Below are 144,179 nucleotides of genomic sequence, written 5' to 3' on the forward strand. Positions count from 1 at the left end.
TTCCCAGAATGCAAGGATTGTTCAGTGTATGCAAATCAATCAATGTGATAAACCATATTAACAAATTGATGGAGAAAAAGCATATGATCATCTCAATAGATGCAGAAGAAGCTTTCAACAAAATTCAGCACCCATTTATGGTAATAACCCTCCAGAAAGTAGGCATAGAGGGAACTTAACCTCAAAATAATAAAGGTTGTATATGACAAACCCACAGTAAACATCATTCTCAGTGGTGAAAAACTGAAACCATTTCCTGTACGATCAGGCGCAAGACAAGGTTGTCCACTCTCACCACTGTTATTCAACACAGATTTGGAAGTTTTAACCACAGCAATCAGAGATAAAAAAGAAATAAAAGAATACAAATCAGAAAAGGAAAAGTAAAGCTGTCACTGTTTGTAGATGACATGATACGATACATAGAGAATCCTAAAGATGCTACCAGAAAACTACTAGAGCTAATCAATGAATTTGGTAAAGTAGCTGGATACAAAATTAATGCACAGAAATCTGTTACATTCCTATACAATAATGATGAAAAATCTGAAAGAGAAATTAAGGAAACACTCCCATTTACCTTTGCAACAAAATACCTAGGAATAAACGTACCTAAGGAGACAAAAGACCTGTACGCAGAAAACTATAAGACACTGATGAAACAGATGGAGAGATCTACCATGTTCTTTGATTGGAAGAATCAACATTGTGAAAATGACTATACTACCCTAAGCAATCTACAGATTTAATGCAATCCCTATCAAATGGCATTTTTCACATAACTGGGACAAAAAAATTCACACTTTGTATGGGAACAAAAAGACCCTGAATAGCCAAAGCAATCTTGAGAAAGAAAAACGGATCTGGAGGAATCAGGCTCCTGGACTTCAGACTATACTACAAAGCTACAGTAGTCAAGACAGTATGGTACTGGTACAAAAACAGAAATATAGATTAATGGAACAGGATAGAAAGCCCAGAGATAAACCCACACACATATGGTCACCTTATTTAGAAAAAGGAGGCAAGAATATACAATGGAGAAAAGACAGTCTCTTCATCAAGTGGTGCTGGGAAAACTGGACAGCTACATGTAAAAGAATGAAATTAGGACCCTCCCTAACACCATACACAAAAATAAACTCAAAATGGATTAAAGACCTAAAAGTAACGCCAGACACTATAAAACTCTTAGAGGAAAACATAGGGAGAACACTCTATGACATACATCACAGCAAGATCCTTTTTGACCCACCTCCTAGAGAAATGGAAATAAAAACAAAAATAGAGAAATGGGACCTAATGAATCTTACAAGCTTTTGCACAGTAAAGGAAAATGTAAATAAGACAAATAGACAACCCTCAGAATGGGAGAAAATATTTGCAAATGAAGCAACTGACAAAGGATTAATCTCCAAAATATACAAGCAGCTCATGCAGCTCAGTATTCAAAAAACAAACAACCCAATCCAAAAATGGGCAGAAGACCTAAATAGACATTTCTCCAAAGGAGATATACAGATTTCCAAGAAACACGTGAAAGGATGCTCATCACTAATCATTAGAGAAATGCAAATTCAAACTACAGTGAGGTATCACTTTACACCAGTCAGAATGGCCATCATCAAAAATTCTGTAAACAATAAATGTTGGAGGGGGTGTGGAGAAAAGGGAACTCTCTTGCACTGTTGGTGGGAATGTAAATTGATACAGTCACTGTTGAGAGCAATATGGAGGTTCCTTAAAAAACTAAAAATAGGACTACCATATGACTCAGCAATCCCTCTACTGGGCATATACCCTGAGAAGACCATAATTCAAAAAGAGTTGTGGGGGCTTCCCTGGTGGCACAGTGGTTGAGAGTCTGCCTGCCAATACAGGGGACACGGGTTTGTGCCCCGGTCTGGGAGGATCCCACATGCCGCGGAGTGGCTAGGCCCGTGAGCCATGGCCGCTGAGCCTGTGCGTTCGGAGCCTGTGCCCTGCAGCGGGAGAGGCCATAACAGTGAGAGGCCCGCGTACTGCAAAAAAAAAAAAAAGAAAAAAAAGAAAAAGAGTTGTGTACCACAATGTTCATTGCAGCACTATTTACAATAGGCAGGACATGGAAGCAACCTAAATATCCATTGACAGATGAATGGATACAGAAGATGTGGGACATATATACAATGGAATATTACTCAACCATAAAAGGAAACGAAATTGAGTTATTTTTAGCAAGGTGGATGGACCTACTGTCTGTCATACAGAGTGAAGTAAGTCAGAAAGAAAAACAAGTACCATATGCTAACACATATATATGGAATGTGAAGAAAGAAAAATTGTTCTGAAGAAACTAGGGGCAGGACAGGAATAAAGACGCGGAAGTTGAGAATGGACTTGAGGACACAGGGAGGGGGAAGGGTAAGATGGGACAAAGTGAGAGAGTGGCATGGACATATACACACCACCAAATGTAAAATAGGTAGCTAGTGGGAAGCAGCCACATAGCACAGGGAGATCAGCTTGATGCTTTGTGATCACCTAGAGGGGTGGGATAGGGAGGATGGGAGGGAGATTCAAGAGGGAGGAAATATGGGGATATATGCATATGTATAGCTGATTCACTTTTTTTTTTTTTTTACGGTATGTGGGCCTCTCACTGTTGTGGCGTCTCCCATTGCAGGGCACAGGCTCCGGCCGCACAGGCTCAGCGGCCATGGCTCACGGGCCTAGCTGTTCTGCGGCATGTGAGATCTTCCCAGACTGGGGCCCGAACCCGTGTCCCCTGCATCAGCAGGCAGACTCTCAACCACTGCGCCACCAGGGAAGCCCTGATTCACTTTTTTGTAAAGCAAAAACTAACACATCATTGTAAAGCAATTGTACTTCAATAAAGATGTTAAAAAGAATAAGAGTATAGGTGAAAAAAAAGTAGTTTTGGGAGAGTAGACAAAAGACTGTGTGTCCAAGGTCATGAATACTGTAATAGCAGAGAGCAGAAGCAGCTTCTTAAAAGCCTGGATAGGAACCAAACAACTAGAGAAGTGCTTTTTAAACCTTCAGGTGCATATGCATCTTTGGGGGACTTGGTTCAAGGTAGATTCTGATTCAGTAGTTGTTTAGAGGGGCCGTCGTTTCTGCATCTCGAACATGTCCCAGGTGAGAAGGAATCTGTAGACTGACTTTTTGTTTTTTTTAACGTTTTTATTGGAGTATAATTGCTTTACAATTGTATGTTAGTTTCTGCTGTATAACAAAGTGAATCAGCTATACAGATACATATATCCCCATATCCCCTCCCTCATGTGTCTCTCTCCCACCCTCCCTATCCCACCCTTCTAGTTGGACACAGAGCACCCTGCTGATCTCCCTGTGCTATGCAGCTGTTTCCCACTAGCTATTTATTTTACATTTGTTAGTGTATATATGTCAATGTCACTCTCTCACTTCATCCCAGCTTACCCTTCCCTCTCCCCGTGTCCTCAAGTCCATTCTCTACATCTGCATCTCTATTCCTGTGTAGACTGACTTTTGAGTTGTATGAGAGACTACATATCTGGGTCTTCCTGCTTTCTCCCACTTCCTTCTGTTCTGTGGTGAGATCTGTTTCTGGAACCTGGCTTATGCTCATGAATTCAATTCATTACATCCTCCTGGTAGACTTTCCCTGTTTACTTGTAATTACTCTGCATTTGCCCTCATCTTATTTGCTTTGCCCATAAATGATAGACACTTGGGTCTTTCCTGACCCAGGTGAAACTATTTTGTCCTCCTGAGCAGGTTTTGTACCATACCCTGGCCCCTTCACCTGCTCCATTCCATGTTGCCAGTACTTTTCAGTGAAACCAGACATCACTTACTTACTGTTTCCAATAACATTGCGTTGCACTTAGTGGAAAGCCTGACATCTAATTCTGCATTTTTAAAAAGTTATGGGTTTTTTCCCTTTCAGTGAAAACCTGTATATTATGTTGAATTAGAGAATGCCAAGTTTCTTGGAAATTTTTTAAAAAGTTAGATACTCTCGTAGAAGTAAACAACATCACTGCTTCTTTGGAAACTAGCTTCCTAGCCTTCATAATATAGTTAAGGTTGTTACTGTACAAGCTTTTCCTAACAGTTTAGTAATCTGTCAGTAAAACTTGCTTTAAAAAAATCCATTGTGTTAATATGCTGTTTAGCAAAGAAATATGGATTTCATTGCATTTGAATAAGAATGTCTTTTGAAATTAATAGAGGTATTGATATGCATCATCAACTCTTTTGACATTTGTGTTTTGTTCTTTATTGAAAAACAAAATGAAAATAATAACTGTCTGATATTTTAACTCACTAGTAATTATTGTTTTTATTTTTTGCATGAAACAGAGCACTAGTTTTGGCACCAAATTGCTTTCTCAGAGAGAATATTTGACTGTTAAACAATTCAGGCTAGATACCCAGCCATTTAGCCGAAAATAAAATATCTGGTTCAATCTGGTAACCTTCGTTTCCACTGGGCAAGGATGGATTTTGTTTAGGAGACCCAGTGAGGGAGTGGCTGAATAGAATAAACCAGATATTTTTTTCCTAATTCCAGTCACTACCTCTGATTGGAATTGGAGTTGAGACCTGAAGAATGAAATGCCACCAGCCTACTGATATGAGTTGGAAGATGCAGGGTAATCACTGTTAGGACCAGTTAAAAAGTAACTAACGAAAGGACATGGCAATTGTCCCAGTTAGTCTCTTCTGAATCATTTCATGAACATGATGAATTACATAGATATTGAATACATAAGCAAGGTTGAATGAATGGGCATTTTTTTTCTGACTATGAAGTCCTGCCTGAGCTAGAGTCAGAAGTCCAGCTGAATGCACCCTTTGGGTAGTGTTGGAGTTGCTGATAAATGGTTTCATATTAAATGCAAGTCTACCACTGCTGTCGTCCAGCCCACTTCCTCAGCAGAAGTTCTGCTGGGTAGTCAGTTCCTCCTTTATCAGTAAGCCAGCTACATAACTTTGTGGGGGCCAGTGCAAAATGAAATCACAGGGCTCCTCCTTTAAAAATCATTAAGAATAACAAGACAGGGATAGCAGAGCATTAAACCATTAAACCACTAATTATTAGAGAAATGCAAATCAAAACTATAATGAGGTTCCACCTCACACTGGTTGGAATGGCCATGATTAAAATGTCTACAATTAACAAATGCTGGAGAGGGTGTGGAGAAAAGGGAACCCTCCTACACAGTTGGTGGGAATATAAGTTGGTACAAGAGTTATGGAGAACAGTATGGAGGTTCCTCAGAAAGCTAAAAATAGAATTACCGTATGATTCAGCAATCCCACTTCTGGGAATATCCCCGGACAAAACTATATTTCAAAAAGATACGGGTACCCCTGTGTTCATAGCCGCACTGTTCACAATAGCCAAAACATGGAAACAACCTAAATGTCCATCAACAGATGAATAGATAAAGAAGATGTGGTACATATATATATAATGGAATACTACTCAGCCATAAAAAAAACTGAAATAATGCTATTTGCAGCAACATGGAGGCAACTAGAAATTATCATAGTAAGTGAAGAGTCACAAAGAGAAAGACAGATACCATATGATATCACTTATATGTGGAATCTAAAATATGGCACAAATGAACAGATTTACAAAACAGAAACTGACTCAACCACATAGACTTGTAGTTGCCTAGGGGGAGGGGGGAGGGAGAGGGTGGGACTGGGAGTTTGGGGTTGGTAGATGCAAACTATTACATTTAGAATGGATAAACAACAAGGTTCTAATGTATAGCACAGGGAACTATATTCAATGTCTTATGATAAACCATAGTGGAAAAGAATATAAAAAATATATATACATGTGTATAACTGAGTCACTTTGCGGTACAGCAGAGGTGGGCACAACATTGTAAATCAACTATACTTCAGTTAAAAAATTATTGCCTAAAAGAACCAAAACAAAATAAAACAAGACAGTGATAACAGAGCATTAAACCATGTGTGGGGCTCTTCTGACCAGGGCACAGGTTGCAAGTCCATGAAGCCATCAGTCCTATTATGGATCCTGTTTTTAGTATAAACTATATGAAACTGATTTCAATTTTCTAATAATCAGCAAAGGAGCCTCAAGATGGATGGCTTAATTTATACAGCTTTTTTTTTTTTTTTTTGGGTTGAGATTTGATAATTCCTGGTTTCTCTAATGGGACTGGAGATGACTTTTCTCAGGACTGTACTTGAATCTCTAATTAGGTACTTCTTTTGAAGCAAACACTTTCCAAATAATTGCAAAACTTCAAGCCTTTTTGCTTCTATCTGTGAGGATATTTTGGCCTTTTCATAACACTTTTTTACATAATTTTTTGCATTTTTCTGGGTCCTGAGATACCTTGGGGGCTCTGAGATAGCTTGACCTTGGGAATCTCATAAATACACACTGATTAGAAAAGATTTCCAGTAATTCTTCTCTTCCTACTTTCAAGGAGAATTCCTCCTCTTTGACATAGAGACTAAAGTTTCTCCAGTCTTTTTCTGAAATACACACATTGAGCTCAGTGCGATATTTGCTTCTAACTGGTACCATTCAGTGTTACATGGCAGTACCCCTCCAATTATTACTGTACATTAATTTTGATTAGACAGGAGGTTGCTCTGTGAGTCTTGACTTTCTGCCAGTGCAATCAAATGTGAGCTGTGGGAATGGTAAACAAATGTTACTTTCAAAACCCTAGTGAGGAATGTATTACTTATAACTTATTTTAAAAGTGAGTTGTTTCAGTTAAGTGATTACAAATGTCTTTAGTGGAAATACGTTCTGAAATGGGCATCTAGTTAAGATTCTGCTCCTTCCTGGTCCATGAACAATGCAATTTCAAAATCTCATCTTTCGACAGCTCCATTGTTATGAACTGAATTATGTTCCCCTCAAAATTCCTGTGTTGAAGCCTAACCCTCAATGTGACTGTATTTGGAGACAGGGCCTTTAAGGAGGTAATTAAGGTAAGTGAGGTCATGAGGCTGAGACCCTAATTCAGTAGCCCACAGGACCAGTGTCCTTATAAGAAGAGGAAGATAGACCAGAGATCGCTGTCTCTCCTCAGGCACACTCAGAGGAAAGGGCAAGTGAGTACACAGTGAGAAGGCAACTGTCCTCAAGCCAGGAAGAGAGCCCTCACCAGAAACCAACCCTGAGGGCACCTTGATCTTGGACTTCTCCCCTGTAGAACTGTGAAAAAATTAATTTATGTTGTTTAAGTCACCTAGTCTGTGGAATTTCATTGTGGCAGTCCTAGCAGATGAGTACTCATTTTCCACATTTTATTAATTTTACAATGATTCCTCTTTTTAGAATCAACTGTTATAAAAACTTAGGTGCAAGAGCAAATGCAAATGGAAAAAAAAAAGACTGAGTGTATTGGTTTGTTCTTAAGATTCGGCTTGCACTAATGTACAGCATGCTGGATTGAGGATTGCCACCCCACCATGTGTACAGAGTTAGCTGTGATTTATACTCAGGATGTATATAGTATAGTCAGGCTGAATTCCCCTAATATTTACTAATACCATTCTTTAACTGATTTTCAAACTGGAATGATAGTTTTTTGACTTATTTGTTCATATAACCAGCCGTCCTCTCAAGAGGAAACATACCTGAATACACTTAAAGCCCTTTTAAAACCAGAAGTATATATTCTGTTTGTTTTAGTATTTGCAATACTTTTTCTAACACCTGGCATACAGGAGCTTTCTAATATATATTTGAATAATGAAGTGAGTAAATGAATAAATGATTCTCCAATTAAATCTTCTGGAGACATTTCAATGTTACCTCTTTGAAACAGATTGCAACAGTGCAATGAGGTATGTTGAGTTTCAATAATTTGGTGAAACCACTGTGACATACGTTATAGCTCTTGCTATGGGTCCTACTATACTCAATGCCTATGCTGAAACAGCCATGACTATAAAAGCCCTGAAAATTAGCTTTCCAAAAACTGGGTAATTTATATATTTCATTCATGTTCAAATAATACATTTTTTATTATTTGATTAATACCGACCTCATGTCAAACAATTCACTCTACCAAGCAAAGTCCCTCTCAGTCAAGTTCCCCTGTTCCCCCCAAAAGATTTATAGGATTCTTGCGGTTCCTGACATAAATGTCAGTTCTAAGGTCTTCTCTCTCTGTCTTTCTCTCTGTCTCTGTCTTTCTGTCTCTCCCTTCATTTTACACAGAAAACTCTCAAGATGTTGTCAAAGGGAACAGTTAAGTTTCATGTAGCCAGAGCAGTATTGCTATTTAACTGCAAATTATTTTAGTACTACTGCTAAATCAGTAGTACTAAAATAATACTCCCTTTATTATTAAAGAGAATCAGACTCCCTTCTCTTTTTATTATGTTATTGTAATGTACAGTTAAACTTTTCATTTCTTCTTTGCTCCAGTGGAATAAATGCTTAGGCTTCTGTAGGGCTTCCCTCCATACTATTAAGATGTACTCTTTTTAGTTTTATTTCAAAATGAGAGATATGGTCTTCAGTCCTTGACAAGGGAGAAGTTGACTGTAGGATTGGAGGGTGTTAAATGTTTTCGTCTATCTGGAATCTCTTTCTCTGAATACTGAACATTGCAGATGTAGAATACTTCCATCATCATTGAAAGTTTCATTGGGCAGCACTGTTTTAGAGTTTTGATTTCCTAGAGAAGATACCCTTTAATGAATGTTATTGTAGATAATATTAATTTGCATGGTATTCCTTGCCCCTCCGTTGTATGTCTCTTGATGGAGTACCTTGCATATAGTGATACTCCTTACAAGAGGATTATATATACCTTTGCTCCATAGCCAGCAAGTTTGGCCATATGACTTGCTTTGCCCAATGAACTATGAACATAAGCAATGTGTGTAACGTCTAACAGGAAACTTTAATAGCCAGTGTTTACTTCACCATGAGGTCTTTTCCTTCAGTCATTAGCCAAGCAGTGTTTGAAAATGGGGCTGCTTCTGTGTCCTTGAGTGAAGGTTACATGGAGCAGAGCTGAACACATTCATAATAGATATTTAATGTGGAGGAGAAATAACCTTTTAATGTCTCAACTCACTATTTTTAGTATCATTTATTATTATACCCACTTGACTTAAGCTGACTGATAGAAATATGGACTCTTCTTTCAACACTTTAAAGATGAAACCAGGGACACCAAGTGATTTTCATCAGCGATATTCTGTGTAGTACAGGGCTGGAAGCCAATGTAACAGGGACAGACCGTACAGACGATGCTGTTGACAACAGGTTCACATATTATACAAAGAACAAAAGTTTTGCCCCTGGGTGAATTGGTTAAGCCATGTGACAGGACAAGAGCTGACATTTTTGGAGTTTATTCTATTATCAAGTGCCCAAAACCTAAGTGATTTTTATCCCTAGGGTGTGAATAGCCCTCAGATGAAGAGCCCTCTGTGTCAAAAGACGTGCTTTCTGCAGTCAAGTGACTCTTTTCATTTACTGTAATAGCCTCTCTGGTGTCTGCATGAGGGAGGTTTTCCTTTTATTCTAGAGTATTTTTTTTCCATTTCAATACTATCTTTACACTTGGCAGTTAGATCAGTGGAGTAATAATAAATATGAGTCACAGTTAGGAGTTGAGGAGTTGGAGATAAAATAGGCAATAAGTTAACAACTTGCCCAGCCTAAGGAAGAGATGTAGGAGGAAAAGGAAGCTCAGGTTCTCAACTTGATAATTTATTTTACTATTTTACTTTTATCCTTGGATTCTTTTTTTAACCTTCTGTAAATTTTATTTTTTTTTAATTTTTAAATTAATTTTTATTGGAATTAGTTGATTTAAAATGTGGTGTTACTTTTCAGGTGTACAGCAAAGTGAATCAGTTATACATATACATATATCCACTCTCTTTTACATTCTATTCCCATATAGGTCATTACAGAGTATTGAGTAGAGTTCCCTGTGCTATACAGTAGGTTCTTATTACTTATCGATTTTATGTATAGTAGTGTGAATATGTCAGTCCCAATCTTACAATTTATTCCTCCCCCCTTTCCCCCTTGGTAACCATAAGTTTGTTTTCTACATCTGTGACTCTATTTCTCTTTTGTAAATAGGTTTATTTGTACCATTTTTTTAGATTCCACATATAAGTGATATATGATATTTGTCTTTCTCTGTCTGACTTATTTCACTCAGTATGACAATCTCTAGGTCCACCCATGTCACTGCAAACACCATTATTTTGTTCTTTTTTATGGCTGAGAAATATTTCATTGTATATATGTAACACGTCTTCTTTATCCATTCATCTGTCGATGGACATTTAGGTTGCTTCCATGTCCTGGCTATTGTAAGTAGTGTTGCAATGAACATTGGGGTGCATGTATCTTTTCAAATTATGGTTTTCTCCAGATATATGCCCAGGAGTGGGATTGCTGGGTCATATGGTAGCTCTATTTTTCATTTTCTAAGGAACCTCAATACTGTTCTCCATATATGCACCTAAAAACAGAGCCCCAAGTACATGAAACAAACCCTGACAGAACTGAAGAAAGAAAAAGTGAATTCAACAATAGTAGTTGGAGATTTCAGCACTCCACTTTCAATAACAGAACATCTAGGCAGAAGACCAACAGGGAAATAGAAGACTTGAACAACACTATAAACAAACTAGACCTAACAGACCTCTGTACAACACTCCACACAGCAACAGTAGAATACACATGCTTCTGTGTAAGAGAACATGAAGTCAGTGGCTCATTCATTCTAATGCATATGAAACTTTATGCAGGCTAGTCCATATCCTAGGCCATAAAAGAAAAAGAAGCCTAAAGAAACTTAAAACATTGTTAAGTAAAAGAATTATATAAAGTATTGTCTCTGACCACAATGAAATTAAATTAGAAATCAATAATAGGCACATTTGAGATTTGAACCCAGATGACCTAGTGAGAAAAACACTGCATATGTTATTTTTATGGTCAACAGTCCTAATTCATGTCTAGTATTGTGCTCTGGGGCCGAACAATACTGATGGAAGAGAAATACCCACTGACATTTGAATACCTCTTCAAGTGTATATATACATATATTACAGTTTTTAATTGGCTTGACTGATCAGCTCAGATCGTCATAAGGTGTGCATTTAAGACATGGAGAAGAATTTCCTCAGTTCTGGGTTTTCACTAGTTTTAAACTGATTCTGACTACTTCTACTTAATGTAGATCATTAGCTGTAAGAACTGGATGCCAGATACTCTTCTAATAGAGGCAGAAGGTACAAAACTCATTCAAGACAGCTGGTTGGAGTTAGCAAAGTTGTAAGCTAAGGGAAAGAGAGAGAGAGGAGAGAGAAAGAGAAATAAAGCTCTTATCATGATTAAAACAGTATTAGAGTAATCATGACTGAAGTAAATTATTTTGGATTAGGGTCATAAATATAATGGGGTTAAACACCTTTGGAGGTGGGGATTTCCTTTTTTCCCAAAGGAAAGTAATGAGACTCAGTGACTGTCATATTGTGCAGCAGATTTGTTTTATCTACATGAGTGATAACTGAACTGGATTCATCAGTTTACAGCACTTTTCAGTACACTTTTCTCATTATCATTAATGAGAGAGCACACAGAGTTTGAGGGAAGATTTGTTCGTCAGCTTGTACTTGTGGTCTTATCCTCTTGATCCTCTTAATATTACCTGGTACAGTTAAAAGAATTCAAATTAGAAGTAAAGGAAATTGAATTTCTTGAGTGACCTTTTAAATAATGAAGTGTCCCTAAGTTTTGTGGCTCAATCTTTTTAGTCTAAGAAAAATCCCATATCCTCTCTTAGCGTTCTTTCATCTGTGATGTTTCCCCAGAATATCGTTAGAGAAGATTTTCACTGGTTTCTCCAAACTAAAGAATCCAGTTCCACCTTGTCGTATGTCTTGGCACACTGAAGCCAAGGAATTAAGTAATGTCCCTCAAGTTTGTGAAGTAAACATTTCTCCTTCCTCTCCTACATCCTTGATGCTATTAAAAATTATATAAAGTAAAATTTCACTTTAAGATAGAAATGGGAAATATAGCTACTAAAGAATAATAGATCTTGAGGCAGTTTATTCATATATGTTTATTGTTTTATTTATAGCACATGGAATCTGATCCGGCTAACTTTGTCTCTTCATCATTCCCTGGATTTTCCCCGTGTTTTTCATTCCCACTCCGTAAATAATTATGATAGTTAATACTAACTGAATGGCAGTCATGTGTCTGTCATATTTTTACATATATTTCGAATCATTTCTAGATCCTGCCATTTGTGGAAGATTTGGTTATAGAGGAATCAGAAAGAACTTTGAATCAAAAGTACTAAGCTAACACTAAAAAGATTATTTTATCTATTTTATCACTCAGTGATTTAATTTAATTATTAAAAAGTTCACTGGGGCATCCCTGGTGGCGCAGTGGTTGAGAGTCCGCCTGCCAATGCAGGGGACACGGGTTCGTGCCCCGGTCCAGGAGGATCCCACATGCCACGGAGCAGCTGGGCCCGTGAGCCATGGCCGCTGAGCCTGCGCATCCGGAGCCTGTGCTCCACAATGGGAGAGGCCACAACAGTGAGAGGCCTGCATACCAAAAAAAAAAAAAAAAAAAAAGTTCACTGGTTCTTTGTGTTCTCTTCTTATAGATAATCTAGATCCTGCATTTGGTAATTTGTCTGTTTTCTGGTTATTGGATTTTAGTGGGGGCAGAGAAGAGTTGAATCACAATCTATTGAGATTAGAATGGTCAAAGGTTCAACTGTTCTTCTTTCTTAATGATTAATTCATTCATCCAACTCTTACGTAGTGTTTCTTTTACACTCTGTATTCTAGATCAGGAACAAATAAACAATTATGAACAACTATAAATGTATGAGATAGCATAATTTATAGAGAAGCATGAATTTGTGTAGAAAGAGTGGCATCTGGGGAAGTCTAACCCAGGAGTTAATGGGGAGAAATCAGGGATGCCTTCCTTCAGAAGGTGACTTTGGACACAGAATGGATGAATGGTGACTAAACATTTCAAGAGATGGGGAAAGATTAAGATGTTCAAAGTCACAGAGTTAAGGTCTTACAGGAATTTTGAACTGGCTTGAGTACTTTTGTGTAACACGTTATGAGATATATGATGAGATACATAAAGATAGTTTTACCCCAAGCTGAGGAGTTGGAGTTTTATTGTGAGACTCAGGATTCCAACCAGGATAATGATAGGGTCAATTCAAACTTTGAAAAATAAGCATTGTACCAGTGAAGAGCAAAGCGTGGGCAACTGCAGAATCATGGTAAGAATTTTGAGGGTCTTAACTAAAGAATTGGCAATGTAGGGCCTCCCTGGTGTCACAGTGGTTGGGAGTCCGCCTGCCAATGCAGGGGACGCGGGTTCGTGCCCCGGTCCGGGAAGATCCCACATGCCGTGGAGTGGCTGGGCCCGTGAGCCGTGGCCGCTGGGCCTGCGCGTCCGGAGCCTGTGCTCCGCGACGGGAGAGGCCATGACAGTGAGAGGCCAGCGTACCGCAAAAAAAAAAAAAAAAAAAAAAAAAAAAAAGATTTGGCAATGTAGAATAGAAAATAGCAGTATCTCTAAGGTGTTACAGAGGAATAATGCACAGGACCACATAAATGATTAGATATGAGGTGAAGAAGGAGGGGGAGAGCAAGACAGTGTGGTAGACACTGGCTAGATGCTCGCCAAGCCTGTTCCTCTTCCTTTCCACAGAGTTAATTGATGTTTTTAATTATCTTGCAGCAGGATGGAGCCTCATGAAAAATTCTTGCCAGTGGACTATAAACCAAAGTGATGTGTGGGTAAGGGAGTTAAAGAGGGCATGCTTTATCCATGCTGTCTTTGATTTCCCAGTTAGTGGGCTGGATGATGTCAGGATGACCTTGGAGCCACATTTAGAAACAGTAGACCCAATAGATCAAAGTAGCCTGCATTCCCAAATGAATGAATGGAGCAGAGACCCCACTGCTCTATATTGACTCTAATATCAATGAGAAATGGCCTAGGAGGGTGCATGTGTGTGTTTGTGTGTGTTGAACCTCAGAATTTTGACTTGTATTATTTTTATAGCAGCATAATGTAATTACCCTAATACAGCTGTCATTCAGATTTATGGGTTGAGAATATAAGTGATTCAATAATATCTTTCACCAAACTCTGGAACACAGTGGGATGAGTTTTTTGGGGTGGGAGATGACTTAAGATTTTTTGAAATTTTATTGACGTATAGTTGATTTGCAGTGTTATGTTAATTTCTGCTGTACAGCAAAGTGATTCAGTTATACATATATATTATATTCTTTTCCATTATGGTTTATCACAGGATATTGAATATAGTTCCCTGTGCTATACAGTAGGACCTTGTTGTTTGTCCATCCTATATATACTAGTATGCATCTGCTAATCCCAAACTCACCATCCTTCCCTCACCACACCCCTTCCCCTTGACAACCACAAGTCTGTTCTCTATGGAGATGACTTTAGATTTAATCAACTAATTTTGATATGACTGTGGTTCATTAAAAAGTAGATGCCAGTTGGGAATTTGGGTATGATTCTGGAACTCAGAGAAAAAGATAAACCTGGAAACAGTTATAGGAGTTACTGGCATACATTAAAATTAAGGCTATGAGAGTGAATGATAATACCCAAGAGTTCGTGTGCTAAGAGCTCGAGAAATTGTCCAGCACCAATACCTTAGGAACGTGAACACTGAAGAAATGGAAAGAAGAAAAATAACCTGTAACAACACTGGGGGGAGGCAACAAAATAGTTGGGGGAAAATCCAGGAAAATGGATTGTCTCATACGGTAAAGGAGGATAGAGCTGCTTACAGTCAATAAAATCAGTATTTGCAGAAAGGTCAAGGACTAATCAGTCCGTCAGATTTTACTGCTAGGAGGTCATGTGTGTGTGTTATGACCTTATGCCCTATTTGTTCAGGGCAGTCCAAGTTGATGATTAATTCTTAATAATTTCCTTATTTATTCTCATCCTGGGTTGAATGATAAGATATAGCCACATTAGTCATAAACACAGTTGATAAGAATAGTTTCAGTGGTGATCAAATCTTTGCTGTAGGTTGAGAAGTTCATGGGTCAGAGAGTGAAGAGGAAAGGTTTCTTTTCATAAGTTTAACTGTGAAGGGAAAGACAGAACTGAGGTAGTTGGGTGAGGAATCAGTAGAGGGATTTTTGTTGTTTTGTTTTCAAGTTAGGAGAAGCCTGAACATCTTTTGTGCTGAGGGGAAAGAAAACGTTAAATAGGGAGACATTTTAGCTTTCTTGGTAATAAAGGAGAGTTCCTAGAATAGGTTCCAAATGAGGCAAGATGGACTAAAGTGTCAGTTCTTCATCTGCTTTATTAGCCATCGGTTCTTTCTTTTGTGACTCAGCATCACCACTTTCCTATTTTAGGCCTGCGTCGTGAGTGACATCTCCTGAAAAATGGGGCCAGTATTTTAGCAAAGGCAGCTGCATTTGTGGTCCTGCAAGTAAGTCACATCTTCTTTAGCTTCAACATGTGTTCAAATGCTTTGTCAGTATTTTTACCTGATAATCCCTATAATCAAATCATGGATTATAAAGCTAACACATTTTATTTAATATCTGAGGTATAAACGGGAGCCTGCTTATTAACCAATACATCTTTTCTCTTCTCCCTTGGGAATCGTCATCACTATTCAGTCTTTCACTATATATTAATGCCCATTAGAAGTCTACCATCCACAATATAGAAGTAAATATTCATTTATCTGTGTTATGCTACTAAATAATCAGTATTAACTATACACATATGAGGAAGATGTAAGATTTAAAACTGGTAAGATAAAGTCAGACTACCCATAATTAGGATTCTTATCCACTTAGGGGAATGAGGAAATGCAGCCTTCAGTATCATTGAATCATGCATTTCCAATAGGATATGTTGTTTAGCAGAGAACTTCATTGCAACAAGAACCATCTTTTTAAAAACAGAAATCCTTCTGTTATGGAAAAAAAATGAAACGACTTTAAAACAAATTAGATTTATTTTTAAGTTTAAAAAAGTAATGCTGCTTGCATTGGTGACAGACTTAAAGGCCAGCAGGCACTAACTCAATGGTTCATGTATAATAGCAAGCCAGGAGACTTGGCTGGAATGTGGAAGTTGGGATCTCATTATAAGAAGGAACTTACTGCTGTTGAAGATCTGTTCCCTAGAGTTAATATTTGGCCCAAGAGAAGCCATTTTTCGGAGGGATGTCAGTCGTAATTGTGATTTTTCCCAAATATTAACATTGCATATAAATGACCATGTCTCACTCCCACTGTAAAACTACTGTATTAAAAATATTTTCGTTTAAGAACAGTGTGACTCATCTACTTCAACAGTCAAACAATACTTGCATTAGACTTTGCTGAAATTTTTTCCCCCAGGTCTCTGGAAATTTAGACCTGTTGGAGAGTATTTATGTATTTCCTCATGAAGATGACTGAAACCTGGAGAAAGGAGAGATAAGCTTAGCAAAACTAACATTACATAGTGTCAGTGAAAAAATCAGTCAATCTAAGAAAGAATTGGAAAGTTTTATTCAAGCCAAATTTGAGGATTATAACCTGGAAAGAGCATCTCAGAAAGCTCTGAGAACTCTTCTGCGGGTTAGAAATCAAGGCACAGTTATAAAAGTTTTTTGACACACAGGGCTGTACATCAAATGATGTATTATTGACAGTTTACATAATCCAGATCTAAGCATCCTCCTGGTGGGTCATGTGACCCCTTACAAGCTCTAGAAGGAATGTTGTCTCTTAAGGAGTTGTCTTGTTGATGCTGGGAGAATGTTGTTCTTTATGGTTGAGCAGGTATTCCTGTTGATGGGGGAGGTTTGGTCCATGCATAATGCAGGTACACAGTGCACGGTTGGGGGAGAGGGGAGGCCAAAGGGGAGAGAAGAATTTTTATGTTTAAATTTGTCTTGTCTTGCCATAAAACATGAATTTTATTTCATAGTAGTATTGAATGGGGAGGAAAAGATTGACTTAAGTGGACAGAAATATGCAAGTTAATATATGGGGGGTGGGCAGTCCTGACTGCGCCGAAATGAGGGAAGTCTAGAGAAAGAAGACGAGAAGCATGCAGGTCAGCCTACACAGGAGGATGTGGGTGTGGAGTGCCATATGCAAGGAGAGGAGAGTGGGTCACTGTGTTTAGTATCAGGCTTTATTGTCGGTGGATTGGTGGGTAACAACCTTATGAATCGTTTGTTTCTATAATCTGCACTTAAGCTAGATTTGATATGTTTCTGCTCCTAAGAGCCAGATTACTATTCGCATTAAATTTGTCTTCTTCCAGTCTTGTCCATCTCATTGAATGAATCTACTGAATTCCAAGAGACCTGGAAATCATTCCTAATTTCTCTCTTCCATTTTCTTTTATAGCCAGTCAACACCCAAGTCAGGTAAATCCCATTTCCTAGAGGTATTTAAATCCATAAACTTCTTTTTTTTTTTAAGATATTTTCTTTTTTTACAAAAATTTACTTATTTATTATTTGTTTGTTTTGGGCTGTGTTGGGTCCTCATTGCTGCGTGTGGGTTTTCTCTAGTTGTGGCGCACGGGCTCTAGAGCACGGGCTCTAGAGCGCAGTCTCAGTAGTTGTGGCGCACGGGCTTAGTTGTTCCGTGGCATGTGAAATCTCCCTGGACCAGGGCTCAAACCTGTGTCTCCTGCGTTGGCAGACCGATTCTTAATCACTACACCACCAGGGAAGTCCCAATCCATAAACTTCTTACCTTCTCCATTGCTACCGCTCTAATCTCTACCCTGTTATCTCTAAACTGGACTTCTGTAACTACCTCTTCACGTTTATTTTTTCTTCTACAAAACACTCTGTAGATAGCATTTACTCTCCGCACAACAGCCAGAGAATATTTGAACAATGCATATCTAATCATGTCAGCTCCCTTCTTATAGGCCTTTAATTGTTTCCCATTTTCTTTACAATGTTTTCTAACATTCTTAACTACGTGACCTTTTCCTTTCTGTCTGGTGTCTCTCTTTGGAACATTTCCCCCTTCTCTATGCAATCCTTTCAGCCAGCCAATTTATAATCCCTGTTTTGGCCTCAACTTAAATGCCTCTCTCATAAGGGAAGTTTTCCCTGATGTCACTCAAACTAGGTAAGAACCTGATCTTTTATATTCTTATAACACCCTTAACCACTGTGCCACCAGGGAAGCCCCTAAATAGCGTATTCATTCTTGGTAAAACTGAGGGTTTATGTGTTAGTATTTGTGTGTGAATGTTAAGAATGGTTTTGCTGACAGAAATACAGATCAATGGAACAGGAGAGAAAGCCCAGAGATAAACCCATGCCCCTATGGTCAACTAATCTATGACAAAGGAGGCAAGGATACACAATGGAGAAAAGACAGTCTCTTCAATAAGTGGTGCTGGGAAAACTGGACAGCTACATGTAAAAGAATGAAATTAGAACACTCCCTAACACCATACACAAAAATAAACTCAAAATGGATTAAAGACCTAAATGTAAGACTGAATGCTATAAAACTCTTAGAGGAAAACATAAGCAGAACACTCTATGACATAAGTCACAGCAGGATCTTTTTTGATCCACCTCCTAGAGAAATGGAAATAAAAACAAAAATAAACAGGACCTAATGAAACTTAAAAGCTTTTGCATAGGAAAGGAAACCATAAACAAGACAAAAAGACAACCCTCAGAATGGAAGAAAATATTTGCAAATGAATCAATGGACAAAGGATTAATCCCCAACATATACAAACAGCTCATGCAGCTCAATATCAAAAAAACAAACAACCCAATCAAAAAATGGGTGAAGACCTAAATAGACATTTCTCCAAAGGAGACATACAGATGGCCAAGGGGCACATGAAAAGATGCTCAACATTACTAATTATTAGAGAAATACAAATCAAAACTACAATGAGGTATCATGTCACACTGGTCAGAATGGCCATCATCAAAAAATCTACAAACAATATATGTTGGAGAGGGTGTGGAGAAAAAGAAACCCTCTTGCACTGTTGGTGGGAATGTAAATTGATACAGCCACTATGGAGAACAGTATGGAGGTTCCTTAAAAAGCTAAAAATAGAATTACCATATGACCCAGCAATCCCACTACTGGGCATATACCCAGAGAAAACCATAATTCAAAAAGACACATGCACCCCAATGTTCATAGCAGCACCATTTACAATAGCCAGGACATGAAAGCACCCTAAGTGTCTATTGACAGATGAATGGATAAAGAAGATGTGGTACATATACACAGTGGAATATTACTCAGCCATAAAAAGGAACAAAATTGGGTCATTTGAAGAGATGTGGGTCGACCTAGAGACCGTCATACAGAGTAAGTCAGAAAGAGAAAAACAAATATCATATACTAACATATATATATGGAATCTAGAAAAATGGTACAGATGAACCAGTATGTGCGGCAGAAATAGAGTCACAGATGTAGAGAACAAATGTATGGACACCAAGGGAGGAAAGGGGGAGTGGGATGAATTGGGAGATTGGGATTGACATATATACACTAATATGTATAAAATAGATAACTAATGAGAACCTGCTGTATAGCACAGGGAACTCCACTTTGCTGTACAGTAGAAACTAACACAGCATTGTAAAACAACCATACCTCAATTAAAAAGAATAAAAGAAACATTTCTTATAATTATCAATTCCATTAATAAATCCAGAAATAAAACATGAAAAAGAAAAAAAAGAATGGTTTCACTGGATTTTCCCAGGGTTTTGTCTCTGGATATAAAGATATTTTACAAGAGAAAGGCTGGGAGAGCACCTCTTTAAAGGCAGCAACTTTCTAGATGTTAGAAGACTTTCTCAATGCCGTAAAAGACAGTTGGTTATAGGCAGGGCTTCCTACTCCTAGCCCAGTGATTTTTTTCTATGGCAGCATCCTGACTCTGTTGGTTCTGTCATATAAAATACGGCCTCACACAGATGCTGTAGATAAATGGGATACCAATTCTCTAAGCCAAACGGGTGACAGTTGTAAGAACCATGGTACAGTGTAAAGTATTTTAGCAAATTGGCCTGTTAAAACGGAAAAGATCATGGGCTTGAAGTCTACGACAAATTGGGCTCACATCTTGCATTGGCCGTGCTCCTTCCTGTTATATTTCTCTGTTTTGGGAACTGGGGTACAAGGGGTGTTTCTCATTCTTCTTAGTTCATAGCACATAATTATTATTTGCCTAGTCAAGTTTACTCTCTTATTTTATTTTATTTACTTTTTTCCCCTTCATTCCTGATCCCCAGTCTGACTATGAGCATCAACTCTTATGTGTCTGACACATGTCTGTTAATATGCATTCATGTCTTGAGTAAGAAGAGTATTATTCTGTGTTTGTTTCAACAGTATGTATTGGTTTTTCTCTTTCTGACTTACTTCACTCTGTATGGCAGACTCTAGGTCCATCCACCTCACTACAAATAACTCAATTTCGTTTCTTTTTATGGCTGAGTAATATTCCATTGTATATATGTGCCACATCTTCTTTATCCATTCATCTGTTGATGGACACTTAGGTTGCTTCCGTGTCCTGGCTATTGTAAACAGAGCTGCAGCACAGGGAGATCAGCTTGGTGCTGTGTGAACACCTAGAGGGGTGGGATAGGGAGGGTCGGAGGGAGATGCAAGAGGGAAGAGATATGGGGATATATGTATACGTATAGTTGATTCACTTTGTTATAAAGCAGAAACTAACATACCATTGTAAAGCAATTATACTCCAATAAAGATGTTAAAAAAATTATGTATCGGTATTGTGCTATAAATCACCTCTGTTTCTTTGTAAAAACTTCAACTATATTTAAGATCTATTCATCTTACTGTTTGTCTCGTCTTTATTTCCAACTACTGGTTTTCTGTAACATAAAATTACCACATTTTATTTTTCCATTCCTTAACTGATGGCAACTAGGGGGCTTCCAGTGTTCTGCTATGAAAAATTAAGACTATTATATTAAACATCCATCTAAATGCATTCTTACAAACTGAGTTATTTGTAGTGAGGTGGATGGACCTAGAGACTATCATACAGAGTGAAGTAAGTAAGAAAGAGAAAGATAAATACCATATGCTAACACATATATATGGAATCTAAAAAACAATTGGTTCTGAAGAACCAGGGGCAGGACAGGAATAAAGACGCAGATGCAGAGAATGGACTTGAGGACACGGGGAGGGGTAAGGGTAAGCTGGGACGAAGTGAGAGAGTGACATGGACATATATACACTACCAAATGTAAAATAGATAGCTAGTGGGAAGCAGCCACATAGCACAGGGAGATCAGCTCGGTGCTTTGTGACCACCTAGAGGGGTGGGATAGGGAGGGTCAGAGGGAGAAGCAAGAAGGAGGAGATATGGGGATATATGTATACGTATAGCTGATTTACTTTGTTATACAGCAATAACTAACACAACATTGTAAAGCAATTATACTCCAGTAAAGATGTTTAAAAAATGCATTCTTATAGATCTCTGAGAGTATTTATTTAGAATATATGTCCAGGTGAGAAATATCTGGGTTAGTACATATGCACACTTAAAGTCATTTGATTCTTCCAGAATTATTTTCAGAATAGCTATGCTTCTTCACATTACTGCCAATAAATAGTACACAAGAGTTCTGTTTATACCTTTGCTATGTCTGAATATTAGCTACCTTTTTCATCTTTCATAAACTCACAGGTCTAATATCATATCTGGGGGTTTTTTTCTCATTTTTTATCGAGGTATAACTTGCCGACAATATGAAGTGCAGATCTCAAACGTACATTCAAAGAGTTTGACAAATGAATTAATCTGTGTAACCACCAACCCAGTCAAGACATCCAGCATTTCCATCCTTGCAGAAGTTTTCTTGATTCTCTCTTACTTGTGTTTTTATGTGAATTTTCATTGTTTTTAATGAATTTCTGTATCTTTTCACACATTATTATAATATTTCTTGATGGTTACAGTTTCTGTGTTAACTAATATTGTATTTTCTATCTTGTTTTCTAGTTGAGTTTTGTTGGAGTGGAGAATATTTATTCTATGTTGATTACATCTGGCAGTAGTAATGAATTCTTCTATTAGTTTAGATACTGTGTTTATTCTGTTGAGATTTTTATGTAGGAGATCAAATCATCAGCTAATAATGAGAGTTTTATCCCTTCCTTTCCAAATTTGACACTTCTGCCATGTTTTCAGATTTGTAGCACTGACTCAGCCATCTAATATTATGGTAAACAACAGCAGTGTGTAAGGTCGCTTTTGTTTTGTTATCTTAAATGGGAACGCATCCAGAATTTCTCTACTAAGTATTTTGCTTGATGTAGGGTGGGGTTTTTAATCACTATTAAGTTAAAGATGTTCATTTATATTACTAGCTCTCTGATAGTTTGTTTATACGTGTTTAGATTGTTAGGTCCTGTAATTATCTCATTTGTTCTGGGTCTCGATTTTGGATACGAATGGGTGAACAAGGAATCGGTGTTATGAAAACTCACTGAATCATTGGAAGCATGTGGAATATGGGAAGGATGGGAATAGGGTAGCCCATTTTGGGTAAGGTTAAAGGAGTGGCATCAGTTTCAGACAAAGAAGCCTCCAGTGGTACGTTCTGAACAAGAGGCATGTGATTCTGGTCAGGAGCACAAGTGGGTTCAGGATTGGCTTGGAAAAGGTGGGTAGAGTTAGGTGGTCTGTACATAGAGTACATTATTTTCTCTATCAGAACAACAGATTGAATTGATAGCAGAGGTGCCTTACTGTGTTACATAAGATGATAGGATGTTATATATAGTTGTTGGGTGTGCAAATAATAACATAAAGAACATGACTGATGACATAAATCACATTTGAAACAGAAAATGGAATAAGAGGTGATTTTTTATTTTTACCTAGTATAGAGTATGATCATGTACCACATTTAGAAGACATGAACTGATTGATTTCTCAATCAATCAGTTTGGGAGTCAACATCAGAGTGATATTCATGAAGTTAGGAGGACTTACATCACGTATGTCATTGGTCCCAGGTAATTACACAGGAGCAGGGGGAGGATGTAAGAATCAATTTAATAAAATATACTCACTTTTTACGATAATCTGCTAATATGTTCCCCTCCCCATAACAGCCTCAGTTTTGGCTGATCACGGGGAGAAGAACACATAACAACGGAGTGTTAGGGACTTGCTCCAAATTCCACGATGAGCACAAAATTCCTCCATCCCCTTAGCCTACACACAGTAGAGGAGACTTGTTGGTAAAGGTCAAGGCCACAGGTGAAGTCGATCCATGCTTCATGGGTGTGGTGAACACTTGGTTTAATGCTCTGCTGTCACCACCTTGACGTTCTTAATTATTTTTGAACAAGGGGCTTTGCATTTTCACTTTGCACTGGGTGCTGAAAATTGTGTAGCTGGTCCTGGCCATAGCATAACAGATGCACATCCCTTTGTGTCTAGGGGTGTTAGAAGCTCTGGGGACTTATTTGATCATTCTTTTTTGCATACTCTTCATTGAAGATCAGGCTTTTGGGTTCTTCCTATTCTCATGATTTGGGGTGATGATATTAGAGGCCAGGGACCCTCCCCCATGACAGAGAAATTTGATAGGAAGGGAAGAGAAGCTCAGGAAGAGGGATAGGGCAACCTAGGCTTACAATTTATCAGGAATTGAGAACCTATTGGAAATAATAAGGTGAGACCATATGGCAGCCAAGATAGTCTCTGAGCATTCATAAGAAAACAAGGAAATTCGTCCAAATGTTTACTATTACTCAGTCTTTAGACCCAAACTCCAGTATAGCTCTCCAGTGATCTGGCAGAGCACAAGTGGAAGCTCTTTTCAACCACTCCCCTCGCTAAATTCAGACACTTTGCAGAACCTACACATTTCTCAGCAACAAGAGAAAATTTGCAATATAGTTTTATTTATAACTCATTCAAGAAGGTAGCCCAATCAGTGTTTTGCAGTCTGAACAAAGAGAGGAACACTCCAGGAGGTAACTTAATTAGGCATCTTGAGGGAAGAAAGAAAGCATGTTCTTGAATCTTTCCTCCAGAGGAAGAAATATCCTATTCAAGTATACATAAATTTTAAAAGCTTCGGTTGTCATCAATAATACAAGTTTGATAGGTGACTGCATTTCTTGCCTCTCCCCAGTCTAATAGCTATAGTCCAAAAGTTGGAGCAAGTTTCCCCAAGGGCTGAAACTGTTAGGATCGCCAAACAAGAATGTCCACTGTGAAACCAGTGAACTCAGGCAGTTCACAGCTTTCATTCTCCCTTTCCATAAACGGCACTTCATTGCTCCTCCATAGGCTGGGGGGAAATGGGTTTATTGCATTCATTTCAAGAAATATTCCTGCACCTCTTTCGTGGGCCTCCCTACGACTTCAGTTATATTTCATCTTCTAAGAAGTTTGCTAAATGCAGCTTCAAGCAGCTCACTCAGGTAGGTGTGCTTGAACCATTATCATCCATTTTTCAATAAAGCTGTGGGTGAAAGTGTCATTGATTCTTTTTCATCAGGAGAGAATATTAGCTTTTTATCCTCATCATATTATCTCTCTGCCTGACTGATAAAACTGCCATGCTGAAGGAAAGGTCAGGAATTATCGAGTGGGTGTTCACTTCATTCATCTCTCACCCCCCTCTTTCAACAAATGTATTGGGAATGTAACAGAAAATTTGTGTTTATGAAATGAGACTAGAGGAGAGAGATAAATGGGTGAAGTTCTCATGGATTAATGACTTCATTTTGTTGCCTAGAAATATGTGAGCTTTAAAGGGTCTTCATTTATAACTTATACTCACCCCTTATTTCATTTTCTTATTTTGACAGAAAGAATTCTCAAATGACATTTTGCTGAGCAGTAAGGCTTCTTTGATGGGTTAACCATTCCTGGACATGGGGGTGGGGGGACAGGAGAGGACAGATGGTTCTCGTGGCAGGAAGAAGATGACAGCACTCTCATTATTCAATGTAGCCAAAGAAGTTATAATTAGCGTGAGTTACTTCTAATTATATTTCATTTTCCATGTCGCTGTGATGAGAGTCAAAGGATGAAGAGAATCAAAACAGAAAAGATTTGTGAGGCCACTGGTGGGTAATTCCAAGGAAACCAAACTGTAAACATAGGTAGTAAGATGAATGGGCCAGCTCAGGGGGCCTCTTCCCTTCCCATTCCACTTTTGGTGATTTTTATCTGCCCTATATTCTTCAGATGCTCTGATGAGGTTGGTAGTTTAAGTTTTTTTTCCTTCACTCTGTTGCTACTGGCTAACTCTAGAACAGCAATCTCACTGAACCCCTGGGGGAAAGCGTGATTTTAGTCAGTGAGATCTAGTTTGGGTTTTTTGTTTGTTTGTTTGTTTTTGCGGTACGCGGGCCTCTCACTGATGTGGCCTCTCCCGTTGCGGAGCACAGGCTCCGGACGCGCAGGCCTAGCGGCCATGGCTCATGGGCCTAACCGCTCCGCGGCATGTGGGATCTTCCCGGACCGGGGCACGAACCCGTGTCCCCTGTATCGGCAGGCAGACTCTCAACCACTGCGCCACCAGGGAAGCCCTAGTTTGGGTTTTTTTGTTTTGTTTTTTTGGGTTTTTTGCCCGCATTGCGTGGCATGCAGAGCTTCCCCAGCCAGGAACTGAACCCTCACCCCCTGCAGTGGAAGCATGGAGTCTTAACCACTGGACCATGCCAGGGAAGTCCAGTGAGATCTAGTTTGAATCCCAAATTGGCCATTTAATAATAGCATGACATCAGGCAAACAATTCTCTTCATCTTGTTGTTCTTGAAAAAAAAAAAAGGAGTGGGGGTGAGAGGTGATTATACTATGAAGTTTCACTTTGTCTCTGTTTTCTATCCCTCCCACCCAATTGGTCAGTAAGACTTTTCCAGTTATATCCAGTCAATATCTTCTGAGTCTACGATCTGCTCATTTTTTCATGCCATTACTTTACACCAGACCCTCACTGTATATTACGTGGACTATTGAAATGGCCTTTGAGTTGGTTTCCCCTCCTCTAATCTCACACTCCTTTCCCACTTATTTTTCACCTGTTCAAGACTATATTCTTCCCAGTTGCATATTTGATTCAATTCCTAGCCCCTCAATATGCTATCAGTGTTATAGTAAAGTCTACATGGCTTTTCATGATATGTAAACTTTTTCACAATCTGGCTGTTGCCTACAACTCTAACTTTTCCGCCCTGTCTCTCCATTTAATGAACCTTGTTGAGCTAACTATTTAATTTCTTTGTCCATGCATATCCCTAGGCCTAAAAAGTCTCTCCACATGCCATTTCCTTACTCCTCGTGGGGACTTGCTATTTATCTTTGCAACTCAGCTTAAATATATTCTTCCTCTCCCTCATTCTTTTGAATAATCTTTATACTTTAAACATATTTCTATTGTTATTTATGCCTATTATACTAACTCACATTGGTTTTATATGTGCTAGGTTGTTAGGACATGAATTAATGTGTTAATGAAGTCACAAGCATTTATAATTACCTAAACTTTCAGGATCACAGTTCACGTTAGATGCCCAATAAATGTTAGCCTCTCTTGTACTTTCCCCTTTTCTTCTTTCTTAATGTCAGTGTTTTACTTACACACACACACACACACACACACACACACGATGTTGTGGAAAAGCCTAAAAGACATCCTTGAGAAATGCTTGCTTTAGGGAAACCGAGTGAATAATAATATCCGTAGGAAATAGCAGCACACCAGGTGCAAGAAAGCCCCCAAAGGTGCAGTGAATGATGTGGAGCAATTCGCTTAGATTACCTTCTCATTGGTATGAATCTTGGTAGGAAAAAAAATCTGTCTCCTGTTTTCCAGCCCTGCGTTTTACTCAGCTCCTGGAGGTTCACTGAAAGTACCTTTCTGTAAGCTACTGTCTCTCTCTGGGATAGTTTCTCCCTTTCTTCAGCCAACTGTCTCCAATTTGAGCCATAAATTAAGGCTCCCTTCCTCTGGGAAGCAGCCCTAACTTGCTGAGGCTGGTTTCATTACCTCTTCTCTGTGTTGTCCTATCCCCTGAGCTTTCTACCTTCCACTCTGTCTTGTAATCATCTGTTTATACGTTATTCTTCCCCATCTGGTTGTGAGCTTCCTGAAGACGGGGTTAGTGGTTCATTGGTCCCTAAGTCCCCATGACCTGTACAATGCAGACATTCAGTAAATATTTGAATGAATTAGTGAGTCACAGAAGGAGGTCTTTGCCTGTCATTGTTTTTTCTGTGTTCCCCTTTCCAGAGTGTATCCCTCTAGGTGGCAGTGACTGTTCTTTGTATTCTGTGTATGCAGCAGCGCTTTGCATGTTATGCAGACTGAGTGGAGGCAAAAGCCCTAAAAGCCAGGAGTACCTACCCTACCTCTTCCCATCCAAGAGAAGTGGGGGATGTAAAAAAATCAATTTGGAAAGACTCAGAGATACAAGCCTACACTTTTTTTTTTAATTTTTATTTATTTATTTATGGCTGCATTGGGCCTTCGTTGCTGTGCACAGGCTTTCTCTGGTTGCGGCGAGCGGGGGCTACTCGTGGGCTTCTCATTGCGGTGGCTTCTCTTGTTGCAGAGCACAGGCTCTAGGAGCGCAGGCTCAGTAGCTGTGGCACACGGGCTTAGGTGCGCCGCGGCATGTAGGATCTTCTCGGACCAGGGCTCGAACCCGTGTCCCCTGCATCGGCAGGCGGATTCTTAACCACTGTGCCAGCAGGGAAGCCCCAAGCCTACTTGGGGCTTCTTGATCTTGACGTCCACTTGCAAACATTTGCGATGTCTTTCTCTTTTTGGCCTCTCATTAAACCTGCAGAAATTATGGGAAAGTTAAACAGCTCTTGGCTGGCACTTAACTTTTTCCTCTTTGAAATCTGCAAGTTCTCGTTATTTCTTGCCCTCACGTGGGTCAGAGTTCCCTTCTCTGCTGGAAACAGCCTGTCCACTGATGCCCCAGCACACCCCCACTCCTGCCTTTCTGCTTGCAGTTTTAGAATGCTGTAACACTTAGGGAAACTTCTTCTGATTAAAAAGGTTTAAAATGAGTCAAGATGGCAGGTTAAAAATAACGGAAATGCTCCTGCTGTCCCAGTTTATTAAACGATGTCCTGGCAGTTAAAACCTCCAGGCAGTGCCTCCGGCGAACTGAGTCCAGCACCTCATCATTATCCTCCAGAAATCCTTGGGTCGATTGAATCTGCAACCATTAGCTAGAATGGAAAGGTTTTGACCTGTCATTTAAACAAGAAGAGTCAACCAAGCCAAGTTCTTAATTACAGGGAAGATTTTTAGTGTTATAAGACTAAATGGCCTCTCTAATTTGTAAAGGAATAATAGGGGAGTATCTTACAGCTTCCTTGACTATCCACCTTTCATTTGCATCACTGACAGTCTGGATTAGGTGTCCTTCCCATGCATTCTGAAAACACTTCCATGATCTCTGTATCACAGCTCTCACTGATGTGACATGTACCTCAGAGTGGTAGCTAGGAAGGCAGCACCTGGAGTTGAATTGCTCAAGAGTGGATGTCAGCCCTGCCCCTTATTAGCTGTGCCATCTTGGGCAAGTTACTTTACCACTCTGTGCTTCAGTTTAGTTGGAACAGGGGGATATTTAGCTATTTTTGTGGTTGTAGAGTAACCTTGACTCTGACTTGTTTTAGACATGGTCCCAGCATGGCCTTGTCTTATTACTCTTTATATGGCATGACCACAGTTTATGCCTGGCTGCGGAATTATGGCCCAGGGTTCTTTTGAACTGCTAATTCCATAGGAAGTTAAAAGTCCCCTCTCTCTACTTCTCCAGTGACTTCATTCACATGGTCACCTCAGGGAGCCTCCAGTACTCTCATTCCTATCCACCCCAACCAACCAATAGCAACTCATGTGCCCCACCTTCTCATTCTGACCACTATTACGTCAGTTTAGAAATTTGACACTTCTTTTCTCTTTAATGAAAATATATTTTAAACAGTGTTTCTATATCTTCCTGTTTGTCGCTACAACATCCTTAATTTATCTGAACATTGATAACATAATAAAACTTCTAAATATAAATCTGATTATGACACCATCTTGTTTAACAATGTTCCCTCCAGCACTGAGGAAATTCAGCTATTCTTGGATTGGCTTATGAGACCTTCCTGATATAGTCCTTGCCAGTCTGCATTGGAAATACAAGGCAACCCATGCCCTCAGGCAGCTCCCTTTTGTAGGATACAGAGATCAGTCCTCTTCCCATGTTTGAGCTTCTTCTAATTATATCCATTAGACCAGGAACATCTCATTGGCTGAAAGTGAAACTGAGCAGGACCCTGCAGGGCCTTCCCAGGGACAGAAGTCCCCCTGGTCCAAGCCCCCCACACCTTGTTTGTAAAAGAGCTTTAGCCTCCTAGGCCTTCCTCGAGTTCCAAAGAGCAAATTTAATCAGACAAATGAAAAAAAAAAAATGCAGAAACAAAGGAAAACAGTCAAGCAAGACAAAATAGTTCAGCCATGAAACAAAGTCAAAGACCTTTAGTTACTTATCAAGTGGTACAGATAGTATCCTGAGCCATTGAGTTGTTTGCAGATACTAAAACCCCTACCAGGTGGAAGAAGTTAACTACATGCTGACCACCAGCACGTAGACCCCAGACAGGTTGGAACCAGAAGGTTGATGATTGAGATTCCCCAAATATCACCCTGTTACATCACCACCAATCAATCAGAGAATTGTGCACGAGCTGATCACACACCCTGTGACCCTCTCCCTCACATTATCTTTAAAAACTCTTCCCTGAAAGCCATCAGGGAATTGGGTCTTTTGAGCATGAGCTTCCCGGTTTCCTTGCTTAGTGTCTTGCCATAAACTCTGTACTTTCCTTCACAACAACCAGGTGTCAGTAGATTGGCTTTGCTGCACATTGGGAGAGCAGACCCAAGTTTGGTTCTGTTACAAAAGAAAGCTTTGGGCTTCCCTGGTGGCGCAGTGGTTGAGAGTCTGCCTGCCGATGCAGGGGACACAGGTTCGTGGCCCGGTCCGGGAAGATCCCACATGCTGCGAAGCAGCTGGGCCCGTGAGACATGGCCACTGGGCCTGCGCGTCTAGAGCCTGTGCTCCGCAACGGGAGAGGCCACAACAGTGAGAGGCCCTCGTACCGCAAAAAAAAAAAAAAAAAAGAAAAGAAAGCTTTGATGAAAACATAGATGGATGGAAAGGTTAATGATGAAATTTACACTTGGGGACAGAGTATGAGGGGGGAAGGAAATAGGAAATGGGAAAATTCGGTGGAGAATTGGAAGATGGAGAAGAAAAACAAAAAAAGTGGATTTGCGAAAGGAAGAAAGATAAAAAGACCAGGGAAAGTAAGAAAAAATAAAATCAAATCCCTGTATTGTGTCCCAGGTGTGAGTTCTTTGACTCTGACCGTCCTGTTGTTGCAGGTGGGCATTTTTATATTCCCACCAGATGATGCGAAGACTTGGCAGCAGGCAGACTTTGGGAATGATGGCTGTGTCTGCTACAGGGTTTGGGACATGCTTTCTTGACAACCAAACTTTTTAATATAATTAGATTGATCTTTCCTATCACTTGCCATGTAAATTACTTGTAGTAATTTACACTGAAAAATTAAAAAGAAGGAAGTTTTGTACTATGCTATGAAATTCAACCAGAGGGTATTTTCTGTTGGGTGGCTGGCTTACAAAAATTATCCCCAAATGATTCAAATGCAGTGTTGCACTGCAGGTCCAAAAGAGGCTTTGACAGAGCAATATTTTTCCTTACCATCTCAAAAATCTTTTGGTACACTAAAAAAAAAGTGAAAGCAGAAACATAGATTGGGTCATAACTGCTAAACATGTGTTAATCCCTTGACCATTTTGACACTCTATCAGATTCTATGAAACGTGTTCAAAACACACTTCTGGGAAAGAGGAACATAATACCATCCAGATTTCCAAACCTGTGATGTGTTACCAGATAGAGAAATACTTGAACTCTCTAAAAAATGTGTTTCTGATACTTAGTTTTGCATTCACACTGGAAATAACAAGTGTGATGTAACTAAACGTGTAGGATTTGATGCATGTTTCAGTTATAATTACCATCAGTAATCCAATTAACATTGCGAACTAGAAAAATTCATTAAAATTCGTGCAGTACAATCTTCTCTCACTGAAAATTATACTTCTTGGGAAGATGCTTTTATCCTGATTATCAAATTTTGGTGAAATAAATAAAATTGGTGAATAGATGTTGCCATACCTGCAAGAGTCTGCTGTGGAAAAGTTCCATTCCATTAATTTCATCACTTACTGTCTGAACACTTGTTTATGCAAGATGTAGTCAGGTTTTGAGGGGGGGTACAGATCTCTTATGAGGAGTTTATTAACTGTCAGAGAGATAAGAAAACTTATAAATAGCCGTGGTTGGGTAAACAACAGGACACAAGAGACACACAGATGACACTGTGGAGCTTCAGAAGATGTAGATTAAGACAGTCTCTTCAATAAGTAGTGCTGGGAAAACTGGACAGGTACATGTAAAAGAAATGAAATTAGAACACTCCCTAACACCATACACAAAAATAAACTCAAAATGGATTAAAGACCTAAATGTAAGACTGGGCACTATAAAACTCTTAGAGGAAAACATAGGAAGAACACTCTTTGACATAAATCACAGCAAGATCTTTTTTGACCCACCTCCTAGAGTAATGAAAATAAAAACAAAAATAAACAAATGGGACCTAATGAAATTTAAAAGCTTTTGCACAGCAAAGGAAACTATAAACGAGATGAAAAGACAACCCTCAAAATGGGAGAAAATGTTTGCAAATGAAGCAACGAACAAGGGATTAATCTCCAGAATATACAAATGGCTCATGTGGCTCTATATTAAAAAAACAAACAATCCAATCAAAAAAATGGGTGAAGACCTAAATAGACATTTCTCCAAAGAAGACATACAGATGGCCGAGAGACACATGAAAAGATGCTCAACATCACTAATCATTAGAGAAATACAAATCAAAACTACAATGAGGTATCACCTAGCACCAGTCAGAATGGCCATCATCAAAAATCTACAAACAATAAATGCTGGAGAGGGTGTGGAGAAAAGGGAACCCTCCTACACTGTCGGTGGGAATGTAAATTGATACAGCCACTATGGAGAACAGTATAGAGGTTCCGTAAAAATCTAAAAATAGAATTACCATATGACCTAGCAATCCCACTACTGGGCATATACCCAAAGAAAACCATAATTCAAAAAGACACATGCACCCCAATGTTCATAGCAGCACTATTTACAATAGCCAGGTCATGGAAGCCACCTAGATGCCCATCGACAGACGAATGCATAAAGATGTGGTACAGGGACTTCCCTGGTAGTCCAGTGGTTGGGAATCTGCCTGCCAATGCAGGGGACATGAGTTTGAGCCCTGGTCTGGGAGGATCCCACATGCCGCAGAGCAACTAAGCCCATGCGCCACAACTGCTGAGCCTGTGCTCTGGAGCCTGGGAGCCACAACTGCTGAGCCCACATGCCACAACTGCTGAAGCCCGCATGCCTAGAGCCCATACTCGACAACGAGAGAAGCCACTGCTATGAGAAGCCTGTGCACTGCAACAAAGAGTAGCCCCCACTCGCTGCAACTAGAGAAAGCCCATGCACAGTAATGAAGACCCAATGCAGCCAAAAAAAAAAGATAAATTAATTAATTAATTAAAAAAAAAAAGAAGATGTGGTACGTATATACAATGGAATACTACTCAGCCATAAAAAAATGAAATTGGGTCATTTGTAGAGATGTGGATGGGCCTAGAGACTGTCATACAGAGTGAAGTTAGTCAGAAAGAGAAAAACAAATATTGTATTAACATATATATATAGAATCTATAAAATTGGTACAGATGAACCAGTTTGCAAGGCAGAAATAGAGACACAGACATAGAGAACAAACGTATGGACACCAAGGGGGGGAAGGGGGAGTGGGATGAATTGGGATATTGGGATTGACATATATACACTAATATGTATAAAACAGATAACTAATGAGAACCTGCTGTATAGCACAGGGAACTCTACTCAGTGCTCTGTGGTGACCTAAATGGGAAGGAAATCCAAAAAAGAGGGGATATATGTATACATAGAGCTGATTCACTTCTCTGTACAGCAGAAACTAGCACAATATTGTAAAGCAACTATACCCCAATTAAAAAATAGAAAGAAGAAGATGTAGATCCTGTTCCTTTGGTGTCAGAGATAGGAAGAGGCTGTGCAGAGGCAGTGGCACTGAGCTGAGACCTGAAAGAGAGTAGAGTATAGGATGTTTGAGGCGAAGGGTAGAGGGTGGACAAAACCACCACTTTGGAATCATTTCCAGGTATCTGCTCTTTGATGACTTTGCTCATCTTGACTGCTGGCAGGGAATCACTCTGATATTTAAAACTGCACTCCTTGAAAAAAGCTCACAAATTAAGACAAAACTAACACTACACAACTCACAGCATGGCTGGTAAATTGAAAGTTTAGATACAACAGCATCGTAGAAGAAGGATTGGTAGAACATAGGGATAGTGTGAGTTGGAAATGGCTGGTTGGAGATAAAAGATGCCAGATTGGTCCAAGATAGTTCTAAGGATATGAGTAATAATACTTCACACCTTCAGCAAGTGTGAGAGAGTGCCCACCATGTATCATGGCAATTCTAAAAGCCTGGGAAATGAAAATGATGCGATATAGTTCTTATTATTGAGAAGGAAAGAAGCTTTGCCTTTTCTGAGCCACACTTGTCTGTTTACATACTAGATACTTCCTGTGAATTGATTTCCATTTACCAGCCATGCTGTGAGTTGAGTATAATGTTAGTTTTGTCCAACAGCGAGTACGCAGGTGTGGCCCACTGTTATAGTAACGTAGTAACTGTGGTAGGTTGGTTCATTCAAGATGCCATGTTACACATTCCCTTCGGGAAAGAGACAGACGTGACTAATAATTCCGATGTTAGCTAACAAGACCCACAATTATGACCACGGGGGTCTTTATCCAAATCTCAGCTTAAATGGTGATTTTCTCAAGTCATCAGGAGTGGAGGCAGGGCTCTGATTCCAGGGCCCCTGCTAAGGTAATGTGATCCTGGAGCCAGCTGCTGGCTCAGAGGTTTCCTGTTTCTCCTGCTTCCTGGTATGGCTAAGGCAGCAGCTGCTTTGGAAGATCAGCCCTGCACAATTGCTCTGGGAGGATCAAGAGGGTCAGCTCAGACCTGGTCTCCAGGTTTTGAATACTATCTGCTTAAAATCATGACATTGGTTTCTATTATCTGCAACTGTACTGTGATTGGTGAATACAGTAATAAATATAATTCACCATATGAATGTGTCATGAAAGAAAAGAACATTAGTATTACCTACATAAATGCTAAAAAAGCATTTTCTCAAAAAATGTCTATGTGTGAGCAATAATCAGGTAGTGAAAATAAAATAAATACAAATTATGCACTTAGTCAAGTATATAAACAGTGCTTTTGTATACACTTAACAAAAATGATTTATATGAAGAAATTTTAAAATTCTGCTAAACACACACACACATACACACTTGTACCTATAATAGTTAAATAGAGAACCATTGTATTTGCAGAAGACTTGTCATTATTTATTAATTTTAGTACTTAAAAGTTCTCCTGAATTTTCTAATTGTTTGTACTAGTATATTTTAAAGTTGGATTTCTACCTTGCTTCTTATACCAAAATAACTTTCAGTTTGACACATTTTAACCTCAAAACAAACCACAAAAATGCTAACATTAAGCATGACTGAATTGACATTATCTTGAAGTAGACGAAGTATTCTATGTAAGATTCAGATTTCATAAGATTTAAATTAAAATAATAATAAAAGTAACTCCATAAAATCTCTGAACTTTGCATGTTAAAAATCACAAAATCAAAACATAAATGAGAAACTAGAGAATAAATATTTGCAACATTTATTTCACTGACTCTATAACAGTACTATAAAAATGTAGTACAATTAATAAATGAGAAAGTATCTTAAATGATTTTCAACTAAATAAATTTAAAAAATAAATAAATGAAAATATGCTAAAACATACTCCTAACTAAAGACATTGAAATGAAATTAAAATTGGGATAAACTTTCTAATTTATTCAACTGGGAAAATTTTTGAATTTGATAATATTGATACTGAAAAGATGAGGAATTATTACTTCTCTTCAGAGGAAATTAAAAAGCTTAGTGCTTAGATTCAGCAATTCTAATCTCTTTATTTATACCTGGAAAAGTTGGCCAAGTTACTGGAACTACTGGAACTAGAATGTTCACCACAGCTTTGTTTATGATATAACAAATAACAGAAGAGAAGGAATGGTCAAATAAAATATAGTTTAAACCTAAATAAATATTATAATAGACTATTTTATAACCATTAAAAAGTATAGGAAGTCTAGGAAGAGGATATAGATAATATATGCTTTGTGGAAAGATCTCTAACATATATTATTAAGTGCAATAAAGATGTACATTATTTTTTGCATAAATATGAACAATTATCTATATATTCACAAACAAGTATACATTGGTGCATGCACAAAAAAAAATTGTCTTGAAGGAATTACATGAGCTTGTTATCATGGTGACTTTGGACTAGGGGACTTGTAATGTGCAGAAGGACACTTTGCTTCACTACTTGTATTTTTCTACATTATTTGAATTTTCCAAACTTGACCATGACATGTTTTAATTAGAAAATTTACCTACACAGATTATTAAAACGTGAGATTGTAGGCATTTTTGCCTTTTTTATTTTATACACAGCTTAGAGTCTAGTTAGTGGGTATAGTGGATCAGATGTATCTAACCGTTCTTGAGGACTTATAGGTGACTATGAATTCTCTTCCTATTCTATACCACAGTGACGTGAATCACGGGAGACTGATGCCACCCCTCCATATGTGAAGCTTCAGAGACTCAGAAATGTCACCAGGACTTGGCTGATGTCACACACAAGGTAGGAAGTGGAGAAAGGATTTCAACACACACGTTGTCTCCTCATGTTGTGCACATTCCACACAGATTTCACTTCCTACTGACCATAACAAAAATATATTTCCTTCACACAATACATTTCTAATGTTAAAAGTTATTTTAATTTCAAGTATGAATGAATGCTTAATTTTTGTCCATGAATAAAAATGGAAGATAATATGCTGAGATGACACTGCATCAGTAAAAAATGATAATCTATTATCATAGCATGTGTAGGTGTGATATCTTCTCACTAATGACTTGCTATGCATAAGCACCAGGAGATGAACTTGACATTTGATACTGATACAACCTTAAAGAGAAGACCTTGTATTGTTCTTAAGGAACACTATTATACCTTCCTTAAAGTTTGAAGAGCTTTATTTTCCAAAAATGGAAGTATAGAATTGGTCCTAGTCAGAATGGAGCAGTCGACAGCCCTCTGACTTTATATTCTGTTCTTCCCTCTGCAAGACCCTTTCCTACCTCTTTATTTCTTAGGCCATGTGTTTCTTTTTCCATCAGTTCTCTCCACTTCTATAGCCTCAGAGTCTCTTAAAGGGGCAGTGGCCCGACACAGGGCTGTAGTGATTCGCAACTCCTGTCTGTGGGATTAAAGTGATGCTTTAATTTGAATCTATATCTGAATTCTGTCATAGGCGTCATTGGTATTTTAAAACATTCTTTCATCTCCCATAAAAGAACTTCAGGAAAAGGGTGAGGGGTTCTTGTTTGGAACTGGAACCAAGGCATCTGAGCAGGCTGAGGGCTTGAGACACCAGAGGCTGCTTTGGTCTAGTGAGCAGTTGTTTCCATTTCAGTGTTCTTGTAGCCCCAGCAGGGATGCTGGAGGATTAAGCTGGGCTTGATTGAAAGGCTACAGAAGAGAATGGAGACTAGATATTTCTTGTCCTACTTGTCTCTGTTCTCCTCAGTCTCATATTTATCTTCTTGCCACAGTATCATCTCAAATGTCACCTCTTCCAAGAGGCCCTTGCCTCACCTGGCAGAAGCAGAAGAGGAACGAGGAACCAGTCTCTGTAAATGCCATTTCAGTGACCTTCCTAACATAAGGCTTTTCCTGTACTCTGTTGCTCAAAAGCCTCTTGCAGCACCTCCTATATCTGGGCTTGAATCCTCAGCCTGACAATTCAAACACTCTCCAGTTAGACCTCCCCTGTCCTTTTAGTGCCTGTTCCTCTGGTACCCGCTCCCATCCTCGGCCCTCAAACACCGTGCTGGTCCCCTAACACCTGAGTGTGTGGAAAAGCCTCCTTCACTCATGTAACTCACACATCCCTCAGGGCACCTTCCTTTTCCGTTTCTTAAATTAATTACATTAAAATGATTTTATAGGTTTATATTGTGGTCATCAGCCACCATTTAATGGTAATATATAATCTCTCCCCATGGGGTGCTCTAGTCCAACTTCTCTATGGTGGTTTACAGCGCATTCATCACTAGACCATGTCCTGTGGTTACCTGCGTAAACATCATTTCTCCTCTAACTTACTGCAAGTTTCTGTTTATGTCTGAATCCCCGCTCCTGAGGGCCTCGCACATGGCTAAAGAAAACCTTTGTTCATCGGAAATGACTGAGGAGATATAGGAGCTCTTTGTGTTTACTGAGGACCGTACTGAGGACTTCTGCATACAGAAGGCATTCATATAGGACCCAGATTTTCTGAGATTTTTCTCAATTTCAAAAATGATGTCTCATTGTCACATCATATGTCTTGACTTCTGGGTGCAAAATATAGTGACATCAGTGTATTAACATTTCTCTTTATGTAAAACATAATGCTCGACGTGGGCGCATCACTTCTACTTTGAACTCATAACAACATTTACTCTATTTTTTCCTAAATTGTTCTTGATTTTGTAGTTGCTCCAACTCACATGCAAGTAAACACACAAATACACAAAAACACAATTTTGATGTCAGTGTTGTAGTATCTGTGCAAGAGGCTGAAATTAGTCCAGCCTTTCCCATGACTATCTCAAAGGACCTTTTCTGCCATCACTCCTCAAGAGCAGATCTGCAGTTCTTTCTTTAATACATGCCTCATGTACCTGGGACATACCTTTCCAACCACTGGCATACAACTCTCAGAACCAGGACAAGAAAGAAGGCCAAGGTGACTAGAGTTAATAATAACAGCTTCATTTAAAGGTTTTCTAAAGTCAAACATCTGAGCATCCTCCAGAACCCAAGATGTGATGGAGAGAATTTTTTTTCCCTCCCAAATCTCAAAACTGTGAACTTGATCGAGGTTAACACATTCCACAAATCAATGCCTTAAAACCAGATATCTTCTGCTAAGTATGAAAGTGGGTGCATTTCAGTGTTCATCTTTCCCTCTTCCAAATCCCCTTCCCTTCATCCTTCCTGTCATACAGTCCCTGCTGTTCCCCTGATCCCCCACTGCAAGCTCGCTCTTTACAGGACTGCAGCACTGAAGCAGCACAGTTTTAAAGCAGAATTTAGGACCTGGCACAGAGGAAGGGATCCAGCAAACTCTGCAGAGAGAATCTAATTAGGTAGATGGGATTTGAGGAGCTGGAGTTTTTCTAGGACACCTGGCTCACCCTTCTGTGTAATGGAAGTTGTCAGTGGCCCTTTGCTGGCAGCTGAGGCATCAGGACATGGGTGTCACTTCTCATCTGAATTAAATGCTGCCTCCAGCATGACATTTCAGGCAAACAGGAACTGCTCAGTGCTCAGGCACTGGGACCTTTACCTGAGGTTCTTTTTAACTAAGAGCCACTGTGATTTTTGCAGAGGGAGAGAGCTGTCAGCTCAGGATAAGGGAGAACTTCCTAAAACTCAGAACTGCCTCAGACAGACAGACCGTTTGGTTGAGTAGTGGGATATCCACTACTGGCCAAATTCAGCAGAGAGGTGGCTTGCTGGATAGATGAAAGGAGGGTCCACCTCAGAGCCATAGGACTTACTAAGTTACAGCTTTCAGCCTCAGTCTCACACCCATAAAATGGTGGATATTATATTCATTCATTCACATATTCAAAAAATATTTATTTATTGGAAATCCACTGTATGCCAGGCATTCTTCTAGGGATGGGAATAGAATGATTAACAAAAGAGGCGAAGCGCTTCTCCTCATGGAGTGTGCGTATTAATGAAGAAAGGCAGAAAGCCAGCCCAACTGGCCGTGGTGTGGTACTATTGGTATAAGGGGAGAGAGAATGATGGTGGGAATGCTGCCAAACCCGCAGAATTAAATAAAATTGAATGATTTTTTAAATTTTCATTTTATATTGGAGTATGGTTGATTAACAGTGTTGTGTTAGTTTCAGGTGTACAGCAGAGTGATTCCGTCATGCATATACACGTATCTATTCTTTTTCAAATTCTTTTCCCATTTAGGTTATTACAGAATATTGAACAGTGTTCCCTATGGTATACAGTAGGTCCTTGTTGGTTAAAAACTGAATGATATTAATGAAAATAAATGAGATAATAATGACTAATATTTATTAAGCATGTCTGGGTTCCTGGCACTATGCAAAGCACCATACCTTAAATAAACCACCTATCGATAAGAACTAATAGTCTCACTTTACAGGCACTGCAGCTGAGACTTTGAATAGCTGTGTAACTTGTCAAGTAAACCTAGATAGTTAGCGGTGAAGCTGGTAATGGAATTCAGGTATGAGCACCGGGCTTATAGGAGGTACCTACTTAATCACGTTTCTGTTGATGAAATTTGTTAATATTCATATGCTATTGAGCTACTATGAAGGTTATATGAAGTTAAAATTTTATATGTTTAACAAATATTGCCTATGGTGTAAAGCTAGAGGCTATGGTGCTTGCAAGGAAACATAGGACACTGTCTTTGCCTTGCTCTAGCTTTCTGTCTAGTTTGGGGAGTTCTGCCTCAGGAAAAAATAGCTTAAAGCAGCACGTGACTCCGGCATATAACAGTTCTAGACAGCAGAAGTCTATTGGCAGTAGGAGATAAAAGGAGGAAGGTAGCGATGGGGTTTCTTGTGGTCAGGAAAGATATCTGGGTTTGGGTGAGGTCTTGAGAATGATACATATGCAAAGGAGTGGTGGGAAGGAGAGATTAAAACAGATGGGATGGCTCCTTTGAAAAAATTAATGAAGCTTTAGAAGAAAAAAAAAAAACAAGCTGGAAACAACCCAAATGTCCATCAACAGGACAATGGCTAAACAAATGGTAGTATATTTGCCCAGTGGGATATTATTCAGTGATAAAAATGAATAAACTACTGACACGCAACAACATTGATGAATCTCCAATGCATTCTGATGAGTAAAAGAAGCCAGACACAAAGGGTATGAACTGTATGAGTCCATCTGCATGAAATTCAAAATGAGGCAAGCTAATCTATGGGGACACAAGTTAGCAAAGTGATTCACTCTTGAGCTGTGGAGGGGATTAATTGGAAATGGGAATTAAAGAACGTTTTGGGATAATGGAAGTGCTCTACATCTTGAGCTGGGTGATAGCGACATAGGTGTACGCATGTATAAATGTCATTGAGTTTCACATCTCAGATGGTGCGTTTTACTGTACATAAATTAAATCTTAATAAATCAAACACAATAGAGGAAAAACAAAAGATGAGAGTGGGAATACTCTAGAGAGCAGAGATTGGCTCACTTCACCAAGACAGATCTACGAAAAGCATTTTGGAAAAAGAAAATGTTTGGAGTCAGTTTCCAGAAGGCTATGAGTAAAAAAAGTACAGGAATTATGATTTATTCTATGAACAGTAAATATCCTCTGGAGGTTTTGAGTAGGAAGCTAATAAATGATTTTGTTAAAACGTAAATTTCTAGGTCGCACCTAGAAACACCCAACAAAGGTGTTGGTTGGGGCCTGGAAATTTTCATCTCTTAGCAGTTCCTAGGTGATGCTGATACTTCAGATCTGGAGACCACATGTTAAGGACTCTAACTTTAGTCTGCTTCTCAGTCACCTATGGGGTGCAGGTTGAAAGAAAGCCTAAGAGAGAGCGAGTTGTTGAGGATTTGTAAATGGTGGAGTTAGAGGCTCCGGAGACAATGAGCCTGGAGCCAAGTTGTGTTTTGAAAGAAGCCATATGGAGGCTACAAGAGAGGAGGGCTGGGCCAGAGGGAAGCCATCCAAGGAGTAGACTTCCGTTGTAATTTAGGAGAGGGATGAGCAGAGTCTAAACCAGAGTGATATCCAAGGGGAAGGATAGGAAGAGATTAATTCACAGTGATTCAGGAGTTAGAATTAGACGATCTGGGATTGCATATTAGGAATAAAGGTGAGAGGGGAGTCTTAGATGTCTCAGAATTTCTAATTTGGTAATAAGGTGAGTGATAGTGTCATTTGGATCGTGAAACAGGGTAAGGGAATTATAAGAAGCTTAGTCAGGATGTGTGTGAGTACCACAAAGGGGTGGTGTCATGGGCAGCTCCAAGTTCCTGCACAAGGACCAGAGATCCACCGGAACTGTTAGCAATGATACCTGGAGGCTTATGACCTCAAGCTGAGAATGATTCCGCGAGAACTGAGACCAAATAGGAAGGTCAGGGAGGAAGGTTTTAAAAGCGGGGTTGATTTTATTTTCAAAGTACATAGTTTTCTGTAAGGATTTTTAGAAAATTTTGGAAGTTAAGTAAATAAATAATAGCAAGGTCTGGGGCAGCTAGAAAAAAGTGATAAATAGGCAACTGTGTCAGCGGCAGCTAAAAATTCACAAGGATAAAATAACAGAGTCATGAATAAGTCAGAAGCACACACACGTACGTACATATGAGATAAAAACAGAGAAGAAAGAAAGCCTGGGTTCTTTAAATAGTCTTAGCTTATATCTCAGATAAATAGTAGCAGGTTTAAATATAAATATGAATACATGTATGTGTAAATAGATTAAAAACCTGAAAAGAAATATGTTAATACATGAACAGTGAATCCGGGTGTTAGGTTTATGGGCTATAGTTATTTTCTCATATAAACCTGGATTTTCTCAATTTTCTATGATCAACATGCTATACTTTTAAAATGTGAGAAAAAGTTATTTAATTTTTTTTTTAATTTGTATTTGAATAATGGAAGAGGAAAAGCATGATAGAATTCTCTAGAGAAAGGATTAGAGTTTGGCTTTCTGGTTCTCTTCTCTCTGCATCCCAAGACAGATCTTGGCAGTCCCACAAAGAAACGTCTGGATCTCTCATTGCTCAGTGATTGGCAGGCCGTAACCCCCTGAATGCTGCAACCTCACAGGCAATTTGATCCATTCTCCCTGGGAAGCCTCGGGCTAGGAGGCAATATTTAGAGTAACACAACATTGAAATCAATCTGAAATACCAAGAAAAATGGTTAGTGATGCATAACCGCCTCAGCCACTGCTCAACCCACCTGCAGCCGCTGGGAGACCAGGACAGAGAGTGGGTCTCTGGCAGATTCCCTCGGGAGCTGTGGGCCTGCCTCACCAGCCTCCCTGACCCTCACCCCGGGACTCCTGGCAACAAATGGCCCAGGGCAACACTCATGGAAGCCGTTAATAAACATAGAAAATTTAAACAAGAAGCAAAACATATACCATTGCTCCTTACTAAGAAGTAAAACAGGTCTGACTTTAAGATCCACTCCTTATATGAGACAGAACATTCATGGGAAAAGGAAAGAAAATACAGATTTTGCTCCATTTCCCACTGATCTTGTGTTTTTCTTTTCATCCATCCCTTTGTTTGTCAGTTTGTTCTCATTCTGTGGCTCTGTGATCTCAGAAATGCAAACATTGGGGTTCAAAGTTATAGGGAATGCCTTCCCTTAGTGATTCATGTTTTCTGCCTTCCTTCTCTTTGGAAAGACTCAAGTTAGCCTGACTCTTGGGAACCACAGGTCAATTGCTACCTACAAATATGCACATACTAATCCTCTCCTTTCCTCTCTGTCTTCCATAATCTCTCAAAAATGACCCACAGAACATTTCTAAACCTTTACTCATCTGCATTGAATAATTCTCACTAAGGTCAACACAGAAATCACCTTCAGCCTCTATTTAAACTCTTGTTTCTTTTCTTTTTTTTTTGCGGTAGGCGGGCCTCTCACTGTTGTGGCCTCTCCCGTTGCAGAGCACAGGCTCCGGACGCGCAGGCCCAGTGGCCATGGCCTACCGGCCCAGCCGCTCTGCGGCATGTGGGATCCTCCCGGACCGGGGCACGAACCCGTGTCCTCTGCATCGGCAGGCAGACTCTCAACCACTGCGCCACCAGGGAAGCCCTAAACTCTTGTTTCTTTATATTGCACATTTCATAGAGAGCATGCAGTGGCCCACTTCTATCTTTCCTTCAACACTATCATCATAGCTGTGAAGTGGCTGTGATCACACAACAATGGGAAATTGATGAGGGAAGTTTCTTGTCTGTTGCTCTACAAATATAACATCTTTCTAAATCTCTTTGGGGCTCAAGATTGGTTTTTTTATCATAACAGGTTCTCTGTCATTGGGTAACCTTGAAGGGGAGGGTGTTATTACCAGAAGGAAAAGAGAGCTATTATATGTAGCCTTTGGTAGTGGAGGAACACTGCTCTTCCAAATCACAGAGCAACAGGAAGGGAGCCCAGGGAATAAACGTTACTTAACCTCTCCTTGGTCCTCCATCTAATCTCTAAGTAGTACTGCCCACTGGCCTAAACCAGGATCTGGATGGATTGCACTGCATGTTTGTACTCACACACATGAAAGTGTAGATCTATCTATATAATTTTATTTTTGTAAATATGATTATATTATATATTTTTCTGCAACTTGCTTTCTCCTCTTAATAGTATATATAAGCAAAATATCCAAGATCTCCACTGAAACGAAATGGGACTGGAGCAGTAAATACTGATAATCAGTTTGTGAGCAAAGGTTTATTTCTATAATATTACAAGAGTCAACCATTAGATCATTCCCTCTGTTAGGGCTATGCTTTGTCCAGTGTTATAAAATCAGATACATAAATGAAGGTTTTAAAGTATCTTAAATCACAAGAAAGTTGCAAAATATAGTTATTCTGCAACAAACACCATTTTCCCAGGTGAAATAAAGAAAGGGGAACTTTTCTGTCTAAAAAGGTCATTAGTTAATTCCATAAGCACTTTACTGAAACAAGGAAAAATATGTATTTCTGAGCTGACTTACATAACTAAGCAATTTCTGAAGAGGCTGTTGGAGGAGATCATGGAGAGGAGAAGACCACTGGTTGACCCAAGAGGGGACTTGGGTCATCAGAGGGTCCTCACCCCTCCCTCCATCCTTGGAAGGTATATTCGGCCCACCCCAGTTCTTGTGGTTTTTTGAGGACACAGCCTTGAGAGAGTTACTTGTTGTTGACTGAACCCCATACTCCTCTTGGGGCTGCCCAAGCCCAGCCTCCTAAGTGAGTTCCTATGCTTGTTAAAAATGCCGCCTACTTAGCTGGAGTGGCCTCTTTCTTAGGTCCCTCCCTACCCTCTGTGTATGGGGCTGGTTTCAGATTCCACCCTGGGAATTCCTGAGTTTTCGAACCAGTGAGGCTACTTGAGGTGGTCAAGGAAGTTACCTTTATTTAACCAAGAGTAATTTGAAAACGGGTCATGATTTTAAATGTTTTGCGGGGAGAGTGAGGAATCACATTCTAAATATTTTATATCTTTTCTTATGTTCCACCTCAATATCTTATCTTAATATCACAGTGTTTTTTTTTTTGTTTCTGTTTTTTGTTTTTCTGGGGTTTTTTTGGCGATGCCATCTTAGTTCCCCTACCAAGGATTGAACCTGGGCCCTTGGCAATGAAACAGCTGAGTCCTAACCACTGGACTGCCAGGGAATTTCCAGTATCACCATAGTTTAAATGACTGGAGATTATTCCATATCAGCTCTACACCATAAATTGATTCATCACTAACATACAGAAGGGGATTTACACTAGTTCCAGTTTCTAAACTGTATCAAACATCCTTTTAAAAATTACACTGTATCAATATAGAAATATACAGAGAAAAATGCATAAAAATGTATCTGAAGTTCAGTATATTATTATTAACTAAATAGTCCAAGGAATAGAATATGGAGAATCGGAAAGCTGTCCTCACATTCCCTCCCAAACATTCCTCTCTCTCTTCTCCAAAGTTTACAAGTACCATGGTTTCTAATACTGCATATTAGTTTTTCTATTTTTAAATTCCCATAAGTAGAATGATCCTGTAAGTAATCTTTTAAGTTTGTGTTATGTGGCTCATAACGTTGGATTCATGTATCTTTTAACATGTACTTGTGGTTTTAACATTTTTATTGTTGTATAGTGTTCCATTGATTTATCGTTTAGAATGAGTGTATATTTGGTTACTAGTTTGTGGCTATTATAATTAATAACACTATAAGTATTCTTACATGCACTAGTGTATTTCCGCTAGACATTGCCAGATTATATGTCATGTTCAAATTTAGTTGATAATGCCACTATGTTTTCCAAAATGTTTGAAGCAAATTCTCAGTATTGAAAAGGATGCCGTTGGTCCACGTTCTCATCAAACTTAAATTATCAAAACTTTTATTTTTAGACATTTTGGTGAAAGTGAAGTGATATCTCATTATTGATTTATTTTCCACTTTACTGATACTAATATAAGTTCATATAGTTACTGCCCATTTGGTGAAGTACCTTTTTAAATTTCTTGTAAATTTTTATTAGATTGTCTTATTGATTGTAATTGATTTTAAGTTAAGCTTTTTTACTGACTTGAAAGTATTCCTTATATATCTTGAAAGGAGCCCTTTTTTGTGTATGTATACTGCAAATATATTTTTTCACTTTGTGGCTTACTTTTTTTTTTTTTTTGGCCATGCCACGCAGCTTGTGGGATCTTAGTTCTCTAACCAGGGCTTGAACCCAGGCCACAGCAGTTAAAGCACTAAGCCCTAACCGCTGGACCCCCAGGGAATTCCTGTGGCTTATTTTTTAATTGTTTTACTGGAATAACATGATGAACAAAAGTTGACAGATAAAGGTAGTCCAATTTTTCTCCGTGGTTGGACTTTTTTAGGTTCATTTAAAACTCTGTTCACATACAAGGTTATGAATATATTGTTCTGTATTATATTCCCCCAAATTTAGTTTTTACTTTTTACATTTAGAGCTAAAATCCACTGGAAATTTATTATTTGTGAGTTATGAAATAGGGACCAAGACTTTTTCTAGCCACATGGATTTTCCAAGCACCATTATTGAAAACTGTCCTTTCCTCCATTGTTCTTGAATACTGCCACTGTCAAAAATCAAGTGGTCACATACTGGGCATATACCCTGAGAAAACCATAATTCAAAAAGATGCATGTACTCCAATGTTCATTGCAGCACTATTTACAATGGCCAGGACATGGAAGCAACCTAAATGTCCATTGACAGATGAATGGATAAAGAAGATGTGGTACATAAATACAGTGGAATATTACTCAGCCATAAAAAAGGAATGAAATCGAGTCATTTGTAGTGATGTGGATGGACCTAGAGTCTGTAATGCAGGGTGAAGTAAGTCAGAAAGAGAAAAACAAATACCGTATATTAACACATATACATGGAATCTAGAAAAATGGTACTGATGAACCTAGTGGCAGGGCAGGAATAGAGACCAGATGTAGAGAATGGAACTGTGGACACAGGGGTGGGAAGGGGAGGCTGGGATGAATTGAGAGAGTCGTATTGACATATATACACTACCATGTGTAAAATAGATAGCTAGTGGGAAGCTGCTGTATAGCACAGGGAGCTCAGCTCGGTGCTTTATGATGACCTAGAGGGGTGGGATGGGGAGGGTGGGAGGGAGGCTCAAGAGAGAGGGGATATGTATATACATATAGCTGATTCACTTTGTTGTACAGCAGAAACTAACACAACATTGTAAAGCAATTATAATCCAATAAAGATGTAAAAAAAAAAAATCAAATGGTCATATACATGTAAGTCTATTTCTGTACTGTCATTCTGTTCACAGGGTCTATTTTCCTACCTGCTGCTAATAATACAATGTCTTTAATTACTGTAAGTGTATAAGACATCTTGCATATACTTTCACTTTCTTTTTTGTTCACTTGTCCAATAGACCAAAAATGAATAAAAATGGTGTGGGTGGGTATGGAAACCTTTTTTTTCTCTGATATTAAAAGAAATATTTTATACAATGTCCATTACATCTAAAGTTTCTCTTCATAATTGTCATTTTTTAAATATACTTTATCAGTTTCCTTCTATTTCTAGCTTCCTAAGAGCTTTCTATCATAAATGGATGTTGACTTTTGTAACACTTTTTCTGCATCTCTTGAGTAGTCATGTAATATTTTTCATTTATTTTGCTAATATAGAAACTTACCTTGACATATTTTTGGATGCTAAACCAAACTTTCATCCCTGAAATATTTTTAAAGTGGTCATGATGTATCCCCAGATAAGATATAAATATGGATAAGGATATAGATATAAGTTAATATACAATTTTTTTGGCTACCAGTAGCTAATGTTTTTAGTATTCTTTGAATCTGTGTTTACAAAAGAAAATTTTCCTTTTCATTAATGCCTTTGAAAGCTTTGGTAATCAAGTTCATGAAGACCTCATACAAATATCTGAAAAATATTTCTTACTTGTCTCTCTACTAGAAGTGCATCCATTAGATTGGTTTTTGCTTCTTCCTTATATATTTAGTAAAATTAACTAGTGAAATCACCAGTACCAGGCATATTTTGTGGGAAGCTTTTTTTTTTTAATCACAGATTAATTTTCTTTACTAATCAGAAGACTATTATATTTTTCATCAGCTTTTATATTCACTTTAATAAATTGCACTTTTCCATGAATTAGTTCATTTCATCTAATCTTTACTCATTATTTTGTGCTCTTCTTATCTTCTTGAACATATCATGCTGATCTGTAATAGTTGTTTTATTAGTACTTATATTCTGCTTCTATACTCTCAGTCATTTCTGGGTCTGTTTCTACTGACTGAAGTTTTGCCCTAGATATGGGCATATATTGCTGCTTTTTTGTGCCCAGTAGTTTGTTACTGAGTTCTGGCCATTCTAAATTTCATATTTTTGGGGGTGTTGGAATTCACTGTATTCCTTTAAATACTGTTGAACTTTGTTCTGGGGCAGTATATTCATTTCCAGACTTCTTTCAAGCTTTGTTATGGTGAGTCCAGCCTTTATCCTAGGGCTAATTTAAGCCCACTATTAATCAGTTATCTTCTGAAGACACTACCCAATGCCATGTATCGTGATATTTTTCCACTCATAGTATATTTGTCACAACTAAGGAATCAAAGTTGGTATATTACTGTTAAGTAAACTCCACACTTCATTTGAGTTTCGCAAGTTTTCGACTCAGTATCCATCTGCTGTTCCAGGATCCCATTCAGGAGACCACACTGTACTTAGTCATTATATTTCCTTGGGCTCCTCTAGACTAGTGACAGCTTTTGATCACTATGACAGTTTTGAAGACTACTAGTTATTTTATATTTATATTTTTAGAATATTCCTTATTTTGGGTTTGTCTGATGGTTTTCTCAAGGTGGAATAGGGGTTCTGGGCTTTGGGGAGGGGGATAACTGAGTTAGAGAGCCATTCTCATCACATCACATCAAGAGTACATCCTACTGACCTGACTTACCAATGATGATGTTAACTTTGATCAAATGACCAAGGAGATGCTTGCCATGTTTCTCCACTGTAAAGTTACTTTTCCACCCCTTTCCACCCTGTGCTTTTTTGAAACAAGTCACAAAGCCCAGCCCACAGTTAAGGACAAAAGGAGTACATTAAGATGGAGGGGGTAGTACATACATAAAGTATTTGGAAGTTTGATTTTAGGATTGTTTCTCTTCCTTTCACCATATATAGTGATTTTTAAAAATTTTATTTTATTGAAGTATAGTTGATTTACAATGTTGTGTTAACTTCTGCTGTACAGTAAAGTGATTCAGTTATAGGTATATCTATATTCTTTTTCATATTATTTTCCATTATGGTTTGTTATAGGATATTGAATATAGTTCCCTGTGCTATACAGTAGGACTGTGTTGTTTATCCATCCTTTATATACTATTTTGCATCTGCTAATTCCATACTCCCAATCCGTCCCTCCCCCACTCCCCCTCCCGCTTGCCAACCACAAGTCTGTTCTCTATGTCTGTGAGTCTATTTCTGTTTTGTAGATATGTCCATTGGGGTCATATTTTAGATTCCACATATAAGCGATATCATATGGTATTTGTCTTTCTCTGTCTAACTTACTGCACTTAGTATGATCATCTCCAGCTCCATCCATGTTGCTGCAAATGGCATTATTTCATTCTTTTTTATGGCTGCGTAGTATTCCATTGTATATATATATATATAGATAGATAGATATGTAGTGATTTTAGACATGCCTCTGATTATTTGCCATATAAATTTTCTTGGGTTTTATTCTGCTTTGATTATGATGTTTTGCTTCTTTGTGTGTTTTGTAATTTTGTATTACAAGTGCATTGTCAAAGGGATTTCATCTGTGGTGATTATGCATAGCCTGGCATATAAGACACTACTTAGGCTCCACTTCAGAGTCTCTCAGCCTAAACCGCCTGTTATTCTCACTGTTACTATGGTCATCATCTCTCCCTGGGCTCCTACTGACCTCGTGTAGACACAACCCACATCACTTTGCCTCATGATCACACCCGTTGCCTTTTGCCTCTTGCCCAGGGCTTCCCTTTTGATGTCAGGGTTTGGAACCTTAAAAACCTGGCTCAGCAAGCGCTGGGACGTTGGGATCGTTAATGCCTCATGGGGCACATGTTTGACAGATGAAATATCGAAACCAGGAAATGGAGCCATCCCCTTGCTTCTTCTGGAAAGATTGGCGAGATGTAGTTATCTCGTTACTTACAGGACAGTCCCCGAGACATCAAGAAAGCAATCACACTTCTCAGGGGCTGACCCCACAGCCCATCCTCAGATTGGCAGCTTTGCTTTCCTCCCAGCCTGACTCCCTTTTCTCTCACTGACCCTAAAACAATAGTAGCCTATAGGTCCTTTGCCACACGCTCTGCTTTCTAAGGAATCCAGGCTAAGGTAACTGCCTTTGCCTGACCCTCCTGAAGTATTACCAACCTAGAACCACCTTTTGTCTAAATGTGTTACCTTGGGTTTCTTGGACTATGCAGACATTGCAAATTTCAAACTTAAACCCTTATGAGCAGAGAATTATGTTTATAAATTCTTAGAGTATTTTTTCTTTTCCCTTTTTCAGAATTCACAGCAAAATGGATTTTTTCCTTTCCTTTATGTCTGAGGTGCCATTAACAAAATCCTAGTCTATCATATACCACAGGGCGATGAGGCATTTTTAGCATCCCAGGCTTATATGGGGATATTAGTATTTGCCTGTCCTTTTCTCCTAACCATATCTGGATGTTAAAACTCTAATTCTCAGTTATTAGGATTCCAGTTACCCCCAAAATAGCGGAAACCTCAGTGCCTACTCTTGTCTGATTGCAGATTCTTCTTCACTTTAGGTCCCTCGATATTTCCCTTATAGAGTCCTGCTATGCATTCTTTAGAGTTCATCCAATATTTTTCTAGGTGTTTTTATTGGTAGTACTTATATGATATATTGTCTTCCCTATTCCCAAGAACAGAAACCCTGAATATTTGCAATTCTGCCAAGCTTGGAGATCTGTTTTATAAATGCATATCAGCTTGGAAGCAGAAATTCAAGAGGAGGGTTTGCTATAAGCAAACACATGCCTGAGAAATAACATGGAAATAGAGAAGACAGGAAACATAGATACAGACCAAAATAGTATGCATTGCAGTCCAACAACAGTTAGTGTAGGACAGTCATCTCTACATATTTCAGTAAGCCTGAAGGTCATACCAGACCTAAATTGTAACTCATGTTAATAATGTTGACATCAAGGAAATGCAGCGTTTAAAAAAAATATTCACTGTACTGAGGATGGTAACACTATGTAAGGTATATTTAAAAGAATTTCTTCCTGAAATAATTTTAAATGTTACGTTACTTAAAAGAGTGGATAATAATAAGATTAAACTATAATCATTTCCAATTATTGAGCTTCTAATAGGTGTCTGGTACTGGGCGCTGTTTTTTTACCTAATTCTTAACGCATTATCTTAATTCTCACAATAAACCTGCAAGCTAACTATTATAAAGGCTTGCTTTGTAATAAGTACGTTAAAGTTACACAATTAGTGAATGGCCAAGACAGAATTACAATTTCTCTGCTATTTCTGTTTTACTGTATTCTTATTCTTTCCCATTCAGGAAAACCTCTTATTCTATAGACATGTTCTAAGAATGTCCCAGATGGCTGAGTCATTATCTATCACGCTTCCTTGCCCAGGAGACCCCCTGACAATTCAGGAAGAGGCAGCCTTTACTCAGTGTATCTCTTGACCTCTGTTTATGACTGGTCTCAAGCAGCTTCCCAGGATGGTCAGAGCCTCTACCTGGAGAGGCAGTGATGGAAGTATTTTGCACACATGCCAAATTTGTGGCATTGAAACCAGTGGGGAGACGAATAAGGGGGCCTGGGTAGTGAGTCAAAAATGACAAAAATAGCAACAAACAGGAGGGACAAGTTTTCAAAGATGATAATTCTGTCTGGACAGTTGACAAAGAACAAATGCTCCCTTGCTCCCTGTGGAAATTATCATTTTTAAAAAACAGACTGGGGAGCTTTAGATAATTATTTAGTTCTTTTAAATATTTATGAGTTCCAGTGTGCTACATACACTTTAAAAGACAGTTGACAACTGCAGCATATATCATCCTGTTCCCTCTGCGAGCTAAAAATAGTTTTACTTTTTCACGTAAAAACAATACTTTCAGTTTTGGTGTCCACGAAATAAAAGACCATAAAAATACTAATTTACAGGCATGACAGCAAAGAATTTTCTAAGAAATTCTACTTGTAAACTTTCAGGTGAGTCATCTGGTCTTTCTCTTCTGCCTGGGAGAAAGAATGCAGAGGGAACCCATGATTAGTAGCCAGGACAGGAGATGAGGTTTTGAGGGCCTGAGGTTGAGGCAGCCAGTCTCTACCCATGGGCCCCTGGAAGCTTGAGGAAACAGCCCGGCCATTGCCTGGAGGAGTAAACTTAGATTTGCTTCAGAAATGAGAATCAAGCTTGGGATCAAAAAGGCAAAACATTGGCAGGAACAGGAGAAAAAGAATAGAAAGAAAATAGACTGCCAAGATGCAAGTTTTTTTTTGTTTTTTTTTTTGTTTTTTTTTGCTGTATGCGGGCCTCTCACTGTTGTGGCCTCCCCCGTGGCGGAGCACAGGCTCCGGATGCGCAGGCTTAGCGGCCATGGCTCACGGGCCTAGCCCCTCCACGGCATGTGGGATCCTCCCGGACCAGGGCACGAACCCGTGTCCCCTGCATCAGCAGGCGGACTCCCAACCACTGCACCACCAGGGAAGCCCAAGATGCAAGTTGTGACCATTGTTTCCAATTGGGCTAATGTTTCCACTCCTTTCCTAGGGGGCAGATGTAGGTGTGTAGATGAGTGAGTCTGGCTGATTTAATGGGGCAACTGGACACCTCCCACTCTTTTCTGTGTCTTCCTGGGGTAGAAAGTGTTCATGAATGCTGTCAGTGCCCCATCCACATCCGCTTCGCCAGCAGGAACCCCCTTTCTATAGCTACTGAGACCACCAACTCTTAGCATCCCACGAGCGCTCCTTTCTCTAAAGTATTACCTTTGCTCTAAAAGGTGCAAGATACTTCCTCCTTGAGTCAGAACTTGATCAGTGATTGACTGACGTAGGGTGCAAAATGCCAGCCCCTTTGCCTCCATGTGAGCCTGACTGTGCAGTACAGTTTGTACTCCAGAGCGCCCAATGGGATGAGGCTGAAGCGCATCTTCCATGGAGACCACATCCTACCCCTGCCCCATCGTGCTACCTTTACTTCTTCACATATTTTACCTAAGTGCACCCTCTCCATAAATCTTTTGATGAGAGTCACCATCTCAGGCCCTTCTAGGTCATCCCACTAAGCCAGAAGGATAAGGAGGGCAGTTGTTCTGCCAGCCAAATGGGGAAACCGAATCTGTAACAAGGGAAGTGACACTTCTCACACCATACTGTACAAAGTGCAATCTATTATTTGACTTTTTGCACAGGAATTATTGGGTGACCCGGAATACAGCAGGAGCTTAGTAAACTGTACCACCCTCCATGTGTAAAATGCCCTTCTCCTCCTGAACACTCTACTCAGGCTTTAGGACTCAGTTCTCATGTCACTGTCTTGGCAGGTGCTTCCTGCTGGTCCTGACTCTGTCCCGAGCCTGCACTGATCCAGTTTCTTCTCCACTTGAGCTTCCATGGTGGTTTGCATTGCTCTCTGTCATTGACATATCATCATGTACCATGAGGTAAGCTCTAATGTTTGTTGAATGCCCCGTAAATGCCCTAGCTTGCTTCAGACAAAGGGGATGAGGCAAGGCAATGTTCTATACCTGAGGTCGTGTTTCTGAGGGTGGCTGTTTCTTTGCACTTTCTCCTCCCTAGTGAGGGCACCAAACTCCCCATCCACCCTTATTTCACACTGTCTGAGGATGGCAGGAATGCCCAGGGTCAACAGCCATTGCATTAGGTCTGTCTGGAAGTGATGTCTCCAAAGGTCTGTCTCATAGGTGGGTGCAGTGATAGAAGGACACTGGCATTATCCTGGGAATCAGTGTCTCCTTGAACAAGACTAAAGAGGAAGGTAGTTCATCTTCATGAACATCAGGCATCTTTGCTGAATTATGTGCTGAGTCACACCAGCACACAAGCAAGGATGTTATCCCATCGTGGAGCTGGCTGTAAAATTGCTAGGGTGCCATGTTGTCTTGGTAACACACCACAGAGAAGCTTCCAGGCCTAAGAAGGCCTGAGTCAGGGGTAGGTCTGCTACAGCTGGGCTAGACGAGCACACTGCAGAGGTAGAGCCAGCTCCTGCAGATTCCAGGGCAGGGAGCTCTGGAGCCGAATGCACAATAACCAGCACACTCCCTTGAGTCCCACTGTGCCCAGGGAGAGTCTACACATATTGCAAGACACATGCGAAAGCACATGCAGTGGTGTGTACACATGCAAGAGCGGGAAGCCCTGCCTGCAAGTCCGAGTTGAGACCTCGGGACTACTCAGTACAGCCCCTAGGGGAAGGGACACCATAAAGCTGGCTTTAGGGAGCTTCCTTGACCCATAGGCTGGAGGCCCTGAACCTGTAGCTGCTTCTCCTCCTCACACCAAGGCCTGGAGTCTCAAACTAAGAAGCCCTCATCCCAAGGTAGCTTGAGTTTTAGGTACACGCCCAAAGTCTAGTGGATGGACCAAAAGTGATGAGGAGGCCCATGGTCGCCCCAAAAACACCTCCTCAGACAAAGAATAGGGCTTGTTTGTGGGATGGTGCAGACAAACCTGTGAGAAGCCCAAACACACAGAGAGAGGTCAGCCCAAGCATGAGGAAGTGTTCATCCTCAGCCTCAGTCAGCCGGTGGCTGTCACAGTCCTCCTGCAACTGGCCAAAACCCAGGGACAAGAAGAAGAGTTTGATGAGTGCATGAAAAGCATCTATTATCTGCTAAATTCTTCATTAAGCGAAGTAGTGGTGATACAAAGATGAATGAGACAAAATCTCTTCCTTCCGATGGCCGCACCACAGCTGCAGGTGATCAGATCACAGGCAGATTAGGATGTATTGCATGATATTTAAGTCCCTGCAAGAGGAATCTCAAATATGTCTGGAGCACAGAGGCCTGACTCTATTTCTCAGGTTTATAGAGTTAGAACTAAAGTCAGTCCGAAGCTGGTCCTCGCCCTCCTGTGGAGATGTGTGTGTGGCTTCCTTAGTGCTGAGGCTGCAACAGGATTCAGACTTTCTGACTCCCAGCACAGAGGTGTTTTCTCTACATCACACTTTTTTGTTTTTCCATCAACAGTAAAGGCAGTAATTTTGGTTTCAGAGTCTAAATGAAAGCACTGGGGTTGACCTTTTGGGAAGCTACTATAGACCAAATACTTTTTCCCCAAAGCATCATTTTTCACAACCCTAATTAGAGTTATTTTATAGCAGCCTAATGCCAAAGCACAGATTCCTAATACACTTTTCCTTTATGATCTAGTAATAAACATCTGATGCTTAGTTAAGTTGACAATCTAGTTCCTTCTCTCAAGAGAGAAAACAATAACATTGCATCTGAAGAGCCGGCTCTCTAGTTTGAGAAAAGCTGATTTTTCATATTAGGCGGATGAAAAGCTGAATAACGGAATAAAACCCCAGCTCCTTTTTTTGGAAGCTGGGGGGCTGCCCAATGGAAATGTGCTGTGGTGTTATCTTCTGCCCCAAATCACTCTTGGAGAAAGAAAGGTTACAGATTTAAAGCAAATCATAGGGACTTCCCTGGAGGTCCAGTGGTTAAGACTTCACCTTCCACTGCAGTGGCTGCGGGTTTGATCCCTGGCCGGGAACTAAGATCCCACATGCCTCGCGACCAAAAAAAAAAAAAAAACCAAAACATAGAACAGAAGTAATATCGTAACAAATTCAAAATTCAAATGGTCCACATCAAAAAAAAAACACCTTTAAAATAAAAAAAGCAAATCATAGTTATGGCTGACTTCACTTGGAGAGTTGCCCAGGTCAGTGTTTTTTACCCAAAACAAGAAATTATCTGCTGTATCCTTGATGCACTGACCTATTCCTGAGAGAGAGCTCAGGACTAGAAAAGGAGTCACATATGACTAAAGCAAGAATAGGAACAATATTTAAAACTGATAAAAACAATTCAGCCAAATGGAAGCTGCCTAACACTTTGACACTCACTATCATCATTCAAAGGGTATCCTTTACTTATGTTAAATTAGGAAAATAAACACCACTTCACGTTGCCCCATATTGTCAAAGCAAATACACAGTAGGAAGCATAATCCATTTACCTCCCTGCATGTTCTTACTACTGAACCAAGCCATTTGGAGAAATTGTTTAGCTCAGCTCAGGGTGACTTTATCAATTGCTGATTCTAACCCTAATACCAACATTTATTAAGCTTCTACACTGGGCCAAGAACTGTGAATGCGAGGAAAGGGGTAACACTCCATTTCTCGGGGTCTTGCAATGTAACCAGAAATTTTTATGATATTTTATATTTATAGAGAGTATTTTATGTTTATCCATCCACTCAACAAATATTTATTAAGCACCTAATTTCTAAAAAGCTGGGGGTCAATACTGAACCTGAAAGAGACAGTTACTGCCTTATTTCTAATGCAGGAAGTCTGATAAACAAAATAGTTAAATATGTGGTGTGCTAGAAGCTAATAAGTAATAGGAAGAAGAATAAAGGAGTCAAAGAAGGATCCAGAGTACTAAGGATGTGGCTGGGAGCATTATTCCATATTGAGTGGTCTTAGGAAGACCTCTTTGTTAAAAGACATACGAGAAATCAGAAGAAAAAGAGAAAGTCATGTGACTGTGAGGGAAAAGGTATTGTAGGCAGAGAAAACAAGTGAACAGAAAATGAGGGGAGAGTGTTCTTGATCCAGGAGTCTTGGACCAGCAAGGAAGTGGGTGTGGCTAGAGGGGGATGATGGGAAAAAGGGTGGGCAAGAGTTTATAGAGGCAAAGCTGCCAGATCAAGCCGGGCCTTGCAGCATCATTAAGATCTAGAAAAAGGGTACAGATGAACCAGTTTGCAAGGCAGAAATGGAGACACAGATGTAGAGAACAAACGTATGGACACCAAGGGGTAAAATGGAGGGGGGGAGTTGGGATGAATTGGGAGATTGGGATTGACATATATACACTAATGTGTATAAAATAAATAACTAATAAGAACCTGCTGTATAAATAATAAATAAAATTAAATTAAAAAAAAGATCTTGGCCATGACTCTGAAGGCTCTGGGAATTATAGGAGGGGGTTCAGCAGAAGCGTGACATGATCTGGCTTAAATCTGAGAAAGAATGCTCTGGATACTTTTGAAGAATAAATGGTAGGGTGACAGATAAGTAGAGAAACCAGATTAAAAACAAACAAACAAAGAAACAAAAAACAAACTATTGCAGTAATCCAGGCAAGAGACGCTGGTGGCTAGGACCAGTGTGATAACAGGGGGAGAGGCTAGATTTTGGATGTATTTTTAAGATGGAGACAAGAGGATTTATTGATGGATTTGCTATAGGGATTGGCTTCTAGGTGTGTGTATGAATACCATAACTCCCTCGCGTCCTGGCCACAATAATTATACAATGTTTTTGAAGTGATTAAGCTTCCCTTGCTCACTGTAGTAGCTGATGGCGCCCTTTATGGGTTTCCTTTCCCTTCATTTCCTCATCTCCCTACCAGTGTTACCTTCACGTCCTAAGTAGAATTTTGCACAATAGTGGTCTCAGTAATTGTTTCTAGAAGAACCTAAAACTAAGACAGCAAATACAATTTAAATGGAGATTAGACCATCTCTGTTGCCCTTTTATATTAATAGAAGTTCTGTTTTTCGCTGGTGTTTGCAGCGTTGACCTGTGTGGTGGTGGAGAATGTGCCAGCTCTAATTTTTAATTTGCATTTCCTGTCACCCAGAAGATGAACGCAGGTCTTGCCTTTCCTGCACACCTTCAGGAAAAGTCACGGATTTGTGTCCCTTTTGTCATCTCATTTCAACAGCAAGGGCTCAGGTCACTGGGCCTGATGGGGGCACAGCTACTGCTAGCAAGGGGCAGTGATAGGCAGTGATACAACTTCACTTTCCTCTTTATTCAGTAGGGAGTACACTAGAGTAAGCAAGGCAACTCTTACCAATTTTTTTTTTTTTTTTTTTTTTTTTTTTTTTAGCTGTATGCGGGCCTCTCACCGCTGTCCAATTTTAATTTAAATTAAAGAGCATTTGTGTTTCTGGCCAAGCTCTTGTAGCCATTCTCTCCGAGTTAATAATGGTGGGTTGGGCAAAAGGGGCTCTGATGTTCTGTGCTCCCCTCTTCTCTGGGTAAAGACCTTCCGTGGTCATTACTGATAATCTCATCTCTCGTAGATGGATCCTGATATCACTATGAAATGCCTCCATAAGAGAAACACCCTCACAGAGAATGCAGTGAGAGGGTTTCCAAGACCTTAACTACTTAAAGAGGTTTTAAGTAGTTCCATCTTCGGTGGTTAAATAGGCACATGACTGAGAAATAAAGTTTTGAGGAAGGGAATTCACGTTTCTTAAGCACCTACCATAAATCATGTGAAGATTCAGATTCTTTCTTATATTTTGTATTACACAATTGCCCTTAAAATTTACAGATGAACAAATAGATCTCAAAGAGATTAAGTGACTTGCCCAGCACAACAAGTGGTGGGGCCAATATCTGAATAGAACCTGCTCTGATTTCAAAGCCATGATTTTGTAACAACATCATCCTGCTCAAAAGTAGATGGTAAAGAGAAGCAATATCTCAACATGAATTTGTTTCTACTTTCCCAAAAGTGAAGAGATGCTGAGACAAGGTCACAGGGGACTTTGAGCCACATGAGAAGGGATGGAGAGTTTTTGTTTTTCTCAGACTCAGAATGCATTCAGAGAAAGGAACGAGCGTCCTAAAAATTAACTCCAATTAAAGGAGACAACAGAGACCGTCCCTCTGGCAGGGAGCTAAGAGTGACACAGGCAGAAGACATGTGTGACCAGAATCCAAGGAGGATGATGCTATCAGACCTGCTGTCCCCAGACAGCAAGAGGTTTCACAGTTTTCTGGACACAGGAGCCATTCCCTGTAGTCCTGGGCATGCAGCCCAGAGGGAGGCTGGTTGGAAAAGACTGTGGCAAACCAGGGAATCTGCTTAACCTCTATACTAGATACTTTATGTAGCATAAAAAACTATTGCAAAATTTTGGAGCCTCAAACAACCAGCGTTTATTTAGCTCAGTATTCTGTGGATCAGCTGGGTGGTTTTCCAGGACTAGGTTGGCTTGACTGATCTTTACTGGGATCCCTCAGGCATTTGTCATCACCCGGCAGGTGAGCTAGTGGTTGCATAGGATAGCTTCACTCATATATCTGGCAGTTGGTCAGCTTCTGTCCAAGTTGACAGAGGTGACTGCAGCCTATGTCATTCTTTATTCAGCAGGTTAGTCCAGGATACTTCCCCTGATGAGAGAACTAAGGTACCAGGAGCAGCAAGAGAGGGCAAGTCTCAATGGACAAGTTCCCCCTCCCCCCCGCAAAGATAACATCTTGAAAAACTATAATACAATATCACAACCAGGATAACAACTTTGACACAATCAAGACAGGACTTCATTACCACAAGGATCACTCTTATTGCCCTTTTGGAGCCACATCTTACTGCTCTCCTGCCCCCACTTCTTCCTTAACTCGTGACAATCATTGGTTTGTTTTCCATTTCTATCATTTTGTCATTTCAAGAATGTTATATAAATGGAATCACAGAGTTTAAAACTGTGCTTGAGATTCATCCAGGTTGTTGCATGTAGCAATAGATAGTTCCTTTTTACTGTTGGGTAGTATTCGTGATATTGCATTTTAACTATTTACCTGCTGAAAGACCTCTAGGTTGCTTCCAGATTTGGCGTATTTTGAATAATGCTGCTGTAAACTTTTGTGCACAGGTTTTATGTGGACATAGTTTTCATCTCTCTGGGATATTTGCTAACATAGTTCTCATTTCTCTGGGATATTTGCTAAGGAGTGTAATTGCCAAGTCATATGATATTTGCATGTTTCATTTTTAAAGAATATTTCAAAATGTCTTCCAGCATCAGTGTACCATTTTACATTCCACCCAACAATGGATAAGTGATCCAGTTTCCCCACATCCTCAACAGCATTTAGTGTTGTCTGAGAGGTCTGTAGTGATATGTTATTTTGGTATTAATTTGCATTTTCCTAATGGTTAATGGTGCTGAACGTCCTTTCATGGGCTTATTTTCCATTTGCATATCTTCTTTGGTGAAATGTCTCTTTATGTCTTTATATATATATATATATATATATATATTTATTTATTTATTTATTTTTGGCTGCGTAGGGTCTTCATTGCTGAGCATGGGCTTTCTCTAGTTGCCACGAGTGGGGGCTACTCTTCGTTGCAGTTCGTGGGCTTTTCGTTGCGGTGGCTTCTCTTGTTGCGGAGCATGGGCTCTAGGCACGTGGGCTTCAGTAGTTGTGGCACGTGGGCTCAGTAGTTGTGGCGCGGCATGTGGGATCTTCCCGGACCAGGGCTTGAACCCGTGTCCCCTGCATTGGCAGGCAGATTCTTAACCACTGAGCCACCACGGAAGTCCCTCTCTTCATGTCTTTTGTCAATATTCTATTTGGATTTTTTTAAACCTGTTGAGTTTTGAGAGTTCTTTATGTAGTCTATATACTAGTCATTGTCAGTTACATGGTTTGCAAATGTATTCTCCCAGTATGAAGCTTATCTTTTCATCTTCTTCACAGGGTCTTTTATAGAGCAAAAGTTTTTAATTTTGATGATGTCAAGTTTATCAACTTAAAAGAATACCTAGATGGGTGGGATTGGGGGGGTAGGGTGGGAGGGAGGTCCAAGAGGGAGGGCATATACGTATACATATAGTTGTTTCACTTCACTGTACAGCAGAAACTAACACAACGTTGTAAAACAATTACTCTCCAATAAAAAGTTTTTTAAAATATCATTCTTTTGGTATAATGTATAAGAACTCTTTACCAAGGGCTAAGTTTTGAAGATTCTATTTTATGTTTCTTTCTGGATTGTTTCCTACTAAAAGTGTGGTTTTATGTTTACATGTATGATATATTTTGAGTTAATTTTTGTATCAGTTGTGGGATTTGGGTCAAGGTTTTATTTTTGGTCTGTGGATATCCAGTTGCATCATTTGTTGAAGAGATTATCCTTCCTACACTGAATTAATTTTGCACCTCTTTTTTAGAAAAGCTGTTGGCTGTACTTGTGTTGGGCTATTTCTGAGTTCCCTATTTTATTGCATTGATATATGTGTCTATCTCTCTGCCAATACCACAGTCTTTATTACTGTAGCTATGTTATATAATAAGTCTGGAAGCCAGGTAGATTTATTCCTCTATTTTTATTATTCTTTTCAGAATTGTTTTAATTATTCTGTTTCTTTTGCCTTTCCATATATATTTAAGAACAATATTTATTTTTCTATAAAAAAATCTTGCTGCAATTTTTATTGTAATTTTGTTGACTATAAGAATTTGTAGAATATTAACATCTTTGTTGAGTCTTTGAATCTATAAACACTGTATGATTCTTCATTTGTTTAGAACTTCTTTGATCAGCATTTTATAGTTTTAAGCATACAAGTACATGTTTTGTTAGATTTACACTGAAGTAATTCATTTTCTGAGCAATTTAAATTGTATTGTGTTTTTAATTTGAGTCTAATTGTTCATTGCTAATATATAGAAATATAATTTATTTCTGAATATTTATCTTCTACCCTGTGACCTTGCTGAACTCACTGAACTCACTTATTAGTTCTAGAAGACTTTTTTGTGGGTAGATTTTTGGGAGTTTTCTACGTAGATAATCATGTTATATGCAGATAAGTACAGTTTTATTCCTTTCTCCTTTGCCTTTCGTTTCCTTTTCTTGCGTTATTGCACTGGCTAAAACGTCTAAAACTAGGTTGTATAAATGTGGTGAGAGCAGACATTCTTGTCTTGTTCCCAGTTTTAAAGGGAAAACAATCAGTCTTTCACCATTAAACATATTATATTATTCATACATGTTCCTTATCAAGTTGAGAACATTCTCCTCTATTCCTCATTTTCTGAGAGTTTTTATTATGAATTAGTGTTAATCTTTCATCAGGTAGATGCTTTTTCTATATCAACTTACAGGATCATGTGATTTTTCTTCTTTAGTGTATTAATACGGTGATTACATTGAATGAATTTTGAAACAGTCTTATCGCCAAAATTCACCTCACACAGTAATGGTGTGCAATCCTTTTTATGTATTTCTGAATTCTGCTTGCTAATATTTGGTTAAAGATTTCTGTCTACATTTCTGAGGGGAACTGGTCTATAGATTCTTTTTTATAAACTTTTGTTTGATTTTGGAGGCAGAGTAATACTAGTTTTCCTGTAAACAGTAGTCACAGAAGCACTTTTAAAATCTCTGCTTATATCAGGTTTCTACTGTCTCAGGAGTCACAGTCACAAGACCAGTCCTAAATGGTGGAGAACTGACTCCACTACGTGACGGCAGAAGTATGTAGATGCAGGAAGGGGAGGAATTAGAGGAATTAGCAGCCACTTTTATAACCTCTCTTATCTATCCAAACCTCTCTGATAGATAAGAGAGGAGGAGATGAGAAGAGAGTTGTGCAGCAGAAGAGAAGGAGAGAGAGGTAGAGAGAGGGAAAGAGTGGGAGAGAGGAGGAGGGAGAGAGAAAAGAGGTATCAACAAAGTTGTTAGGAAGAACAAAAGAAAAACTATCATCGATAACACAATTGTCAAGAAAAAATAATTCCAGTCAGTTAAAGCTGCATATTGCACAAGTGGGTAACAAGAAAGTGCGTAACCAGCCATTAAAGATGTGGAATACAGAATTTTGTGTAGGGGGTAAGAAGAACATGGGCATAGGGATACGGCATGGCCAAGGTACCCCTTATGGTCTTTCCCAGTTTCTTATCCCCTAGTATGATGAAAATGTTTCACTGTTTCTAATGTTGCAGAATGAATGGAACAGTAGCTAATTTTGTGTACTTCTAGAATGGATTATGATGTTTTTTAAGTTTCTGAGATCTAATTTTTTTTTCCACTTACAGAACGTCCAAGTTCTCCCACGTTATGTCTGTCAGTGACTGGGAGTAATTAGAGATAAAGTTTGAGATTCCTTGTAACTTTCTTCCTAAAAGCAAACCTCAAACTGTTCTGTTTCCTGTTGATTCATCCATTTTCCAAAGCAGTATTTTCTCAGTTCAGTGGGCAGCATGAACATTTCCACAGAAGCTGGGAAGGTTCACTTCAAATGAGAAGTGACCAACCTCACCACCATGATATAGCCCAGACTGTCATGTCCAGGGGCATCTTGACACCAGAAACCTCCAGCAAGTGATTATAAAGTACTTCATTCTGCTTCTGGGTTTCAAAATACCATGTGTTAAGTGATATCTTTGTGTTAAATAGTATGCTACGTACTCTAGATAAAATGTCTCACCTACTTTGATGTAAGTATTCTAATCACCATTTCACAGGGAAGGGAACATATTTACAGGAGTTAATGGCTATCAGAAGGCACATTAACACTGACATAATTAGGAATAAACCTGAGTTCTCTCTGGTTCAAAGGTCAAGCCACTTCAGCACAATGTCATATTGTCTCCCCCTATGAATCTCAAATGGCAACAACAGGAAGTCCAGGATTCTAGGGCTGAGGGACTTGATTACACAGTTTTGAAACTTTAAGCCTTAAAGTAAAATTTATGATAGTGAAGTTGAACATCAAAAATATAAAGAGGGGCTTCCCTGGTGTCACAGTGGTTAAGAGTCCGCCTGCTGATGCAGGGGACAGGGGTTCGTGCCCTGGCCCGGGAAGATCCCACATGCCGTGGAGCAGCTAGGCCCATGAGCCATGGCTTCTGAGCCTGTGCTCCGGAGTCTATGCTCCTCAACGGGAGAGGCCACAACAGTGAGAGGCCCGCGTACCACAAAAAAAAAAAAAAAAAAAAAAAAAAAAAATATATATATATATATATATATATATGAAGAGGTTGGAAAGGCTGCATACGTCCAAGGATGCTCAAACATAGCATTTTAGTGATAGAAGTTTGAGAAACTTTATCAAAGTTTTCAGCAGTCTTAGACACCTCTAAATGCTGCAATGCATTCTTATTCTGAGCTTAAATTAATTAATACTGACATACTGCTCCAGGATACAAGAGTCAGAGTAACTTTACAAATAAAAATCCTCATCTTGTTTCTCTTGACGACTTACTTGTCCTGTTCAGGCCGGTATTAGAGCAAATACATCTTTCTGTAGCATCTCGAGTAATGGCAAATCTTTCATCCAACTAATAAACGCTAACATATTTGAAATTAATAACTACAGAATGTCTGAAGCTTAGCTCTTTCTGAAAATAGATATTACAACTCTTACAATTCTCCTGCAGTTATGAGGACATCAAAATTGTGAGAAAGGAATCATTAAATCAACAAATCATAAATTACTGCAGACCAATTGCGATTATCTGCATATATGTGGGATTTGAGAACTGTCCCTTCTTTCAAAGACCCATTGACAGTGGGGATCCTATGGCAGGGGTGCTTTGGAAAGAGACAGAAAAGAAAATGAACTCCCAAGATTGGGAGATGAAAAGGACCCTAGAGATTATGTTTATCCATTGATTGCTTCATTTATTGGCATGCTCAGTCATGGTAGGCATCATAGCACAGTGGATTCGTGCAGACAGTTTTCATATCTAACTCTTCCACTTCCTGTTTATATTGCTCATCCTTTCTGAGCTTGAGTTTTCTCATCTGCAAAATGAATTTTCTTATAGAATGATTCTCTCATCATTATGAGATAACCTTCTTTATCCCTGGTTGTATTCCTTGTCTTGAAGTCTACTTTGTTTGATATCAATATAGCTACATCTGCTTCCTTTTATGCTTAAAGTTTGCATGTATATCAGTTTCCATGCTTTTATTTTCAGTCAGTCTATGCCTTTATATTTGAAGTGTGTCTTGTAAACAGCATATAGTTGAGTCTTTCTATTCATTCTGAAAATGTTTGTATTGAATTGAATGTTCAGACTATTTATATTTAATGTAATTATTGTATGGTTGGAGTTAAATCTACCATCATGTCCTTTGCGTTCTATTAGCCGTTCTTTTTTTTCTTTTCTTTTTTCTGCTCCATTGTTGTCTTCCTTTGGGTTAACTAAGTATTTATTTGCTTACTTACTTTTTTAGAAATTATTCTATCTCCTTTACTTTTTTTTAGGCCAAATACGGTTTTTAAAAATTTTTGTTTTTATTTTTTTGAGATGTTTATCTCAGTGGTTAGGATGTAACTTATGATAGCTATTTCTTAATCATAAAATTTTCACACAACATAATGAATAATCTACTATTGCTGACATCATGTTCAATCCAAATGGATGGAACATTGTTTTTGCCCTAAAAGGCACTGAGAATTTAATGGGGGAGTATAATATATAGCCTACCTAAAATGACATATGTCAAAATGGAAGTATATACGAGTATGTTCAAGAAAGCATTGAAACACAGGGTATGTAGGGTTTGGAGAGGAAAGATGAGAAAGAGATTTTTCCGGTGACATATTGAGAAGGATGGTTTATTTGCAAGTGTTCACATACAGAGAGGGAGAAGTCACCTTAGCAAACTCTGATTATTATAACTGGATTAAAATGTGACATATATGTGCATGTGTGAAGAAGATGGGGCATGAAAATGGCACATTACAGATCACGTGGTATTCTAAGATCAATCTAGGGAATCTGTACTTCATTTTAGTGGTGATGAGGGAGGAGTTCCTGGAGGCTTTTAAATCGTTTGGGTGAGATGACCTGATGTATATTTACAAAAATCACACTGGTGATTGTGTAATGGATGTTGACTGGAGGGAGAGAAGCAGAAAAGCCACACTCTTTTTTGTACATAAAGAAAATGAGACTCAGAGAACTGATATAATTTACTTAAGTCACACATTACTAAAAGGCGAGCATGGCATAGACAATCCTGATAAGCAAAACATTTTTAACATGGTTGTATTCACCTGGTAATTTTTAAAATTACATATTGCATATTCACATAATAAATGCTTTTGATGTTAAAAGTGTTAATATAATATGGTTGCTTCACAATACAGATACGTTGATATTTGCAGTCAAAACTACACTGATCTGAGTGGGAGAGATGTCTTAGTGTATGTTTACATAAGTCCTAAAGGGCAGAAGGAAAAATGGTGGAGTCATCGAAGTCATCCAGTGGCTGGTTTAAGAGGACAAACTTTCTGTTCCAAACCTAATCAAGTTAACGAATACATTTTTAACCTGTTCCCTGAATAGATTTCGTATACGTTGTGTCAGCCAAGTCATTTTAACTGCTTTTTGCCCTTCTTCCATCTTAAGCTAGATATATGATTGACTGGAGACTACATTTGATTGACAGATATAACAATTTAAATGTAAACACTTTATTAACCTGCAAAAGCATCTTAATTAAAAAACCTGATGGGGATAGACATAAAAGGTAGATGAGTTGATTTGGAAGCCAATAGCATTGTAGCTTAATGTGGCAGAAGCAATGAATCAATTGGAATGCTGTGAAAATAGCTCCAAAGATATTTTCTCCTCACTCTTTAAATCAGCAGCTCCCTGCAAGTAAGCAGTGCTAAAGGATTATGCAAAAGCTTAATGTTTTCTTGCCCTTTATCGGATTTTAACCTGAGTCATTATATCTAGATGAGTTGATGGGCAAAAAGAAGCAGTTTTGGTAATAAGGCCAAATGCACCTGGTGTCAGCAGAGACCATGTGTAAGACAGGAACTCCCACCCCAGCCCTGGATAGTGTTTGAGATTCTTCTAACGCCAGGAGAGCTCTTCCTGGTCTCTTGCCCTGTTTTTCACTGACAAACTAGCTAGCCTGCAGTTCAGCCTACATCACCAGTGAATCTATACATCTTCTCCCAGTTGTCTTTCAACATAAATTCCACTGTTTTAAAGACCATTTTTAGGCTTGACCTTCTCCATGCTCTGTTGCAAATGAACTCAGCTTCTTCGGGGAGGTATATAGAATTCTGGTCTATGGCCTGCTTCTTCCTTCAGGAAATATCTGTGACCCAGAGCTCTCCTGCTGGGGTGGGAAAAGCGGTACATTAATGTGTAGGTGACAGCCCTGCTGTAGGAGCTAAGACTCCATGGATGGGGTATCAGCAGCCCCGGTCTCCTCAGCTTGTCTCTTTTGGGGTGGCTCCTCTAACCTGTGAGATGGAGAAGGGGCAGTCAGGGCCCTGGGTATTCCCAGCTATGCCAGACCTAAGACGGAGCTCCATCTCCTGAGGGGGCCTTGGGGAGAAGAAGGATGCCCCTACCTCTGGGCTGTACTCACCTAGAACTTAACCTCAACAGGTAGCTGGGGCAGGCTGAGAACTGCTGGCATTCTACCCTTCCCAAGGAGGTAGCCCTCTGACTGGGGGCTGGGGGGAAGGGTCCCTGCACTTTTGGCCATACCAGTCTGTGTGATCAGGTCACCCAAGATGGCTCTTCTCTTGCTCTCTGTACATCCCCTGCTGGACCAGTCCCTACTCACCTGACTGATCTTCCCTCTTAGTCTTAAAGCCTAGTCAGTAAATGCCTAGGTACTTGCCCCGTCCCAGCTAGTGATTGTTCTCATCTTAAAATCAAAACTGTCTCCACCATGGTAGTTTATCAAAGGGACAGTCAGAGGCATGCCCCTCTGCTGGTTTCCCTGGTAGTGGATGAGCCAACCTGATGTCAGTTCCCTCCTGTAAGTGGTAATCTCCCTCTTGCCCTGGGAGCCAAGACTACTGCCATGTCCCGCCCACTGTCTGCCACACCGTGTGGGGTGTTGCTCCAGGACCTTGCTTCAGATGTGTAAGATCCCCCATCCATTAAACAATTGATGTCTCTGTTGCTGCCTCAGGTCTCTTTCTTTACTTTTGAGGGTGGGCAAGTACAGGGCTTGCAGGCCTGTGGCGTGCAGCCCTGCACAGCCCTAAGTGGAGTTTCTGTCCTACTGAGTTGGGAGGAGGAAAGGAGGGAGCAGGTTTTGTTTCCAATACCACAGACTCACACAGTTCTTACAGGGTTTGAGCAGATTTTCTTGATTGTTTATTTGCTGTATACCCATAGGACCATTTCAGAAGACTTAATTTCTTTTTTTTTAATATTTGTCATCAGTTTCACTGGGGAGAGGGCATGAGGAGCTCTTCACGCTGTCCTGCAAACTCCTCTCTGTATTATTTCTTACAACTGCAGTCTACTGTTGACTGGAAAAAAAACGTATGAGCTGAAAGTTGAGAATTTTGTTTTATTTGGGACATTACTAAGGACTGTAGCCTGGGATGGCAGCCTCTCAGATAGCTCTGAGTGTTCCCATAGAGGTAAGGGAGAAGCCAGGATATATAGGAGTTTGTAAAAAAAACAAAAACAAACAAACAAAACAACACATAGTCAAATATCAAAAGATTACGGCAAATCACAAAAAACCCCCACGTATCTCAAGTTCATGATTTCAGTGCTTTTCTCTGTATGGGAAGATGCATGAGTCTGGGCTTATTGAAATCATCCCTTTGATCTTCATCTTAATTATCTAGGGCCAGTATCCTATGTTTCTCCATTCTGAATTCCCCTCAGGGTACAAGGTCTTGGGACGGTGGTGCTGGCCACAACATCCTTTGTTTACTGAAATGGCAGGCAACATTCTTTGTCTACGCTACAGTTATTCAAAAACTGTTTTAAAAGTTTAATAAAAAGAAAAAAAAAACCCAGCATGGAAATGGTGTCTTAGATTAGTTCCAGGGCAGATTTTTTTTTTTTTTTTTTTTGCGGTACGTGGACCTCCCACTGCTGTGGCCTCTCCCATAGTGGAGCACAGGCTCCGGACGCGCAGGCTCAGCGGCCATGGCTCACGGGCCCAGCCGCTCCACGGCATGTGAGATCTTCCAGGACCAGGCACGAACCCGTGTCCCCTGCATCGGCAGGTGGACTCGCAACCACTGTGCCACCAGGGAAGCCCCAGGGCAGATACTTTTGTGCAAGTGATTCTTTGGGTGGGTCTTTCAGGATTAGGGGAGTAAAGAAAGGAGAAGGGGCAGGGGGAGACCTCAGCAAGGATGTGGTCTCAGCTGGAAACCAGCTTCCAGTTGATCCCATTGGAGTTCCAGAAGGTGATTTACACTGTAGATTTGTCCCCATTTTGAGACAGGTCAGTCATTCATTAAATTCAGGTTATCCCTGAGAGATGACTGCCTCTTTGGCAGGGTGGCTCATAGATGCCAAGCACATGCACCTGGAGAAAAGGCCAGCTGTGGGCGATTCGTAGGTATTGAAGGTGGGGGGCAGGTACACTCACCAAATAAAGGGGATGTGAGTGGCACATCAAGAGCATCTATTTCTTCTAGACATTCATTTATTCTGTTATTCATTTATCAAGTTGAACACTTTCAGGGGCTGGAGATACCGAGATCAATGAGAATCAATCTGTGCCTTCTGTATGTCAAGAAAGTGATGGAAATAGCAAGTTGTTATGAGAATGGGGCAAACCAGGTGAATAGAACAGTCCCTTTTGCCCTATGGCATATAAAACATATTGTTGACTGAAAAAACATGTACAACCTAAAAGTTGAGAATTATGTTTTATTTGGTTGACAAAACTGAAGACTTAAGCCCAGAAGACAGCCTCTCAGATAGCTCTGAGGGACTCCTCCGAAGAAGTAAGAGAGGAGCCAGGATATACGGGGAATTTTTGCAACAAAAACCAAGTAGTTGGAACATCAAAAGTTTACTATTCATTAAAGAAAACCAGACATCTCAAGTTAAGGAATTTAGCGCTTTTCTATGTATGGGAAGATGCAAGAGTCTGGGCTCTTTGAAATCCTTTGATATGCACCTTAGGTATCTGGGGCCAATATCCTGTGCTTTCCCAGCCTGGGTCCCCTCAGGATGCACCACTGGGGGCAGCGGTAGTGGCTGATGGCTTGATGGCCACAACATCCTTTGTTTGCTGATATGGCAGGCAACATTTTTTCATCCACAATATATAAACATATATAAAGCAATACAGCTGAATTGGCAGCTCTAAGGTGCTCCTTTCCCATTGAGGAAACAAGTCATGGCGTTGTTCAATAATCTCACGTTTCGTTTTCTCACTCACTCGTTTAACAGAGAGCTAATGAGCACCTTGCTAGGCACCATTGCCACGAAAAAATAAACCAAGCTCTGAGCTTAAGGTGCTAATTGCAGTGGGAACACTGAGGAAGAAGTGGGTGAATGCAGAACAATCCAGGAAGCGCCGTGAGGAAGGTCAGTTTCAGGAACAATAGATGCTCAGGGGAGGCACTGCTTCCTGGCTGAGAACTTGCCCAAATCCTTTGATTTCTAATTCAGCGCAATTTTCCTAAACTACAAACAGAAACACTGGAGGGGAGAGGGTTCTTGAGGAATTCCCCAGGGTTTACATTGAATCATAATCGTGCTAAGTACCTCAGCCATCACATTATGCACTGCTAGAGTAAACTCACTATTAAAATTTACCGTGGTAATAAATAAAAAATCGTGTTGTTTCTACTTCCATAAATTTAACCCTGCCTTCTGAAATAAATATAATTACATTTATTGGCACACTTAGAATGGGTAACCTTGTGAAAATTATGCCTAAGTGTTAAGAGAGACAGCAGGGGAAAGAAGCTGAGGGGAAGAACACACAGGATATTATAACAATTAGAAAATGATTTTTATATTTACTAGCAAAACATTATGAAAGCATGTTCTAAAAAGCGTTCTTCACAGCATTTTGATCAAATTACCTGTGTAGCTGAACCCCTCCTAAGTGTTATTTTCCTACCAATTTAAATCAGAGAAATATTATAAAAATGAAAACACATTCAATACAAAACAAGGAAAATGTTTATGCTATTTTATAAATTTTTTTTCTATTTTATAAAATTTTATAAAATATTCTATAAAATTTCTTATTTCTACTATATATCAGTTAGTCTTACTTGGCTTTTCTCTTTTGAAGTATATATATATATATTTAATAATATATTTATTAATTCTATGACATTTGAATTAATGCTTATAGCCATTTTAATTTTATTGTGAATTAGGAGTAAAAAATATTATATCCTTAATGAGTACTCTTTTAAAGAAGATGAGAATGTATTTTTTGTCACATTTTCTTTTCCATTTATAAGAAATCGCCTACGGAGAAGAAAGTACAGGCACACTGACTTTCAACTATATGTAAGGATATGTTCTAAAATCAATTGAAATAAAACTGTAGTTTATTTTCCTGCTAACTGGTATAAGTAGATGGAATGTGGGCATTTCCTAGGGCTGCCGTTGAAAAGTACCACAAACTATGTGCCTTGAAACGGCAGAAATGGACTGTCTCAAAATTCTGGAAGCTAGAACTTCTAAATTATACTTTAATGGCAGTTAATATTTGAAGTTCTCTAATCACTTATGTATTCTCTAAGGATGGGGTATTAAAAATGCTTCACCTATAGCTATAGCATCCTCAATAGAATATTTTCTAGTTACTATAAATAATTAGAAATATATTTTCATTGGGGAAATATATGGCAGCCTATATATGTGGATTAGTTAGGAAGATTCTACAGGCATCTCTGCCCTTATAAGAATCGCATGAGGTGATTTTAGCAGCCTGTGATCTCAGACTGTCCTTCTTGGTTTAAGGCTCAGATTTGGCCCTGTGTCTCTGTAACTAGGAGATGATTTTGTTGTTTAATCAGACCATTAAATTAGCCTAGCTAACCATGAAATATTGCATCTTCCTCAAGAGAATCGTCTCTGCAAGATACTTTTCAGATCACTTAGTTTCACAACTGAAACTTTATCAAGGTTACAATAAATGTTTTATAACAACAACAAAAATCAAAGTGTCAGTAGGGTTGCTTTTTTTTCTGAGAGATCTCAGGAAGATACTACTCCACGCCTTTCTCCTGTCTTTTGTTGATGTCTCCCAATCCTTGGTCTTCCTTCTCTTATAGGTGCGTCATTCCAATCTCTGCCTCCTTCAAATGGCATTCAGAAAACAAGATGTCCGCTTCCAAGACATAATGGTGGACTTGTGTAGGACAGACAATCCCATTCCAAAAGGGAGAAATTCAAAGGAAAAAAGGCATCACAGGTCTAAAACAAGTTTGCAGCTCAGCAGGGCAAATTCCGTTAGGTTCCAAGACCTGAGAATACTTCTCTGTGACTTGATGCTCCGTCCTCTGGCTTTGCTGGAGGGGCCCCATCCCCATTGGTTCTGGGTTGCCCTGCCCTCTGGAGACTAGGAGGTCCCCTTGGTCCAGATTTCTGAATCTGTGGCTCTGTCCTAAAAGTCATTCTTCCTTCATTTCATCTCATCTTCGTCCTTCTCAGTCTAGGCATGCAGTATTTCTGCTAGTATAAAATTCTCGAAACCTTCTTGGTCTTCTTTGGATATTGAGGGGATTACAAAATAAGAAAAGGGGTCCCTACAGATCCTTCTCGGAGAACCACATCTTTATTCCTAGTTACTGCTGAGATGGTTGATTGGAGATTGATTGGATCAATGAGTCACATACCTAATATCTCTAGGAAATGGTTGTCCAGCCACAATTTTGACCCTGTTCCCAGAGCATGCTATCTGGGTATTCCAAATCATTAAGCACTTGTTCCTTTCTGCTTAGCAGTTCTTCTTTGATTTATCTCTTTTCTTTCACTTATTATAAGCAGCAAGGAGAAACCAGCCCACTTCTTCCACTCTTTGCTTGGAAATCTCTTCGGCTAAGTTTCTAAGTTCATCACTCGTTTTTCATAAAACAGCAGAGCAAAATTCAGTCACGTTCTCTGTCACCAGAAAGACAAGAAGGATTCTCTGTCCTCCAGCATCCAATAACATTTTCCTAATTTCCATCTGAGACCTCACCAAGACCATATTTAATGCCCATATATCTATCAACAATCTCTTCGAGGCACTGTAGGCTTTTCCTATCATGCCCCTCAAAATTCCTCCAGCCTCTACCTATTACTGTATTTCAAAGTCACTTCCACATTTTTAGGTATTTGTTACAGCACCACCCTACTTCTTGGCACCAAAATCTGTATTCGTTTCTTAAGCCTGTCATAACAAGTTACTACAAATTGGATGGCTTATAATAACAGAAATGTATCACCTCACAGTTCTGGATGCTAGAAGTATGAAATTAAGATATTGGGCAAGGTTGGTTCCTTCTGAGAGCTCTGAGGTGAAACTGGATCCATGCCTCTTTCCTTGCTTCTGATGATGCCTGGCAATCCTTGGTATCCCTTGACTTGTAGCTGCACCATTCCAATCCCTGACTGCATCTTCACAGCATTCTTCTGTATCTCTGTCTTCACATGGCCATCTTCTTATAAAGTCACAGTCCTATTACATTAGGGACTTACCTTATTCCAACACAACCTCATTTCATCTAGTTACATATGTAACAACACTATTTCCTAATAAGGTCACATCCTGAATTACTAGGGGTTTGGACTTCAACATACCTTTTGGGGGTACAAAATCAACAGTTTTAGAGACGAGAATATATTTTTCATCACCGCCTTTTCTTTTTTCACTAATAAAAACTCTATGGCAAAGGAGGTACAGGCAAATCAACCTTGTACTATATCAAGAATGTGTTGTAAAATCTGTTAATAAAACAGAACAAAGCAACAACTGTAATTCTTTTTCTTGCTAAATGGTAGAAGTGGATTGAAATGAGTATTTATTTTGATACCTTTCTGAAATCTTACAGAATGATAGGAAAGGGATAAAATAAAATAGAAATAATTTATGATAAAGAATAAGGGAGAGGAAATGAGAGCCATAAAATTCAGGAATCTGGAGAGGAGATAGAGGAGCAATCATGGACTTAACAGACCTGGGGAAGCTGAACCCTAACTTGACAGTGTAGAAGCCTAGAGGCCAGTCTATCCATAGTACAGAGCCTCCCCTACTGCGTACAGACACAGATCCTTGTGATTGGAGTTTTCAAGAACATCCAAAAGTTGGGGAGCAGGTGGACTAACAGCAGGACGACTGAATGAAAGTCTTTATAAAACCAGTTAGGCACCCAGATCCCTTCCCTGACTGTGCTCACCTGGGCATCCACTTCCCTATCTCAGCAGAAGGCTGGAGGCTTATTGGCTGGAAAGTTGGAGGCAGAGGGACTTTGGTCTTGGGGAATCCAACACTCACTTGAGTGTAAAAGCATAGAATGAAATCAGGGAGTTGAAATGATAGTCAAAAAATGCTGGAAACCAACTTATACTCCCTGTCAAGAGAGGATTTCCCTCTGGAGAAACTAATAAGTCCAAGAAAACAGAGTTATAGAAAGTTGTGGAGTCCCCCCCAAATCGGGGGAACCAAACTACCACCCAGTAAATCTACACATGGAAAGCCATATCCTCACACACGGGTGGCCAAGCAAGTTCTTGCAATGTAAACACTAAAACAAGGACCACCACACAGTTGAGGAAAGCCCAGAATCACAGTCAGAGGCCAAAACAAACAATGAAAAGAAGAAAGAAGAATTAGAGATAATGCAGAAGGCAGAAGGAAACTTTAAAAATACTTTTGTGTACTGTTGGTGGGAATGTAAATTGGTGTAGTCATTATTCAAAACAGTATGAAGGATCCTCAAAAAATAAAAACTAGAACTACCATATGATCCAGCAATTCCACTTCTGAGCATATATCCAAAAGGAAATGAAAACGCTAACTCAGAAAGATATCTGTGCCCCCTCATATTCGTAGCAGCATTATTTATGAGGGCCAAGACATGGAAACAACCTAAATGTTCATCGGTGGATAAGAAGTTGTAATATATACATATGCAAAATAGAATATTATTCAGCCATGAAAAATAAGACAATCATGATATTTGAGACAACCTGGATGGACCTTTAAGGCATTATGCTAATTGAAATAAGTCAGACATAGAAAAACAAATATTGTATGATTTCATATGTGGAATCTAAAACAAAAACAAAACAAACTCATAGAAAAAGAAATCAGACTTTTGGTTACCAGAGATTGAGGGTAGGGGGACGAAGAATTGGAGGAAGGTGGTCCAAAGGTACGATCTTCTAGTTATAAGATAAATAAGTACTAGGAATGTACAGACACACCTTGGAGATATTGTGGGTTCAGTTCTAGACCACCACAATAAAGCAAATACCTCAGTAAATCGAGTCACACAATTTTTTGATTTCCCAGTACATATATAAATGTTTACACTATGCTATATTCTAAGTATGCCATAGCATTATGTCTAAAAGAAATGTGCATACCTTACTTAAAAATACTTTATTGCTAAAAAACGCTAACCATCACCTGAGCCTTTAGCACACGACAGTAGTAAAATAAAGATCACTGATCACAGATCACCGTAACAAATATAATAATAATATTGGAAAATTTGAAATACTGTAAGAATTACCAAAATGTGACACAGAGACATGAAGTGAGCAAATGCTATTGGAAAAATAGCATTGATAGACTTGATCAATGCAGGGTTGCCTCAAACATTCAGTTTGTAAAAAACACAATTATCTGCGATGTGCAATAAAGTGAAGCACAATAAACAAAGTATGTCTGTAACATACAACATGACTATAGTTAATACTGATGTATGATATTTACGAAAGTTGTTGAGAGTAAATCCTAAGAGTTTTCATCACAAGGAGAACATTGTTTTTCTTTTTGTTGTATCTGTATGAGATGATAGATATTAGCCGAACTTATTGTGGTAATATTTTCACAATATTTGTAAATCAAAGCATCATGTTACACACCTTAAACTTATACAATGATGTATGTCAATTATTTCTCAATAAAATTGGAAATAAATAAAAATAGTAAGTATCCTCTGAAAATGCAGAGGTCATTATATCCTGAAACAAAAATAAAATCCAAAGAAAAATGAACATTTAAAGAAAACAAATTGCCTAACAAGTGGAAGTCACATATTCTAAGTAACATCATCCTGATAGATATTTGCTCTCCAGAACACCAGAGACAAATTAAAAATCTTGAAATCCCGAAGAAAGAATGAAATAGTAATACATGTAGAAGTGGGACTCTAATGACCTGAAAATTCTCACCAGCAGCACTGGAAGCAATGGCCTCCAAATTTTTAGTGATAAATAAAGTGTTCAACAGACTTGTAAAACCATCCAAACTATGAATGAAGTAAAAAAAAAAGGATATTTTCACACAAGCAAGTTCTCAAAACGTGTATCTCCCCTGTATCTTTTTCAGGACATTACTGAACTCTGTGTTCCATCAAGGAAATAAATTAAGTTAAAGGAAGATATGGGGTATGAGAAAAAGGGACACAACGTAGGACAAAAGAGAAAGATATTGTTGGGATGATGGAAAAGTGAGGTCCAAGGTCAATAGTTATAGAGGAGGTTGAGAGAGATCAAGAAATGTGGAGCTCCACTGGAGGGAGTGGGGCTGTTCCATGGTCATTCTGGGGAACAATCCACTGGTACTTACCCATATCCATGGAAGCATAAATGTACAACCTGATCCAGCTCTTTTTGCTCCTATGAAAATGGACCTAGGTGTCCGTTTCTGTGATGTTTGTTAAAGAAAATGGGAGGAATCCACAGCAGTTAGAGTAAGATATTAGCTGCACACACAGCAACGTAGTTTGATTTTAAAAGAGGATGATGAGAGAACAAAACAAAAAAGATGAGAAATATATATAGGCCAATGCCATTCATTGAACTAAGAACATACACAAAAATATATTACCCAAAGCAATCTACAGATTCAATACAATCCCTATCAAATTACCAAAGGCATTTTTGACAAAATTAGAACAAGAAATTTTACACGCAAAAGACCCCGAATAGCCAAAGCAATCTTGAGAAAGAAAAATGGAGCTGGAGGAATTAGGCTCCCTGACTTCAGACTATACTACAAAGCTACAGTAATCAAGACAGTATGGTACTGGCACAAAAACAGAAATACAGATCAATTGAACAGGATAGAAAGCCCAGAGATAAACCCACACACGTATGGTCACCTTATTTTTGATAAAGGAGGCAAGAATATACAATGGAGAAAAGACAGCCTCTTCAATAAGTAGGGCTGGGAAAACTGGACAGCAACATGTAAAAGAATGAAATTAGAACACTCCCTAACACCATACAAAACAATAAACTGAAAATGGATTAAAGACTTAAATGTAAGGCCAAACACTATAAAGCTCTTAGAGGAAACATAGGCAGAACACCCTATGACATACATCACAGCAAGATCCTTTTTGACACACCTCCTAGAGTAATGGAAATAAAAACAAAAACAAATGGGACCTAATGAAACTTAAAAGCTTTTGCACGGCAAAGGAAACCATAAACAAGTCAAAAAGACAACCCTCAGAATGGGAGAAAATATTTGCAAATGAAGCAACTGACAAAAGATTAATCTCCAAAATATACAAGCAGCTCATACATCTCAATACCAAAAAAACCAAACAATCCATTCAAAAAATGGGTGGAAGACCTAAATAGACATTTCTCCAAAGAAGACGTAGAGATGGCCAAGAGGCACATGAAAAGATGCTCAACATCACTAATCATTAGAGAAATGCAAATCAAAACCTCACATCAGTTAGAATGGCCATCATCAAAAAATCTACAAACAGGGCTTCCCTGGTGGCGCAGTGGTTGAGTGTCCGCCTGCCCATGCAGGGGACACGGGTTCGTGCCCCGGTCCGGGAAGATCCCACATGCCGCGGAGCGGCTGGGCCCGTGAGCCATGGCCGCTGAGCCTGCGCATCCGGAGCCTGTGCTCCGCAACGGGAGAGGCCACAACAGTGAGAGGCCCGCGTACCACAAAAAAAAAAAAAAAAAAAAAAAATCTACAAACAGTAAGTGCTGGAGAGGGTGTGGAGAAAAGGGAACCCTCCTGCACTATTGGTGGGAATGTAAATTGATACAGCCACTATGGAGAACAGTATGGAGGTGCCTTAAAAAACTAAAAATCGAACTACCATATGACCCAGCAATCCCACTACTGGGCATACACCCTGAGAAGACCATAATTCAAAAAGATTCATGTACCAAAATGTTCATTGCAGCTCTGTTTACAATAGCCAGGAGATGGAAACAACCTAAGTGTCCATCATCAGATGAATGGATAAAGATGTGGCACATATATACAACGGAATATTACTCAGCCATAAAAAGAAACGAAATTGAGCTATTTGTAATGAGGTGGATGGACCTAGAGTCTGTCATACAGAGTGAATTTGAAGTAAGTCAGAAAGAGAAAGACAACTACCGTATGCTAACACATATATATGGAATTTAAGAAAAAAAAATGTCATGAAGAACCTAGGGGTAAGACAGGAATAAAGACACAGACCTACTAGAGAATGGACTTGAGGATATGGGGAGGGGGAAGGGTAAGCTGTGACAAAGTGAGAGAGTGGCATGGACATATATACACTACCAAATGTAAAATAGATAGCTAGGGGGAAGCAGCCGCGTAGCACAGGGAGATCAGCTCGGTGCTTTGTGACCACCTAGAGGGGTGGGATAGGGAGGGTGGGAGGGAGGGAGACGCAAGAGGGAAGAGATATGGGAACATATGTATATGTATAACTGATTCACTTTGTTATAAAGCAGAAACTAACACACCATTGTAAAGCAATTATACTTCAATAAACATGTAAAAAAAATAATAAATAAAAATAGAACTACCATATGACCCAACAATCCCACTACTGGGCATATACCCTGAGAAAACCATAATTAAAAAAAGAATCATGTACCACAATGTTCATTCATCACTATTTACAATAGCCAGGACGTGGAAGCAACCTAAGTGTCCATCGACAGATGAATGGATAAAGAAGTTGTGGCCCATATATACAATGGACTATTACTCAGCCGTAAGAAGGAACGAAATTGAGTTATTTGTAGTGAGGTGGATGGATCTAGAGTCTGTCATACAGAATGAAGTAAGTCAGAAAGAGAAAAACAAATACCATATGCTAACGCATATATATGGAATCTAAAAAAATGGTACTGATGAACCTAGTGGCAGGGCAGGAATAAAGACGCAGACCTGGAGAACGGACTTGAGGACACGGGGGTGATGAGGAAGCTGGGATGAAGTGAGAGAGTAGCACTGACATATATACACTACCAAATGTAAAATGGATGGCTAGTGGGAAACTGCTGCATAGCACAGGGAGATCAGCTCGGTGCTTTGTGATGACCTAGAGGGATGTGATAGGGAGGGCGGGAGGGAGGCTCAAGAGGGAGGGGATATATGTATACATATAGCTGATTCACTTTGTTGTACAGCAGAAACTAACACAACATTGTAAAACAATTATACTCCAATAAAGATGAAAAAAAAAAGAACATACACAAATAAAAGGATACATGTTGAACACATTAGAACACACCAGGGTGGGGTGGAGAAAAGAAGAATTGTGGCTATAAAGGGAATATATAAATGAGTAAATAAAACCAGAGGAGGACCTTCCCAGGATCAATGCACCTGGTCTAACTGCCACCTCCTAAGCTCCAGGTAAAACCTCTGTAGCATCTGCCCAGTGTCTGGGCTTGAACTTCCTCCTGGGTCTTCCATCATCTCCGAAAAGGGAAGAGAGCAGAAACGGCTTCTTCCCATTCTATAGACTCTCCACGACGCTATTTCACCGATAGCTAACGGAATTTCAATGAACTTAATCACTGGCAGAATTGAGTCCAATTTTCATCTTTGTAATACAATTACATAATCCAAGAGCTTAAAAAATGTAAATGGAAAATGACACCTCTAGGCACATATGTAAAAATTTTTGTTGCCTAACATGTGAAAGGACAATAGTAATTTCTGCTTTTAGGGTTATTTGAAATTCAAATGACATATATGTAAAATGCTTACCATAATACCTGGTGCAGGGTAAAGCACTCAATATGTAGTAGCTGCATTAAGTGAAATTGCGGGAGAGAAGTTGTTTTGAAGATGGTTAGTTGGAATTGTAAACATATTTTTGCCTAAGAAACAATATTAAAATTGGAGATGGCTGTAAATCCAGTTAGATCCAAACGACAATTTAGAATGTTAAATGATTTGAAATATTACAGTCCTGACTAAACCACTGCTAATCAAATAACATTTATTAAGAGCCTACTATGTACTATATAGTAGGTGACTAATTTCCAATACGAGACAAAGTGTTTGGACCTCCACAGGTTTCCCTGACTATCCCACATGTAAGTTACTCTCAAAGTGTGGTCTGAGGACAGGGGCCTCTGCAATCCATTTGTTAGTGGTCTGTGATTAGAAAAGAACAGTCATTGAGAATAAACATTCAGAAAATGTTATGGCAATTTGATGGAGTAATTTTATGTCTATTGAATCTAATAATTACAAAAATTGGATTTAATTTTTGGTAAGTTACTTATATTGTATTTTACAAAAGTTTTGGCCCATAATGGGTTAGGCAGTGGGTGTAAGAATAACATACCTCAACACAGACCACAGACAATTGGAGAAGCACAGATGCAAAGTACCTCCATACTCCAGTCACTCCATCAGATCACCCTTATTTATTTTCTTTGTAGAAATTACCAGTATCTGAAATTAACATGTTTTTTGAATTTTTTTGTTTGTTGAATTTTGATCTTGTCTCCTTCCTTCTACTAGAGGGTAATTTTGGGGAGGGGCAGTCTTCTCTGTCTTAGTACTAACAGTCTGAACACTGTCCGATGTACACGACACTAAGCAAATATTAGTTGACCCAACAAGTGGGTTCAGTTTTAACTGCTGCTGTTAATACAACAAGAGTTGTCATTCAAGAGGCAGAGACCCTCAAAGCCCCATCCAGGTGTGGCTTCCAGCTGTCCTGAGGCTGTGAGAGGGGCCAGCGGCTCCCTCCTCCAAAACACAGGATTCAAATTTGTGACTCCCGAAAACCTCTAGAATTTAATGAGTAGTTAACTGCGTTGAATGACAAAGCTCTGCTCTCTGACCAATTAGCCTGCTAATTATAAACCTTTTTTAAGCTAAAGATATAGATTAGACTATAGTGTTAACGTATTTGAGCTAAACACCCTATGTGCCTGTGGTAATGAACTCTATTTTTTAAAAGAGTTTCCACGTATTTGCAGACCATTTTCTAATCCAGACTGACCTCCCTTGCCCTATTAGTGTGAATTACAGATCCTTCACTGTCATGGTTAAAGAGAGTAAGTTAATTTAGACCCCTGGATGACTAAAGCTGGGAGGATATTCTTAGTGGTTCTAATGACTGAATCTTGTGGTTTGCTGCGAGGACAGCATTAGGAGCTTCTATCAAAGTTAGAAAGGGGTGATGAAGAGATGTGTGTTCCAAGGGTTTAGGGGGATGTGGGGGGAGAGACAGGAAATAGGAAAAAAAGAAAAACTGTTTTCCAATTACTTAACAGCAAATGCCGTGGCTATCCTTATGAAAGGTCAGAAACACAGCAACTGAAACTGTCACATACTAGACAATTTGATGATAGTAACTAAGAAAACACAAAAGGTAGCTAAACCTCCCCCCTACTGCTAAAGCTGGCTGAGGTAGATCAATTTTGTCATGGTTGTTGTGAAGAAATTGCACTTGTTTGATGTTTCACCAGCTGATCATGTAGTTTCCTAGGAAACATCCTTTTTCACTTAAATCTAATTCTCCCAAGTCGTGGGATCTGATGAGTCACTCAGCCTGGCTTTCTTCTCACTTCCCTCTACCCATTAAAGGGGACCAACTGGCTGGAAATCTACCAAATGAAATGAATTTATTAGTTCTTTTCACCTTTGTTCTTCACTAAACTCTTTCGCTTCTTCCTCATAAGTCTAACTGCTTCCCTGATGTGAGGGGCCAGGGATAATGAAGAAGCCAGCCGGGCGTGTGATGTGAGCCAGTGCTGGACAGCGAATTCCATCAATTTCTCAGTTATTAAACTGTATCTCAGCTTCTACCTTTAAATGGAAAGCATTACGTGCATAGAAACGTTTTTGCCTTGTAACCTGTAGTGGAATTTGATGTCAGCTTAATTTTAGATTCCCAGTCACACTTTAATGGATGGTTATGAGAGAGAGAGAGACAGAAAGGGAGGGAACATACAAGTAAGAGCGCTTATGCAGATGTTTTTTATTCTTATTTGAAACAATTCATAGATTCATTGCCACAAAAAATCTAGAACTTCAAGATAATCAAAATATAATTTTAACTTGTGAAGTGCAGATATATGATATATAATATTTAATATGTCATTTAATATAAATATAAAAATTAAATACACAATATATAAACATTTAATATATTATCTATATCTAATAAAGATAAATATATAATTATATATAATATATAAATAGATTTAATTTATATACGTGTAAATTAAAGTAGCTTGCTCACCCCTCCTAATACGCTGAGCCACAGTTAATTGAGGTCACACATTCTAAGCAGAGTTGTCTCTTTGGGAAAGTGGCATAGACATGAGTGACAGAGAGAGGTCTGTTGAGATTCAGCATGAATAAAGAATTCTCAGAGCAAAACCTCACTGACTTTTTGCTCTAATGGCAGCTCATGGAAGAGCCTAGGCTGCAGACTGTGGGTACACCCTCACTGGCCTATGCTGAGTTAGCTCTATTGTTTTCTTCCCTTTTTGCTACACTCACTGAGCCTTTACTCTGTGTTCATTACTTTCCTCATGTTATCTCATGTGAGATAAGGTACGGTATTTTTACCTCCATTTTACTGATGAGAATAATCAAGGTCTAGAATTGGTAAATGCTTTGCCCAAAGTCACACAGCTTGGGGCAGTTTTAGGGCTCATTCTCAGCTCTGATGTCCATGATCTTTATAATTCTACTGAATACATTCTTTCTCTCATGGGCAAATGTATTGGTTTTCTTTAAGATGAGAGATTGTAGAAGCTATGAAAATGCCTTCATCTGAGCCACCAAGCTACTAAATTCACAAAAGCAATTGTAAATATATCCCAAGCCTAGATGGGTCTCACCAATATGGCTCAAAAAAAGCAGGATCAACATGGTAGGAAATTGAACTTTTGCAGTAAAGTTACCTGGGGCAGAGTGCCTGTCAGAGACTTGCTAACATAGCATCAGATAATCCTGAGAATGAGCTTTCACTCCTAGGATATGAGCAAAAAATGATACATTCTCAGTCACCTCCTGTGCTGAGGGTTCCTCATGCCGTTCGTTGTATCCACATGGATGGAAGGACCTAGGTTAGAGCACATTTCATGGGTGGCTAGGAATAAAGCCACCTTTGTGAAAATCATAACAATCTGCTCACTTGTATCTGCTTCCTACTTCAGGCTTCTTTTTTTTTTTTAAATATATATTTATTTGGCTGCGCTGGGTCTTAGTCGTGGCATGCAGGATCTTCATTGCCATGTGTGGGATCTTTGTTGTGGCACACGGGGATCTTTAGTGGCAGCATGAGGGATCTAATTCCCTGACCAGGGCTCGAACTTGGGCCCCCTGCATTGGGAGTGCAGGGTCTTAGCCACTGGACAGCCGGCGAAGTCCCACACTTTAGGCTTCTTAGTAAACATTGACCTGATTAATGGGCTTCATTGATAAACTCTTGAAAACCAGTAGTCTAACTCCAAAACAATGCATAAGTTAGCTCTTTGTCCATTGTGAACCGCCATAAACTTCAATGACATGCAACGATAAATCTGACTGTGGAGTAAAACTGCTCTAGGCTTGTATGATCTTGGATAGACTCACATGTCTGCGGCCGTCTAGACATCTAGGCTGGACTTGGTTAGGGAGCCTCTGTCTGCTCACATGTCTCTCATCCTTCTTCTGGGTCCAGTGGGCAGCCCAGGCCTGTTCTTTTCTTCATGGTGACAGAGGCTTCAGAGCACAAGTATAAAGACATAAGGCCTGGTTGAGGTCAGAGTCAGAACTGACAGATCATCACTTTAAGAGTTCTATTGGCCACACAGAGCTGTATAGTAGAACCCAAAAGACGCATGCCCTGCTCTCCACAGAGCACTGCAGCGGTCAATGGCAAAAGATGTGGCTCCAGAGAGGATGCAGATTGAGGTTGATCATGTAATCTACCGGAGACAATGGACCACATTTTAAACTCTACGTCTACCACTAATGGTGTGAAATTGGGCAATTTATTTATAATCTGAGTCTTAATTTCTTTCTTTCTTTTTTTTCTTGTTAAACTGCATTATTCCTAGCACATGCAGTCCTTGTGAGAATTGAATGAGGAAAAGCACATGAAATTCCTCAACATGAAAATGGAACAGTAGCTGCACTAGGGCTCCACAAAGCGCCATCCTCCTTCTTACCCTGACCAATGCGCTCACTCACTCACTCATTTCCTTTCAATGTTCCCATTTCAGAAATGTTCCCATATGATGTTCGAGGAGACTCCCTCCTGAGGTCAGGAGACTGCATTCCAAGAGTCTATATTCTCTGCTTTGTCTCATTTTAGGCCCTTATATGCTACCATATGACAACTAAGACTATACAAGCAGTTATTTTCCAGGAGGCACAGATGTTGTCTGTTTCATTTGAGAAGCCAAGTCCTTATTGGTCCTACTTTCAAGGTCCATTTCGCAGGAAACATTTTATCCACAGAACAATAAACAGCAGCAAATGACATTATTAGTATCTAAAGAGTCATTAAATTCTACTCAGTATTAAAATGTCCCAAACTCTCTAGAGAGTTCTGAATATAGATGTTCATTTAACCTTCCTTTAAATTGCAGTATTTGAATGGGAGACGGAATCAGATTTTGGTCAGCAAATGTTACATAACAGCTGCTTGCAGAGGGCTCTTGTCTGTTCCCATTTCTTTTGGATGTTTGCATTTGCAGCTGTAAGAAGAAATCTTTTCTTGGATGTAAGTTTGCCTTTACCTTCAGGCTCAAACAGCTTCTCTCACTGCTTTTTGGGGACAGTCATTGGATAGACCTCTGTGTCTTAAATTCCAGTAAAAATATCACAAACCCGTCTGGAATCCATCAATGACAGCTTCTGTCATGGCAGATGTAAAAAAAGATTAAATCAGAAAGAATAAGAAGCTTCGTGCATCTTTTGGGAGACCAGTCAGGACACCTTGTGACCTGGTTGAATCTGGAGGAGTTGTTTTTCTAAAGTTTACGTGTGTGAGTAGGCACAGATGTACTTTGTAGTGTGAGGATGACCCTGGATGTTTTGGAAGAAGGCCAGTAGCAGACAGCTCAGCAACCAGCCAGGACTGTAGGGAAGTGGCAGTAGGAGGTATCCTTGGCCTCAAATATTGGGTGGATTGAGCATTGTAATGGGAAATAGCAGCAGGGTATCTGCAGGTTCACAGAGGTATGCAGAGAAAGGGTGGCCTTATCCTGTGGAGCAAGATCGGGACCCGGCTCAAAAACCAGGTCAAAAAAATTTACTAGACCTGGATTCAAGGTTAAAACTAGATTCACCACGTCATTACACTGATGCTCTCTGTTTTGATGCTGAATTGAACTGCTCTGACCCCCAACCCTATGACACACTCAAGGTAGAAACACCTCTGCATACATGTGACTTCTCTTCCATCCATCTCCACCTCTGGTAGAGAATATTTTTCACCATTCACTCTGAGCCCTGAGAACAAACAAAAGTGGGCTGTGGACCTCTTTACATCCTGAGCCCTTCAAAAATCCCACAGGGCCTTAGCATAAAACAGAAAGTTGGAATTTCAAAGAGAACATAATTAAGTGACTACAGAGATGAGGTTGGGTTGTACAAGTGATGCTGACGCTCCCAGGGATTAGTGAAAGTAGAAAACCATTTACCACTCAGAGGCCTGAAAGGGCAAGGAGAGGAAACAGAGGCTGGTGAGAGCTGAAGCTGAAAACTTGAGAGCCCCTGACGTAAGGCCATTCTAGAGGTACTGGGTTCCTAATACAACTGAGACACTGAGGTGAGGAGACAGCTAGGGGATAAGTACCTTGACCTCTCTCTGTCCCAGACTCCTGCTAGGACAGCCCATTGGGGAACCCAATCAGAACCCAGAGGGTAAGGGAACCTTGGTGATGTAAGGGCTCAGACCTCGAAGGACCAGGGCCTGGCAGAGAAGGTAGGGTTTGGATATGAGGAAGGACAAGTGGAAAATGATGTAAAATGTATAACATGGTTAAGGCCCTTGAACATCATTTAGTCTATCAGTCTGACTTCTCTTTTTCAAATAAATTACCCTCACTGCCTTTAACCATCTTCTACTTATCAAGGCTGAGGCCTTGGAGATGAAATATTTCATAAATACATTCATATCATTTTAATAATTTCTTAGTATAGGATCTCAGAGATTTGTGTGCATTGCTAAAAAAAAAAAGCAAAACCAAAAAGCAAATCTGTGGTGCTGACATGTAATATGATCTTCATTTCACTGAGAAGGAAGCTCGAAGACCCTGCAGGAGCTGAGACCTGTACGTATCCTTAGAGTGACATCACAGTGAGGTCTGATGCTAAGGTTACAGAACTCCCCAGTTGCCAGAACGCTTCCGTGCTGCCATGAAACTCTGTGAATGCCATAGGACCAATGCAATGGTACCAATTCCATTCCTCATTTACCGACCACTTAATATGCCCCAGGCACTGTGCTAGGTGCATAGGAGGGATAGAGTGGCAGTAAGACATCACAGAAGCAGAAACTTTAATCCTTTCAAAGACCCACTTAAGAGTGTCTGCCATCTGCATACTGCTGGTGTGCCAATGATATTCTGCCTATTTTTACAATAGTGGAAAAGCTAGCATTTACTCATTTGCTTCAATAATCTTCTCCCTTCTCTATTTTAGGTCCTTCTATGATATCATTTTAACTCCTTCTCTTTCTCCATCTCTTCCTTCCTACCCACAGCCCCAGCCCCATCTGCCTTCCCACAGTACTGAAAGCCAGTAGTTCCCAGGGGAAGCACTGCACCAGGATGAGGTTGCCTCTCGACACAAGGGATTCGAGATATCCTTTTTGCTCTGAGACATTGGTCCTCTGGTTATAACACTACATAGCTAATTACCAAGCATCTCCAGGTACTTGGCACGGAAACAGGCAAATTACACACATGATCTCCTTTAATTTGTTCCTATGAGTAAAATTTATTTGCACACATCAGTTCTTTGCTTACAGTGCTGCTGCCACCAAAATGATTAGTGTCATGAAACTGACAAGAAGCAAATCATCCTCATTTCTAACTTTGATGGCACTAAGTCTCAGTCTTCTCAGTTCTACGTGGTTCTCATTTGTTTTAACGGACACAAGTCTGAATATAAAATCAAGTAAAAATGGCTAAGTGGGGAGGAAAGGCTTGAAAAGGGAAAATGAGCCATCACATGGCATATGCTAGACTAACCTTGAACGAGTTTCATGAACACACATAACAGTGATAGAAAGGCAGCATGTAATCTAAGCCTGAATACTTGGTAAATCCCCCACTCTGTTATTCTGAAGCAGATCTCTGATGGGATCATATTCCTTTCCTTCTGTCTTCAGCCTTCTTTCCCTCTGTCTTGAGCCCTCTCTCCCTGAAACACCTCTTTATTTTCCCTGCCACTTTTTTCTGCACTTTTTAAAAACCAATCTTGGCTTTGGGGAGGGTTTCCCCAACAACTCTGGAAAAAGTTGCATTCAGTTACAGAACCGTGGAAATTTAGAGTCTGGAAGCAGTTTGGAAATCATCTAGTTGATCTTCCTCACCTCACCTATTGAGAACCCATAGTCTAGCAATGCAGAAATAGAGATTTCCATGATGATGGAAAATTTCCATATATGCACTGTCTGAAGTGGTAGCCACTAGCCACATTGTACATTGTACAATACATCACAGCTATTGTACACCTGAAATATGGTTAGTGTGACTGAATTCTTAATTTTATTTGCCTTTAATTTTAGTTTAAACTCAGAGGGCCACGTAGGGATAGAGGCTACCATATGGCATAGTGGAGGTCTAGAAATTCTTGGACTGTACCCAGTGTCACATAGCTTTAAAGTAGAAGAATTCACCTGATTGTACAGGCCTATGACGCAGTGCAGGGGTCTTTAATGGTTTTCAAATACTGGAGTAAATCAACCAACTAAGCCCAGCATGCATAATTAAGGTACAGGTGAGAAGTGTCAGCTGCCTTGGCAATGACAAAGTAACACGGGAGCTGTCAGAATCTGGTAGGGCAAGAGGAAGAGGGGTCCACCAATAGCATCATCTTATAATATGTTGTACCAGATATGATGCTCACACTGATGAAAAGAAAAATAAGTTTGGATGTATTTTAAAATTTTTATAAAGACAGCTGAAATGGAAGCTAAAATATTTATAGAACCATAAAAATTAGGAGATGGGGGAACAAGAAAGACAAGATTGAATGGTTATAAGAATGTTGAATTTACTATTGAGCAGGAAGTTAATATATAGTGTCCTAAAATGGACAAATTAAAGAATAAATAAGCATGAACGGTTACAACATCTCTGAGCAGAAGAGGTGAAAGCTGTCTCTGCGGATGGGGCAATGAGTAGGGAGGGATGCAGAGACACACAGTGAGTTAATACTTCTCTGCATTTTATTATTTTGGGCTATGTTCATGCTTTTTATTTCTTAAATAAATAAAAGCTATTTTTATGAGCTTCATGGGTTTGAAATTAGGGCAAAAAATATATTTATCAGAATTTTCTTTTTTTAATGGAGGGATGCTGGGAAACAACACTGCACTCAGTGCAGGGGTCTTTAATGCATAACACTGCACTGAAGGCACAATTAAGTAGGTCACTGCTTTTCCTCATGCATTTAGCCAGACGTACAAAAATATTTACCCACAGAATCATTTGTATTTGTCTAATATATAAAGCCAGTGATTTCTGTCTGGCAGTCTCAGTCTCAGGCTGCAGTAAGTTAGATCTTCTAAACAATTATTCAGTGCAGTCAGAATAAGATGAATCAGGCTGAATATCACACAAATTCAAACACAGCTCTTAACACACTCCAGTCAAAGAACAGCAAACATAAAGGCAGATGTGATCTTACCTATTAGAATATCCCAGGAAAAAGTACTCCCAGCCTGTCTATTTGACACACATGCTGATACTGAATGGGGGTAGAACAAGAAGGCACTCACTTATGAGAGTTACGGGAAAGGAGGCAGAGATGCCGAGGTTGTGGCAATTAGAGCCCCTTTTTTTTTTTTTTTTTTTTTGGGCGGCGTGGGGGGAGGGGTTTGGGGCTATCAGGCAGCAGGTTTTTTTGGGTGAGAACTCAGCTCAGGAGCTGGGTGTTGCAGAGCCTGCTGGGTCCTGGGCTGCCGAAGCGACGACTGCGGCAGCTCTTGCCTATGTTTCTTCTCCTTGAGGCGCTTGCGATGCTACAGGTCCCGGTCCTGCGGCAGCTTCCGGAGGCGGGCATTGCTCGGGTCCACGTGGTACTTCTCCTTCCGCTCTTGCTGCCGCCGCTGCCGGTTCTCACCGCTCTGGGCCACTTTGGCCATGCGCTCTTCCATGAACTGCTTCCCGGTTGACGCTTCTGCTCCTCGCCCAGCTGCCGCACCCGCAGTGCCTCCCGCTTGGCCCCCAGGCTCAGGTACCATTCGCACCCCTCAGCCTGCGGCTTCCGCGGCTGTTCCCGCGGTGGCCGTAAAGACGCCACCCTGGAGGCGGGCGCCAGGAGCCGCGTAGCGCGGCCCCAGCTGCCAGCGAAGGGTCAGCGGGTCATCCAGGTCTGGCCGCCAGGCTCCTGGAGTCCAGGCCCAGGGTGGTCACCAGGCCCGGCAGGCTGTGCGCCTCCGCACGGGCACCGCCATCTTGCCCATTACAATCCACTTTTGAGCTGGGTGTTGAAAATTGTGGACACCTGGCTGTAGCTAAGAGCTGAGGATGAGCAGCTGACCTTCTGCAGAGCTGTTGTACACAGACTGAGGGGCCAGAGTGTGGCGAGTCCACGGATCCTAACAAGGCATGGACATCTGGGTAAATGATACAGTTCATGGGCTGGGGAGCAGACTTCAGAGACCAAATGGAAGACCAGACCCCAGCCAGCCAGCGGGCGTGTGGAAGAAACGCCTTTCCCAGCACCGTCAGACTGGTCAATCCATCCCTCCTCTGCAGGAGCTTACTCTCCAAGTTTACACCTGAGAAGAGGTAAGTGGGGTACAAATGGGGTGTACCATAGTGTGACCCCCTGGGCAATAACCCCTGACCTTCTGACCATGGTCTGGTAAGACTCTAAGTGTCATGATGAATTTATTCTTATATGATCCTCGTACTTCACTTTAGCATTTCTGTTTTCAAGTCTCATTTCCTGAAATTTCATTTTGAGTCATTTCACATTCTTGAATATGATCCATACAGTAAACCGCCTGAAAAGTCATTGTACCTCTGTGGTCTAAGATGGTGCAGGATTCTCTCCATCTAGGCCTTATCAGGGCAAAGGAAACAAAATAAAAGCAATGTTAGTTGCTCTCATTCTGCAGCATAAATGAATTCTGGACACAGACTAGTCCATGGTTTTTCTATGCCTGACAGGCCTAGAAAGAGAAACATTCATCTCAAGGATTTCATCCTCCTTCCTACGTTGACTGCACACTGCCTGTCTCACTAACCCAATGGACATACTTCTTAGGCTCCAACATCAGATTTTTGCCAAAAATTCCCAAGGAAACTGTAAGCTAGCCCTATACAGGATCTAGACCTCCTTGACCTCATCCAGTTTCTTTTTTTTTTTTTTTACATCTTTATTGGAGTATAATTGCTTTAAAATGATGTGTTAGTTTCTGCTTTATAGCAAAGTGATACATATACATATATTCCCATACCTCCTCCCTCTCGCGTCTCCCTCCCACCCTCCCTATCCCACCCCTCTAGGTGGTCATAAAGCAATGAGCTAATCTCCCTGTGCTATGTGGCTGCTTCCCTCTAGCTATCTCTTTTACATTTGGTAGTGTATATATGTCCATGGCACTCTCTCACTTCGTCCCAGCTTACCCTTCCCCCTCTCCATGTCCTCAAGTCCATTCTCTGTGTCTGTGTCTTTATTCCTGTCCTGCCCCTAGGTTCTTCAGAAACTTTTTTTTTTTTAGATTCCATATATATGTGTTAGGATAAGGTATTTGTTTTTCTCTTTCTGACTTATTTCACTCTTTATGACAGGTTCTAGGTCCATCCATCTCAATACAAATAACTCAATTTCATTTCTTTTTATGGCTGAGTAATATTCCATTGTATATATGTGGTGCATCTTCTTTTTTTTTTTTTTTTTTGTGGTATGCGGGCCTCTCACTGTTGTGGCCTCTCCCGTTGCGGAGCACAGGCTGCGGAGCACAGGCTCCGGGCGCGCAGGCTCAGCGGCCATGGCTCACGGGCCCAGCCGCTCCGCGGCATGTGGGATCTTCCCGGACCGGGGCACAAACCCGTGTCCCCTGCATCGGCAGGCGGACTCTCAACCATTGCGCCACCAGGGAAGCCCCTGGCACATCTTCTTTATCCATTCATTTGTCAATGGACACAGGTTGCCTCCATGTCCTGGCTATTGTAAATAGTGCTGCAGTGAACATTGTGGTACATGTCTCTTTGAATTATGGTTTTCTCAGGGTATATGCTGAGTAGTGGGATTGCTGAGTCGTATGGTAGTTCTATTTTTAGATTTTTAAGGAACCTCCATACTGTTCTCCATAGTGCCTGTATCAATTTATATTCCCACCGACAGTGCAAGAGGGTTCTTTTTTCTCCACACCCTCTCCAGCATTTATTGTTTCTAGATTTTTTGATGATGGCCATTTTGACCAGTGTGAGATGATACCTCATTGTAGTTTTGATTTGCATTTCTCTAATGATTAGTGATGTTGAGCATTCTTTCATGTGTTTGTTGGCAATCTGTATATCTTCTTTGGAGAAACGTCTATTTAGGTCTTCTGCCCATTTTTGGATTGGGTTGTTTGTTTTTTTGATACTGAGCTGCATGAGCTGCTTGTAAATTTTGGAGATTAATCCTTTGTCAGTTGCTTCATTTGCAAATATTTTCTCCCATTCTGAGGGTTGTCTTTTAGTCTTGTTTAAGTTTTCCTTTGCTGTGCAAAAGCTTTTACGTTCCATTTGTTTATTTTTGTTTTTATTTCCATTTCTCTAGGAGGTTGTCAAAAAGGATCTTGCTGTGATATATGTTTTACAGTGTTCTGCCTGTGTTTTCCTCTAAGAGTTTCATAGTGTCTGGCCTTATGTTTTGGTCTTTAATCCATTTGGAGTTTATTTTTGTGTATGGTGTTTGGGAGTGTTCTAATTTCATTCTTTTACATGTAGCTGTCTAGTTTTCAAAGCACCCCTTATTGAAGATGCTGTCTTTTCTCCGTTGTATATTCTTGCCTCCTTTATCAAAAATAAGGTGACCTTATGTGTATGGGTTTATCTCTGGGCTATTTATCCTGTGCTATTGATCTATATTTCTGTTTTTGTGCCAGTACCGTACTGTAGCTTTGTAGTATAGTCTGAAGTCAGGGAGCCTGATTCCTCCAGCTCTGCTTTTCTTTCTTAAGATTGCTTTGGCTATTCTAGTTCTGTGAAAAATGCCATTGGTAGTTTGATAGGGATTGCATTGAATCTGTAGATTGCTTTGAGTAGTATAGTCATTTTCACAATGTTGATACTTCCAATCTAAGAACATGGTATATCTCTCCTTCTGTTTTTATCATCTTTAATTTCTTTCATCAGTGTCTTGTAGTTTTTTGCATACAGGTTTTTGTCTCCTTAGGTAGGTTTATTCCTAGGTAGTTTATTCCTTTTGTTGCAGTGGTGAATGAGAGTGTTTCCTTAATTTCTCTTTCAGATTTTTCATCATTAGTGTATAGGAATGCAAGAGATTTCTGTGCATTAATTTTGTATCCTGCTACTTTACCAAATTCATTGGTTAGCTCTAGTAGTTTTCTGGTAGCATCTTTAGGATTCTGTATGTATAATATCATGTCATCTGCAAACAGTGACAGCTTTACTTTTTCTTTTCTGATTTGGATTCCTTTTATTTCTTTTTCTTCTCTGATTGCTGTGGCTAAAACTTCAAAAACTATGTTGAATAATAGTGGTGAAAGTGGACAGCCATGTCTTGTTCCTGATTTTAGAGGAAATGGTTTCAGGTTTTCACCATTGAGAATGATGTTGGCTGTGGGTTTGTCATATATGGCCTTTATTATGTTGAGGTAAGTTCCCTGTGTGCCTACGTTCTGCACGGTTTTTATCCTAAATGGGTGTTAAATTTTGTAGAAAGATTTTCTGCATCTACTGAGATGATCATATGGATTTTCTCCTTCAATTTGTTAATATGGTGTATCACGTTGATTGATTTGTGTATATTGAAGAATCCTTGCATTCCTGGGATAAACCCCACTTGATCATGGTGTATGATCCTTTTAATGTGCTGTTGGATTCTATTTGCTAGTACTTTGTTGAGGAGTTTTGCATCTATGTTTATCAGTGATACTGGTCTGTAGTTTTCTTTTTTTGTGACATCTTTGTCTGGTTTTAGTATCAGAGTGATGGTGTCCTCGTAGAATGAGTTTGGGAGTGTTCCTCTGCTATATTTTGGAAGAGTTTTAGAAGGATAGGTGTTAGCTCTTCTCTAAATGTTTGATAGAATTCGCCTGTGAAGCCATCTGGTTCTGGGCTTTTGTTTGTTGGAAGATTTTTAATCACAGTTTCAATTTCAGTGCTTGTGATTGTTCTGTTTATATTTTCTGTTTTCTCTTGGTTCAGTCTTAGAAGGTTGTGCATTTCTAAGAATTTGTCCATTTCTTCCAGGTTGTCCATTTTATTGGCATAGAGTTGCTTGTAGTAATCTCTCATGATCCTTTGTATTTCTGCAGTGTCAGTTGTTACTTCTTTTTCTTTTCTAATTCTATTGATTTGAGGCTTCTCCCTTTTTTTCTTGATGAGTCTGCCTAATTAATGGTTTATCAATTTTGTTTATCTTCTCAAAGAACCAGCTTTTAGTTGTATTGATCTTTGCTATTGTTTCCTTCATTTCTTTTTCATTTATTTCTGATCTGATCTTTATAATTTCTTTCCTTCTGCTAATTTGGGGTTTTTTTGTTCTTCTCTAATTGCTTTATGTGTAAGGTTAGTTGTTTATTTGAGATGTTTCTTGTTTCTTGAGGTAGGATTGTATTGCTATAAACATCCCTCTTAGAACTGCTTTTGCTGCATCCCATAGGTTTTGGGTCATTGTGTTTTCATTGTCATTTGTGTCTAGGTATTTTTTGATTTCCTCAGTGATCTCTTGGTTACTTAGTAGTGTATTGTTTAGCCTCCATGTGTTTGTATATTTTACAGATTTTTTTCCTGTAATTGATATCTACTCTCATAGCATAGTGGTTGGAAAAGATACTTGACACGATTTCAATTTTCTTAAATTTATCAAGGCTTAATTCGTGACCCAAGATATGATCTATCCTGGAGAATGTTCCAGAAGCACTTGAGAAGAAAGTGTATTCTGTTGTTTTTGGATGGAATATCCTCTAAATATCAATTAAGTCCCTCTTGTTTAATGTATATTTAAAGCTTGTTTTCTGTATTTATTTTCATTTTGGATGATCTGTCCATTGGTGAAAGTGGGATGGTAAAGTCCCCTACTATCATTGTGTTACTGTCGATTTCCCCTTTTATGGCTGTTAGCATTTGCCTTATGTGCTTAGGTGCTCCTATGTTAGATGCATAAATATTTACACTTGTTATATCTTCTTGTTGGATTGATGCCTTGATCATTATGTAGTGTCCATCTTTGTCTCTTGTAATAGTCTTTATTTTAAAGTCTATTTTGTCTGATATGAGTATTGCTACTCCAGCTTTCTTTTGATTTCCATTTGCATGGAATGTCTTTTTCCATCTCCTCACTTTCATTCTGTGTGTGTCCCTAGGTCTGAAGTGGGTCTCTTATAGACAGCATATATGTGGGTCTTGTTTTTGTATCCATTCAGCTTTTCAATGTCTTTTGGTTGGAGCATTTAATCCATTTATATTTAAGGTAGCTATTGATATGTGTGTTCCTTTTACCATTTTCTTAATTGTTTTGGGTTTGTTTTTGTAGGTCTCTTCCTTCTCTTGTGTTTCCTGCCTAGAAAATTGCCTTAAGGATTTGTTGTAAAGCTGGTTTGGTGGTGCTGAATTCTCTTAGCTTTTGCTTATCTGTAGAGGTTTCAATTTCTCCATCAAATCTTAATGAGATACTTGCTTGATAGAGTACTGTTGGTTGTAGGTTTTTCCCTTTCATCACTTTAAATATGTCCTGCTACTCCCTTCTGGCTTGCAGAGTTTCTGCTGAAAGATCAGCTGTTAACCTTATGGGGATTCCCTTGTGTGTTATTTGTTGTTTTTCCCTTGCTGCTTTTAATATTTTTTCTTTGCTTTTAATTTTTAATAGTTTGATTAATATGTGTCTTGGCATATTTCTCCTTGGATTTATCCTGTATGGGACTCTTTGCACTTCTTGGACTTGATTGACTATTTCCTTTCCTATATTAGGGAAGTTTTCAGCTATAATCTCTTCAAATATTTTCTCATTCCCTTTCTTTTTCTCTTCTTCTTCTGAAGCCCCTATAATTCGAATGTTGGTGCATTTAATGTTGTCCCAGGGGTCTCTGAGACTGTCCTCAATTCTTTTCATTCTTTTTTCTTTATTCTGCTCTGCGGTAGTTATTTCTAGTATTTTATCTTCCAGGTCACTTATCCGTTCTTCTGCCTCAGTTATTCTGCTATTGATTCCTTGTTAGAGAATTTTTAATATTTATTGTGTTGTTCATCGTTGTTTGTTTGCTCTTTAGTTCTTCTAGGTCCTTGTTAAACATTTCTTGTATTTTCTCCATTCTATTTCCAAGATTTTGGATCACCTCTGAATTCTTATTCAGGTAGACTGCCTATTTCCTCTTCATTTTTTTCTTCTGCTGGGTTTTTACCTTACTCTTTCATCTGCTGTGTGTTTCTCTGTCTTCTCATTTTGCTTAACTTACTCTGTTTGGGGTTTCCTTTTCACAGGCTGTGGGTTTGTAGTTACCGTTGTTTTTGGTGTCTGCCCCAAGTGGCTAAGGTTCGTTTAGTGGGTTGTGTAGGCATCCTGGAGGAGGGAACTAGTGCCTATGTTCTAGTGGATGAGGTTGGATCTTGTCTTTCTAGTGGGCAGGACCATGTCCGGTGGTTTATTTTGGGGTGTCTGTGACCTTATTATGATTTTAGGCAGCCTCTCTGCTTTAGAGAGGGGTTGTGTTCCTGTCTTGCTAGTTGTTTGGCATAGGGTGTCCAGCACTGTAGCTTGCTCGTCTTTGAGTGGAGCTTGGTCTTAGCATTGAGATGGAGATCTCTGGGAGAGCTTTTACTGTTTGATATTACATGGAGCTGGGAGGTCTCTGGTGGACCAATGTCCTGAACTTGGCTCTCCCACCTCAGAGGCACAGGCCTGAAACCTGGCTGGAGCACCAAGACCCTGCCAGCCACACAACTCTGAAGAAAAGAGAGAAGGAAGGAAAGAAAAAAGAGAGAGAGAGAGAGAGAGAAAGAAAGAAAGAAAGAAAGAGGGAAAAAAATATTAAAAAATAAAATAATTATTAAAAATAAAAAAATTATAAAGTAATTTATAAAAAAGAAAGAATGAAAGAAGAGAACAACCAAACCAAAAAAAAAAAATCCACCAGTGATAACAAGCACTAAAAACTATACTAAAGAAAAAAAAAAGGGCAGACAGAACCCTAGGACAAATGGTCAAAGCAAAGCTATACAGACAAAATCACACAAACTCCACCGCCTCAATTTTGGGATGATTCGTTGTCTATTCAGGTATTCCACAGATGCAGGGTACATCAAGTTGATTGTGGACATATAATCCGCTGCTCCTCAGGCTACTGGGATAAATTTCCCTTTCTCTTCTTTGTTCGCACAGCTCCTGGGGTTCAGCTTTGGATTTGGCCCCGTCTTGCGTGTAGGTCGCCTGAAGGCATCTGTTCTTCGCTCAGACAGGATGGGGTTAAAGGAGCAGCTGATTAGGGGGCTCTGGCTCACTTAGGCTGGGGGGAGGGAGGGGTGCGGAATGTGGGAGAGCCTGCGGCGGCAGAGGCCGGCGTGACGTTGCACTAGCTTGAGGCGCACCGTGCGCTCTCCCGGGGAAGTTGTCCCTGGATCACGGGACCCTGGCAGTGGCGGGTTGCACGGGCTCCCCGGAAGGGCGGTGTGGAGAGTGACCTGTACTTGCACACAGGCTTCTTGGTGGCTGCAATAGCAGCCTTAGCATTTCATGCCTGTCTCTGGGGTCCTCTGGCTATCAAGCCGAGGCTCGCGCCTGTCTCTGCAGCTTGTTTAGGCGGTGCTCTGAATCCCCTCTCCTCATGCACCTGGAAACAACTATCTCTTGCCTCTTAGGCAGTTCCAGACTTTTCCCCGGACTCCCTCCCAGCTAGCTGTGATGCACTATCCCCCTTCAGGCTGTGTTCACGCCGCCAACCCCAGTTCTCTCCCTGCGATCCAACCGAAGCCCGAGCCTCAGCTCTCAGCCCCCGCCCGCCCTAGCAGGTGAGCAGACAAGCCTCTCGGGCTGGTGAGTGCTGGTCGGCACCAATCCTCTGTGAGGGAATCTCTCCACTTTGCTCTCTGCACCTCTGTTGCTGCACTCTCCTCCGTGTCTCTAAAGCTTCCCCTCAGCCACCCCCGCCCCCCGTCTGTCAGTGAAGGGGCTTCCTAGTGTGTGGAAACTTTCCCTCCTTCACAGCTCCCTCCCACTGGTGCAGGTCCCGTTCCTATTCTTTTGTCTCTGTTTATTCTTTTTTCTTTTGCCCTACCCGTGTACGTGGGGAGTTTCTCGCCTTTTGGGAAGTCTGAGGTCTTCTCCCAGTGCTCAGTAGGTGTTCTGTAGGAGTTATTCCACATGTAGGTGTATTTCTGATGTATTTGTGGTGAGGAAGGTGATCTCCATGTTTTACTCCTCTGCCATCTTGAAGGTCTCCCCTCCCTCATCCAGTTTCTATAGATCCTTTCTATCAAGTGTAGATCTTCCTTCCAGAAACCCCCTTGCTTCCATTTTGGCCTCATTGCTCTTGCAGGATGCCAAGAATTACCATGGGTGTCCTACTTTCTTCAAAGCTGAGTTCACAAAAAGTCATGCCTACTGTCTTAGTCTTCTCAGGCTGTCATGCCAAAATACCACAGACTGGGTGCCTTAAACAACAGATTTTAATTCTTTTACAGTTCTGGAGGCTGGAAAGTCCAAGATCAAGATGTCAACTAATGGATTTCGGGTTTAGCTCTCTTCCTGGCTTGCATATGGTTGCCTTCTTGCTATGTCCTCACATGGACTTCCCTCTCTGCAGGCACATGGAGGGAGAGAGAAATAGCTCTCTCTCTCTCCTCCCCTTCTTATAAGGCCATTAATGACATCATAAGTCCCACCCTCATGACTAATCAAACCCTAATTTCCACCCAAAGGCTGCATATCCAAATACCATCACACTGGAGATTAGTCTTCAATATATGAATCTGTGGGGGAGAACAAACGTTCAGTCCAAAACATTCCACCCCTAGCCCCCTTCTCCAAATTTATGGCTTTCTCTCATGCAAAATACATTAATTCCACCTCAGCAGTCCCCAAAGTTTTCACTCTTTCCAGCATCAACTCTAAAGTCTGAAGTCCAAAATCTCATCTAAATATAATCTAAATTAGACATAAGTGAGACTAAAGGTATAATTCATCCTGAGGCAGAATTCCCCTCCAGCTGTGAATCTGTCAAAGAAGACAAGTCATGCGCTTCCAAAATACAATAATGGTACAGGAATAGGTTAGACGTTCCCATCCCATGGGAGAAATAGGAAAGAAGTAAAGGGTGACAGGTCCCAAGACGATCCAAAACCTAGCAAGGCAGATTCCACCTCATCGTAAGGCTCCAGAATAATCCTCATTGGTTCAATGCTCTGACCCACCGGGGTGGCAGTTCCATCTTCTAGACCCATGGTCCCATCTTCAGATCCCCTGGGGTTGATAGTCCATTCCTCAAGGCTCTGCCAGGTGGCAGTAAGCTCCCAAGGATGGAGCACCCCTGTCCCCAGGGCTCTGGACAGCACACAGTACAGTGGAGGCAGTCCTGGTCATCTCTGAATCCCCTTCAGGATCATTCTTTTCTTTTCTCAAAGCATGGCACACAGTCACAGCTGAGTAGCTGTATGGTTCAGTCCTGTAGGATCAATTAATTTTGACAATTTCTTTTTTTTTTCTGTCCCCTTTATTACCAGGTGCTAGTGTTTCACTTGTATAATCCCATCTCTATTCCTGGCTTCTGCTGAGATGGTGGCTTAAGTTCATGAATGGTACCCATGATCTCTTTTTCAAACGGTTGTTCAGTCATCCTCTTAGTGTTCTCTTCAGAACAGACTTTCTCATTTTTTTGCAGTATGGATAAACTAATAATTTTGCAATATCTGCACATTCTGGTTCATTTTCCCTTAACTATTCTATCTTCATCCCTCTCCTTTTGCATTTTACTATAAGCAGTAAGGGAGACCCAGGCCACACCTTCAGTACTTTGCCTAGAAAGCTCCTCTGCTAAATATCTGATTTCATCACTCACAAATTCTATCTTCCACAAAACACTAGAACACATTTTAGCCACGTCCTTTACTACTTTATAACAAGGATCTCCTTTCTTCCAGTTTCCAATAACATGTTCCCCATTTCCATCTAAGCTTTCACCAGAATTGCCTTTAGCTTCCATATTTCTAGCACAGACCTCAAAACACTGCCAGCCTCTACCCATTACCAGTTCCTAAGTCACTTCCACACTTTTAGCTATTTGTTACAACAGTATCCACTTCTTGATACCAAAATCTGTATTAGTCTGCTCAGGCTGCCGTAGCAAAATATCACATATGGGGTGACTTAAACAATGGAAATTTATTTTCTTGCAGTTCTGGAGGCTTGGAAGTCCAAGGTCAAGGTGCTAGATGATTCCATTTCTGGTAAGGGCTCTCTTCCTGGCTTGCAGGTGGCTGCCTTCTTGCTACATCCTCAACCCAGTTACCTCCCAAAGGCTCCATTTCCAAATAGCATCACATTGGGATTTAGGGTTTCAGTATGTGAATTTTGTGGGAGACACAGACATTCAGCCCAAACAACTACTTAGCATGAATGTATGTTCGTTGCTCACAGACCTAGCTGCTAAGGGTGGATGGAGATCATATTTCCTTGCTTTATGATCCAGCCCTCTGATTATCCCTCTTGATTTGTTTTCCTCCAGCCCCTCTTGGTATGACTGTTTGAACTTGGATCACACCATCCACAGGAGAAGTTTGCGTGCATTTTGGTCCACATAACATAATTTATGAATTTATGTAATCACTGTTGTCCCTTCCCCAGAGTATCTTCCACCTCAAAACCCAGCACTTATATTTTTTCCTCCACTTCAATTACATCTTCTGGCCAGTGTAGATGTTTCCTTCGTTCACTAAGAAATAGTACAGGACCAGAACTCAAACATACTTGACAGGTTTGTGGTGCTGCTGAGAATTACCCTGATGACTGAGTGATGTGAAGACAGCCGGCCACAAATTTCACATTAACTCTCAATCTCAGGCTTTGTGTTAGCTCTCAATCTGTTTATTATAGTTTCCAGTGCTCTGTGTTGTTTGCTTAACTTTTGGCATTCTGTCTTTAGTGATTTGACCATTTGGAGGTCAGCTTGACCCAGGCAGACAGCAATCTGACAGTCTAATTTCTTTCATGCCATCTGAGGGGTCCTCTGAGTTGCAGCTGGGAGAGATTCAATGCTAATTGTTGATGTGTTGAAAGCTTGTGGTGTCCATCTTCAAAATCAGGCGAGAGATGTTTCCAGCTGGCTAGGACTTCAACAGAGTAATTCAACGCTTAAGTCGTGGACCCATGACAAATAGATCCTATAGGTTTCTGCTAGTTAAAGGGAAATATCAGAAAGAGATCGGGTGGCTTCTTAAAAAATTTAGATACAAAGAGGGAAGGAGGAAAAGATGGGAAAAGAAAGAAAAGGATAACAAATGGTTTTTATACATGAACATTTTCTCATCTTAATATAAGAAATAGGGAGACTTTTTTTTCTTTTACTGTTGAATCTGCTTCTGATCTTAATCATGATTTAAAATTCGCTGTTGGCTACGGAGTATGGGTATTTCATCTTTGTCTTTAACATCGGTGAAGTTGTGGTAAGGTGTCCATGGACTTGAAAGAACACAAATAGTTCAGAGGTTTTATGGGAAGGTTTTCAAGCATGGGACAATTTGCAGTCAAGAAATCTTCATTAAATTCTAAACTCTTCAATTAAAGATGGTATATCAATTATTTAAGCTCCCGGGACCTTAATATCCACATTTGCCAGTTGAAAGGGTTGATGAAATGACACCTAAGACTTCCAGAATTTCTAATAGAAGTATTCTGTGCTCTGCTATGCTCTGCTATGCTATGCTATTCTGTTCTTCGGTGTTCTTGAAATCATTCATAGATGGGAAAATCATTTAATTTATCATCCAAACCAGGACAGTTTTGATACCCTTCAAAGTCAAAATGAAATATTGCTTTGTAAAAGAATTAACCTTTTAAAAAGTTTGAAAGATCACAGAGGGAGATGGGGGGTAATTTAATTAAATTTTTTTATGGATTTTGGAAATAAAAATTCCACTGCTAATAAAGAACACTTTCTTTATATGTGTGTTGGCACTTCTGCACCCCCAGCTTTAACGGTGTTGGGAGCCATGCCTGGAGTTGCCATTCAAAGGGCTCCTTCGCTAAGAACCCTACCTTAGTGTGCTGCTCCCTCCCACCCACCTATGGGTCAGGAGTCCCTCCTTGGGGTTCCCACAGCACCAGTGCAAATCCCTAGCACAGGAGCCAGTACACTGTTTTATAATTGTTAGTTTCCTTGCTTGTCTTCTTGAGAAGATGGAGGGCAAAATCTGGCTCTTTCATCTCTGTCACCCTACGACATGGGCATTAGGGCTGAGACTAAAGGAAGACAAGTCATTCCCTCTCAGGGTCGTGTCATGTCGTGTCGTGTCATGCAGGGTGAGCACTTGTGTAGACCTGAGTGTGATGCCTCCTGACGTTTGGTCCCCTGGGTGCCTTGCTTGCCTCACTCTGGTCCAGGCCCTGATGGGTAGAGTGCTTAGCACATAATAATCCTGTAGAAAAACCAGTGACATGAGCAAATACTGAACTTTGGAGTCAGGGTTCGTTTTTATTATTATTATTTTTTTTTTTTTTTTGCGGTACGCGGGCCTCTCACTGTTGTGGCCTCTCCCGTTGCGGAGCACAGGCTCCAGACGCGCAGGCTCAGTGGCCATGGCTCACGGGCCCAGCTGCTCCGCAGCATGTGGGATCTTCCCGGACCGGGGCACGAACCCGTGTCCCCTGCATTGGCAGGTGGACTCTCAACCACTGCGCCACCAGGGAAGCCCCAGGGTTCGTTTTTAAATGTAGGTTTTATTATTATTTCAGAATGGTGAGGCCAACAGATCAGAAGATGATTGCCATTGAAAAGACGGTTTGTTACTCACAGTTCCCAAGAGGAGGGGGCATGCCACGCTATGCAGGGGTCACATGGGGAAGCATCAGGGCTGGTAAGCCACTTGTAGGCCAGTCCTTTACTAGCTCTGGAAATTGTCTAGTCCTCAGAAGGCAGTCCCTCCAGCTCAGCAAGGCTCCAAGATATCAGAGCATCAGAATGAAAAGACGTGTGTAATCCAGGCCTGACAGTTTGAATATGTGCTGCCATATATAAGCCTCTTGGCCTTAAGCATACCAGCCTGTCTCAGAAAACAGGAGGGTTAATAATGCAGCAACCTTACTGGGTTGTCATGAGGATTAGAGCAAGAAGCCTGGTACACAGTAGATGCTCAAGAAATGACAAACATTAGTCAGTATGCACAGTAGACTATCTATAACATGGCATATGCATTTGTGCATATATACCACAGTTTGTGTGGGGAGAGAACTTTGTTGTTGTTCTGAAAATGACCTCCACTTTTGGCCACTTCTTTGAATCATATTCTGAATAATTCTGCAAAATAGACTAACTGCTCCTGGAAACTTGAGTCTCTCTCCAGGGTCCTAAAACTTTTTGCTTTGAACAAGGCTAAAAATAACCCAAGTACCCTCCTTCCCTGTGGGATGATGGTGCTACCGACTTCACAGAGGAAGTCAGGAGATTCAGGGGACTGTGGACTTGTATTCCAAAGAAAGTTTCTGGAACTTTCCAAAGCTTCAAAAAGAAGTTAGTTCTGAATGCTTTATAAGTTTCAGAAGAAGCTCTCTCTAGGCTGGTACGGTGACAGCAGCAGTTTCTTCCGACATCAAGCAGGAATTTTTATTAGCACAAGGGCTTGTTAAAGAGAGGCCCTAAACGTGGCACATGGAAGCAGCAGTGGACAAAGGATCAGTTTTGTCATCAAGTATTAGCTTTCGCTTGACAGCATTTAGGGATCGGGGGTTATATAGAACCATTAACTTCAGACCTTTGCCTCCCATATCAGGGTTAACATCAGTGGGTTGGAAGAGAAGAGAAATCACAAATGATGTGTTGTGTGAGCTGCAAAGAAGAGGTACTGTGTTTGTGGTAGAGATAAACATAGCACCGTTCTCCGGGGACCTGTGCTAGTCTCATGCTGTCATTCTGTGTAAAATAGGATCCTGATCAGGAATCCTATGACAGTGAGAAGCCTTCCCCTGGGCCTCCTTCAGGGGTTGGAGTGGGTCTTTGCCAGGCAGCGTTAGGAGGCTGACACTGCTTAAACTGAGCCTAAATATACACAAGGAGACTAGAGTGTGGGCAGCATAAACATGTTCTTAACTTCTCTCATTATAACAGTCTAAAGCATTTCCTTGGAATCTTCCATTTCATTCCTTCCTGCACTAAGAAGCACCCATGTACTTTGGAACGAGGACAGTGAGTCCATATACTATTGTGGTCTCCATACTCAAAAACAGCGTTATTAAGTGTTAAGTGGTCTCTTTAGTCTTTTTAGTCATTTTTGTGTATTTCTTTTAAGAAATAGATACTGTAGCATTTAATGTAACTTTTGTATTGCAGAATTTGTTGACAGAATATATGTTGCAGCACTGACCTTTGGAAAATTACTTTCCTTACGAGATAATTTATAACCTGCAGAAGATATTTGGTGTCTTAATGTTTTCTTTCAGTCTCTCACTCTGTCACTGTTTCTTTTTATTGCGTTAAGTAGACCCAGTACACAGGGAAGCTTCCAGGATGAAAATAGTTATTTTCCAAACAGCTTCTGAGGGGTAGACTGAGGTAAGGTCCAGGGCTACGCCCCTGTAAGCCTGATTAACCTTGTGTTGTTCAATTAAAGCTCTTAGTTCAGGTAAAAAAGAAGGAAGAGGAGGAAGGGGCGGGGGGTAAAATGTTGTTAAGTTTTTTTTGTTTGAGCATTTACAGAGTGCCAGGCCTCTTGCTATGCTTTTTACATATTTTCATAGACAACCTCCATCACAACTCTTGGAGGCAGGTGTTATTGTCATCTCCATTTCATAGATAAGAGCTTTGAACCACAGTGAAGTTAATTGTCCAAGATCCCAGTTACCGGGTCAGTCACAAATCAAACCTAATCCTGATGAAACAGTTCAATTATTTTTCTTTATCAGATTATATAAGTAGTTATTAATTAAGATCAAATGCCACTTAACTTGCAAAATCTTCCTCCACTCTTCAATCCTTCTTCACAGTGGAATACATTGTAAACTCTTCTTGATTTCTTTCCTGATCCATATCTCCATATTTCTAAAAACTGTGATTATATTGGGCTTTTTTATTTATCAAGCTCATCACCTTCCTGTGATGGTTCATATGAATTTATTTTGCCTACACGTATCCTTGCTCTGATTCCTCCCCTCTCATTCTTCCCATCACAGTGTTCATTATTTCTATATAAATGATGTCTTCTGCCAATTGAGTGATTCTTTTTTCTTTTTATAATTTAACATTTTTTCTTAGACTTAATATTTACCTAATTACTTCATTCACTGAATTAGCTACATTTTTCTTACAGATTTCTTCTCAAATGTTCGGTAGATCTATCAACATTGACTCTTCAGATGAGCTCTGAGTCTTATCACACGTCCCCAGAGATCATCTTTTTCCTTTCCTTCCAGGAGAGACTGGTTTCCTTTCACCACAATCCTGTTGGATACCTTGCATCCATGTCTTTCTAAGCTTGCACACTCATTTCTGGTAGCCCATAGCCTCCAGTAATTTATTTTAAAAAGGATTGTTGTTGTTTGTTTGTTTGTTTTGAGTTTCCTTTCTCTTACATTGTTGAGCAGTTTGGCTGAGTAAGAATTCTAAGTTGAAAATCATAATTTAGACAATGATGCTTCATTCCTTTTTAGTTTTCTGTGGTGCTGTTGAAAAGTCCTATGCCATTCCGGATCCTGTTCTATTACATGTGATCTCTCTTTTCAGCTTTAAAAGCTTGTAGGAGGTTCTCTTTATGCTCACTGCTCTGACACATCCCTGTGATATGCACTGGTGTGTGTGTGTGTATTTTGTGCTTTTTTTTTTTTTTTTTGTCTTGGAATCTCAGTTCTTTCTTTTTCTGATGATTCCTGTCCTTCAATACTGGAAATTTTTCTTGCATTATTTCTTTAATAATGTAATAATACTTATTTCTTTTATAATTTCCTCCCTTCTGATTATTCTATTTCTATTCTCTTTATTTATCTTTTAATTTTCTTATCATATCTCTTTTTTTCAATCTCTCTCATTTTTTATTTTTGCTATTTGGAAGTGACCTTAAACTGTTGAGATTCAAAGCTTTCTATCTTTTAAAAATGTTCCTGATGTGAGATTTTCAACATCTATGAGTTTTAAAAAAATTACTTATTTTAAAGCATTCTGCTCTCGTGATATCTTCTCTTATTTCTCCTGGGATATAATAGTCTTTCTTTTAAATCTGTTTTATTTTTATTTATCTAATTGTCGCTCTCTACATTTTCCCTGTGGCTTTTAGGTTTCTACTTTTTTGTTTGTTTTGGTTTCTGTTCTGTTTTTTATGTTGAAAATTTTATTTAGTTGTTGGTGTTCTTTGGCTACCCATTTTATTTTTAAAAAGGAGGCATGAAAATGCTCATTCAAAGCTCTGTGTCCAGGCACATGACATAAACTTTGTAGTTTCATTGTACGGTGATTTGTAGCAGAGAAAGCTTTTTACTGGAGAATTATCACTTAATATCATTGTCTGGAGATATTTTCTATAGAGCTGTTTTATTCTTGTAGTGAGGAAGCTTCTCTTCACATGGGATGTGGGGTGGGTGAAAACCTCAGTGTTTACTTGGCAGATTTCAACTGTGTTCAGATGCATGCCTCACTCAGACCCTCCCTGTGACCTTGGTCCTCCATGTCCTACACCTTTCTCAGGACTAAAGGTCGTGCTGCCCTTTCCCAGTGGGTTCCCTTCTGCAGGCACTTTACGTACAGCTTCCTTTACTTTGTTAACTCTACTACCAATCGTCCATTTGCTTTCCAACTTCCTCAACTTTGTCAGATCTTTTCTTTACCATTGCTGTTTCTCCTTTTTCCTTTGCCTTTGTTGGAAGGCCCTGTTAAATTCCTCTGCTATTATTTCATTAGAGTTTATTGCAGAAAAAGTAGATAAACACGCATAGCTCATCTGCTCTGCTTACTAGCAATCCTTACTGTTCCTCATTGTTTTTTAATATATACTCTGCTTGCAACATGTCTTTACAGTTTGTGTGCTTTTCTCCTATGCATCATGTTTTACATCCTTGTGATGCTTTACAGTTTAAGAAGCACATGTTGGGACTTCACTGGTGGTCCAGTGGTAAAGAATCTGCCTTCCAATGCAGGGGACGTGGGCTCAATCCCTGGTCAGGAAAGTAAGATGCCACATGCTGAGGGGCAAATAAGCCCATGTGCCTCCAACTACTGAGTTCACACGCCTCAACTAGAAAGCCCATTTGCTGCAAACTACAGAGCCCACGCACCACAACTAGAGAGACCACATGCCACAACGAAAGATCCCACATGCCACAATGAAGACCTGACACAGCCAAAAATAAAAAAATACATAAATAAATAAATTTAAAATAAATACATGTGCTTAGAAAAATAAAATAAAATACCAAATTTCAAATTTCTAAAAAAAAAGCAGCAGCACATGTTTAGAAGCACTATCTTATTTTTTTCCTAGAAAAATCCTTGGTCTAAGACACAGTATATTATTCTGTTTTTCATACTTGACAGATGGAGGGACTTCCACCCAGGGAGTTTAACTGACATGCCCAAGATCACTCAGTCAAGTTTTTCAAGCTTCCCCAATTACAGGATTTTGCCTCCCCTCCACTCTACCTCTCAGGCCTAATTTGTGGCAACTTTATAAAATAAATAAAGGGAAGAAGCAGATGAATTTCAAACACTTAGTTTGAAAAATCTTATTTCTAAACTAAACTGAATTTTCAAAACTAGGTTGGATTTTGGTGTATTTTGTGACGCACAGTCATTATTGCAGTGAACAATTGAGATTTGACTGAAATAATAGACCTATACTGTTCTGATGTCTGTAGAAACATTTAGAGAAGCAAACAGTTTGTTGGGTTGGGGGGGAGTTAAAAAATGAGGGGCACAGTTTACCTATTAAAGTGCTTTTAGCATCAACATTAGGTAGGTTCATTGTGTAGCATGAACAAAATTGACAGCCACATCTGTAGGGCTTTTTTTTTTTTTTTTTTTGCAGTATGCAGGCCTCTCACTGTTGTGGCCTCTCCCGTTGCGGAGCACAGGCTCCGGACGTGCAGGCTCAGCGGCCGTGGCTCATGGGCCCAGCCGCTCCGCGGCATGTGGGATCTTCCCGGACCTGGGCACGAACCCGTGTCCCCTGCATCGGCAGGCGGACTCTCAACCACTGCGCCACCAGGGAAGCCCTGTAGGGCTTTTTCCATCTCTGGCCATCATTTAATGGAGCTAATGCATGTTTATTACAGCATGGTTCCCATTAAACAACAGCCTAGCTATTAGACAGAAAATTCCTGCAAGCAACATGATGCACTTTCTGCAAAGGAACTTCTTGACCACAGGGGCCCTGCTGTGATAATGCTGACAACTTCACGTTCTGTGGGCTGGAGGGATGCGAGGCAGGGGCCCTTGGCCTTCATAGCCCAGTCTGCTTGGAAGCCCTCTGGTGGAATTGAGGCAGGTCTGTGTTGCTTCCCTAGAGGCAGGGACTGAGGATTGGCCAGGCTGACATCTTCCTCCCAGGCCCTCTCTAGTCAGATGCCTGGATCCTGAGGTCTGAGCTCTACCTGAGGATGCCAGCTTCCCCTTTTTCTGTGGAGAGAGCTTGCTGGGTTGGAGCACTGTCTGTGGAAAAGGCAGCCCTGAACAATCCCTGTGCAGTATTCCCCATCTCACTGGCTCTGAGACATTTGAATAATTCCTCAAGTCCTGAATCAAAGAACAGTCCTCATCTTGCTGAATCTCTAGCTAGCCACTCAGTCAAGTGTCTGCCCTCTTCCACACCCTGCTTGAATACCATCATGTCTATAAAATCTTCTCTAAGTCCAGAAATAATGAATCTCTCCTATTCTTACTGTCTTCATGTGCTATTTATGCTCTGTCTGGTACTTATTTCGCTGTGCCCTACATCGTGAGGACAACAGTGGGCTGATGCCAATGATGGTGCTGTTAGGACAACATATGCTCCAGAGGCAGCCTTCTGTTTGAGTCCTCTTTCTGCTTCCCACGTGGTCCAGTCTCCCTGTGTCTCAGTTTCCTCATCTGTAAAATGGAGACAGTAATACTCTCCTTTCCAAGTTGTAATAGAGATGTAGGATAAAAATGTACGTACATCGTCTGACACTAACATCATCTTTCTTTCTTTTCGCTTTTGTGTTTGTTACAAATGATTTATGAGTTTAGATTATACTTTTTCATTAAATGTAATGTTATATTTTACATTTGAGAATCTGCCTTTTGAAAAACCTGTTTGCACCTACAGACCCTACCTAAGTCTACCTGTGTCTCTCTTCATGAATTTACCCATCAGTAAGAAAATGCTGCTACTTTACCATTAGGTTGGCTGCTTTCTGTCATGGGCCCAAGTTTGGGCTGACTCCTCTCCATTTCCCTCTGAGCTCCCTTTTTCCTCACTTGTGCACATCAGTGTGATGACCCCTTTGGGCTGTTGGATGTTCTGGATGGTGATCACAGAATCAAGATGGACCTCCTGAGCTCACGGTCTGCGTCCTCACCCGGCAGGGGAAGCTTCCTAAGAATTAGAGCTTCATTCCCTGATGCCTGGATCTCAGTGCTTTGCCCTGGGAGAAGAGGACCAGGTTGCCATTGGCCACCACCAATATCAAAGAATAGTTCTGTGTATAGCCATCACGACTCCTTATCTCGTGCTTTACAGCTGTTTTAGTGTTTTGATAGGTACTCTCTATTGCAATTCATACTACTGACTTGGAGGGGGTCACATACCGCCTCTATGGGTGAGGACATTGAGACTCAGGGGCGTAGGAGATGACCCCCAAGTCAGCCAGCAGATGCAAGCCTGCATCTCACATCCTCTGATTCCGAGTTGGTGCCTGGTCTCCATCTTCTCCATGCTGCTATAGAGGCTTCTGCTGCTGGTACCCACTCTCATCTTGTCATACTAATCCCACAGAGACAGACCCCCAGAAACTCACAACACACTTGCAGGATGTGATTCATTCTCCCTAGAACAGGGAGACCAGAAAGACATTTTGTTTCAGACCATCTGCTTGAAAGAACTCCTGCCTAACCTCACCCTGGGCCTATTGTAGAACTGTGAAGGAGGGTTACAGCTTGAAAAGGCATCTTCTGTGATTGCTACACATCACTCTAGGGGGAGATCTCCCTCCACTCAATGCTTTTGGCCTTTTGGGAGAATGTTTCCCCATTTACTGAAGGCCAAGTCCTTTGAGAAAAATGTACTGCTGCACATACTGATTTATACTGATCCTTCCAGCGAGCTGTGTAGAAGATTCATTTATCAGTTGGATGGTTGGGAGTTTATGGGGATTCTTACATTAGACCCAACTGTGTCTTTTAACCACTGAGTTCTATTATTCTGTAATTTTTACTTCATCTCTTTAGGAAGGGAATTTCTTGTCAACTAGGACTATATGCCACTTTTTACAACATAAATATAGTCTCTTAATGACAAAAGGAAGTGCAGGGTCTAGAAAATATAGCTCAGTCTGAAATCATGCACAAGAAAATGCAAGTCTCACTGGGAGTAGGGGAGTTAGAAAGAATGACAAACCCAGACTTGCAGCAGAGGCGTGGAGCCAGCACGGCAAGCTTGAGTCCCCTCAGGTAGTCGGGACCTGTGTGTATTGCTGTGTGTCTGTGTGTGAGGAGACATTCTGAGTCAGAGTCTAAAGGGACAGCTGGGGGACTTCCCTGGTGGCGCAGTGGTTGAGAGTCTGCCTGCCAATGCGGGGAACATGGGTTGGATCCCTGGTCCAGGAAGATCCCACATGCTGCGAAGCAGCTGAGCCCATGCGCCACAACTACTGAGCCTGCGCTCTAGAGCCCGCGAGCCACAACTGCTGAGCCCACATGCCACAACTACTGAAGCCTGCGTTCCTAGAGCTGGTGCTTCGCAACAAGAGAAGCCACCGCAATGAGAAGCCCGTGCACCGCGGTGAAGAGTAGCCCCCTCTCACCGTAACTAGAGAAAGCCCGCGCGCAGCAACAGAGACCCAATGCAGCCAAAAATAAATAAATTAAAAAAAAAAGTGACAGCTGGTGTTTGAAGCCTGCATCCGTGGACACAGCAAGGGTGTGGGGCGTGGGTGAGCTGGCCAGGAATGTTTAACAGCCTGGACCAGAGTCCCAGTTAACTCTGTCCTTATAAAGGAAGACTTTAGGTGTTCTGGATCTAGCTGATTTTCTGGGTGCTCCCAGGGCTAAATACAGGCTAAATAAACCCCAGCCTCCAAGCCCCATAGGCATTTGGCCAGTAGGTCTTTCAGAGAGGTTTTTATCCCTTTTGCTCATGGAGAGTCTTGGTGAGATTATGTGGTGAGGAATCACAGGTCTGCATTCTAAACATGGTGACTTTTACATGACCAATAAATATGCCTGCTTGTCTGAGGCCAAAATTGGCCTCAGTGGATATAATTGAAATTGCTTTGTGTTTCTGATTTCTCATCACTTTTTTTTTTTTTCCCAGCACGACCAGCATGTATAGGAAATTTTGTTCTATACAGTTTAGTTGCATATAACTTTGGGCCCTTTAAGGGAGAAAAATGAGAAATAATTCAATTTACCTTCTGATGCATAAATGAGAGCTGGAGATTTGGGAATGTGTTAGGCAATAATAACAGGAATCACTTGTTTCCTAAAAAGGCATTGCCTGAAACAACAACAAAACTTTTTAATATATGCCTGGGATGACTTTAAAACCACGCATAGGGGTTTTAAAAGGGTTTTGCTACCTGTAGTTTGAACAAACAGTAAAAATCAAAAACTTGCATTTACTAATTCCCCGAAATGTGTCTGTTCTGAACTGAGCTATGCACAGAGATGCATCTGTAGCTGAACTCGTGTCTTTGTGCTCAGCCCTTTAGTGCTAGGTTTATATGCATCTAGCTTCCAAGAAGCACGCTTCCATAACACTCTGCTAACATTTCCCAGAGAACCTCGTCTGGGCATAAAAAGAAGAGCTGAAATGTGCTTTTATTCATAAATCCTAAAATGCCTTGCTTTTGCGACCCATCCCTCAGGAATAACCCCTTCTGCTTTCACTGCCTCATTCGCTACCAATAATAGGACTGCTTAGAGATGCTAACGCATTGTCTTAGAACTGCACCCAACACATGAAGGCTTTGACTGTCCTTTAGCAAAGGCCCCCTAAATACAGAGAAGTAGAGCTGTATCCTACGAGTTTTGCTCAAGATAAAGAAGAAAGAAGTTGCCTGCAGATTCTCATCTTGTCCCTTTTAGGTCATCACTTCTTAGTCAACATGCTCTGGGGTCTGGCAGTACTGCTTTCTTTTTTCCTTCCTCCAAAAATCTAGGAGCTGAGATAGCTTCTTTCACTTATTTTGATTAATTCATTCATTTTCGCTATGCGATCTGTCCTTCCTGTAGGCAGCTGCATAACTGATTCCTTTTTTCATTGACCTTTCCAGAACTCTGCCTTATTCTTTCCTATCCAAGACCATCTCTTCCCAGGGACTTCTATGTTATGAATTTTTCTGTTCAAAAACACTTAGTACTCAATAGAATGGTTACATTTTCATGTAATCTTGAGCAAATAGGTGGGAAGGAGGAGAGGCAGGTTGCATAGGTCAACATGTGGGAATTCAGGTGTTTTCAATTCCTAGGGATTCCTTAAACAGTTTGTGATTGTACCATTGTACAAGCTGGAGTGCCACCCTTCCCTCTTCAATATTGCCACCTCCTCTGTGTCAGCATGGTCCCAGAGCTCAGACTAGAAGGGTTCAACAGTCTTTGCCAGGCAGGAAGATAAGAAATGCTTTCCTTACATGGACTTCAGCACTTTCAAAGGCAGTGCATACAAATTACCTGGAGATTTTGTTAAAGTGCAGATTCTGATTCAGATCCTAGGTGATTCTGATGCTGCTGGTCCAGGGACTACACTTGAAATAGTAACATCTAAAGCTGCCCTGTCCAATATAGTAGCTGCGAGCCACATGGCCCTAGTACACTTGAAATGTGACTAGTCTGATTTCAGATGTTCTGAAAGTGTAAAATGCACACAGGATTTCAAAGGTTTATTACCAAAAAACCCCATGAATTTGAAGTTCCTCATTAACAACTTTATACTGATTACATGTTAATAATAGTTTGGCTATTTTGGGCTAAATAAACTGTATTATTATAATTAATTACACTTTGTGTCTTTTTTTTTTTTTTTTTTTTTTTTATGGTACGCGGGCCTCTCACTGCTATGGCCTCTCCCGTTGCGGAGCACAGGCTCCGGACGCGCAGGCTCAGCGGCCATGGCTCACGGGCCCAGCCGCTCTGCGGCATGTGGGATCTTCCCGGACCGGGGCACGAACCCGTGTCCCCTGCGTGGGCAGGCGGACTCTCAACCACTGCGCCACCAGGGAAGCCCACTTTGTGTCTTTTTAACATTTTAATGTGGTAATAGGAAATTTAAAGATACAAATGACCTTTTTTACAAAACAGAAATAGACCCACAGACATAGAAAACAAACTTATGGTTACCTAAGGGGAAAGGAGGAGGGATAAATTAGGTGTTTGAGATTAACATGTACGTACTACTATATATAGGATAGATAACCAAGAATATACTGTATAGCATGGGGAATCATACTCAATATCTTGTAATAACCTGTAAGGGAAAAGAATCTGAAAAATAATATATATATATACACATATATATGCACAACTGAATCACTGTGCTGTACACCTGAAACTAACACAACATTGTAGACCAACTCTACTCCAATAAATAAATAAATAAAGTTACACATATGGCTCGTATTATATTTCTGTTGGTTAGAATTACTCTAATACTCTTTCACTTCCATTTCCTCGGTTATCAATAACACTTAGCATATTTTATCCCAGTGGTTCTCAAACTTTACTGTGCATCACAGTCACCTAGATGACTCATTAAAACAGATTCCTGGCCTACCCTCAGACTGTGATTGAGTAGTTCTGGGGTGGGGTCCAAGAATTGCTATTCCTTACAAGTTCCCCAGTGATTGATACTGCTGATACATGGACTACATTTGGAGTAGCAAGACCCTGAAGTTCTTTCCCATCTTGCCTATCCAGTAGCGCTTACCACATGCTGCTCCTCTATTTTGCAGTATAGTCTGTGAGCATATCTTCTACCTGTCCTCCTATTCCTGTCACCATCTCTTCACCTAGTGGTGTTGTAAAGCCCTTGAAATACATTGCGCCTGTTCTTCGTGGTATCTCCAAAGCTCCAAGTTAAATAATTGGTTTTTAAGTTGAAATGAATTGAATTTAATGGAATTAATTCTTGCTCTTTGTTTTAATTCCCTTACTGGAAGCTCTGACAAGCACAAAATACTAAATCAGGAATGAAATAAAACAGGGATAAGGATTGATCTGTTGGGCAATCTATTTTTTTTTTTTTTACTGAAGTATAGTTGATTTACAATGTTATGTTAATTTCTGTGCAGCAGTGATTCAGTTATACATATATATGCATTCCTTTTTTTATATTCTTTTCCATTATGGTTTATCATAGGATACTGAATATAGTTCTCTGTGATATACAGTAGGACCTTGTTATTTACCCATTCTATATATAAAAGATATATTTTTTTTTTGCTAACCCCAACCTGCCACTAACCCTAACCCCAACCCTAGCTAACCCCATTTGCTAACCCCAACCTGCCACTCCATCCCTCCCCCAACCCTCTCCCCTTTGGCAACCACCAGTCTGTTCTCTATGTCTGTGATATACATTTTATATATAATTTATATTTATATTATATTAATTCTTTTATAGTCTTTTAATTATTTTATTTAATTACTTTAATATTCCATTGTATATAGGTACCACATCTTCTTTATCCATTCATCTGTCAGTGGACATTTAGGTTGTTTCCATGCCTTGGCTATTGTGAATAGTGCCGCAGTGAACATAGAGGTGCATGTATGGGTTTTTTTGGTGTTTTTTTTTTAAGATGTTGGGGTTAGGAGTTTATTTATTTATTTTTGCTGTGTTGGGTCTTCGTTTCTGTGTGAGGGCTTTCTCTAGTTGTGGCAAGCGGGGGCCACTCTTCATCGCGGTGCATGGGCCTCTCACTATCGCGGCCTCTCTTGTTGTGGAGCACAGGCTCCAGACGCGCAGGCTCAGTAGCTATGGCTCATGGGCCTAGTTGCTCCGCGGCATGTGGGATCCTCCCAGACCAGGGCTTGAACCCGTGTCCCCTGCATTAGCAGGCAGAGTCTCAACCACTGCGCCACCAGGGAAGCCCCGCATGTATGTTTTTGAATTAGAGTTTTGTCTGGGTATATGCCCAGGGGTGGGATTGCTGGATCATATGGTAATTCTATTTTTAATTTTTTAAGGAACCTCCATACTGTTCTCCATAGTGGCTTTACCAACTTATATTCCCACCAACAGCGTAGAGAGGATTCCCTTTTCTCTACATCCTCTCCAGGCCTTGTTGTTTGTAGAGTTTTTAATGATGGCCATTCTTTGTTGGTCAGTTTATTGATTTACTAATTGTTAAGTACATAGCATTGCATTTTGTTTCTGTGCCTCTTCGTCAATTTAGCTCAATGTATATTTTTTAGCACTTAAGGTACAGATGCTTAGGGCAATGAGTTAGCCTAGTTTCAAGTGATATGTATAGCTAGTTGGAATTCCAGGAAAACACTACCAAGTCCGCTGATGTAATTACAGCTAGGGTGTCTTGGGAGCCCAGAGATAGGAGACAAACTAGCCTAATGTGCTGATTAAAGCGTTGCTACTCAAAAGTGTCCTCATCCTTAGACCAGCAGTATCAGCGTCACCCGGAAGCTTGTTCCAAATGCAGAATCTCAGGCCAGCATCTGAATTTTCACAAGAATCCCAGGTTATTTGTAGACACATTAAAGTTTGATAATCACTGGATTGAAGGACAACTGTAGACTCAGGGGCCATATAAGTCTGAGGTTAACTCTGGGCTTCTTTCCTGCTTTCCCTAAGGGAAGTCTGGGTGTTTGGTCTAAGACAAGACAGATGGCAGATGCCTCACACAGATGGAGATCCATTTCCCTGGGATAAGCATACCACAGCAGAGCTCCGCCAACTGCAACAGCCTTGTTCACAACAAGAGCAAATCCCTGAAAGATCTGTGGCTAGGGGAATTAAAAGGAGAGAGTTTCAATGTGACGGGGAGGCTGTGGCCTTCAACCAGCAGGATGCCGCTGCTCCTTGACAGCATGAAAGGAAGCCCGGCTCCACCAGCCTACCTGTCTGGGAGCCACCTGTCACATAGGAGTGGGAAGCAGATTTACTGCCAGGTAGTAGGCAAAATGGCATCACCTCTCTCCAAAATCGTGGGCATGAGATAAGTGAAATGTAGGACTGAGGTTGCAGGGATGATACCACCATGGGAACATTTCCCTCAATTCATCTTCTTTATAAGAAGAATGGGGCACGTAAGGCCACCAGGAAGGTCAGAACCAATTACAGACCAACTTTAGCAACTTACAAGGCTCTGAGACCGTGTCGAACATCTGTGTTGAATGTTATTTTCTCTCGTATATCTAGTGGAGGTTTTCATTTTTATTCACGTCTTAATACCACATTATGATTATTACATATTTAGTGGAATAAAGCAATTAAAATAAAAATATAAAAGTGGATATATCATTGTGACTGAATTTCTTTTACATTATGAAGTCTTCATCAAAGCTATTTAAATATAATGAACATCTATAATTTATAAGGTTAGAAACATGGAAAAATAGGTAAAGTAGGTAGCAGTGATAGGAAAGTAATTTAAAACAATAATAGGAAATATACTTTAACAATATACATAAAAGTTACTGAGGGACTTCCCTGGTGGTGCAGTGGTTGAGAGTCCGCCTGCCGATGCAGGAGACACGGGTTCGTGCCCCTGTCCGGGAGGATCCCGCATGCTGCGGAGCGGCTGGGCCCGTGAGCCATGGCTGCTGAGCCTGCGCGTCCGGAGCCTGTGCTCCGCGGTGGGAGAGGCCACAGCAGTGAGAGGCCCGCGTACCGCAAAAAAAAAAAAAAAAAGTTACTGAGGATTTCTAGGGAGCACTAGGGAGCATAAAAGTTATCCCTAATATAACTGATAAAAGTATTCGTTTTTATCTAGGTGCTTTTGGAACGTTTATTTATTAACACTTATTCCTCTAATCATGTGTTCATTTATTCAACAACTATTCACTGAGCCCCGTCAATGTGCCAGTTCAGTCAGAAAGTGTTTTGGATGCATCAGAGAATAAGGCAAATAAAGCAACCATCCTACATTGGCAAGGAAACAACCAATACATAAGTAAACAACAAACAAAACAATACTAACAGCCTGTGACAGATGATGGTAGAGGGAAATGAACGTGTACGTATTAGCCATTGTTGCTTACTGAGTCACCCCAAAGTGAGTTAAAACAACTAGCAATTATTGAGCTCACAATTCTGGAGTTTGCAGTTTGTGCCAGGATCAGCTAGGGCTGTTCTTATCTGAGTTAGGCCCACCCGATCTCAGCTGGGTGTCGCCTGTGCTTCCACAGATGGCCGCTAGATCAGTTTAAGGCTGGTGGGTCATCTCTGCTCCATCATTCTTATCCTCCAGGCTACGCTGAGCTTGTTCATTTGGTGATGGTGCAGGGATCTCAAAAAAGAGGATGGAAATACACAGTGCTTCTTGAGGCCTGGGCTTAAAACCCAGTAGATTCCAGCTCTTGACGGAACTACGAAGAATTGAGGCCACTTTTGTAATCTAACACGTCAGAACAGAACGCCCAGGACTAAGTGCCAAAGCACTACAGTGTTTGGAGCCTGGTTAAGTAAAGAGCAAGTAAGGAAACCAGCAGAGTGTGATGTTCTAGGAATCTCCAAAGGAGAGCGAGAGATAAAAGACTTGAAACTAATGAAACAGATACAAGGAGCACAGATAAGGAACCCCAAATAAATGATGACTTTTATGACCTATAAAAACATAAAATTATATAAATTATGAAATGGTAGAAAACTGTCCTAGAGTTTGGTAAAATTACCAAGAAGTAAAAACTCAGTGGTCTTTCTGGTCTTTTCGTTTTTCACCAAATCACCTGTATGGAATCTGTGAGTTAGTTACGTTGTTGTATTTTGTGCTACTTATCAAAAAGGAATCCCTGTGGGGACCCAAGGGAGGGGAGAGTGTTCAAGAGTGTCCAAGAGGGAAAAAAAAAGCACATTTAGTTTAATTGCTTATCTATGGATATAACTCTAACATTTAAGAATAAAATATATTAGATTGCATCCAAAAGTTTCGATCTGTCATTTCCTTTAATATATGTAATATATGTTTGTATATGTATATGTACATATATAATACCTATTTTATATCTGTATATATATATATTATGTATATTTATATATTCACACATATATCTTTTTCATTGTATATAATCCCTTTTGGAAAAATGCACAGTTACTTAAAGGCTTTTGCTGGCCCCTTATTTTCCCACTCTTCATTGTGATCTGTCAGTGGCAATGTGACGTATCGCGGGCTGCTCTCAGAAGTTTGATCATCAGGATTACTCAGGCGTTACTAATGAACCAAGAATGACGTGTCCTGTGGTATTGGACATCCGGTATTATGAGAAATAGCTCTACGCTCTAAAGAAGAAAGAAACACTGCTATCCAGCATAAATGGAAGGACCCTAACCTTGCTTGATTCCACAGATAAACAGAGGTTGCTTTCTAGCTCTGATGAGAAGGCGCATTTTGAAATGGAATTAAGAAGCTGACATGCACACCTGAGTCAGATTCACCCACGCCTCAGGGATTTAACCGTGATGATGGAGCTTATACTGCCTCTTCGTGTGCAAGCTGGAGTTCTTCTGTTATAAACAGTTTGTGTCAGAAAGGATGAAACACATATTTAGGACTGAACTCAGTGGCTCTAAAAAGCTTCTCCTTGCTTCTAAATATAAAGATGGAGATTAGCTGTTTATATATAGTTCATCTCCTGACACAACTGAAACAGAAGAGGAGTTCCATTTCTCTAACGATTTATTTCTGTGATATTATGTCCAGAGTCCAAATTTCCCAGTTAAGCATAATATTATCCATGTTCATGAAGATTCTGATAACATGATTATTTGAATAAATAATTGTATAATTTAGCACTTCCCAAAGTTTATGGATAATAAGTAAAAGTTTATATTGTAGAAAACACCTAAGAAATCCAGTGTAGTATACATTAGCATAGTAAAACTTTTGGAAATTGTCTTATTAAAGAAATTGGTTAAATATTATATAATCCAGAATTTTTACATATACTTTATAAAACATGCAGCTGTGTTATTTTCATAAAATGTCAATTTGAAGTTCATATTACTTGGTGATCTGCAAAATACAATTTGGGAAACTCTGAGCTCTTTTTTTTTTCACTTCTAGAGCAAAACACCAACCCCTTTGGGAGAGGGCCAAGTCGTAAAAGAATTACCAGGAGTGGGTGCATGTGTCCATTTACTCAAGCAGGTGTAGCTCTCAGATCCAGTCTTAAATCATTCTAGAAGAAAACTCCAGAAAACCAGGATGACAGGGATACAAGATCTCATGCAAAGAGAGCTAGTAGGGAGCATGGTGACAGAGAGAGGCAAAATAATCCTGAGAAACAATACCATAGAGCGGCAGGGTGGCTCAGTGGCTCAGAGCAGTTAGAGACACATCTTTGACACTTTCTGGCTGTCTGACCTCTGCCAAAGTATTTAACTCCTTTGAGCCTCATTTCCTATCTTAAAAAAAAAAAAGGGGAGAGCCGTAATACTCAGTTCAAAGGATTGTTGTGAGAATTAAATCATGAGAATGATATCTGGCACATAACAGGCACTCAGTAAACATTATATTATTAGAGAAAAACAGGAAATGGCATGGTCAGAGTCAATGTTTCATCCTGTGTAGATACTTATATCTATAGCCATTGTCTCAGACTTATTGACAATGACACCTGGAAGGGAATTTAGGTTCATTGAGCCCATCCCCATGATCTTACCTCTACACAAACTGGAGCCTAGCAATGACGGGGCTGGAAGCACTTAGGTCTTGTATATTTAGTCTCTCACTCATGGGACTGTAGGAATTTAAAGACACAGAAGACGTTCTTGTGCATAAAATTAGCATGGTATTTTGGAGCACATATTGACTTTCTCCTTAATTCCCCAAACATTTTGAATAATCCGAAATATACTTTTGAAGTCAAACATTTCAGTGTTATTCCTGAGTTACTTGTAAGGCTTTCAGCATGCTGCCTTTTAACTTGAACTGGATGTCAGTTTCAATAGCGTATTCCTCATTTTTGGAAGGGGAACTCTGTTTGCATTATCAAAGGGTTTTCATTGGAAATGGATGCTAAGGAATTTAACCTATCTGGACTGATCATTTGGATCTGTCATCTGTCCTCCGTAACTGTTACCTCTTCTCTAATTCTCATTCTTTAGCTTTCTCTGTCAAATTTTAGGATTCTGCCTTGTTTGTCTTCAGTTCCAGCGATGAAGTTTTCTGCAGTATCAAGTCTACTGCCTCACTTTAAAGTCAACTCTCAGATTTTTCTTTTCCTTGTACATATTTCTGACAACAGGTTATTTTCAACTATCTGCCTTGGCTTTGTAAATACATGAATCTTTTTAACTAACATTCTGAGAATAAAATTAAAAGTCTTCAAAGTTGTCTCTCTTTTTTTCCTGTAACTTTTTGGTTAAAATTTTGCTGTTCATTCCTAGTCTTAACTGCTTTGTTACAGAGAAAATGGCCTTCACATTTTCTAGTTCTTGGAATGTATTGAGATGTTCCTGTGGTCTCTTATGCAATTAGTTTATGTCCACGTTCTAAGCAAATTACAAGATAATTTTTTACTCTGCATGTAGAAAGCCTATTTAACCATTGAGTGATTACTATTACTCACCTAATTATAAAAAGCTCTATATTTACTTCATTTTAAAATTTTTGCAAGATTGAGATTTTTGTTAAAAGCTACCATAATTATAAATTTGTCCATTTCTCCCATTTTTCAATTTTTTCCTTATAAACTGTTTTCAAACTGTTACATAATCACCGTGCATTCTACCTTTTATAAAAGTAAATAACTACTCTTGTTTCACATAATAAATTTATTCAAAGTTTACTCTGTCTGATACTAATATTGAAACTACATTTTATCTTTACATTTTCTAATTCTTTCTCATCTTTACATTTTCTAATTCTTTCAATTCATACTTCAAGTGTCAGGTGTGTCCTTTTTAAGCAATACATAGTGGAACTTTCAATGAAGTGAGGTCACATAGAGCTGAGGAAATTTTTGTCATAAACTCTGGGACACTTTCGCCTTTAGTCTCACAAGCTCTCATAGACACCCTCTCATCACTTTATCTGATTTTCTTTTGCAAACTAGACCTGCTGTATATCATTTCTTAGTAAATTACACAGTAGTCTAATTAATTAGTGAGGAGAATTTTCCTTTCTGTTGTCTTAAGATAATAGACTTCTGAGGTTGATTTATTGAAAAAGTAGCTCATAAGAAGGTATTGGTATAAATGTAATGAATTAATGTGTCAAATTTCTTATTAAGTGTACTAGGGACTGTTGGATACACAGGGAAAAGTACAAAGCACGTCTTCGAAAATTTCTCCCGTGTTGACCTTGGGCAAATGCTGTGAACCATCTGAGACTGTTACCTCATGTAGAAGATGAAGCCGTTGGTCTGTCTTGACAGTAAGGTGCTCCTTCCCACTCGGAGGTTTTATAACTCTGCAGCTCTAAAAATAAGACAGATCCAAGTACTCAGCTAGGATACAAGCATTTGGGAGAAGATGCACAAACTCTTGGAAACATAGTTTAGACTTTAGTGTGGTTTATGGACAAAAGAGATGGTAGATGATTTGAATAAATGATGGCATGCTCTTGAACTGCTTTTTTTCCTGGCAATTGGTTGTTTTTTTTAAACAGATACAAAAATCCAGTGTGATGAGTCCTATAACTAAAGGCATTTCTCTCACAGAAAATATGTATTTCTAAGCTCTAGTCAGTGCCGAATGCATTTATTCGTGTAATCATTGAATATTAAGTGATCACTGATTCTAAGTAAAACTGCATGCTGGACACTGTGCAGTGATACAAAAATGAATGGGCTGTGAAACCCTGGAGGCCTCTTGATAATTGTCACTGTAGTTTGATGACTCTAAGAGCAAAGAAAGGGACTTTGATTTTGGCCCTAAAATGATATGTAGTGATAATGAACAGATGTTTCATTAAACACTAGTTCTGTAGGGAATTATAGATGTTATGTAAAAATTTATTATGTGTCTGTGTATTACACATTTTAATATGATAATGTTCCTATTAATCTCCAAGAGAAAGAGCATTCAACATATTTGCCCAATAAATTCTTTTATTTTTGTGTTTGTTCATTTGGCAGAACATCCTAATGGACACATGTTACATGGAAAATCTTTGGGATGGAGATTTTAGTTAGAGCACCAGTATAAATGCAGATGGATTGAACACCCTACATACCATTCAGGCCAAATGCTGAAGAGCCTTATTTAAACAGACAAATAAACAAGATCAAGAAACAACTGTTTAAGGTAGGTAGAAATGACTTTTGAATGATTTATTCTTTCAGTGATTGGTACTGTAGCTCCCTGAGGCTCTGAACTAAGTGTTTAATATGAACATAGAATTAGACTCATAGGACCCCTACACATAGTTTCTTCTCTGAGTGTGTCACCAATAATTTTGTAGGAAAGCAAGGTCATATCACATTATCTTGCTCTATCTGCAAAGCAGTCTAGAAGTAAACTCAGAAAATATCTACTGTATCTCTTTTCACACCAGTCCTCAAAATAACTCTGATTCAAGTCATGGAAAGAACCTGAACCTAGAAGACAGAAGTTATTTAAAAAAACCTTTAGATCCTGAGGAAAAGCTCTGCTGGCTTTGGACCTTTTATATTTTCATCCATGTTGGCAATTCCTAGATGTGCCATTGGCCCACATGATACATACAGCTCAACATTGTAGCTGCAAAGTAAATTAGAGGCCAGGAGGGGAAGCAGATATTAAGATCTTGCAGCCAGAACCACCCTAAAATCAATGGTAAAGTGATTAATGCTGATGACATACGGAAAAGTCAACAAGGCCAGACAGAGAACTCTGCCAGTGGGGACGCAAAGGTGAAGCGTGAGGACCTCCAGAGTGAAATATACAATAATAGAGAACAATTCACATGTGCTGTTTATTTAAATGGGGAAACTGTAGGAAGAGACACAGTTTCTCAGATATAAATGGAAGTGGTGGGTACAAATGTTCTAGCCAGACAATGATGCTTCAGTGGGTCACTATGATGAGAAAAGAATGAGGCTGGGCAAGTTTGTGTGTCAGTTATCCATGGGATTCACAAAAATAGGCTATAGTTTTCAATTAAATAGCTATCCTATGGCAAAATACTCACTGATGCTTTTGTTCCTGTGCTTTTCTTTTTTTCTTTTCTCCTCCCTCAGGAAGCACAGGACAGATCTAGGTAGCATCACTGTTGAACGTCAGATATTTTAAGCTTTCTCCATATTTTTTTAGTCCTACAAAGAGTAAGGCATGAAGGACAGACACAGGATGGTGCCTGCTTCATTTTGCACAAAAGCCTTTTAAATTCTCCAAATCCTGGTCTCGAAATACTCTGCTGTGGAAAATGCCAAGAGAAAAAGTGAAAACCCCAGGGACAAATAAAGGATGAGATGAATGATGAAAATTTTAAGATTTTAATATTTTCCCCCCTTTAAATAAGATTACCTACTCTCATGCTCACTGTCCATTACACATACGTTTTGGCCTTTAAATAAGTGAGTCAGAATGCCATCTGGGTATGCCACTTCCTCACAATTAAGCTGTAAATATGTTGATTTAGGAATAAAGGTACACATTTTATATCGTGTTATGTAAATGTGGTTATAGTCATAGTATTATGCAGACCTTTCTTCAGAAAGGACTATTTAGAATTCCCCTGCAGAAGTTATCAAATAATTGTGAAACTATTTAGTTCCTGTACAAACCCATCTAAATATTGAAATCTTTACCCTTCCTGGTACATGCATGTGGCTCAATGCAATTGAGGTTTTTTTTTTACTGTTCTCCCTCTTCCCATCCCAGGGAACAGAAAGGAAAAACATACAAAAAGATTCCACTGAGACATGAATTACATTCTCACTCTAACATCAACTTTTGCATGATCTTTTGGAATTGTGGTTTTGTTACTGAGTTCAAGCTTATACTGCTCTTCAGCATGACAGGCCAATAAATGGAAAAATGAGGTGTTGGGGCAAAGAATGGTGACCTTCTTTGGAAAGCCAGCAGACCAAGAAGATGGTAGACTAGTGTCCCAAAGAACCATCTTACCCCAGTTAGAATTCAGGCTTCTTTTATACTGAGAGGGGAGGGGATGTGGCAGGTTGTTGCAAACTTCTGGGTGTTGGAATTCTTTGTTCTTGCAGCTGTCCATGTAGGTCTGGTCACAATATTCCTGTCGATTAGACAATTGTTATTTTCTGTTTTGCAACTTTTTATCTCTCTATGAATGGGAAGGTGTTTTAACTTTAAAGGTCAAGCCTGGGTCAGAGCCTTGAAATGGGTTATCATGTATATTTCAGGCTACAGGCAGGGTTCTTTTACAGAGGTGCAGAGCTGTCATGACTAAGCACAGGCAACAAAGCACAAGGGTTAGAGCTAACAGAAGAGATCCAATGTGGAATCAGGTTTGTTCTTCTGTGTACCAATTTTGCTTCCAGATGTTAAGGTATCTTGAGTTAGTGAATGATGTTAGAGGAAACAAACAAGGATAAGGCTTCAGTGGTCTCAACCGCTGTCCTCCACCCTTCCCCCCCCACACACACACACTGACCACCATCAGTGTTGCTCTATAGGTAATACAGCTGCACTGAGATAACCCATTGGTCTTGACTGCCAAGTAGTATAGTGTTAGGTTTCAAAAACTTGAAAAATATGGTGGATTAAAAAGAAGCATGTATCTTTGCCAAATCTCTCTCTTACTAGGTTTGTGTAACAGACTGAGAGTCTGTTTCCTCATCTACAAATAAGGGATAACCTTTTATTCTCTAAATAATTTTTTTGAAAATTAAGGGGTCAAAGCATTTAAACATACTTACTCTAGGACCTGAGACAGAGTAAGTGGTTGGTAGCTGTTGTTTGACTTGATGTCTAGAAAAAAATTTAGTATCCCTGCCCAACCTGGTTATTCTTTAAAGCATCTTTGTTTCATTTTGTAAGTGGCAAAATGTGACAGGAAAATTGGTAGATAGAAAATAATACAAAAATAGCTCCCTGTTTTGCATTCCATAACACATAAAAATTTTTAGGATAATTTTTTCTAGTCTTTCTTCATTTTCGCATGATGTTTCATTTTATCTTGGTAATCATTCTGTACATACTCCTTTCTGACATACTCCTTTTTCATACTATTTTCCATATTTTTTCATAACCATGAAATTTTAATACCCACAGAAAACTTCATATCAGAAAAATTACACTTAATATTTAAATCTTTTTCTTATTTTTGAAATTTCAAAAATTTATTTAAAACAAATGCACTTGTAACAGTTACCCTCATGTATCTATTAAAATGAGTTCATTGATTTACACTATGCATGGATTATTATATCACATCCTTGTTACAGAACTTTTATTTCTTTTTTTTTCATTTTATCTTTTCAGGATAAAGCAATCATTAAGTTACCTAGAGTTAAAAATGTATTATGTTTGAAATATCTTTCAAGCTATTATAAAGGCAGTATGCCAAAAAGATAGCACTAAGCCCTGGATACGCTAACCAGTGCATTGTATGTGGAAATGATGGATTTTACCTGGAAGTAAATTACTCATCTGCGTGGTTATCTGAAAACATTAACCAAGCAAAAATAGTTGCTGAGAATACAGTACATTTTCCAGCAGGTTTTATGTCCTTGATAAAAAATTTTGAGAAGTCTGTTGATCAAAGAAAATTTTATTTCTCCTTCCATTCTTGTTAAAAACTATCCGTGGAGGGAATTCTTCATCTAAGATCCATGAGCCATGTGTTGGGGTGTGGCGGGGGTGTGTTTACAGGTGGACACTACTTAAAATTGTGTGCCAAATGTAGGATTTTTATACCCATGTGAATTGGTCTTGGGAGAGGGAATGGACTTTCTTCATAGGATCCAGTGCTGAATTTGTTGCTGTCTCAGTTTCCTTCCAACTGTAAAGGGATGTGGCCTCTGATGGTCTGCTGGCTCACTCTTGTGTGTGGAAAGGTGTGCACCCATGCTGAGACTAGTCAGACTAGTCCTACTCTTCATTCCCCTCTAAATCCTACAGGAAAAGAATTGACCAGGCTGCAGGAAGAGAATCTGAGTATGGAAATCACAGCTGGTGGGATCTCCCTGGTATCATGGAGAAATGAACTAGAGAGGTTTGGGGTGGGCTGCTTGAAAAGAAACCAACCCCAAAACAGCTTCTCGCCCAATGGCAGACTGTCCAGACCACACACTGTTGTTTAATTTCCTCTTCCACAGGTAAAATATGTGTGTGTGTGTGTGTGTGTGTGTGTGTGTGTGTGTTTCTCTTTGGAGGGGCTTACGGCTTCTGAAAATGGAGCGAATGTGCCTAGTTATCCAACTTTGAATTCTCTTCTTTAAACTTACAAAAAGCCTTAAAAAACATTCTATCACTCAGAGAATTGAGCCAAACCAACACGTTGTAAACACTCCACATTTCTTTTCTTCTACTTTTTAACAGTATAATATCTGTGCATGTGTCTAAAATAATATGAATTCTTTCATGTCTTCTCCATTTCAAAATACTAAAAATGTTTAAATTGCTGAGCACAGAAGGATATTTTCTAAAAGAGAATTTGTTCTGTATTTCTAGAATATACAGTCAGATCCAGGGGACATCAGTTTTTATTTTGGTGCCTAAAATTTCCAAAACTGTGTCAAAGAAAACTAACATGGGAATTTAGTGATGTGTCAGGCACTAAGCTAAAAGGGTTACTTACATTATTTCATTTACTCCTCACAGCAAATTGAAGAGGCTGCTATTTTCAACCTTATTTTATTTATGGGGAAGCAGTCCCCAAAATATTAGGTAACTTGCCATAAATCTCAAAGCTAGTACATGGTCAAACAGGGTTACACCAGGTTTTTCTTTCTCTCTTTTTTTTTTTTAATTAATTTATTATTTTTGGCTGCATTCGGTCTTCGTTGCTGTGCGTGGGCTTTCTCTAGTTGTGGCGAGCGGGGGCTACTCTTTGTTGCGGTGTGTGGGCTTCTCATTGCAGTGGCTTCTCTTGTTGTGGAGCATGGGCTTTAGACGCACAGGCTTCAGTAGTTGTGGCACATGGGCTTCAGTAGTTGTGGCACGTGGGCTTCAGTAGTTGTGGCATGCGGGCTTCAGTAGTTGTGGCTTTCAAGCTCTAGAGCGCAGACTAAGTAGTTGTGACACACGGGCTTAGTTGCTCCATGGTGTGTGGGAACTTCCCAGACCAGGGCTCGAACCCGTGTCCCCTGCATTGGCAGGCGGATTCTTAACTACTTTGCTACCAGGGAAGCCCACACTAGGTTTTTCTGATTCTATTGCCTTTACTCTTTCCAAACCTTACCTTTTCTTTAGAGAAACTAATGATTCTTTTAAGATCACATTTCAGAAAATGCATGTGCTGGTGTGCTCCATGGAAATAAAACTGGCAAAGACTGGTGTGGTTAAGTTGGTCTCAATCAAGGCTGAGCAGAAGCCACCTTGATCCATCCAATGTGGGGATGTGGAGAAAAGCAATTGCCTTGAACGTCTACAAAGTAACGCTTTCACTACTTGATCGAGGACCTGTGAGTTATGCAAATGATGCTCTAAGAGAATCACATCATTGATGTGTGTCATGTTTATTCTCTTAGCAAGATGGTTCTGCTTAGATACAAGGTTTGTTATCACTTCAAATTTGGACCTAGCCGTGCTTTCATTTATCTAAAAAATCCCTCCAAAGTGAGAACTCATTCACTCTTAATGATTCTCCTATAAATTTGCTTATGGGTGATTTCAGCTGTGGGATGTCAATGGGGGACATGGAGATTTAATGAACACAGCTATGCCAAATCTTCCATTACAGTGGGCAAATGAGGCATTTTGTCTAAGACAGTTATACTAAGTGTGCTTTGTATAATGAGCTCTGCATTGTAACAAAGTGAGCACGTGTCTCGTGTTTGGCTTAGAAAAGAGCTGTATCAAGAGTTGATGGCTGACCACAGCAGCTTTTACAGTGGTGCTCGTGGGTCTGTAATATGACAAGCTGTCAGAACAGCATGGCACCAGACTCACTTTTGTCAATGCTAAATTAAGGGCTCTTACCCTTATTCTTATGGGGTGTTGGGGAAATTAAAGAGATACACATCTTTAAAAAATTTTTTTTTATTGAATTATAGTTGATTTACAATGTTATGTTAGTTTTTGGTGTACAGCAAAGTGATTCAATTATATATATATATATATATGTATATATACACACATATATATGTATATTCTTTTCAAATTCTTTTCTATTATGGTTTATTATAGGATATTGAATATATTTCCCCATGCTCTACAGTAGGACCTTGTTGGTTACCCATTCTATATATACTAGTTTGCATCTGCTAATTCCAAACTCCTAATTTATCCCTTCCCCACCCCCTTTCCCCTTTGGTAACCACAAGTTTGTTTGCTGTGAGTCTGTTTCTGTTTTATAAATTAGTTCATTTGTATCAACCTGTAGATTCCACATTATATGATATTTGTCTTTCTCTTTCTGACTTACTTCACTTAGTATGATAATCTCTAGGTCCATCCATGTTGCTGCAAATGGCATTATTTCATCCTTTTATATGGCTGAGTAATATTCCATTGTATATATGTACCACATCTTATTCTCTTCTTCTTCCTCCCTCCCTTCACAACCACTCTCTATCATTCTCTCTCTCTCTTTTTTAAACAAATATGTGTTTATGTTAGGGGTAAGTGTGGGAAGGAAATTATCTAGTCCAGGGGATAACATTCTTTTTCTGTAAAAGGTCAGACAGCAAATATTTTAGGCATTGTGGGCCATATAGTCTCTGTCACAAATACTCGATTCTGTTGTTGTAGCATAAAAGCAGCCTCAGACAATACTTGAACGAATGAGCAGGGCTGTGTTTCAATAAAGCTTCATTTATGGATGCATAAATTTGAATTTAATGTAACTTTCACACATCAAAAAATATGCTACTTTGATTTTTTTTTAACAATCTAAAAACGTAAAGGTTTCTTAGTTCACGTGTCTTACAAAAACAGGCACTAGTGTATGTTTCTGTCAAAGGTCAATTCAGCTCTGGTGTCTGCCTGATTCCATATGCTGATAAATTTGATATCTGATGTTTCCCTCAAAGATATTGCCTCTGCCCAAAAGATCTCTTTCCCAATTTCTATTTCATGCTTAAAATTCTCAGAATTATCTTTGTCTGCTGACTATCCAGACTCTTTCAATCTTTAAGACTACTCAAATGACTTTGATCATGAACTATCTCCTTACCCTCTGTATTAGTGTGCTAGGGTTGCCATGACAAAGCACTCACGGACTGTAAGGCTTAAAGAACAGGAACTTATTTCTCACAGTTCTGAAGGCTACAAGTCCAAGATCAAGATGTCAAAAGAGTCGAAGAGTTGGTTTCTCCTGAGGCCAATTTTCTTGGCTTACACATGGCCCCCTTCTCACTGTGACATGACATGGTCTTTTTCCTGGTGTCTCATCCTCTTCTTATAAGGACACTAATCCTATTGATTGAGGGCCCTACCCTTTGACCTCATTTAACCTTATTTACCTCCTTAAAAGCCCTATCTCCAAATACAGTCACATTGCGGGTGAGAGCTTCAACATGTAAATTTTGAGTGGACACAATTCTTTCCATAACATCTTTGATCAAATGTGCAAAACCTAAGGAGAAAAGAAACTCAGTAATAAAGATAAAAGCTATTTGAATGCAATATTTTTAAAAATCAAAATCAATGCAAAAGGTTAATGATTTTAAAAAATCAAGATTTTAAACAAAGACTGGTTCTGTATTATTGATTTTTCCTTTTGCCTCAGACTTCAGTATGGCTCAGCATGACTTATTCCTCTTTGCTCCTTCAGCCTGTCCTTCTTTTTGGTCCCTTTTGCATTTATAATATATGACTTCCTTTTCCTTTATTGAGTGAATATTTTTAAAGCAGATATTCTATTTCATGACTGTATCCATCTCCATAGTTTCTAGTATACCACCTAGCACAGAGAAGGTGCCCAGTAACTGTTTGTTGGTTCAGATGCAGCCACTACATGCTTTTAAAATGTGTGCCCTCTGGTGGGGCATTGTGGGGTTCATGAGGCATTTAAATATTTGGAGCATTTTTCTTTAATCAGAAACATGTAAACGAAGAGGCTGCAATGACCTTTCTTATGATCTTTATGATGAGGACTTTTTGAGAAGCTTGAAGGAAATGGAAGGTGGGATGGGCCTGCAGTGAGATGGAGGGAAGAGCTTTATCTTGCTGTGCAGCAAGTGGTACATGAGGCTCATATAGGTGAGAAAACAAAGGAGCAGAGAAGTTGAATAACTTATAACCCACAGCCAATCAGTGAATTAGAGAGGATTTGAATCGCCCTGAATCCCATAAGAGCTACTTCCATAAAATTATATTTGTGTACACATTAAGGAATAGACATTCTTCTTCTCTTAAGGGATTTACATTTATGTAAAAGAGCAGTGCAAATCATTAATGGCTTTAGGGTTCTGGAATAAAATGGTCTCTGAAATCAGCCATTCTGCCCTTTCAAATTTCTCCTATCAGATAGCAGCTTGAGAATAAGTCATGTTCTCCTCAACCGGGTATTTGCCATGATGTTGTGGATTATGATGAATGAATGTTGGACGAGTCCATTGCAGTCACGCATTGGCTGGAAGAAGCAGAGGGTCTGTCATTTTCCCAGATTAACCCAGTGTGTCCACCCTTTGGATGTACTCAGTCATGGGGCCTCAAGAAGGATTTCCCAACTGTGCTTATGGCTCCTTAAGGAATGTATGGCTTCTTCCTCCAAAACAATGGCAATGTTATTGTGAGTCCATCCTTGGCATCCATTCACTAGAGATCCTGTTCTTGTTCCTTTGTGACCCTGGACTTATCTTTTAGAAACATTCTCTTACTTCCAGCCTCCCCAGCATCTTACCACCACTGCTATTCAGGAATCAAAATTTCTCTGATCTTTCTTTCCTCTTGTACAGCGGGAGATTTCCCCGTGTTGACAGGGAAGTGGTAATGTGTTAGCATGTGTTAACATGCCCAATGCATGCTTCTAAGACTATATTTAGAACTTCTGATTACCCTTGCCCACATGAGTGGGATGATGAGACAGAGGGTGATCTAGGAGCTCTGAGGACACCTCCTGTTATGACTCTGAGGACTGTATGATTGCCTAACAATCATCACCCCTCACTGGGGTTGTGTATTTCAACACTTGACATGGTCCCCGGTGATTCATAACCCAGTGAGTGTGACAGGCTTCCCCACATGACCTGTAGTAGCAGCAGCAGAACCTTAAAAACTGGGGAAAAACCCATGATATGTGTAGATGTTGAGAAAGAGGCAGCTGAAAGAAGGAGGTGACCTTGAGGACCCGCATTTCCCTTCTGCCTATAAGAATAGAGGAAGCTGGAATGTGGAGACAAAGGACACTGGACTCAGAGCCAGGAGACTGGGGAAATATCCCAGCCAGGACACTCAGTGTCTGTGCAACTCAGCATCTAGCAAGTTACTTTGTATTTCTTCATCGGTATGTGGGCGATAATAGCATCCTCATTTTAGGATTGTTGAGGATATTAAAGGAGGTGCTGATGGAGCTTAAGCTGCAGGGCTTCTCACTTGCATAGGTCCTGTAACTCATTACATACTTAAAATGTGTTTGTATATATATGTATGTGTATATATATGTATATATACACATACATATATATATTTTTTTAAGTGTATAAATTTGAGGCCCAATAAAATCTGGATCCACGCTTGTTTTAAACCTTCTCATCATGGAACACCCTTAATATCAGATATTAGGAGAATGTAAGATCTTAGAGCAACACATGAGATACTTATGTTTTTTTTTAACCAACCCTAAAAGAACAAAAGCACACGAGGTATAAAGGAAGGAAGATGTTTATTTAGCAATCTAACATTGTAACAAATCATATCGCTTTATTCCAGTCAAATCCCAATCTGTATGTATGTATATATAAAGGATCTTGTGTATGGATGTTGCTATAGCTTCTTTACATTTTGGCTTTCCTTGTGATCTCCCTGATGGCGTAGCTGAAACAGAGCTGAACACACAAGAAGTTAGCTCAGTGTAAGAGTAGAAGCACTTCTTTTATTTTAATCATGAGTTAGTCATATGTCTAACATTTACTAAGCACTTACCATGTGATAAGGATTGCTCCAAGTACGTGAACAACGTTAACTCACTTAATACCCTCAAGTACTTTGGGAGATGGAGTCTGTCACTGTTTTGAACATAATGAGGGCAAAATAGAGGTGCAGAACAGTTAAGCCACTCCTTTCTACCCACACAGCTATTGAAGAGAGGAGCTGGGGCTTAAAGCCAAGATGGCCTACAGTAAAGGCCGTGTCCTCAACCACCATGATGAGGAAGACTCATAGATTTGTGGGTGGGAAGAGATAACACTTCTATGTTATGAATTTCACTTATTAAATAAATAACTTGGCTTTTAATTAATGGTGCCAAGTCAATAGTTGAGGGTACACTGGGGCAAGGAGAAGATATCAGTAGTCATGTTGGAGCAGGGAAAAGTGAATTTACTAGAGAAACATAGTAGGATTTTGGAGTAGTGCTAGTTTAGTTCTTTTATTGTCAGCTTAGTCTCATGGCAAGGGTTCCTTATGCCAGCCACATTGGTTTCTCATCCTGTTGTGTATATTATTGCTGTTTTTAAAATCTTAGCCTGTATTTGTTAATTTTTTATATTTTAAATTTTTTGAGATTCCTAATGTCTTTGTTATTTTATTTATTTATCTACCTACTTATTCCATTCAAAGTACATTTCAGTTTCCTTTATAAAATTTATTCTCATACTACAGGAGATAATATTAAGAGATATTATTCTAGTGTTCAGGACAGAATTCCCTATTACGTGTTCCAGTCTTTTCTCTGCATAACTCATATTATATATATGCACATACATATATATTTTTTTCCTATTTAAAATGAGAGTGAATCTTTCTAGACGTAATGTTTTCCTACATGCAGGTAGGTGTATTGGCCATGGCTCTTCTACTTTTGATTTCGACTCTGGTTGGTTATTCCATCATCTGATCTATAGCTTGGGAGTATTACTGTGCCTCATTTTTAGTCCAGCTACCAGTGTTTAGCAGGCTTTTTCTGCTAAGGCCCTGGGCACTTGAAGAATTCTCTCCTATCTTTATACTGTCTAAACTCTAGACCAGGGGGTGCATTTTTAAAAAAAAATTAGCAGTCATTATGTTTTGTCTCTAGTGATCTTCCAGACTCCACGTGCTCATGAAATACTTTGTTCCCAGGGCTTGTGCCTCCAAAGATTTAACACACTGCTCCTGCGTCTCTGAAAGTATCCCATCATTTGTTGTTTTCAGGAAGTCGTGATCTCTGAATACATGTAGATAGAAGGGAAGAGGGGGGAGGAACATCTACTGAGCCTCAAAAATAATATTTCCTCCTAATTTTTCCATTTGGTACAGCCTGAGCCAGGGAGCATTAAGTGAAAAGTGGGAAAAGAAAGTGTTTTGTCAGTGAGTGCTCTGGTGCAAATAGCAGATACCCCTTCAGGACAGAGGCACGTACTCTCCCAGCTGTTTTAGGCACTGACAGCTGAATTATCCATCACTGAAGGCCGCTGGACCATCAGAGGTTAAGTGCACCTCCTGGGGACAACCATGGTACAGTGAGTGATCAGTGTAGGGGTGTAAAGGCCCTGCCCCCAGGTGAGGACCCTCCGCAGAGCCGTTCATGCTCCAGAGCTGATAACGAGATCACAGTTAAACTTCTCCCCAAGTCTAAACCCATTTCCCTCACTCCCTTGCAGGTGTTACTTCTTTTTAAAAAAAAAAAAAAATTATTTTCTTTCTTTTTTTGGCTGTGTTGGGTCTTAGTTGCGGCATGTGGTATCTTTCGTTGCAGTGCTCGGGCTTCTCTCTAGTTGCGGTGCACGGGTTTTCTCTTCTCTAGTTGTGGTGAGCCGGCTCCAGGGCACGTGGGCTCTGTAGTTTGCAGCACACCAGGCTCTCTCAGCAGCACACGGGCTCTCTCGTTGAGGTGCGCAAGCGCAATAGTTGTGGTGTGCGGGCTTAGCTGCCCCGTGGCATGTGGGATCTTATGCCCCAACCAGGGGTCGAACACACATCCCCTGCATTGGAAGGCCAATGCTTTCTTTACCACTGGACCACCAGTGAAGCCCTGCAGGTGTTACTTGTAAAAACTCTTCGTAATAGAGCTAAGGCATGCACATTTCCACTCAGGAAGACCGGATTCAGGAAAGTCTTCTCACCTTATTTCAGCTGGTTAAGGTTATTTCTCGAGCCAAATGTATGTTTACATTTCCATTTTTCTTCCCCTCAGTCTTGTTCAGTTGTCACCAGTAGGGAAACCTCCTCCTACTATTTGGTGATAGGCGGTCTTCTGATTGTGGTTTTTACTCTTGTGAATTTTACTCTGCTTATGTACCTTCATGATCATCTGTCAGTGAGATGTTAGGTGAGGCTGCTTCAGGCACTACTACCCTTTCGCCTTTTTTTTTTTTTTTTTTTTGCGGTACACGGGCCTCTCACTGTTGTGGCCTCTCCCGTTGCGGAGCACAGGCTCTGGACGCGCAGGCCCAGCGGCCATGGCTCACGGGCCCAGCCGCTCCGCGGCACGTGGGATCTTCCCGGACCGGGGCACGAACCCGTGTCCCCTGCATCGGCAGGCGGACTCTCAACCACTGCGCCACTAGGGAAGCCCTACCCTTTTGCCATTTTAAACTCAACCATTTTCTCATTAATCTTCAAGTGGTACAAACTATGTGGACACTCCTGGCGGTTAAACACAAATGGAAGTGTCAGAAAAATTCTAGCTAGGTGATAATTTTAGTCCTTACCCTCTGTTCTCCTAAATTATCCATGAACTTTCAGTATGCATACTTGAACCAAACTCCTATTTGTTTATTTTCTGGAGATTTTTTCTATATTTTAATGAGATCAAGAGGCTGGCTAGCTCAAACTTAAGACTTCGATGTGAGCATATTCTGTGTGTATCAAGGCATAGGCGTTCCTGAGGGGAGTTCAGGGCCCTGGAACAGTCAAGAAATCCTTCCAAAACACTTTTATATGTGTGCAGAAAGAATCAGCCATAAAAGCAGAGATGAAGAAAGAATGCATAACAGGCAAGCTGGTGCCCTGGAGCTTAAGGGGAAAGGCATAAATAAAGACCGGGGTTCAGTTACAGCTCAGTTTACCAACTCAATTTACCAGCTATATAATTTGGGGCAATTTTCCTAAACTTCATAATCCATTTTTTTAATCCACAATATAAGGATCATCATACTTATGTTACTGGGTTATTATGAGGATTAGATAATATAATGTAAGTAAAGCCCCCAGAACAGTGATGTTATCTTACTGAAAAGCTTGAGGTCAAACAGTTGTATATTGTAGACAAATCCTTTCACTCTCCTTGGCCTCATTATCCTCACCTTTATACAGAGAGGGATTGAGATTGAGTGATTTTATGATCTCTTAGGTAGTACCTTTCTAGCTGTAAGTTTCTATAAATATACCATAATTTAAATATGATTATACCCATTTTTCAGAGGATACTGATAAAATTAAAAAGCCAGGTGATTTCCGCATAAATAGTCACACAAATAGAAAGTGACCAAGCTAAAGTTGGAAATTAAATCTTTGGGCTTCAAGTCTTCAGTTCTCTACAATTTACCTTGCTTAGTGTATATGATATAGTGTGCTCTTATTGAACAAATGTATACTCTTATGGGTCTGCATTTATTTTTGATTATTCATTTGAGTACACAGACTTGCACTCATGCATATATGTCTGGAAGATTTAGAGGCAGTGAATACAGAATTTGTTGAGAATAGGAGACCTTTGTTTCTTCTTTCTCCAAAGCAGACCATTAATAAATGAAGCTGCAGCCCCATGATTTTATTTATCTCCCAATGTGTCAGTTACATGATTTTCTGGGTCAGACAGAACTTGCCTGATTATTTTTTTGTCCTGGGATGACAGCACAAGTATCATGGGAGTGTGAAAAGATGAGGCAACATACTTGGACCTTTTTTCTCTTTTACCATTACCCTCAGTAGTTCTGGTTCAGTTCATAATTGTACAATGAAGATGTGTGTGATTTGGGGGAATGGTATTGAGCTGATCTGAATTTTGACTTCACATTCTGAAAATAGAGATATTAATTAATTAACATCTAAGCAATTTACCCTGACTTTGTAAAACATTTTAGTTTTATATTGAGGCAACAAGTAGAATTCTGACTTCATTCATTTCACTAATGTTCCATTTTTTCCCCCAGAATATAGACCAAAATCCTAAGAAAAACTTGAAAGATAAGGCTTAATCTGGTCCGGCCCAACTTCCATAGGCTGGACATGGCCATCCCTCCCCATCAATCACTATGGTTCAGGCACAGTAACCTTCTCTTTGGTCCTTGAACACCCCAGATTATCCCCTGGGCCTCTTCATGGATGTTTCATCTGCCTGGACTTTCCTGGTTCCTTTCCTTGCCAAAGGCTATTTGTTCTTCTTGCCTTATCTATCTACCAGGGTATCTTCTCTAAGCCCTAAGACCAAATTAGGTACCCATTTATAAGCTCCCAAAGCATTCTGCAACTCCTCTCATAACCATAGCACTTCAATTATATTTTCTGTGGCTACCTTCTTAGCTAACTGTACACGATAAGATTATAAACACTAAGTGTGGCTTGTTCATTGTTGTCTTCTGGGTGCCTTTCATGATGCTTGACATATAGTGGTTAAAAATGTTTGATGAGTGAAGGGATAAATGAATAAGAGCACAATAGAGAAAAAAAAAACAGTAGAAGAAACAGAGAATGCTAAATGCCTCAACCACCAGGATATTCAAGGAGAAAGTTGATTAACATTCATTGAATGACAGCTCTGTAGATTAACATTTCATTCAATTTTCATAATAACCATGTGAGATGGTATAACTAGCTTCATTTTACAGATGAAGGAAAAAACCCTCCAAGATTATGTAAATCACCGAAAGTCACACAACTTCCAAGTAGCACAGATGAGATTTCAGCATAATTTGGCCAAGGTCCACATGTTTTCTGCACAGGTCAAATGGGTGAGTTGAATGAGGATGTACTGGGAATCACCACTCCAGCATCTTCCAGTCCTTGATGATGGTACTAATCTGTGCAGTCCCTCCAAGAATATGGTACTGCTTTTGCACTATATGGTACTAATTTGCCTGTAGAGACAGTTCTAGTGGTTTCCACTTGGCCTCTCGCACTGTCATAATAGCCTTCACTCCACAAGTCAGAGAACCAATGTGGGCATTCTGTTAGTTGCTGAGTGTGTCTATTTGAACTATGCATTCTGGAAGTGGGGAAATAAACACAGAATAGGTTTGGGATGTGAGCTGAAACTTCATTGATGGCCTGACTTCCATATGTTCTTACTCCGATTGGTGGACCACAGTGATGTTTTGGGTCTCCCGGAAGTAGTGTCAGTTCAGGGACAGTGTCTAGAAATCACCAAAAGTTCTGATTTATTGCCTTTCTCCATAGCACAGTCACCCTGGTAGATGGCCTTAGGTCCCTTTGGGGGAAAGCTAAGAGAAAAATTAATAGTATACATTTTGGATGTTGTTCCAGGGTCATCCCTCAAGTGGACTTCACTCCTTCTTAATTCAAGGGGATTTGGAGCTGCAAACTGGCTCAAGTCAGGGAGTTGATTGAGGGGCCATGATTCTGTTCTGGTTATTCAAGTTAGACATCTGTTTACTAGACTTAGAACTCTACTGTATTTACAGATCAAGTGAGAATTAGTAGATTTCCCATGTATTTCTTTTCTAGGGACACCTTGGTCAACTAGTTAATGTCATAGATCCCTGTGAGTATTCTGATTGCTGCTTTGGCTTTGGTATTCCTGTCTTTTTTTCAAATATAAAAATAAATATACATAAATCACCACCATAAAAACTGTTTTCTACTCTGTTTTCATAGAGTAGATTAAAATTAGAGATCAAAATAAAATAGCAAAAACAAAAACTCTTATGTATTTAAAATTATTCTTGCTAAATAATTTGTAGGTTGAAGATGGAATTGTATTAAAAGTTACAAAATTTTAGAGAAAAATCACAATGAAAAAAGATATATCAAATATGTAAACAGTTTTATGGAAATTTGTAACCCTAAATGCATGTACTAGGGAAAAGTCTGGAAGATAATAAATTAATGAGCCAAGTTACTAATCAACAAGTTTGAAAGTGAATAATAGAATAAAGCCAGACTAGGTAGATGGAAGGATAATAAAGACAAGAGACCCAAGTTAATAAAATAGAAAATTGAAAAATTGAGAGGATGAGGAAAATCAGAAACTGTGTTGGTCAGTTTTTTTTCTTTTATTATTATATTGAAATATAGTTGATTCACAGGTTGTGTTAGTTTCTGGTGTACAGCAAAGTGATTCAGATAGATATATATATATATTCATTTTCATATTATTTTCCATTATGGTTTATTATAAGATATGGAATATAGTTCTCTGTGCTATACAGTAGGGCCTTGTTTTTTTATCTATTTTATATATAGTAGTTTGTATCTGCAGTTTTTTTTTTCTTAAAAACATACGATTGAAAAAGAAATCAGGCAGAATGTTACTCTATGTTGAATATGTGGGTGTCTGTTTTATTACTTTTTTCATATTTTAATGGTTGATACGTTTCATAAAATTTTTTTAAATGAAGAAAAGGGAAATAGCTTGAACATTTTTCCTTGTTCTTTTTTTCATTTTTAACATACTAAAGAACTAAGAAAAAAATGGAAACATGAAATATACGATCCTCAGTGAACAGAGTATTTCTGTATGACATTAGAAAGAGACAGGAGAGAGAAGATCTGACAGAATACTACATTTTAAAGCAGTTTTCTTTTTGTAATGGGGAAAAAGGAAAACCTTTTAATAACTTTGTCAATTCTGTTCCTCTTTGTTTCTATTGAGGAGGAAGAAAGAATATTTTTATTTGGAAGATTTTATTATGTTTATCATGAACTACTTGTCTAACTGCTTTGGTGGCTAATTGTCCATTCTATTCAGAGGTACCAGACCTTACAGTCAATCTACCCCCAGTCTCCTGACCCCAACTGGAGCAGCTAAAATAAGGGATACTCAGCTGTGGGCCCAGTTCACTTCTCTTGACTTCAGTTCTGAATTTTCTCTCTTATATAATTAAGGCAAGCTTGGGAAAATTCATGTCATGCACAAGGAGTTCTTGCTAGTCAAATTATTATCCTCTGAAATTTTAAATTATTTATTTATTTATTTTTGGCTGCATTGGGTCTTTGTTGCTGCATGCGGGCTTTCTCTAGTTGCGGCGAGCAGGGGCTACTCTTCATTACGGTGTGCAGGGTTCTCAGCGGTGGCTTGTCTTTGTTGTGGAGCACAGGCTCTAGGCACGTGGGCTTCAATAGTTGCGGCACGCGGGGGCTTGGTAGTGTGGCTCACAAGCTCTAGAGTGCAGGCTCAGTAGTTGTGGCGCACGGGTTTAGTTGCTCCACGGCATGTGGAATCTTCCCGGACCAGGGCTCGAAGCCACGTCCCCTGCATCGGCAGGAGGATTCTTAACCACTGTGCCACCAGGGAAGTCCCTATCATCTGAAATTGATTACACCCATTCATTGAAAAAAAATTGTACTGAATGTTCAGTACATGTTAGACACTGCTAAAGAATCTGCCAGTGTTTCTTGTATTAATATTTGATACAAGGGGACTAAACTAGGCCCTTTTTTGTTCTGTCCAGAACAAAAAACAGCATCTTTTTTGAAAGAATATCAGCGTGCCTTCCTTCCTTCCTTCCATTCTTTGTTTCTTCTCTGTAGGCTTTTCAAAAGATAACCTAAAACTGTCATGTGTTAAAGAGGAGAACTGAATGTGAAGAAGGGCCATATCAAGTACTACCAAGAAGATAAATTCAATTACTAAAGTATTAATCTTAAAAGGTCGGTGTTCCAATGCAGTCTCACTCCTTTTAAAAAACATTTATGGATTATTTTATGGTTTGTAAAATGTTTTTGCATATATTTTATCATTTACATTCACAGAGCTTTGTGAGGCAGATACCGTATCTCTTTTACAAATGAGAAAATTAATGTTCCATGTGTACATTTATATTGCTATCATTGGTGGAAGCAAGACGCAAGCGCCAGGTTTCACTCTGGGTCTTGTGGTTTATCTGTCACCCATGCTGTTTCACACAGGTGACCTCATGGCACGGGGTGGGGGCTTGGGGACTGTAGGGTTGGGGGGGCAGTTTTTCTTGTAGGCTTCTATCATGTTCTTGGTGATTTCCCCAGGTGGACCTTCAAGTTAAATAATATTTTTAAGGGCTTTAAACTTCTTTCAGTTTTTAAAAATTTATTTATTTATTTATTTATTTTTTGCTGTATGCGGGCCTCTCACTGTTGTGGCCTCTCCTGTTGCGGAGCACAGGCTCCAGACGCGCAGGCCCAGCGGCCATGGCTCATGGGCCTAGCCGCTCCGCGGCATGTGGGATCTTCCTGGACCAGGGCACGAACCCGTGTCCCCTGCATTGGCAGGCGGACTCTCAACCACTGCGCCACAAGAGAAGCCCTCAGTTATTATTTTTAACATTACAAAATCTTAGTGTGGTATAAAATTTTAAAAATCTCTAAATCCACTACCAAGAGAACTACTTATTTATTCAACATTAAAAATTATTATTTTCTGAATTACTTCACTCTGTATGACAGTCTCCAGGTCCATCCACGTCTCTACAAATGACCCAATTTCGTTCCTTCTTATGGCTGAGTAATATTCCATTGTATATATGTACCACATCTTCTTTACCAGTATCGTATATTAACACATATATGTGGAACCTAGAAAAATGGTATAGATGATCTTATTTGCAAATCAGAAATAGTGGCACAGATGTAGAGAACAAATGCATGGATACCAAGGGGGAAAGTGGGGGGTGGGATGAATTGGGAGATTGGGATTGACATATATACACTGTTGATACTATATATAAAATAGAACTAAGGAGAACCTACTGAATAGCACAGGGAACTCTACTTAGTGCTCTGTGGTGACCTAAATGGGAAGAAAATCCAAAAAAGAGGGGATACATGTATATGTATAGCTGATTCACTTTGCTGTACAGTGGAAACTAACACACATTGTAAAGCAACTATACTCCAATAAAAATTAACAAAAAAATAAAAATTTTTAAGTACATGTACATGCTAAGACCATTTATTTATTTATTTATAGTTGCATTGGGTCTTTGTTGCTGCATGTGGGCTTGCTCTAGTTGTGGTGAGTGGAAGCTACTCTTTGTTGCAGTGGCTTCTCTTGTTGCGGCGCATGGGCTCTAGGCATGCGGGCTTCAGTAGTTGTGGCATGTAGGTTCAGAAGTTGTGGCTCACAGGCTCTAGAGTGCAGGCTCAGTAGTTGTGGCTCACGGGCTTACTTGCTCTGCAGCATGTGGGATCTTCCTGGACCAGGGATCGAACCCATATCCCCTGCATTGTCAGGCAGATTCTTAACCACTGCACCACCAGGGAAGTCCTGTTGTTGAGTTTTAAGTGTTCTTTAAATATTCTAGATACTGGACGCATTAGATACATGTTTTGCAAATATACCTGGAGAAAACCATAATTCAAAAGGACACATGTACCCCAGTGTTCATTGCAGCACTATTTACAATAGCCAGGACATGGAAACACCCTAAATATCCAATGATAGATGAATGGATAAAGAAGATGTGGTGTACATATACAGTGGAATATTACTCAGCCATAAAAAGGAACGAAATTGGGTCATTTGTTGAGATGTGGATGGAGCTAGCATCTGTCATACAAAGTGAAGTAAGCCTGAAAGAGAAAAACAAATATTGTATATTAACGCATATATGTGGATCCTAGAAAAATGGTACAGATGAACCTATTTGCAGGGCAGGAATAGAGACGTAGATGTAGAGAACAGACAAGTGGGCACAGTGGGGGAAGGGGAGGGTGGGATGAATTGGGAGATTAGGTTTGACACAAATAAACTACCATGTGTAAAACAGATAGCTAGTGGGAAGCTGCTGTATAGAACAGGGAGCTCAGCTCAGTGCTCTGTGATGACCTAGATGGGTGGGATGGGGGTGGGTGGGAGGGAGGTCCAAGAGGGAGGGGATATAGGTATACATATAGCTGATTCACTTCACTGTACAGCAGAAACTAACACAACATTGTAAAGCAATTTTACTCCAATAAAAAAAAAATGCTGGGCTTCCCTGGTGGCGCAGTGGTTGAGAGTCCGCCTGCCGATGTAGGGGACATGGGTTCACGCCCCGGTCCGGGAAGATCCCATATGCCGTGGAGTGGCCGGGGCCGTGAGCCATGGCCGCTGATGCTGCGCGTCCGGAGCCTGTGCTCCGCAACGGGAGAGGCCCCAACAGTGAGAGAGAGGCCCGCGTACTGCAAAAAAAAAAAAAAATAATAATAAATGCTAAGACCATTTAAACAGAACATGTGCATATGAAATGGAAAGTAAAAGCCTTGGTCTTCACATCAGTCATTCCTTTTCCTCCTAATTTAATCATGATCAACAGTTTCTGGTATATCCTACTAGAAGTTTTATCTATCTATCTATCTTATCTTTCTATCACGGGGGGGGAATATATGTGTTCGGTTAGTGTGAGTATACTTACTATATGCTATTTACATAAGAGAGATCATATGCTACATACTGTTTGTCACCTTATTTTTTCACTTAATATATCCTGAACATCTTTCCATGGGCAATGGTCTGTGAGGTCGGTAGCAAATCACTGTTGTAGCCTGACTTGCTCTGGCCTTAGTCCTCCTCGCTCTTGTCTGCAGCATCATCTGGTGTTGTCATGTCTGAGCTCCTTCTAAGTTTCCTCACTCTAGGGAATAAGAGCGAGATTTTCCCAGCATGGCTTCTGCTGCATCCTTGGCACACGTGTTTGTGGGGTCATCCCTGTGCACTTTATATCCAAGAGGAGCACCTCTCAGCCCCTCAATGGCAAGTTCCCTATTTTTAGTCCTGATTGTTCAGTATAAGTAGGAGTCTTGGGTGCACTTTTCTGGATATGCTATGGACTGAACTGGATCCCCATATAATTCATATGTTGAAGCCCTAACCACTGGTGTGACTGTACCTGGAGATAGGGTCTTTAGGAGGTATTTAAGGTTAAATTTAAGGTTATTTAGGTTATAAGGCTGGAGTCCTAACCCACTGGGATTGTGGCCTTGTAAGAATAGAAAGAACACCCTCTCTCTTGCTCCCTCTCGCTCTCTCTTTCTTTCTCTCTCTCTCTCTCTCTCTCTCTCTACCATGTGAGGACACAGCAAGATGGTGACCATCTGCAAGCCTTCTTGCAGGATGAGAACTTTCCCTAAGAGCCGAATCAGCTGGCGCCTTGATCTTGGAATTTCCAGCCTCCATAACTATGAAAAATTACATTTCTGTTGTTTAAACCACCCAGCCTATGGTGTTTTGTTATGGCAGCCCCAGAAGATTAAGGCACCAGAGATGAAAAAAATGCCTGAAGAAAATCCACAGGGCATGAAGTAGACGAAGGAGAGAGATGAGGTCCAGGATTGTATTGGTAGCGTGTACAGTGGGGTCGGAATCCTGGGGCAGGGAGTCCAAGTAAGCACTGTGTTAAAAATAAAACCGCTTCAGGAATTAAAGTTTACAAACCCTAGTTTGGAGAGGACTGTGCCTTTTATGTGTAGTCACGATCATCTCACCAGGGCTGAAGTAAACCTTTCTGGAGCAAGAATACTCAGATCTTTCAGCACATACCCCTCCCTGCAGAGCAAAAATGAAGACACATCCTGAGGGTTCTAGGGGAAACGGAGAAGCACAAGTAACTTATGCAGGATGGAAGTTTTAATCCTACTATGTTTATCTTAATGTATGTGCAATTTGCATTCTACTTCTTAATATATCTGTATTTATTTTTACATAAAATAACATCTGCATTTCCTTACTGAGGGATACAGTTGGTGCTTCAGAGATAGGACAATAAGCTATGTTTATCCTTTATTTCTGGCCTCCATTGCCCCTGCCCCACTTGCATACCCCCTGGAGATGTTCATCCTGCCCCAGGAAGTCCTATAAAGGAACTACAATACCCGGAGAGCAAAAGGAAGAACTTCCCTCTGCATGGAG

The sequence above is a fragment of the Delphinus delphis genome, chromosome 10, assembly GCF_949987515.2.
Source record: "Delphinus delphis chromosome 10, mDelDel1.2, whole genome shotgun sequence".
NCBI classification, from domain to species: domain Eukaryota; kingdom Metazoa; phylum Chordata; class Mammalia; order Artiodactyla; family Delphinidae; genus Delphinus; species Delphinus delphis.